Genomic DNA, 144179 nt, shown 5'->3' with positions numbered 1-144179 from the left:
TCACTCTAGTGACATTTTTTCTGGTTTATAAAGGCTTAATTTTCAGGTTTATGAAGTTAACAGTGTGCTCTTGGCTTGCTTAAATTTATTATGGTACAGCAAAATTTAACTTAACAAATTATGTTAAGTAATATGTATGACAATATGTTTTTCATTCATCTTTCTGCAGCATCTTTTCATCGGCCATACTTTTCAAGTGATTAGGAGGGTTCATAAAAATAGTGCACTGTTATTTAGTATAGCAGTAGATCAGATTGGTATTTTAAATCTTTTATTTTCTGCCTGTATATCTGTAGTCGGAAAACCAAGCTGAAAAGACATGGGCTTGTCTGCACTAGGATGGATGTGGATGGTCTGGGGCACTTCATTTGCTTGGTATCTGATTTACTCACTTTTCAAACAAGGACAGATATACTGGCTTTTATGAACACTTTCAAATTGTTGAATGTTCTTTATGGGATATAATGTAGGGCTTTTGGTTTCATATACGTTGAGACGTTTTTATATATAAACCTCTTCGGTAAGGTGGGGATCATCCTTTCCTATTAGTTTTGAGCCACAGAATAAAATTTGAGAAGGAAACAAAGTCTGTATATGCCATCACCAAAGCATCCTGTGTTACAGCTTTTTATGTTGTTTATTACTATCATTCCTTTAGTGATTTTAAATAGTTAACTAGTAAAAACTGTCCAAACCAGGAGATAAACCTGCTATTTGAATTTTTCAGCATGATAAAAGTAGACATCCAAAAGGATAGTTGAATTTATCTGTATTCTCTGTAAGCAACAATCTCTTTCAGAGGTGCCAAGTGTTAGGTGATTTTTACTGTTCGCTTCCTGTTCACTGTTTGTCAGCATAATGATGTCCATTGAACTGGACTGTTCTCACTCCCATTGCCTACTGTGACTAGCTACTAAGAGCAAGTAATTTAAGCAAATTTTTGTATTGTACCTTTATAGTCTATGGCATTTCTGGAAATCTTACTGTCCAAGCTGACCTAATAGACAAAAAATCCAGTTATCAAAGAGAAAGTAGCTGATTAAGTCTGCAACTCATGGAAAGCGTAACAGTCCATGGGTAGGAGATTGCAGTTTCTTAGTCTTACTGGAGCATCTGTACATCACCTTCCAAAATAAAAATAAATAAAGTGTATTTTCATGAACAAGAGTTTGTTGGACCTAAGGGTATTGTGTAGGAGTCTTCGTGGAAATGGCAAGTCCAGAGTAGCAAGGGGGAAGGAAGTGCTAAAAAGTTTAATACTGGAGAAAGAATAGGACAGAAAGAAGTAATTGAGCAGGAGGAAACGAGTTGCAAGTTTTGCAGGAGCATAGTTATAGTGTGAGAGTTAAGTAAAGAAAATTTGAATTTGAAGGTGAAGTTAAACCATTAGAAAATCTCTTGCTGAAAGGTTGAAATACCTATGATGCCTTGAAGCGATAGCAGTGTGGTTTCATCAGCACTTGGAAAACTTTGAGTAAGAGAACAAGCCAGAAGAGAAGTTTAAGGAGTTTAGGTGGAAAATGAAAATGAGTTGCATACGATTTGCTGGTAGGGATAAAAACAGATGGATTTTGGAATGTACAAATTGTTACTGTACTCTATTGGAAATGAAGATAGAGCTCTTCAAATTGCAGATGGCTTTAAGTTGATGTTTATTTGCAATGGCAAGACACAGTGTAAGTAGGTTTCCATTAATGGCATTCGTAAAGAATGCTCGAGGCAGAAAAATGGAAATTTCAATATTTGTGAACTTATGGATTGCATTAATGAAAAATTAGCCTCAGTGTTAGGCAAAATTTAATCAGCAGGAGTTGAGATTTGAATGCTGAAATCCACCTAAGGCTCAGACAGCGGTTAAGTCCTATAAGCTTTTGAAGACTACCTAGTCTTTTATATAACTTACGTGGTTTACCACCCCTGTGGGAATTTAAACTGAATGATGATCAGAGTTCCCTTCCAACCTAAATTAATAATTGTATTGTGTGGTAGTTTACAGCATACTTGGCTTTACTTCCTCAACATATGCTCAAAAATGCCTATTCTGGGGAAGTGGGCATCTGTCTTCCACCTACAAACAGGTTTAGGAAAACAGCCACTTGAATTCTGCCCTCATATTCCAGATAAAGCTTAAATGTAGTATGCTTGTTAATAATGCCCATTTTTTCAGTGTGTCCTCATGGCATCTGGGAGGAGTTGTAGCTTGCACTGCAGCCAACTGCGTTGGTCTGGTGTCCCAGGGGTTTGCCTTGCATCCACAGAATGGGTCCGTCGAGCTGGACCAAGGTGCCACCAGGGGCAGAAGTCATGGGTACCAGATTGAGAACCTGACCCTTCCTGACATGTATGCTTCTGGACAAATTATGGAAAGCTGGAGTTGTGATACCTGCTCATAGAGCTGGTGTTATCCAGCTATGGCTTAAAGTGATTTCTATTTGGTAGGGAGGTGGTTTGAAACCAGCTTGTACCCTTTCCCAACTGAATGTCTGACACATCTACAGTGTCATGGATTGGGAACAGTATTATCTTACTGGTATGGAGTTATCAGAGCACAGAAAATAGAGGGGGAAAAAAAAGAGTAAATTTAATGAGCAGGTGTGACACTGGAGTATAAGAGGCTACTGTGAAGAAGAGGTTTTTTTGTAGTTTAATTCTCCATAGAGTAATGCCTTCTTGTAAAAGTTACTCTGTTATTGTTAACTCAAACTTCTTTGGGGATGCTACAATTTAAAAATCATTGGGTAGTGTGTTTCATAGTCAAACATACTGTAATTAATGTTTTTAGTCTGATTTATAGCGGCATGTATTTTTCACTTAATTTTAAAATTTACCTTGTGCATGGTATCTCTTTTTTCCTTTTTTCTTTAAATACATGTTTCATTTAGTGTCTACAGATCTTCAGTGCTGACTGTGTGAAATCTTACTTGCTATGATTTGAATTGTGGCATCATAAATTAAAGTACCGAGAGGTCACCAGTTTTATTTTCCTGCCTGGGCAATGTACTGCAGAGAGAGTAAAACAAATTTAACAAATATAGAAATTTAAAATGCATAGGTTTCTGTGCTGTTAACATAATTTTTGAATGTGAGTATTGAAGTTGAGACCTTCTCTTCAGTATATTGATGTTGGAAAATGAAGAGTCTGTGTGGTGACTGAATTTCCATTGACACTTTTTTTTGCCATTTCTAGCAGTACTTCAAACATTGAATGTTTAGCCCCTGTTATTTCAACTGTTCCTTGAAAATGGCTATTTCAAATCAATATTAAAGCTACGTGTCTCATGCTGGCCTGTCACGTGATAATGTCATTTATTTTCACTTTTAAAATTGCTGATCACAGTGGAAAATATCTTTAACTACATTTTTAGCTATTTTATTATATCTATAGGTATTTTTACAGCTTAAATCTCTTAGGAAGTGCAAAAGAAGAAACTGATTTTTTTTCAAGTACTGTTTTATTCTTTGCTTTCAAAGACTTTTATTCTTTGCTTTTCATTTAAATACTAAAGTTTTGCACAGAAATGCTACTTCTGAGTTTCATGTATTTTTATTTTAAATACATTTAGATGAGATTTCATAACAAAAACAGATTTTTTTTTTCATGCCATAATAAAAACACACTTCAAAGATGGATTAGGAATAGAGCCCATATTGATCCAGACTAAAAAAATAAAATAGTTGCAGTTTTATCTTTGTAGCTTCTGAGGAGAAGAATGTTATTTAGTGATTATTACAAGATATAAAAGCCACTTAGAGTTAACTTCGGCTTTCTAAGATGTTACTGAACTGTGAATTTATATATTTTTAAAATGTGATAATTTAGAAAATTTTGGGGAAGTGGTTGAAGCTTAATATTATTCAAAAAAATGCTTCTCCTTTGGAATAACTTTTTGCAATTTCAGTGTTTCAGCAATGTGGAATTTTCAGTGATTTGACTTAATTTAGATTTTCTCACCAAGTACCCATGAAATAATTTTTTAATACATCAATTTCAAACGTGCTGGAACATTTGCTGAGAGTATAGTGTAGTAACAGCTACTGCTACCTGAGACATAATGCTAAAATTCTGAGAAGAAATTTCATATAATTTTTATTACAGCAGGAAAATATTTTTGGGAAAAATAATACTTAAGCAGCCTATTTTTCATTTTCTAAAAATGTTGTCATGAGGCAGAGATGTAAACTCACTGATCCTTCCACCATTCGCCAGTTCTCACCCTTTCTGCTCATGGAAATAAATGCCATCGTAGCTTATTCTTACACACTTCCAGTATTAAATGCTATTGTATGGATACTGTGTGGCAAAAGCTGTTTGTTGATTCTGTTTCTAAAATGAGTCTATTTATTCTAAATGTTATTTTCTTGGACAAATATGAAGCTGAATATATGAAACCACTGTGTTTGGGTAGTAGACTGCTTTTGTTATGGGTTCTGAGAGGTACGATCCCTTTTGTTATGCCAGATGAAACTGGACTGAAGTCACTGCAAAAAGGGTAGCCTTTTTTTTTTGGCATCTGAACATCAGTTTCAAGTGTGTTACGTTGCTTAAAAGTAATAAAAAAAGGTAGTGTGGTTGACTGAAATTATAACTAAATCTAGCAAATAAAATTTTATTAAGATGCTATGTGTGGAAAATCAGAAACAGAATAAACTGATGACGTAACTTTAAAATGTGATTGTCTTTAAGGGCATTTGCCAGTCACAACTAAGTAATGGAAGTTTGTTAAAGTTGTAAGGTTACCGAACTGAATAAATACTTGTATATATTTTTCAAATGAGAAATCAAAGGGTTGAAGTGATTTCAGTCAGCTGCAGATGTTTGGGGGAGTGTCCTTTGTGCAGCTGAGAGGCAGCATGTGAGTACGTATGGAATAGCTGAGGAAGCAGTTCTTTGTTATTTTAGAGTTAATTTTAAAATAACGTCACCTTGGAAATCAACTTATTTTGGTGCTTTAATCAGGTTTTCTTTGTTGGCTAGTTGTGTAAACAGTATGACATTGATAATGTTATAAAAATTAAAATAAGCATCTCTCATGTAGGTGAGGAGCCCTAGTCAATAGCACTGTGCAGCTACACATATTTTACTGTTTCTTGGTCTTTTTTTTGCTTTACACACTTCAATATGAAATAAGTCAAATACTATATCCCCTCTTATTATAAAATTTTAAATGTGCCTTTTGAAATCATTCTCTTTGATGCAACCCAGAATGTCAGAACGGTGGAACTAAATCACAACTTGAAATCTGAAGGCAGTAAAACTGCTTCTCTGACAGTTAATTACCCATTTCAGATTTCTGAGGGGCTAGGCGTTATGAGTAGGCATTTTTAGGCTGTGCATGATGAACTCGACTAACTTGCATAGTAAAGCATATGTATTGAGGTACGGGAGGAATAGTTCATTTTCCATTGTCCACTGCCAGGCAAGTCAAATTCCGAAGGAATGTTATTAGTTACACATAATTTTATACTAGTCTGAAATGAAGCAGCACGTTTACATAATCGGCATGTGAATATAAGTGTACGGTTTTAAGCAATGTCCTTTTCTGAACAAAACTAAAACAAGAAACTGTAATCTGTCGTAAGTTCAGTGCAAGCAGCTTGCTAGAAGTTAAATAACATTAATGTTTTAGTTGGAACTCATGTAGAAGAGGTATTATTTTAAACAAAAAAGAAGTCCACAGCTATCTGGTTGTGAATGTCTCTCCAATTACAGTGGCGTCCGTGGATCTTGGATCTGAATGAAGATTTGGCTAGAAATTCTCCACATCCTTACTCTGTGTTTTCCTCTGAATAAGAAACAGCATGTGTGAATTACATTTACTATAATCTGCTCCATACAGGAGGATAAAAATTCTGTGAAAAATGATTATGCATGGTTTAAAATTATATTGATTGTAGTGGATAGATTCCTTTTTAGTTTAGGTAGTTGGAAGTTAAAGATATTTTTTAGAAGTAATGATGAGTGGATAACATTTCGATATTTAGCTAAACACAAACCTATGAATACGAAGTAGCTCTGCAGTTGCAGACAATCGCATTCCAATGGTGGTGTAACTTCCTGCATTTAACCGAACATGAAACATTATTCAGTGAAAAGGAAAAATACTCTTTTTCCTGAGTGCACTACCCAAGCAATTAGAATGAATTGCTACTACTGTAAAGTGGGGAGTTACTGAATGAGATAATCTGTATTTAAGCTTCCCATAATACAAGCCTACGGAATAAAAACATGTTCTCTTATGCATCAACTTAAATATATTTTTACAGTTGTAGCTACCAAGTTTATAAAGCGGTTTCTCATATTTTCACAAAAACGGAACGTTTTTGTGTGTTATGGAAATAAATTTCAGTTTAACTGCTGAAAGTGCTGTGATGCAGGCAGCGTTTTTAAAGGAGTTCCTAGCTCAGAAGAGCTACCTAGTTCCTCCCCTTCCAGTTTCAGTCAAAACAGGATTTTTTTCCGTTGATGCACATATATGAATACTACCAAATTGAAATGATAGCTGCGTGACTATTTTCAGGGGAAAAGATAGAGCTCAGTGAAGAATTATGTATTTCTAAAACTTTTGAACCATTAGTAATTTTCTTAAAATGCAACAATGTAACTTTCCAGACAATACTGTTAGTTAGACTAGAATCAGAGAGTACAATTAAGACAAAAAACTAATGCTACGTATTTAGTGCCTCACTTCCAATTTCTTGTTCTGTAGAATATGGTGTAACTTTCATGTGGGAATTCAGTCTAGTATTATAATTAAAAATGGCATTTGCTTGATTTCCCATTTGGAACTGAAAGAAGGAACTGTCTGCATCTTGTATAGGTAATATTCTGTATACTTTAAGGTTAGATTAGTTTGATTTAAAAAAAATATCCATTAGGAATAAACTAATGATTGAGTCAATATGCTCATAATTCCTGTTAAAAAAAATAATAATTCTGTATTTATCTGCATTCATATGGAACCACTTAAGGTAAAGGTGAAATCTAGTTTGCAAATGTCCAGTTTGGGCTGTTAGCTGGAGAGGTTACTGAAAGAAAAGAAAGTACTATTTAGCTTCAGATTCCAATTCATGCAGAAATGTTCCTTCTCAGATGTTACTTTTGAATTAAAAAGGCTAAATTGCAGCTTTGACTGCAATTATCTGTACATCTTGGCTTCTACATCAATGAAGTCTGTCATGTATGAGAGACCACTATCTAAGAATTGGAAAATCTCTTGTGAATAAATACTACATAAACTCATGTAAAAGAAATGCAGAGAGAAAATATTCATACTAGCTAAGAAATACAATTTTCGAAGTACTATTTCCATGTCTCCCAGCAAATTAAAGAGGTCAAACTCCTGGCAGCTTGTAAAACAGAAACAGTTAGCCCATGGCCTCACGTAAAAATGCAGCAAGCTATTGCTTATATTCCACCTTTGTATTTAAACCAAGAACTAACTGCTATGTGTATTTTTAAAAATAGAAGTCTGTTTACTTTGATTAAGCAATCTTGTGAGCTGCAAATATTTTTGACCCTCCCACACCTTTCCCATGTTTTTTTCTTTTATCTTTGGTAGAAGTAATGAATCTCAGGGATTGTATTTGGACTGTCAGTGGGATATAATATAATTTACTTTACTGACTGGTTCCCTTCCAGACGTCTACATGGGTTGAAAACTGGATTATGGTATTTAAGATACAAACTGTCTGCTCTTACTTGTCACAGAAAAATACTTGTCAGTTAAGCCACAAACTCATATAAATAAGATGTTGGTCTTAGGGCAACATATTTCTTAACTGATCTTTGAAAATATGATTTCAAAAGCTCTGTTCTGCAGAATTTTGGAGTTATATGTGCCTTATATGCCTAATAGGTAGAAGTATTTTATTTATGGCACATTAAAAGACAAACAGGGCAAGGGAAATGGCAGATGTTACATACTTCATTATTGAAAGAACAGCTGTAGCATAACTGAGAAGAAATAAGAAATGAGGAAATGTATAAGGGGCTTAGTTAAGAGTACAGATTTTAGTATAGAAGACATCAGTCCTGGTATTTAGCCCAAGTAGATTTTACTAAACATATACTATGTTAAAGTTTTAGTTTTTAAAAAATATAAAATATTGTGCCTATCTTATCTAAGCATTTCTCTTTTAAGATGTTTCTTGAAAATAGTCAGAAATAGAACCTTTATCACTCTTCTTTTTTTAATTTTTTTTAAATTTTTTATTTCTGACTTCTGCTTCATTAGAACTGATCCATACTTTCACACTGTATTAGGCGTTTAATATGCTCTGGAATTTCTACCACCCTCAAGAAGCAAAAAACCTCCCAATTTTCTGATCTTACCAACATTTTAACAAGATACATATTTGAGAGTCTTTCTCCTATTGCATTTATCCTCTGTGTCTGTGGCACTCCTTCCAAGAGGCTTCTCTGCCTGGTAGAAAGATGCATATGATTAAAAAAAAAAAAAGAAAATTAGCCAGACATTAGTTTTGCTTCATCCCATGAAATGTTTCTTGTCATTCACTTTGGTAAGAACATCCAGAATGTTCTTACTGAAGTATGTGATCAACCTTACTTAGGAAATTTCTTGGGTTTATTGTTAAATGATGTAAAAGAGCGGTTATTCTCAGAACAGGTCCCTTCCCACTCCTACCATTCTGTGATTTTGTGAACCCAGCCATGGTGTCACTATGACTTGGATCAGCACCATTGCCTGTATTAAGGTTCCTTGACCTGCTATGGTTTCTCTTTTTCAGTAGGTTTGCCACACTTAAACCATTGGAATTGAAATCTCCTATACAGAAGGATGTCCAGGAGAGAGGCTGGTTGCACGTACTCAATGGAAAGTTTTTAGTGTTGAATCCCTACGGAGCACGCTTGAGCTTCGGACTGTTGGGGTGTCAGAGATGCTTTATCTGGCAGCTTGGAGAAGCTCTAAGTGACACCTCTTGGTGCCCCAGGACCAGGGAGGGAGATTACAATGGTTAAGTTGATTAAAATGGAGAGGATATTAAAAGAAAGTGAGGGCAGGCATCTGCCGTATGAGGAACGGGACCACACTTAAGCAAAGACTATATTAAGTTGCTGGAGAAAAATAATTGTTTGCAGCAGAACGTACTTCCTTCCATGATGTGGGGGAAGAATCCAGGATTTTGGCTTAACCCTGAATTTTCATCATTTCCTTGCTGTAAGCAATTATTTGTGAAAGCTGGAGAGTGCCTGGAGGGGGTGAGACATAGATTGGTGGGGCAAGGAGCCCACACTTTGCTGAATGAGGGGAATGAAACTGAGATGAGAAGCCGGGGACCATGAAGATAATGGCATGGGACCCGGGCCCTGTTGGTGGGCTGGGAGAGAGGCAGTCATTCTTCCAGTTAAAAGAGGAAAAAATACATGTCGTCTTAAGACAAGCAGTCCATCTTAAGACTGGCATTTCCCAATTTATGAATGCAGGCCTCTGCAACTCTAAGTGGTGTTTAATGCAGTTTTTGTGTGTAATTTTATTTGTTTGTGTTGTGGCAGCACTCAGAGAGCCCAGTCATGATTATGGTGGCTTTATGCAGATAGGAAGACAGACCCTGCTCTAGAGGGTTTGTACCAAAAGGCTTGGCGTGTGCCAAATGTTACACGCAAGAGTAGTTTATTTGTAAGGCGGTGGGCGTGCTTGCATGGCTCAAGTTAATTGAACTTGTAGATGTTAGCAGGGGTTTATCCTTAAGAGTAAGTTGAACTTCACCACTTGGAGCTGTGCCAGTAAACTCTAATGGGCTTTTCATTATTTGCTATTAGACCTATGTACGTCTTTGAAGGACTGGAGCCCAAATTCTTCCGCATTTGAGTTTTCTAGTGAAGACGACCTTTTAAATTTTTAGGATAGTCTTGTTAAAATTAGGAAGTACATGCCTGCTGCCTGTTGCTAGAGTGGTGATGCTATTTCCTTTCATTTCAGAGGTTAGAATATTACTAATATTGGGCATTAACGTTCAAGTGCGTCGAATTAAGGGAATAATTTATTATGCAGAAGTTACACTGATGTTCATCACCAAAGTGCTCTCCAATGCAACATAGAATTTTCTTTTATCCAGCTTTTTCAGATTTAGCTGTGGTGCTGTCCCACTGCATCTCAAGAATTTGCTTAGGAAATTTTGAAAAGTATTCAAGAAAAACTGTGTAACTCATTTTCTTAAATTGTAAATATTGCTGACAGATACTTACTCTATCCAGAGAAAGGACCAAATTCTGTTGCAGCCTGTTTGGTTTAAGCAGGTATGTTTCTAGAAGCCAAATGTCTGACTATTCCTACATGAATAAAGATTTCAAGATTTCTCCTAGGTTTTCTTTTTTCTTTTCTTTTCTCTTTTTTTTTTTTTTTTTTCATTTAAATTTGTTTAGGAAGTAATTGGATTAAGTATCTTTCTCCTATAAAGAAAAAAAAAAACAAACACACACAACAAACCCACAAGACTTCAGTTAAAAAAAAAATTGTTTTCCATTGAGAAAGCCCCCTAGAAAATGGACTGGAAAAAAAGAATGGCTTTCCTTTTTGCTCTGTCTCTGCTCTACCTGTGCTGTCTTGTATATCCTGGTACTGGTGTCTACACTCATTCCCTACTGTACTGGTTCTATACCATATCTTCTCCACTGCTTCCCAGTAAAAATAAGGCAGGCTTGAAAATTTTTTGTTCTGTGATATTTCCAGTGGCATTCTACTTCTTAACTCTTCTGCTATGTTATTTCTTCTAAAGAATATTTTTGTAGTTAAGTTAACGATATGACAATTGCTATAGTTCTCTCAATATTACTTTGTGTGAGATGTATAAATTTTTGTACTGTGCATATTAAGTATATAATTTGTTTAACTATGGCTTGTAGAATAAAACTCTTATGTAAGAGTGCAGTGCACTATGAATAGAAGCATCAAGTTTTTCTGGGTTCAGTGGGTTTAGGCTGTATCTTGAATTTTTGGGATTTTTTTCATAGCATATGGTTGAGGTTTACAAATGTAGTTTATCCTTTAAGACCATATTAACAAATGGGCAAAGTGTGCTGATTCTATGTTAAATTTATTTTTTTGTGCCTTAGCCCTGAAGACAACCTTCAAGAAAATCATGTATTTAAATATTATTTTAATGTAAGTGTAAAAGTAGGTACTTAAATTCCAAATGTCTACATATTAGTAAACTGTATGGAGTATTTTTTTAAAAAGGAATGAAATGATGCCTTTAAATAAATGTAATCAAACATTTATTAGTACTCTTGCCATTATTTGTGTGTCTCAAAGATTTTTTCCTTTAAAGTCTATGCATAATATTGCAAAACCCTTTTAGGTGGCAGGTGTAGTTAACCACATCATAGTATTTCAATCCTATATTTACAACAGGAATTTTCCTAGTTAAAATTATACTTTGCAAACAGTTTAAATTTTAAACTAATATTTTTCTTCTAATGAGCAATTGGGAAAGGTTTTCCATCACAAAGCATAATTTCCAGTGAAAAATGCCTGCATAGTTTCTTAAGCAAAGCAATTACCAAGTGTCTGTGCAGCTTCTCCCCGTCAAAAAAAAAATTTCGATTCTACAAGTAGTTCTATAATAATGCAGTGTGATGTGCACATCAGTTTATTCTTAGATAATTAAGAGACATTTTTGTATTTTCTATTAATCTTTATTTATGCAGGACATAATTTTCATTCGAAAATATTAATGTTACCTCTAAAAAAATATGCCAGGCTCCATATATCAACATTAAAAAAAAAAAAAAAAAGAAAAAAGAAGTAAGGCCCTCTCTATATGAAAGATCCTTAAGTTAGGCTAAATAAGAGATACATGCCAATCTGTGATTTCATCTTAAATTGGGTGGGTTTTTTTGTCATATATTTATAAACTAATCTGAGGGCACAAAATTGCTATGGAGCATTCTTAAAATAAATTTTAACGTGCATATAAAAATATGAAGGAAGTTCAGTCACGCTCAAGTCATGCTGCCACCTCTTCAGACAATGATTGCCAGCCTGAGGTCATGACCTGTTCCCATGTCTGCAGCCGGGATCATTTACAGGCTCATGATCCCAATTTTGTTGTTAGTTCTAGACTCATGTCTCCTCTTGAGGCTTCGAATCCAAGCTTGGGAATTTTTTTATTTGGGTCAAATACTAATGGGAAATTCAGCACAAGAGCACTTTATCCATTTCCAATTTTTTTTTTGTGGGAGCCAGGGGGAGGACCCAAAACAGTTTACCCTGAAATTGCCAGAAACATGTAATATTTCAGATTTAGTAAGCTGGAAAGAAAAAAATTATCAAGTCAACAGCAAAAATGTATCTAACAGTATTTAATGTGTGTGGCTTTTATCCAATGTGTTATGGCTTGTTGGATGAATTTTTATTTCATAGTCTGTGATCATCTTATCTCCAGGTTTTTTTTATTTACGTGAAGTACATGGCAAAATCATGCATGTATATCTGCAAATCGCTCAAGGTTACTAGGAAATTGGTTTCTGCAAATACACAAAATGTCTACTCAGGCAAAAATTCAGAATTGTATAGAATTGTTTTAAAGAACATAAATATATACCCATGCCGCCTCCAAACTCTGTGGTTGGTAAAGCTTGTAGTAAGTAACTTCTGTACTAGAAGAAATTCCTCCTAATTTACAGAAAGTTGTATATATATTTTAGTTTATCTTTTTATCTGTAAGTGATCAGAAGAGAAAAATAATTCTCTTGACCCTTTATAAAATATATACACTGTAAAAGATTTTGTTGGTATGAACTCATGGATTACTGTATTTTTTTATTTTTTTATTTTTTTTTTAGGACAGTTAATCTCAAAGTTTAGGGTTTCTAGTGGCATGCCATTGATAGAAACAGTCTGTTGCTATAGAAACCACCAAAATGCTGCTTTTGATGAAAAGGAATATTACCTGTTTCTACTTTTAGTTGCATTTATGCCAGGATAAAATAGTTCACAAATAGCACTCTAAATAGATATTTTTCTTAGTGAGCTCACTTGAATTCACACATGCTAGGGCTGAAATCTCAGCCCCGTTGACTTTAAGCTCCCATCAACTTCCTTGGGATCTAGACTTCTTTCAAGAAGTGTACTTCAGACGAAAAAATATTGACATTTCCTTCAGGTTTTCAGACTTCTGATGTTCATCAAAAGAATGTAATCACATTTGTTAATGTGTCTACTCTTACCTTTACCTAGAAGATACTTTGCCATTATGTGCTGTGTTTCTTGAAATAAATCCACGTAAAAATATGATATTATTGGACTACTTTAGCTTTTAATAGAAAAATGCACATAAAGCTCCAAATGTACGAAAGTATAATTGTGAAGGGTTGGATTATTTTTAAATGACCTGTGAGAATCGGGAAGGTAAAGAATACACATCTCATTTGCTGATGACCATCAAAATAATTTTGTCCAAAAGTAATGTGCCTTAGAGTATTTAAAATTAAACACGCTAATGCAAGAGGATATCTAAGGTGAAAGATGTTTGTGTAATGCTAAACATAACCAAAGAAACTGTGGTTTTAGCAACGGTACCATGCTCTATTTTATCAAGTGCCAGAAGTTGCATAATGAAAGTCATTCAGTTAAAAAAAATATAAGTAAAGAAAACACAAAAATGCCACCCAGCTGGTAGAGATCTTCCTAATTTTTACCTGATTGTATTTCTGAAGAAATATGGCAGGGCCCTCGTAAATTTTCAACATGAACTGCATTTTTGTTGCCAATTTCCATATCCTTTTAAAAGTGCTGAAGCGTGCATTTGCTATTTATGTTTGCAGTAGACTGAGTACACTTTTACTATTTGTGGTTTCAGAAATTGGAAACAACCAAACAGTGGTGCTATGGTCTAAAAAAATAAATTTTAAACAGCTGTGGGACAGTATTTTTAGAATGGTAGGAGTCCTTCTGAAGACAGACTCGTAACTGTGTCTCTGCAGAGGAATGCTGCAGAGGGGTTTTTGAAATCAGAATTGTGTTGTCTTCACACCTTAGTCTGTATTGTCTGGGGTAATCAAACTCTGTGCCAAATAGAGCTGCTCAGAGGAATACCTTCACCCCTATATTTTCATGCTATCCCTATGGATATCTGAATTACTTTAAAGAGTTGTTATATCAGATTCTGTATAGCCAGTTCTCTCTAGCTTAAATATTCCTTATAAATGTTGTACAAGTTAGACAATTAACTATAATCTTATTTATAGAGATAATAAAAAGTTGTAGGAGGGCAGAAAGCCAGTGTTATATTCCTGGCTTGTTTTGGCATGCCAGTTTTATTTTTTCCCTGAAAGTTATCCTGTATAGTAAATTATTTCTCCAGATATAGCAACATTTAATACTATAAATAATTTGATTAAAATAGATATGTTTAATTTCTTTGCCATTTAAATGGTCAGTGTAGACCTGCCACAGATAATACCATACTGTGTTTTGGATATAGTGCTCTGAAAACAAGTAACAAGTCTAATTTTCATTTGTTTAAAAAAAAAAAAAAAAAAAAAAAAAGTTTTAATAATTTCTGGTTTATAACGTTTCAGAAATAGCAGGTGTAAGTTTTTCTTTTACTCAAGCCAAATAATTAATTAAATTACATAATTAGCTTAGGTTATAAACCTAAAAAGAGTCCCAAATGATAACATGGTATAACTGTTATAAGCTTGTCATTGTAGTGTGACAGCTCCTTTTTGGAGGCTGATGAATTTGCTGACTAAATCATAGTGTGTACCATGGTTCAATAACTTAACTGATTGCTACATTTGATTTTAGTTGTAGCCATTTTTTGATCTCGGCTTTCTTGGATGTTAACTGTAGTTACTTCGTATACATTTAAAATCAAATGAATTCTGATTTATAACAAGTTGTTAAAATTCAACTCTGTGTAGAACTCTAATTACTACAGAACCATTCCAAATTTTGCAAAATCTTTTTCTGACATACAGAAGAAATAGTTACGCTTCCCATCTTAGCGATGCCGTTGAGTTCTCTTCTTGCCATGGTACTGTGCTGGCTACATGGAGCTCTTTCTGCCCTGATCCTGCAACCTCGTGGGTTACTTTTTTTCTTGTAATCCTGAGTTGCACAGAGTTGTCGGCTTTTGGATCCAGCCTTCCAGTTTTGATTTTAGGTGACCATCCTTGTGCTTGGATGCAAGTTTTACTTAATTGATCTGAACACATGATCTATTTGTTGTTTGTTTGGGATCCACCAGTGAAAGCTACCTGTAGTATGTTCAAATTTACAGCGTGTTCAAATTTAATTATACAAATAGTAAGTAGCAGTAGTGTTGAAACAGTCATGTGTATGATTATACTCAGCAAAGAGTAAAAATAAAGGATACCACTGAAAGTTACTTTTTGAGTTTGAGAATTACCTTACTGAAATAAAATACTGTAATTAAAAAAAAAAAAATTATATGCCCTTTGTAGTTTTTGAAATTTGAGGTCAGTTTAGTATTAGTTTTAAATTCTGACAATGAATGGCACTTTATCTCAGTTCCAAGAAATACACTGTGTGTCCAGTATATTTGCTGTCAGTACATGATGAAAGGATCTGTTGCAATTTTATATTTTTTATGTAGAGGATGATGCAGTGCACTTTGATGGGAGTTAGAGCATTTTGATGAAGTTACTTTTTTCAAAAGTTTCACTAAGTACTGCTTTGGAAGAAGCAAATATAATTGTCTGCTGAAAAATGTTTGAACTAGAAAGAGGGTATTATATTAAGCTGTGACTAGGGGTAGGTGGTCTCACACTACTATCAGGGTCTGCTTATAACTTATATCAATACTAAGCCCTGATAAAATAGTATTTCTTTCTACATGGCCTTCTTCAGGCAGTGCTTGCAATTCTTTACATCTTCTTCCTATCAAAGAACTCTGCTGCCAAAAATAATATTGTAGACATAAACGTGACAGTTGTCTGTTGAATTCACTTTGTCAGTGAACCTCCTAACTCCAGTTCGTTAAGTCCTTATCATTGTCTCCAAAATACTAAAAAATAAAAAAGCCCTTAGTATTTAAAGAATGTGCTATGTGTCACAAGATTTAACTACTACTAGGTGGTAAATGTATATATGTATATATGTGTGTATACATATACAAATGCCTGTATATATGTTATTGAGATGTTAATGACTTCAGATGGAAGGGTGTTGTAACAATTCATTAGATATAAAACATAAGGAATGTTTTTCATTAAAAGATAATACATATTATTCACAGATGGAAATCAAATAATTAAAAGACCCTAGAAAACTCTCTTGATAGTAATTAATGTAAATAATAGGAAGGTTTTCCATAAAAATGGAAACCATATTTAGCATCAAGTAGATATTTGGTGTACCAGCTTTAGAGCTGTTTTTGACAAAACATTTTTGCTACATTTTCAGGAAGTTGTGTTAGTCCAACTTTTATGACCTTTCAGATGGTCAAATACAAAAATACAAAAAACAAGTTTTGGGGAGATTCCTTTCAGAACTGCTATGTTTTGGCTACTGTTTGAAATATGTTAATTTGTACTCAGACCTGAATGCCAAAATCCAGACATTTTTAAATTCTGTGGACCAACAGCTAAAGTTGGATCTTAAGTTAAAACCAACTAACACTAATTTACAGTAACTCAGTAGAAACTTGAGTACTGTTTACGTAATACATTCTCTACTCCCAATTGTAATTGCCAGTTAGTTACATAGGTGCTGTTTAGATTTCTGATACTGAGAATTGGTATCTTAGGATGGGTATATTTTAGATCAATGTCTGTCAGTTATTGTTCAAGGTAATGCTTATGATAAATGGATTTTATCCCACTGTTGCAGGTAAGGCAGAAATTTAGCAGTTTGACAGATGCATGGTTCTGACAGTGACCCTCTGCTAGGACTCGGTGTTAAAATTCTTAACTACCTGTGAGTTCCACTGAAATTATATGATCCTGTACTTTGGCTAATCTGCAGTCTGGGTCTGCTTTGAGTTTAAGCACCAAGTGGCCCCCTACTTCTGTCTTTCTAAAGATAAGAATTGTTGCAGTGATTGCAAATTGCTTATCCCAGTGATGTTTTAAATATTGAAATAGATCTGATTGCAAATCCTGTTTTCTGTCCTAAGACATCTAATTAATTGCTTCTTTTAAGGGACTCTTAAATCTGGATCTAGCAAGTCTTGATGATCTCAAAGTATTGTGATCTCCAAGTTGGACCTTCTTTGTGCGTTTGTTCTGTGACTTAATGGTATGATTTTTGCCATATTCGGAAAGGTAGCGTTCAGAACTATGTTTATCCTTGGGACAATCTGATGGAAGCTAATCTGTAGGTCAGTTAATCATAAATTTTTAGGGTTTAAGGATGTTATGTTGATCCCTACTCACTAAATATAGAGCACTCTATGAAGTCGATGAATGTCTTATCTCTAAATTCAGAAAGGTATTTGAGAATCAGTTTGGTCTTGTGTCTTAGAACGGGTCCCAGCTTTAAGGACCTCACTTAGACCCGCCATAGTTTCTTCTGGAAAGAGTGCTGTTTTCTTTGGTGCAGAGGACTTCCTCTTTAAATTTCTGAGTTTTGACCAGTTAAAATGTCTTTGTGTGGTCTGATGCCTGAGGGTTTGGGAAAGAAATAAAAAGACAAGACCCTGTCCTTACTTTTTTTTTCATAGAAATAGCAGCTACAGACATCCCTTTTCCATTCTTATCTTTTTAGTTACTTGTACATTTTAGTGAAATACTTGGTCATAGATCGGAGTTGTAGGATCATTTTTAATAGTGAACAATTCTTCTTTGCTTAGATTAGCACCTGGTATGATAACAGCAAAAATGAGAAATGGCTTAAAATACAGCAGTGTTTCCGTCATTATATCAAAGCCTTGTTTTGACATTTGAAACCAAATTGTAGTTTGCTTTGTGATTAGCTTAGGTGAGATATGATCAGATCTTCCTCAGTTTGAAAAAACAAGTGAACCAACCTCCCCGCACGGCTCTTCCCCTCCTCCAAACTTCTCACTGGTGAAAATCCCCAAGCCCAGCACATGGTTTGGTAGTGGAGTGCAGGAGCAGAAATCTTGTGCTTGTGCAGGGTCCTGCTCCTGCACACAGCTTCCCAAGTTGATTAGGCTTCAGACTTGAAAGAACTGATAGGTCATGCACTAAGATAATTAGGTAGTGTCAAAGGGCAAGGCTGTATAGAAGGAGGAAATATGAGCTTTTCGTAAAGCAAGTACTAAGGGTCCAGCCCAACTTGGCATAAAAAACCTCCTTCAGGTTCGGCAATGGAAACTGTTACGTAGGAGGCAAGATGGTTGCCATATAGTTGGAGCAGGAGAATGGACACAGTCTTTCCAGCATTGCTGTTGGTGTTACTTGTAATCTTGGACAAATCTTTCAGCTGTGCTCATCACAGTTCGCCTGTTTCTCTAAAATAACTTTCTATGTAAAGCACTATGTACAAATTAGGAGGTGAGTGACACTGGTTATTACTTACAGGTAACATCGAAGTGTGATTAAAGGACAACATTATTTACTTTTATTACTGAGTGTTGAAATTCTCTTTCGTGCACGATGGTTGTAGCTAAGGGTTTCCATTCCAGTGTGGTTTGCTAAGAAGATGGGTTTATGCACTTACACTGTCTTGCTAATGTCAGCTAAAGTCATTGGTGTATTTTAACCACATTTAGTTGAGTGATGAAGATATCAGAGATAATAAATTCCCCTCTCATGGGCACAAGGTACAGGCAGGGAGCAGTTTGTTTGCCCCAGCAGAAGCTGAGAGGTCAGTGTATACCCAGCAACTGAGTGGCACCTGCTTGCCAGTGGATTAGATGTAGCACACGCTGTTTCTTGCCTAGCAGGGAAAAGGTAAAGGGGCATTGATCTGCTCGAGGGTAGGAAGGCTCTGCAGAGCGACCCAGACAGCCTGGATCGATGGGCTGAGGCCAATGCTATGAGGTTCAACAATGTCAAGTGCCGGGTCCTGCACTTGGGTCACAACAACCCCAGCAGCGCTACAGGCTGGGGAGGAGTGGCTGGAAAGGTGCCCAGTGGAAAAGGACCTGGGGGTGCCGGTCGACAGCCGGCTGAACATTAGCCAGCAGTGTGCCCAGCGTGCCCAGGTGGCCAAGAAGGCCAACAGCATCCTGGCCTGTATCAGCAATGGTGTGGCCAGCAGGAGTAGGGAGGTGATCGTGCCCCTGTGCTCGGCACTGGTGAGGCTGCACCTCAAATGCTGGGTGCAGTTTTGGGCCCCTCACTGCAAGAAGGACATTGAGGGGCTGGAGCGTGTCCAGAGAAGGGCAACGAAGCTGGGGAAGGGCCTGGAGAACAGGTCTGGTGAGGAGCGGCTGAGGGATCTGGGGATGCTTAGTGTGGAGAAGAGGAGGCTGAGGGGAGACCTTATCGCTCTCTACAGCTGCCTGAAAGGAGGTTGGAGCGAGGTGGGGATCAGTCTCTTCTCCCAAGTTATAAGTGATAGGACCAGAGGAAATGGCCTAATCTGTACCAGGGGATGCTTAGGTTGGATATTGGGGAAAACTTCTTCACCAAAATGGTTGTCAAGCACTGGAACAGGCTGCCCAGGGAAATGGTTGAGTGACCATCCCTGGAAGTATTTAAAAGACATTAGGGACATGATTTGGTGGTGGACTTGTAGTGCTAGGTCAACGGTTGGACTCAATGATCTTGAAGGTCTTTTCCAACCTAAATGATTCTATGATTCAATGCAACAAGGATGGATGGATGGATAGATAGGTGCTTATGCAGCTGATATGTCATGGAGTCCACTGAAATATCAGAGAAATAGAAGCATGAGCAGGAAATTGCACAGTATTTTAAAACTGGGTTTCATCACTTTCTTGCTTTGTCTCTGGGATTTAGTCTCTGTGATGTAAATAAACTTTATGCTCATCTTTTCTCTATCTTTAGGATGTTTTATGATATTATCACTAATATATTTATTAGAGACAATGAGTTAATCCTTCTGTAGTCTAAAATATTGTCCCAGAAGACTTGGCAAAGTCAAAGGCATTGACCATAGAGTAGAAAGTTACAACGTGTCTGTGAGAACTATGGTACGCTGGGGATGGCTCACGCCTGTTGTATCAGTTATAAGGGCTCATGGGATTGTGCAAAGAAGCTAGGTTTGCACTTGGTGAGGTGCAAATATTGCATGTCATTTAACAAGCATGTCTTTCTTACGATCTCCTTTGAAAAGATCTCTCTGGCAACAGATACTGCATCTGCAAGAGCTGGGCACGAGAGCTGATAAGCTGGGAATCCCTTTCCTGTGCTTTGTTGCAGTGATTGTTTTAACCAGAACATTACTGGGGATGGGGAGAGGAAAAAAAAAAAACAAAAAAAACAAACAAAAAAACCCAACCAAAAACACAACCCCAAAACCGTTACATAGTAACGTAAAAGGAGTCTTAAGAATTGTTTGTGATTTTATATTGAATTTGGGTCTTTCGCTATCCCCTAATAGCCTTAATAATTAGTCACAATTGTGGCCTATTTCCAAAACTCTGATTGAAATAAATTAGGTGACTTAAGTGGTCATTGAGTAGTTATAGAGATTGATTTAAGTGAAGCAGGATTTGTAGGCAGAGGTGATTTATTACATAAACTGAGACAGCTGGTTACAAGTGAGAAGCTTTTGAGTGCTTAAGCTCTTTTCAGGGCTTTCTTCAAGCAGTTCTCTGGGTGATGATACATGATGAGCGACACAGATTATGGGCTAAGGATAAAGATCTCCTTGAAGAACGGTTCTGGGTTTGTTATCAGTCTGGAATCAGGCATGTGAGTAAGAGATTTCTATCCTTCTTTCCTCCCTTTCCCACTCTAAAGATTTTGATGTTCTGATATTTTTCATTCTTCCTATCTTCAGCAAGCTTAATGGATGTGCATCTACAAGATGAACTTCTAAAAAGCAAGTGTTACCATAAACAATTATGAAAAAATTCTTCAAATCTACACATCTGAACTTCTAAATCTCACAGTCTCTTTAGGGTAGTCAGCAGTTTATAGAGCTGAGTTTCACGCGCTGCTCTGGCTGTGGTTGCGTGCCTGTAACAGCTCACTAGCACTTTCTTTATGACCCTCCCCTAAGACCATAGCTTTACTTCCTACCTTGCCACTGTTGCAATTTCTGCTACTTTCACTGCCCTGCATGAGTTTTGCTTTTACAGCAATGATTTGCTGCAGATATAGAACGGGATCTGAAATAGCCAGCACCTAAGACCTATAGCAAAGTCAGTTGTTGCCACCCTTGTAGCGATCAAAATCAATAAAAATGGTCATGGACAATCTGGGAGAGCTTGTATTTTGACAAATATGGGCTATTCAATAAGAATAAATACTCTCAAGCAATGTTTATCTTTTGATTCTTTTCTGATTTTACCTCTACTCTTCTGAAAATGATGGGACTTACTTAACTAATACTTCCTAGTAGCTGTGAGATTTTTAGGAAAATGCCCCTCAAAACTTGAATCTTTGGGAGTCTTGCAATGACCTCAAATAATCTGGGGGAATCCTTGCTTCATCACATTGAGATCAGCAGCCTTGATAACTGTCGCTTTAAATACATACACATAGAGGAAGAAAAGGGAGATTATCTCTAACCAGTAGGCATTTAACAGTTTAGATTTGTAAGGATTTTGCTGCTCAGGTAAACTTTAATACAAAAGCTTTGCTACTTAGAAATATAGAGCAGTCACACACTGCTGGTGATACACAGATTCAGTTTTAGGCAACCACTGTGATCATCGAGAGTACAAGCAGCATGTCTCCCTAAGTATAAGTTTGCTTTGGATGTTGACATGGTTCTCTATGGAAGAGTTTGTGTAGACAAGAAAGTGTCACTTTAAACAACAATTTTAAATACATTTGAGCACATCTCAAGAGTATACTGTGAGATAAAAATGGACAGGGATGATGGATCTAAAAATGAGGCAATTACTGGAAATGTCAATTTTTTTAAAAATATCAACTTTTGAAGCTGGTAGAGAGAAAGTATTTTTGAGGTACACTAAAATGTCATCTGTGTAGAAAAGCAGACCTTTGATATACCTCCTGAACATCAGTGCTAACCATTATGATTTATTTTTATTTCCTCTGTTTACAAAAAGGTACATTGATTATTGATTGTTTTATAGGACCTTAATGGCTCTCAGTGTGCTGTAAAATGGTATCTTTGTCAGAAAAGGAAATTGAGTTCTGACTTTCAGTCAACCTTTTTATTGCTCTTCCTATGTAAACTTTTCCACGCAGGGTGCTCAAATCTTACAAGTTGTATAGAACCTCTTGCTTTGATTTGTTGAAGCTGTGATACTTATGTCTTAGAATCATCAAATCATTTGGGTTGGAAAAGACCTTTAAGGTCGTAGAGTCATGGCACTGCCAAGTCCACCACTAAACCATGTCCCTAAGCACCACGTCTACATGTCTTTTGAAAACCTCCAGGTCTTTTTTTTTTTATGGTTATCAAGCACTGGCACAGGCTGCAGCACTGGGAGCTTTGCACTTAAGGCATTTATAAGATGCAACTGACTCCGATTCAGTCACAACCTTGTATTTGCTGTGGATCCAAATTTCTTGAAGCCTCCCTTGAAACTGTTATGTCCACCTGAGATGTTTCTGTGGACCTAGTCTCTGTTCTTTGCTTAAAGCAAAACTCTTGCTTCTTTTCCTGGAAGATTTGCTGAGTGTACAAGCCAGGAGTGTAAAAAAGACCGTTAGAAATCTTGTTGGTCTTAAACATGATGTATGTTCGACAAAGGAAAAATGTTTTGGAAAATCGATATTGCTTGCAGTTGGATTTGTTTTTCTTAATAAGTGTTTCCTTAATAAGTGATTGTGAAAAAGTAATTTCATTTACTTTCACAGTACTTTTCCCATACTTACTGAGGAAAATGATTGCTCACCGTTAATAAGTGATTTCCTAATTTACAAAACATGAATGAAATGTTAGATACAATCATTACTATTTCCTACTTTTATTAAAAAAAGGGGGGGAGAGAAATTAAGTACATAATTTTTCCAGTGAAATGCAGTTGTTGCATGTGTTTAAAAAAAAAAAAAAAATTGACAAGAATGCAATGTAAAAATATGAATTGTAGCATCACTTAGAAACTGTAGGAAATAGTCATAAGCTGTTGTAGTTGAATTAATTTTGGAAGTTCCATACAGTGTACTTAAAATTTGGACGTTTGTGGAAACTAAACAATCAAATGGAGGATTAGGATTTATAGTTGAGATGCGTGTTTGCCCTTGGTTTTCTACAACAGCATTTCCATAGCCTCTGTGTTGAAACAAAATTAATTATTTTATCAGTAGTTGTTTTTATCGTTTTCAGATACTGTTCCTCCCAGATGACTTCTAAGAATTGCTAAAATCCCCTCTTCCCCAGGGAGAAAGAAAAAACACAACATAGAAAGACCTAAAAAGCTGTTCATTACTGAAACTAAATTACAGGCAACAGGAAAACCCACCATAATTCACTTACATATGCAAAAAGTTTTGTTTTCACCACCTAAAATAATATTTTTAGTTTCCAGTTCTGCTATGCTCTGCAAAAACCACCAATGTTGTTCTCATCCATTTTTATAGAAAAGCTTTACATCAAGACTTTTGTTTATAGAACTCTCATTTTAGAGTAAATTGAAAGTGCGTACTTGGATACGTGAGTTTGCTATCCTTTTTTTCTTTTTTTCCTTGGCTTAGAACATGTAGTGTGTGCTACATATATAAAATGAATTAAATAAGTATACTAAGAACCGAGTTTGTGCTAACCATTCCTGGTAAGGGCAAAGCTTAGCACTGGGTTGATTAAGATGGGTGTTATCAATTTTTTCATTTAATTTAAATTCCATCTTAGTATTGAGAAAAAAAACCCCGTGGACCTTAAGGAAAAAATGGATTTTGAGACAAAAATTAATAAATGGTCAGTGGATTAAAATTAAGTTTTAAATCTGTTTTGAAAAGTACTAACTGAAAGAAATTTTTGTTTTCTCTTACGGATGTAGGTTTTGTAGAGGCTATAAATGATCATAGAAAAGTCAGAGGATACAAAATGACCTGTGTGTAAAAGATGGATCTGCAGTGTGATTTTTATCACTGGCTTCAAGCTTAATTCTGCACTTAACACAAAAAGAAGGGGGCTTAAGTAGTTGGATTTGGTGTTGTTGCTTTAAAATATGTATCTCTATTTGAAACCTGGGGTTTGCCTCCACAGGGATGTGCCGTTGGCTCTGTGCTGGTTTCCATCACTTCCCTGCCTAATTACTTAGATTTCCAAGGCAGCACACAGGGAGTCTTGTAGGAAGGTGGTAGCAGCCCTGGCCAAATGAAGTTCTGGTAGCGCATGAACTAGAAAGCCTCAGCGAGAAAGTTGGGGGTTTTTTATACAAATTGTTTTTAATTATTTTGCATTCCTAGGCATAAGGTAAAAGAAGATTGTGAATGTTGTCATAAGACTATCAAGAAATGCGGATGGATATATGCATGGCAGGTGTAAGATGAATCCAGCTCAGACTGCTGATGACCAGTGTTTAGAAAAAGCCTGTAATTAAGAGTCATTTTGTTCTTCAGTTGCAGACCCTATGTTCACTTCTGAGTAGGTAAGATCTTAGGGAGTTTTTGGCTTGCCAGTGTAAAATACACAAATTCTGGCTCTTCCCAGAGAGTTGTGTTTGGGGACTGGGGGGAAGTTTCATATCTTTTGGATTTATTTGTGCAAAAAGTTTGTAAGTCAGTAGATTAACATGTAAGCTCGCAATGCTTGAGTTGGCCAGCGCCGCCGTTTGGTGAGGACATCCCTCCCGGGAGGGCCAAGGGAATTAATGTTGAATGTTCATGGGCTGGAAGTTTCCCTACGGTTTATTGATCTGCAGTTTTCCAAAAAGAGAAATGAAGAAGCTACCAGGGGGTTCTATTAAAAGGAAGCAAGTGTGTTCAATAACACACTTGTATGGTGATGTTGCACCATCTAGATCCATGATGTGGCTGAGATGCAGATGTGAGGAATGTTTGTGGTACTGATCTTTATGGTTTCATTAAAGTAATAGTTTAATGAGTTTATAATATCATAATTACTTTATCCAGATTAAATTATACATCAGCATTTTTTTGAAGAAACATCACCTCCTTTTATCAGTGCCTTCGTATGATCCTGAACATTTCTCAACATTTATGAATATATAACAGACTAAGTTCAAAATGAGCACCTTTGAGGTTACATCTATGAAAACAGATTAGACATTGATCTGTACCACTAAGTGTGGTAACAAGAGCAGGACTTTCTCAGGGAAGCTGCAGGCAGAGGATGACTAGAAATGAAGAAGAACAACAAAAAAATCTCCAGCTGTTTTATTTCTCATAACCCTCCCCAAGGATGAAATATATGTGATTGCAGAGAGAGTTCTGAGTTTGGACCGATGAAACTTATCTGTGTATTTCCAGGTGATGTTTCTTTTGCTGATTAGAATATAAAGTTCCATATTAACTGGTTCACTGTGACTGTAGCATGTAAAGAAGGGTTAACAGACACTTAACAAATGCTGGGTATATATTGCAAATGTGAAATAAAGCTTATGTAGTACTATATGTAACCATCAATGAAATTACAAAATGCATGAACTGAGAAGCTAAGCAACTTGTTGAAAGGAAGTTTGGAAAACTCAATTAGCTTAATAATAATACCCACCTCTAGTCAGTTTTATTCATTTCCCCACTAACAGGACTGTACAGGTTATTATTTTTTAAAAAATACAAAAATCAAATTCTCATCTTTATTTAGATTTAGCTAAAACATTTTTGCCATCAAATAGTTGGGTTTTTTTAAATGCAATTTTTCAGATTTATGTCTACTAATATTTGCAGTTCCTAGTAAGCATTGATTTTTCAAGTTCAGATTCATGTGCTCCAAAACTTTAATTGTAGAAGTGAAATGTCCCAGCCTAATTCTTAAAAATTAGGCTGGATAGGAAATGAGAGGTATCATCTATAGTGTGTCCTTCTGCTTGGCAGAAGTTATTCTTATTCTTTGAAGTTTTTATAGCTTTCTCTGAAGACAAATATAAAAATGAAGGGCTGTATTGGCCAAGTAAGAAAATAACTTGATAACGTGAAAAAAATCAATGCATTTAATTGTTCTAGTTAAGTTATTGTTTGCTCTCTGTCCCAAAGGGTCTTAAGTAAAGTAAAGTTCAACCTCTCTTTGATTTCCTGAATGGTTTTGAATCTGATTCTTTGACAGCATAACGAAGCATAACACTTTGCTGTGTTTTGTTTTTGCAAGGAAGTTAACAAAACACTGTATATTTTTCAGTAAAATGTGTGAGGGCTGACAGAATTTGCCACCATGAAAACTATTTTTGGCAACTTCTGTTTATAGCCTTTGAAGTAAGAACTAGTAACATACTTTATTTGCAAAAAGTTCTTCGATCAAGTCAGTTAAAAACAGATTTCTTTCTACATATTTGCCTGTGTATTTTTATAAGGAAGATATAATGCTACATTTTTTGTATCCTGTCAGCAGCAAGCCAGTAAATTCAGAAGTTAAGGAACAGTTGAAAATCAGCCACTTAAGTAGCAGACATTTTTAACTTCCCAGAAGAAAAGATAACGCTGTGTCATTTTTCAAGCTAGGTGTGAAGAATTATTTCTAATCCTTCATTAGAGCTCCTAATTGTATATTTCACTGATGGATGAGAGGATGGATGGAGATTTCATCGATATTTCCTCTTGTAAATATCTTCTTGCTTTTAACGTGTGTGCACACTCAAAGCCATCTAGTCCCCCAGCTGTGTGAGCAGGGTTGCATGAAGAGAATATGAGTGTCACTGAGTCATAAGAACGTGTAGTGTATTGAGAAGTTGCATTATGAAGTGGTCATTTGTCTTCATTAAATCTCTGATGAAGAAGAGTAGGCAAACCCTGTGCTTTGCCCGCCTTGACAGTCCCCTTTTTTCAAATGTGATGGTAAGGGTTAGGGAAAGAAACGCTAATTTTTTTGCATTACCTTTGTTGCAGGAAAGGTCAGGAAGGACGTAGCAATTTTGTTATTTAAAAACGCTATACAAATTTTGATGTCCACCTGACATTGGTAAATTTAAAGCACTTTGTCATCCTGTGTGAAGAGTTAGCCCAGGTGCCTGCCAGCCTGCGGCTTAGGATGTGGGTTTCTTTGGGCTGTCTACGTCCAGGGGCAGGGGAAGCGGGCAGGGTATGCAAAATGGGCGGTGGTTTAGAGCCGCCTGTAGTTGCGCTAAGATCTTGCATACATTTTGGATGCGCAACCTCTGCGGCTTGTCCTCTCGTGACATGACAACGTTTTCAGCCTCTGTGTCAGTGATGTTAATGGCCATAAATGAATTCTCTAGACCAGGTTGTAAGAGAAAGTATAAAGTCTTGGTTTTGAAGGATTTCAAAAGGCCTTTCGTAAGGTTTTATCTTATGCGGACGAACTTCTTAGGAACAGTTTGATGTGCTTTTTATTTTCTTTCACATGAGGTAGTTGTCTGTCAGCAGTCTCATATTAAGTAATTAATCAGTAGTAACTTATATTACAAATGGAATATGCTTATTAAAAATCTTCAATCAGGTTTGCCTAAGAATTTGGTGACATTTTTAGTGACATTTTTCTAGAATATAGGACATTATAGGGCAAAAGTTTTGGTAGGTATCTAGTCACTTGCCATCTCAGCAGTTTGGTATTTGATGGCAGTTTTCTTCTGGGTACCCTGTGCCTGGGTGGTTACTCTTTACTTAAGTGTTTTGAAGTGAAAGAATTGAAATGTAGTAAAGAAATGTCCTATCCCTGGATGTAAACTGCTTAATGATCATTAAAAGTCTTCAAGCATTTGTAGTGACATTTTCATGGGGTTTTTTTTTTCACTATATACCACGTAGTTGGTTTCTGTGGACTAGATGCTGATAAAAATGATTTAATTTCTGAATGCCGTTTAAGGTGAAAAGGGAAGTGAAATATGAAAGGAAGAGAGGAAAAAAAGAAAAAATATGCATTTTGCTTTACCTGAAAGTTGATATTTGAAAAGTTTCATCATCAGAGGCAATGTGAGGACTGCTGTCTGATTGATTGCCTTCTGAGAAGGATGTCTGAGTCCCAGCATTGCAATCAGGTATTTTGGTGACAGGATTGCAGCCTGTAGCTCTGGCTGAGGCACAAAGGGCTTTCCAGTGACGTTTCCCATTTCCTTTTCCAAACTACAAATTTTCTGCTGCATTTCCTGAGAGTGTGGCATGGACTCTGTGGTCTTACGCCTAGTTTTATTGTTACCTGAAAATCATGTTAAAGCATCTAATTTAGTAACAGGAATTCTGCAAATGCACAGATGTGACTCCACGTGGGTTCTCTTTTGCAAATGTTATGTTGTAAAGTGAAATAAACTTTTTGAATAATCTTAGGAGTCTTCAGAAAGCTGAAGGGGACAGGGGGAGCTTCCTATGCTGAGTAGGACCAAGCATACACAAATGGTCCTCAGGGCATATTTGCTGCTTAGTATGTTCTTCACTGGGGCGTTGAGAGGTTTCACAAGAAGTTTAAGATCTCTCCTGAATCGTGTTTGCTGTAAAGCTTTATAATGATGCCCGTTCCTCCCTGGTACTCCACCAGAACTCAGGCCTGTGGGTTGTCAGTGTGTTTCCTCTGGTGAAGTGATTATAGGCATTTACACTCTATATTGAATATCTGTTCCTTTTGGCTTTGTTCAACAAGTTAGGATAGTTCTTTTACAACTTAGTGCAGTGGCAGGCATGGAAACAAGGTGCTCATGTATTATAAAATTAAAATGATATAGTGTTTTGTGCCAAGGCTTACTTTGCTAGGGCTTGTTGGTTTGTCGTATGAAGCTTTTCAACTCTAGCGCATGAAAGCCTCCCAGATATTCTAAACAACTTGAATCTCTGCAGAGATGCTAATGAAACAGTAGTTAAGAGATTAAAGGCCTTTGGAGTGCAAGCTGGATAAAAACCAAGTCAAGAGAGGAACTAAATGGTCCCCTTGTATCCTCATCTAATCTGATTTCCTTTTGCTAGTTGTAAAGGTCTTTGTGTTATTTGGAGTTCATGCATACTTCGCTCCTGATAAGCATGAGAAACCACAACAGTAATTACAGAAGTTCATTAATTAAGACAATTTTTTCTTCTGCCCTGTATTCAGTTTAGTAAAGTATATTTTTAACAATCTGTCTAATGATGATTTCTGTGATTCTACATTTTCTGTAGTTTAAAAATATTTGAACAAATCTAGATTAATGCCACTCTTCCAATTTCATAGAATCACAGAATAGTTTGGGTTGGAGGGACCTTGAAAGGTCATCTTGTCCAACCGCCCTGCAGTGAGCAGGGCCATCTTCAACTAGATCAGGTTGTTCAGAGCCCCATCCAACCTGACCTTGGATGTTCCCAGGGATGGAGTTTCACCACCTCCCTCGGCAACCTGTACCAGTGTCTCACCACCCTCATTGTAAAAAATTGCTTCCTTGTATCTAGCCTGGATCTGCCCTCTTTCAGTTTAAAACCATTACTCCTTGTCCTTTCTCAATAGGCCCTGCTAAAAGGACTGGCCCTGTCTTTCTTACAGGCCCCCTTTCTCCAACCTCTATACGAGCATCTAATATCTAGGTATGACCACAGCAAGTTAATACATTTTTCAATATCTCTTGACTTATATATGCATGGACTGAAGTTGTAGTGGTAGTCATACTCTTTAAAGCATGAGCTATTTTCAAACATGGTATGTTTTTCTAGTTGTAGAAAGTCATCCATCTTAGTTTGCAAGCACTAAGATCAATTGTATCTGAAGTGGCATTCTTGAAGGATACTGTCAATGTTTAGAATAGCTGAATGCAATTTAAGAAAGGGAATTTAAAAATATGGGATGACTGTGTTTGGAAGAAATAAGTTTTTATTAAAATTATTACTGTGCCAGCTAAACCTCAGCATAACCAGCTTCATTATTTACCACAAGCATAATCAGTAATGACTTTTTTTCTAAACTCACCTGCAAAATCTTTAACTGGTGATTCAAAACCTTCTTTTACTGCATCTAAAGTTGCACTCATTTCATGGGTTCCCCACATTCAATGTGATAATCCGTGCCAATCTTTTCTTTGGGTTTTCAGTCCTTACCTGTGTTGCTGTTCCATTTATTGGAATATAGGAATGTGATAGAAATATAGGGATGTGATTGAATTTTAATTGTGCTTGCACATTAATCATTCTCACCAGCAGTACTCTTGTAATTTTTTAGTCCGTGAAAAGGCATCTGAAGTCATTTAACCATATTTCCTATGTAGTGTTTTCCCAAGCAAAGTACCTCTGTTTATTTTATTATACAGAGACATTCAGAATTAAAATCACGTGTAAGGACAGTAAAGACTACATGTTTAACTTGCCCTGCTTACAGCTTTGTGTAAAATAAAGAAACAACAATTTCCATAAAACTGTGGATAAGGTAGGGTGTGTTGTTTCAAGCTTAGGTAACTCATGTTAAAAAACAAAATTACAACATACATATTATGTTACTCACTGTTACCTGATTCTTTTTCAAGATAACTTATTTATCAGCAGTTTAGAACAAAGGGCTTTGTATTTTTACAGCATGATACACTAATTGCCTGTACAGTTTGTGATGATACTTTGCTAAGTAAAAGTAACATTCAGAGTAAATTTGAAATCTAAGCATATAAGAAACCTAAAAGATACCATCAGGATTTTACTGGTTATAGACATCTGTGGTATATTAAGTGTATTATTTTTCATTAGTGTACATGAAAAGGTCAGTGTTAATGACATCTTCTATATGACTTCTTATATATTCATTATGAAGTGTTCGTCATTCGTATTAGTTAAAATGCAAATGCTTAAAAAAACCTGTAGCATGAATTAGTTTGTTATTTGAAATACCCTTGAATTATTTAGTGTTTTAACATGCTATTAGGTTTTGACTTTTTATAGTCTTTTTTTTTTTTTTTGGTCAAGTGTAGTAGCTCAAGTATAACTATCAGACTAATTAAGTGTGATTTATTTTGAATTGAAGGTAATGATAGGGACAGTAGCAGATCTTGATCACTTGGTGGGTGGACTCACGTGAACTGTCTGGTTTTTAATCTAAATATTCCTGTCTGGCTTTTGGGAATAGATGGTGTTGTGGAAACAGTGGCAGAAATGATTCCAAATCATATATAGTTTCTTCTATTCTCTCACTGTGTACTTTATGAAATAAAATGTCAAAAGGTGCTTGTTCACTTTTAATGTGGAAAGTGAAGGTCTGTAATCTCACAGAAATAGTGATCAAAGGCAGCGTCCGATTCACATACCATAGAAGTCTAAAATCTTTTTGTAGTTTGAGCAGCCCAGAGATCTAGTCATATCACCTAAGGCTGACCCTACATTTGGTCAACTGAGTTGCTGTCTGCATTCTAGTGACTGTACCAACTGAATTTCTTCATGATTTTTAGAGCATTGAATCCCGCATGCATGATAGATACTGACTGGAAAATGAAGCGAGGTGAATTAGTACTAAAAGCAAAGCATCTTTTTAACAGTGAGATAGTCAATGGAATAGTTCAACAGAGGGAAGCAGTGGTGGGTTCTTCATCTGTCTAATCTTTGTGGTCAAATATGAATAAGTCTTTAAAAAGCAGGTCTCAGGAAAACGACAGCTATGACTATGAGTCGACCCACTTCCGTTACCCTGTGAAAATTTTCTCTTTACCAGCTAAAGGCTTGCCTGATTTTCAGGAAACCTTTACGGTCTTTCTGTCTTATCACTGTTACCTCAAAACGGGGAAGGGTAAGTATGAAGGCCACAAATCTATGGTGTGTGGTTTTTTGTTGTTTTGTTTTGGTTTTTTTTTTTTTATTTCAGAGGAAAGGATTTGGAAGAGTCCTGTTTGTCTTTGTACTACTGAAACATTTTGTTTCCAGGATTCTTATGGAAAGTCTGCATGTGCCATGGTAACCAAAAGATTTCCAGTTGGGATCATGCAGCCAAGTTCTCTTGGGTTTTTACAAGACAAGCTAGGGCACAGTTAAAGTTGATTTGGAGATAGCGCCTTTTGCGTTCCGCACTCCTGGGTTTATTGATAGCAGACCAGAGAATGCTTGTCTTCAAGCATTTCTTCAGGTTTTGTTTGTGGGGATTTTTTGATTTGGGGATTTTATTCTAATAAATATGAGCACATTTCATGTAGTAGTTATTCTCTGAGTCTTCAGAAAGGGTAGACATGAAGCTTATTTCGTCTTCTGAAAAAGCATATTAACTAATAAACATCAAGCCCTTCCTCTTAATTGGTTCCTCTAGGAGAAAACTACTGCTGAAACATTTAGGAAGTGTCATTGGTTTTTAGCTATTTTTCTGTTTCAATACATATAGATTAGTGGTCGATATGTTGCTATCCTACAAGATCTTCACTAGTAATTCTTTGGCAACTTTGCCATTGGTCCTGGTAAAGGAACTGTGGACAGAGATAGTTCTTGTTAGAGTCCGAGGCCAGCCAATTCGTGATCCAAGTTCTCTGTCTGAGGAATTGCGGTTGCCTTGACGTGGACCCAAAACCTATTTTTGTCTTTAAGTGCATTGGGGAATTTAAAGCCACAATAGTGGGAACCAAGAGTCAGAACAGGAAAAACGAGCAGTAGTGATGTCAAAAGAGGATAGCAATAATCTTGCTAGTACCGTACAAATTAATGATATCAAACCATGGAAAGGTTTGAGAGTTACAAAAAAACCACTCCTCCATATGGCAGCTTATTCAGATATAGGTGTTCCTATAAATCCATTAGGTGGTTTCAGTGTATGCCTCACTGGAAAGATATTTGTATGTCATAAAACCACAGCATTTTATAGTATTCTGTCTTTGACAAGCCCATAGGATTATGTTATTGTCAGTGGATTACATTATTGTCAGTGCTGAGGGTGGGAGGTTTTCTGTTTTCTGATAGTGTTAAAGCCTGCCTTTTTTGGCAGAGACATACTTATTTTTATAAGCATCTCAGTTCTCTTCAAAACCATTTAAGCTTCTTCTGCTTGGACAGCATCTCCGCAAGGTTCTCAAACGAGAAAGCCCAAAGCCCCGTTTTCTCCCCACCGAAGCAACGGCAGAAGAACTTCTGTTTTCGTTGGGTGACATGCCTGTCAATACCAATAGCTCAAATCTGGGCCCTGCTTTCTGGTAACATGGGTCCTGTAAAGTTGCATAATGCACTTTTCATTCATCCTCCCCTTTCTTGGGCTTCCATTTCCTTGGCTGAATTTGGAGAGGAAGACCGAGAAAGGATGCCGTGATTTGTCTGCAAAACTTACAGACAGAAATGAGGAGCTGGGGAACTTGGGGAACCGTGTCTTTTTATTTTCTTTCTTATCCTGTAAGATATGATGTCCGATTACTCTTGTACCTTCTGATTCCAATTCATTTCAATACTTGCATCTAATTGAAGTTTAGGCAAATAGTTTTCTACAGAAGAGGAGGACCTACTTGTATAATGTGAAAATCTTTCTGCCTCCATAAAATTGACTTTGCAAGCTGTGGTTTGCATATACAAGCCATTCATACACATGCAGGAAGTTTTCTTGACTTTTGCTAACGACAGTAAAGTCAATGAAATTAGAGAATAAATGATTTGTTGTAAATATTTAGTGAACTGTGACTAAGCACCTTTTAATAGAAAGTGTCAGTGTTTTAATTCCAGAGGCTAAACTGTTTATGAATAGTTATATTTTATAAGGTACTTTGTCATGGCTCACGAGATATTTACAGCAAATCTTTTTTTAGCGATATATTTTTTTTTTTGACGAGAAAACTCCTGAGCATTTCCTGAACATACAAAGCAGGCTCATGATTGCACAGTATGTCACTGAAAACATCTTTCCCTGCAGTCTGTGTTTCCTTCTATCTTAATGGACTGGGGTGTCAAGACTAGGGTTACCACCATGGTTACCTTTGCAGATAATGCCTTTGTGGGAAAGGGGGGGGGGGGGGGGGGGCGCGGGGAAGAGGAAAATGTTCTGTAGTTCTATAAAAATGTATTTATACTCTCTACTTTTCTGTAACTGTCCGGACAGATGTCAGAGAAATTTCCTGCCGATCAGGATATATGAGTCAGTGGGGTTATTTGTATTTCAGTTTAGAAAACCAAACCAAAACAAAAAAACCCACCCTACCTTATTAATGTTATTTTTGTTGCTTAATTTTTAAGCATTACGGGCTGCTCCCTGTCAAAGTGATGGAAGAACAGTAACCATTAGATGATGATTAGGCTTCTGGGGAAGAAACGGGGAGGAAAACGCTCATACGTGGTAGTGATTTTTCCATCCAGCTTTGTGCAATTTTGTGTTATACTCTGTCAGCCATTGATGAGCAAATTTAGTGTCCTTAAATCCTTCTTAAGCTGGGTTTTAGGAAGGCCCTCAGTTGCAAAGTCTTGGAAAGTGGTTCAGTGAGACTGCTCTACTGAAGCATTACAGACATCTAAAGCCAATAAGGGATTTGGTGTTTTCTGGGCATCAGGCAAAAGCTCTTGAGAATTGTGAAAAAAAAAATACCCCTCTTATCTGGAGGAGGAGGGAGATGATAGGAGCCTGAACTCTGCTGCATTTCAGAGGGAGGCAAGGACTCCTTTTCATACATAAGATCCCCACCTCCAGGGACTGTGTTCCTAAATAAGAATCACTCCTGCATCGCTGTTAGACTGGGCAGCAGAATTCTAAAATTGAATACTTTAATTTGTAACTTCTCTAATACTTAGTATATTTTTTCTTTAAAGTTAATATAAAGCATGCCTGCTTGGTTAGGGACTGAATTCTCTCATCTGTACCTTCACAAGCAGATTGGAGTCAGTGTAGTTTCATGGATAATTAAATAAGAATGAAAATTTAAAAGCTATTAAAAGAGACTTTTCTTTGTTCAGCAAATGTTCTCCATTTATTATTTTTTCATATAATATTTTTTAAGTTGTCTCTGATTTGACGAGTCTCTTTCAATTACTCAGAGGCAAGATGAAAGTAAGTAAATATGAATTGAGTAGTTGAGGCTAACTGGGAAATTTATTTGAATCCTAGAAACTTTTCATTTTTTTCAAAAATAAATGTTAAAATAGCACGATTCTAGTGGTTCATGGCCAAATGCTTTTTGGAGGACTTTTCTACTTTTTAGATTGGTGAGTTAACTCTGCAGACATTTCTGCTGTACCTAGTAATCTCCCATTATGTTATAAAGCTAGGATTTTAAAGAAATGTATAAACCTGCAAAAATCAGGGCCAGCAATATCACAAATTTTTTAATGCCTTTACAGCTTGTCTTTTTTGTTAGCTTAATCAGGAGAGCGTATGTGAAAAACCCTTCTTGGGCTTTTTTATTCCTGCTTTTTCTTCATAGCAAAAGGCCAAAACCAGCAACTTGTTTGTTTGTCTGTTCCTTCGTCTTCAGTGATAATAATGAATGTGTCAGCAGAATTTTCTGAGGAAAAAAAAAAAATTGTTCGTTTCAGTGAATGGAGAAAGAGGGGTGTTAAGACTGTGGCTCTTGGGTGGGTTCCCCCCCACCTCTTAATAAGAAAATTGTCTTGTGCATCTTCTCCAGTACACGGCTGTAAAGACCACCTCTTCTCCCTCTGGCTGCTGAATATCTCTTCTGTTGCCATCCCTGGTAACCACACTAATTGCTTACATGGAAAAGGAATATTAGGAAAATATTAAGTGAAGCTAAAAATACATTAAATATGATATAGCAGCTGGAAACAGAGAAAGCCAGCACCTTCCACCAGCCAGATCTCCACGGACCACCAGCAAAGTGCTCCGGGGGCCACTGCAACCGTGCGACCACATAACGTGCTTTGGAACATTTCTATCAAATATCACCTCCTGCTTCTTACCTTGACCTCAGAAGACTTCCCCAGCAAATGATAAACAATAAGCTTACACAGTGTGCCCGAGAGACTTCGCTTCTAAACAAACTCTGTGTGATGCCACACATTTTCGAGGAAGCAGAGCTTACCGTAGACCACACAAATCTCAGCCACGAGCACCATTGCTTGTGTGTTGAGTGATGCCAAGCTGGAGCTCTAAGAAGCGGCGACTGTGCCTGGATATAGAAACGCAGTCAGGGTGTTTTTTAAAAATAATAAAAAAAAAATACCTCGGCGTTTTGTGGCTGCCCCCTCCGTGGCACCCGGCTACCCCAGAGCACAGCTCTTGCTCTCTCTTTTCCAGCTCTGAAACAGAAAGGAAGGAAATGAGAAGTGTTCAATAACTGCAGCCTGAAAGGAGACATTAATTACTTTCCTGTAACAGATCATTCCGATACCAAAAATTACATTTGTTTCTGCCTCTGTAGCGTGCGATTCAGTGAAACTGCAGCTTTTCTTGGAGAATTTGGTCTATCCCTGAGTCCAATCGTTGCTTCCTTGGTTCCTAAGGAGGAAGAGGAAGGGAAAGATGGGACGCTGAATACATTTCCCTCAAGCGTGGCAATTCCTGACTTTTGTCTATAGAGATTTTGGAAGTTTGGTTCTTTTTAAAAAGTGCTTGCTAGCAAGCATCTGTCAGTATTGGTTAGGATGCTGCGCGTGTACTTAATTTCTTCAAGAATTTCTTCTCCTGCAATCATAGAAATCTGCTATAAGTAATTGGAAGTGTTCTTTGGAATGACTTTTGGACTGTGGTATGCTTTTTTATTTTGTCTAGTTTATCTGTTTTGATAAATAAGGGAATTAGGATTTTACCTGATATTATTTCACATTATGTTCTGCAGATAAGAAAGTGAAGTACAGTATCCATGATAATGATTGTCTTTGATACTCATGTACTAAGCATAAGGCTGGGTGGGCTGTATAGTGGAAAAAAAAAAAAAAATCCTCTTTAAAATGCTTATATTTGATTACTGTTTTTGCCCCTACTTGAGCAGCCTGAAATTTGTAAATTGAAATTATAACTTCATGTTAAGTTATTAATTCAATCCCACTATAATTTTATAGAAAGTTCTCTCCAAATTGTCAATTATTCAAATCTAAATGCTTGTCAATAAATAGTAATAGTCAGGGACATTTCACCTGAATGAGCACTGCTTATGTTTGTCTATTTTTTTTATTGAGAAAGGTCAGAAAATACAATCTTTTTTTTTTTTTTAAAGGCAAATTTGAATGAATGCCAAGTGGCCCTTGACATTGACCCCTTTTCAACTACCATCAATAAAGTGAAATAATTAACTATGCATTTCTTTCATGTGATGTTCTGTTGAGCCCTACGAGAGTGATACTTGTCCCTCTTTTTTGTCTTTTATTCTTGACTCATAGCTTTCGTGCTGCACTATAACTTCAGATCCTTGTTTTTACTGTTCTTGTTATATTATTATTAAACAGACTGCATATTTGGTACTTGTAATTTAGCCTTTTTCCTTTGTAAACTAAATATTATTCCTGTTTTTGAAAATTAAATTTTTGAGTGAAGATTTTTAAGTGCTCATGCTTCAACCCTAATTTGCTTACGAGAAAATCTTTCTGAAGTCCAGATATTCACATCTTCTGTTTTCTGCTTTCCACTGAGCCCTTTTCATTGAATAAAAGAAAACAATTTGAGAAATCTAAGCAAGCTGTTTCTTATTTGCTTTAGATATCTCTGCACTCAAGGTGATTATTTAGTAATTTTAGTGCAGGGGTCAGTGTAGCTTATTGCTTCTGTCTACAACCCGTCCCTAAGTCTTGGGAGCAACCTGAGGTAAAAGAAGAGAGGGCAAATATCTATACTGTCATTTGGACGTATGGGAAAATAGAGGCTTGATCTATAGATTGTCTATACAGGAATATCTTTTGCCAGTATTTTCACCCTTTGGTTTTGGGTTTTTCTTTTTTTTGTGTGTGGGTGGGTGGGGGGTTTTGTTTGTTTGGTTTTTGTTGTTTTTTTTTTTTAAAATCCCATATATTTCATTAAGCAATATATTATGTCAGTAATAAAATGAGAAAAATAACTTGTGTATTTAGTGAGGCATTAATTGTCTGAATGATGATTTAGTGTCTCTGCTCAGTATAACTGCTAGAGAGCACATTTTGGACAAAATGGAAAACTGAAGTATAATCAGTAGACGCGGATATGGTCATCTTCCAAAGTCCTTGCTTTTGTTTTTGTAGCAAGTAGATCAAGACTAGGGTGACTGTAAAACATCAATATTTTATAAAACTCTTCTTTTCTTGTTCCAAAAATTCTGCAAATTGTACTTAAATGAAGTCTTCTGAGGAAAAAGCCTGTAATAGTTCTTTACTATAAATATATTTTTGTGATTTTAAGAAGAATGGGGTATTTATAATGGATTGAACCAGAGCTTCTCTGCTCTGTGTTATCTTTATAATGTTTGCCATAAAGTGCTTCCAGGCGACATCTTGACTTCTGTAATTTTTTTCTTCCTTTTCGTTGGTGCCTGGAACAGATTATTGTGGGTTATAACATTTTAAAACATTTAAGTAATCCATTTGAAAGCAGGAAAAAGAGCACACCATTGATATGAAATTGCACTGACTTTCCAAAAAAGATTTTATCACAGAACTTCCAGTTTCTTACTCTAGGGAGAAGGTTGCATAGTTTCATTTCTGAAATAAAATACATTTCTAAAGCATTGTTGTCTTCAGCAAAATTCATGTGTCTTACAGAAGAATTTTACTTTCAGAACAAATTAGAGTATTGGTGTGTTCAGTGCATTCTGAAACCTAAATTAAAACCAACTATTCAAAAGAGTTATTCTGTATTTTAATTGTTGTGTATCTTTTCTTTTTAGTGGATATATTTTATCTGTGCCTAGTGGGGAAATAATTTCTTTTTCTATTTTTCACTCACAGGTTCAGTGATAACACGGGATAACTACTGTGACAGTTCAGAGTGGGTCTGATTTTTGGTAATTGGGAGGTTGTGGTGCTTCCTTGGTTGTAGAAGGCATGAACTGCCGTGCCCCTAAGTTGTTAACTGTAATTTAGAGCACAAATTTCCAAGCTCATCTGTGGACACTGATGATCCAAATGACAAATTAAGTATTTTACAGCAGTTTTGTTAAAAAAATATATAAATACTGCAAATATTAATTTCATAGTTAGCTTTTACAGTGTTCGTGAGAAATGCTGACACTTGTAATGCTCTTTTGGTCTCAGATAATTCCATATTTTTGAGATGAGTCATGTTTTTTGACACCTCTTTGTATTTCTCCCCATTATTACAGTGAGTACTGTAACATCTATCTGAGAAAAGCGCTTCAAAGATAAATAATGAGGATACAGGCTCCCTACATGAATAGGTGTAATTCTCGTATGTTAATTTTCATATTGTTCATATTGTTCTTAACTGCAGTCATAAAAGTTTAGGTACGGATAACCTTACAACACTTTCTGCTTGAAATCAGATTTATAATATACATATTTATTATTCCTATACCATAATATACAGTATTCTCCTTTGGTTTTATGTATGATATTCCTTATGAAGAGAAGTTGTGGCAACTGGGGGAAGTTCCTTTTCATTTTGTTTTACTATTAAAATTAAAAGTAATTTGCTAATTTACCATTAAAATAAATCTGATTTGCAAAGCCTGATTTGTCAGTAGAGCACTTGTTACCACCCGGCAATGGAAGGCACAGGGGCATAACAGTTGCTTTTTCTGCCACAGAGCAGCTGTGGACAAGTTACTTCCCTTCTTGAGGCTTTGACTTCAGAAAGGGTAGTAAAGTAAAAGAACTGATGTTATAAAATGTTTTAACATCTGATAAGGAAATGTGTTAGTTGAGAGTTGGATACAATTATCATCACTTAGCACCCGGAGATCTTATTCATAAAGTTGTGATGTGAATTTTTAAAACAATGAAGAATGGTGTTGACATTTTGGAGGATATAAAAAGAATAATATTATTTCTCTAAAAATTAGCATAAAGCATTCATCCTCATTTATATTTTGTATCTTGTGGATTAGTTTAAATTGTCCTGTGGTTTTAATCTAGATTTAAATAGCTAGGGATTTCCACATTTGGTTAACACTTAGAGTGTATATATACAGTGAGATGATGTTTTGACTTCCTGGTTTCCTCATCACTTTTTCGCCCTGTCCTCATGAGAGCAGACTGAGAATTCATCTCTGTTAGCTTTGTTAAATTCCATTTGTGTTTGGGTATATTGTTGAGATGAACTTTTTCCTCAAGCAGAAATGACTGATCATAGTCCAGTCAGCAGTCTAGAAAGACAGTTGTCTCCTTTATTTCCTGAAAAACTAAAACCCTTTGTGAATGAGCGAATGGAACATATTATGTTATACAACTGGAATAGATTATATCTTTTCCCATTGCCAGTCATAAGGATTTGTGAAATTAATTTATGTTTAAGACACTTAACTGTTGGTGTTTGGTGTATTCTGATTAGTGTACAATGGTACTGAAAAGGGTTCTTGCCACAGCTTTGTGTTGGGATAAATCTGCTGATTTTCAGCAGTTACAAAGTGTTTTCAATAGTATAAGCGAAAAAAAAAAAAAAAACCAACAAACAAACCAGGGTGAAGTCTATTGTTTTTCTTTAATAAGAAGGACTTTTAAAAGCACCTATATAACGTAGCTGTCCATATTCTAGCATTTAATTATTTTACAAAAATCACACGCACTCTCAGCCAATGGGTGCTGTACTTACAGCAGTTTACAAAGAGTAACCAAGTTTGTTCAGTGAAACCATATGTAGAAAGATTATTCTGCAGAGCTTTGAGCAAAACTTAGAAAATTAGATTTTGATGAAATTTAGACATATTCACCCTGAAAGATATGTACCTATATATAGTTTGTTGGAAGCAGACCTGTATTGCATCTTGCATCCAAATTGACAACATTTTGCATGTTGACAGTTCATAAAGTAATAGACCATGGGGGAGGAAAAATATTTTAAACACAGTTTACTCAAATGCATTTTCTAAAGTTGTGTTTTTATATACATGAATTCATTTTCATGTCTTAACTGTAGCCATAAAAGTTTAAGTAGGGGTAATCTTACAACACTTTCTGCTTCAAACCAGACTTTAATTTACATATTTATTCTTCCAATAACATAATATACAGTATTCTGCTTTGATTTTATGAGTGGTGTCGCTCATGAAGAGAAGTCATGGCAACTGGGGGAAGTTCCTTCCTGAGCAGTGGAAGAAAGCAAATGCCATTTCTGTCTCTAGAAAGGACAAGAAGGAGGATCCAGGGAATGACAGACCACTCATCCTCACCTTGATCCCTGAGCAGATCATCCTAGAAACCATTTCTGAGCCTGTTAAGGACAAGAAGGTGATTTGTAGTTGTTAGCATGGATTTATGAAAGGCAAAGCATATGTGACCAACATGATAGGCTTCTATGATGAAATGACTGGTGCAGTGTGTGAGGGAAGAGCAGTGAATGCTGTTTACCTTGACTTTAGCAAGGCTCTTGGTACTATCTCCTGTAGCATCTTCATATACAAGCTAATGAAGCAGATAAATGGATGGACAGTGAGACAGACTGAAACTGGCTGAAGGGCTGGGTTCAAAGGTTGATATCAGCAGCAAGAAGCATCTGGAGGCCCATTACTGGTGGTGTACCTCGAGGGTTGATCCTGGGGTCAATACTGTATAATGTCTTCATTAGTGACCTGGATGATAGAACACAATGCACCCACAGCAAGTCTGTGGATGATATGAAGCTGAGAGGAGTGACTGGTCGCCCAGATGGGTGTGCTGCCATTCAGAGGGACCTCAACAGGCTGGAGAAATGAGCCAACAGGAACCAAAAGTTCCACAAAGGGAAATGCCAGATCGTGCCCCTAGGGAGGAATAACCCCAGCCACCAGAACAGGCTGGAGGCTGACCATCTGGAAAATACGTTTGCAGAGAAGGCTGTGGGGGGTCCTGGTGGACGCCAAGTTGGACATGTGCCAGCAATGTGCTCTTGTAGTAGCATCCTGGGCTGCGTTAGGCAGTTGCCAGCAGGTGAGGGAGGTGATCCTTCCCCTCTGCTTAGCACTGGTGAGACCCATCTGCATTGGTGAGTCCACTACTAGATTCTCCAGTACAAGAGAGATGTGGACATACTGGAGTAAGCCAGCGTAGGTCCACTAAGATGATTAAGGGATGGAGCATCTCTCATACATGGAGAGGGACAGTTTAGCCTGGAGAAGAGCAAGCTCAGGGAGATCTTATCGATGTCTATAAATGCCTGGTGGGATGGAGTAAAGAAGAGAGAGCCAGGCTTTTTTCAGTGGCGACCAGTGACAGGACAAGAGGCAGTGAGCACAGATTGAAATACGGGAAATTCCCCTTAAACATAAGGAAAAATCTTTTTTACTGTGAAGGTGGTCAAACGCAGGCATGCAGAGAAGTTGTGGAGTGTCCATCCTCTGAGGTAATCAACACCCACCTAGATGCAGCCCTGAGGAAACTTACTTGAACAGAGGAATTGGACTAGGTATCTCCACATGTCCCTTCCAACCTCACCTGTTCTGCAATTCATGGAGTAGGAGTGGTATAGTGGTATCTCCTTTTTCCCTTCTTTTCTGCTTCTGTCCTGCAAAACAGTAATTTTCCAGGTATGAATATGAACTTAAGGCAAAAATTGGATACAAATTTCTTACTGCATATATTATAATGTATTTAAAGAAACATTAACAAAAGTTGCCAATTCTAAAGGGAAAATTTAGGATATGTTTTTGTTTCCACAAGTTATTAAAATGTTCAAAATCAGCTTAAAAACATGATTCAGAAGGTTCATGCTTAAACAAAACACTTTATTGAGTCAAGACAGAGTGACCTCCCATGGAGCTGGGAGACTTTAGTATCTCTGAAATTCATTCCCTGAGGACTTTGTGTTATTCTGGATTTATGGTGATGTCACTGAGGGAGGGGTTTGCCTTTATGAGAAGAATTGTACTTTTCATTTGGCAAGACGTTAGATGTTGTTAATCCTGCTGTCTGGCAGAACTTACCATTTAAAAAATCAGTGTGTAAACAAGCTACTTCCATTTTCAGGTAAACAAAGTTGCTTTTACAAAGGTCTTGCCTTGTTTAGATCTTACCTCAGTGGAGCAATGAACTTGACTGATGATGCCTTTGGATGTTGCTTTCCATCATAGTAATTGAGAAGGGAAGATGGTTAAGTATGCATTAATATGTTTTCAATAAGCTCAAGATTATTATTAATTATGAAGTCTCTCTTGGTGTTAGAATTTTAATAATTATAAGCCTCAGTGAAGCTTATTTCAAACTCCAAATACAGAGTTCCAACAGCTGTCAGTTCGTTGCAGGTGATGCAGCATTTTAGAGTGTGATCATACCTCATTTTAAAGTTTAAGTCACATGATCAAGATTTCTTTTTGTGTACTTGTTTGGCATCATAAGACCCCCAAGTTCTTGTTTAAGCTTAGTTTTCAGTGTTCCTAGCAGTGGAACTTCTGCTCCTTCTGAGATGGTTACAGAGGGTTTAAGTCTCGTTTTCATGATGTTTCCTTCTAATTTGCTCTAAATGGTCCTTTTCTAAGTTTTATCCCTGTACTTGTCACTATGTACTTTTGAATAATTAAATGGTATTATGTAATGTTTCTCTTCTTGTTGTTCATGCTTTTCCAATATCTGCAGACATCATCATGGCTTAATTTTATACTGAAAAAAATCCACTTTGTAGCTGTCATTTCCGTTTCTTCCTGTGCTTATGTTTTTGCTGCCGTACACATTTCGGAAAAAGCATTTTCCTTATGCTGAGTTCCTTTTAGTTAAGATTCAATAATTTAGCAATCACATTCTTAGAGTTAACATTATAGTATTTAAACAAGTGAATATGACATCTTCACTTGGTGAATAAGTAGATAATTAATTTTAGTAACTTCCTGTAGCTTTTCTTGCCTTCATAGAAGTAGGAGAGCTGAGAGTTACTGTTGTTCACATCCTCAGGGTAGTGAGATATAGTTCCTCAGTTATTGGACAAGAAAATGTGACTAATTGTCTAGCAAAGTATAGGTCTAAGAAAGGAAAATGCATGGTCTAGAGTTGCAGGGAGTTAGAGAAGGTATCAATAACACTTTCAAGCATTGTAGAGATACAGGAATGCTAGCCAGGGTTGATGGGATGGGAGGGACAGAAAGATAGAAAAGAGCTGGTAGAAGCAGCAACACTGGAAGAGACTCTGGAGTCAATACTGATTAACTCAACTCCATATACAAAGTAACATAACAACTGTTAACTGGTTAGCTGAATACTATGTACCCAGATAACTATCTACCTAGCTAACACTGTATTTCAATATTCAAGTTACCTACTGTGTGCAGCTGTATATGTATAAGCAAGTTCTGGTCTTGTGTCAGTCATGCTTGTTTAGTAGGTGCAGGGTTAGCAGTTGCGACCATTTTCAGTCAACGGTGAAGGTGTTCAAAATGCAGGATTTGGACTGGAACTAAGGCATTGAATTTAGTGCCTGAAATATAGGCACTTCTGCCTGCATTCACATCTCCCTGTCAACTATAGGGAATTTAGGCTTTTGTATGTATTGTTCTGAGACATATCTTAGGGAGCTTCATCGTGTAAAACTGAAGTAGCTGATAGAACAAATCCACATAGTTTGTCACAGACAGGAGGAAGTACCCAGGTTTGGGCACTGACTGGGGAGTGCTGCTGGGTCCTACACTTTACCTATAACATATGTAGATGAACATATACCTTCTGGTTTCCAGTGTCATCCAGAGAGGACTGCCTGAAACTGGGAGTTATGAGCCCTGTTGCATTCTCCATTAATTGTGGACGTAAAACTAACCATATAGATTAGATTAGGTTCATTTTAGCTCTTGGGTCTTCATAGTAGAGAATAAGGCTATTCTACTCATCTCTTCTTGGGTTTTATGATAGCATGGTTGCATCCTGAAGTGATCAGAGTAACTCGGAAGTAGTTCAGTGCAGCTGAGAATAGGGGACCTCATTATTTGTCCTTGCAGCTCTTAAGTTAGCACAAGAAAGACTATCATTGGACTTTCAAAATATCCATTCTACTTTTTCGGCTGTTTTCTGTGAGGATATAAAAAAAATCTGTATGCTTTGTCTTTATGTAATTTTACACTTAATTTTTTTAGTACTTTTCTGTAATCAGCTTGGTGCGACCTCTTTGTAAGTTTTCACTGCCCTTGTGTTAGGGAGAAGCTGTATTTGTCAATGTTAGTTAGACCTTGCTTGATTACAGAGCATACGGACTGCACCATGGCCAGCCACGGCAGTGGAAAGTGCAAGTAGGTTATTTAGAAGTTGCCACACAAGATCTTTAAAACCACTGTCAGGTGATTACTGATGTACCAAACAGCACAAGGCAATCTGAATTCTCCAAGAATTGCTGCTAGTAAAATGCTAGTATTTTCTTCCAAGTTTAACCACTCTAGGTTTGGCAGAAAAAAATTGGAAAATAGCCCTAATTTTTGTAATTTCTGTGATGAAATTGCTGTAGGTTTCAAATGCTTGTATTTATTGTAACTTAAACATGATTTTTCTAAACTTAAAAGAAAAAGCTAACATAGCTACAACTTGCAGTTTGACTTTCTGTCTGTCATACTTGCACAAAATCCTGGTAAAGAACTATGTTCAGTGTGACAGATGACAGATGAAACCTATATAAACTTGGTTTCATTAATCCAAGCAGATAAATATATTAACTATGAACTCTGATTGGAATTAAGATTACCTTTTCTTTTTAAATGGGCTTTGGCGGAAGTTACCTGATGAGCAGATAAACATATAAATAGCAATCTAAATTCCAGTGCTTTTTCAGGCAGTGCTGGTAGAACATGCTGGTTAGTTAACATAACTCAATGCTTTAAATTGTTCCCTGTTTCATTAAGCTAAGGCAATAAGCAAGCAAGATTATTTAATTTTTAAATTACATGTCCCTTTACAAAGTTCACTGATGGTATTAGGAAGGAATGATGTCTACAAAACAACAGTCTGTCACATCATCTCTCTGATATAATGTATCTTAATGTAAAAAATGATCTTGTTCACCCCTCTTACCCCTATTGCAATCGTCTGTACTTTGGGCAATTTCTTCCTCCTGGATTTTGTTCTTTCTTTCCTCTTCTGCTCTCCGTACAACGTGTCTTCCTCTGCGTGTCTAATCAATTTTCTGGTTTGGCACCAGTCATCTCTTTCCTTTCAGACTCTACTTCTGACTAATTTATTCAGCAACAGCTGTGGCAAACAAAAAGGAGAGAGAAGACCTGACTTCATCTTTTGAGACTTTGAAAAGGTACTATCCTTACCTTATTTTCTCTAGGACTTCCATTGCAATGATAGGCTCATTCCCATGCTGATCAGAAAGAAACCTGTAGTCTCCCAATATTCTGACATCTACGGGACCAGACCTCTGTATTTTTATCTTTGTCTTCATAGTGAGTGTCCTATGGCACCAAGCTGAATTACTTCAACATGTTGTATTACTGATTTTCCAAAGTTTGTGTTTATTGATTTTTAGTGATTTGCAGTGCTTGTCCTTCTGGTATTGAATTACTGGAGGTTTTCTGGGTGTTCCTTTGCTCGGTACTGTAAAACTGATTTTCTTTGTCACCACCTGGCTGTCAGTTCTCTAATAATTCATCTATTTAGAAGGACATTTTCTTATAGTATGGAAACATCTCTGAGAGTTAATATGCTGCATATTCCAAATGCATTCCTGCCAAACAGCTGACAGAAAAGAAATGTACTGTGTATTCTTACAGTACTGAGAAGCTGTGAGCCCAGATAGTATCCAGTCCAAATATATCTAGTGGTTGAGTTGTCCTTTGTGATTTTATGGGATCCTTGCCTGGTTTTAGATTTGCAACAGTGAATTTGCTGTTCCTGTATGTGGTGAGCACTTGATCATATTCTGCTTGGTTGGTCAGATAAAAAAAGCAGGGTGGGAATCAGTCTGCTGATACGGGCACCTGGGTTCAGATGTCAGCAAGCAGTTGTCTATGTGAGTTAAGTGTAGTCTCTATGTTCCTGTTCCGTGTTGGCTGAACACCTTCCGAGCTCTTTTGATTTCTTTTGAATCTCTTCAGTGTATTTTTGTGTGTGTTTCTCCATGTGCAAATACTTTCCTCCACAGACACACCTAGTCTGAGTCTGATACTTCAATGCATGTTCAAAGTCAGGAATTGCCGAATCCAGTAGCCTGAAGCTCAGTCGTTCAGTACTGGAGAGCCTCAATCCTCATGTGCAGAGACACACGTGCAAATGGGTCTCTCAAACAAGCCCCAGGCCCTGTAGTCTCCCCAGCAGCTGGTGTGGAACCTCCCGGTCCCTCCAGTAGCCAATTCACAAACCCTCTGGTCTCTCCAGTATCCAGCCCAGATTTACGGAGACTTTGTTACATGGACCCCAAACCTCTCATCCTACTTGTGTGCTGCACTTCCACGTACACAAGGTGCGCCCACTCATGTCTCTCCTGTCGCTGGCACTGCAGGCACATGGACCCCTGTGAGCCACAGTCCCAGTCCAGTTGCAGGCAGGAGCAAATAAATACCTCTGTGCTTAGGACAGAAGTATCTTCTTGCCCTGTATGAGATCGTCAGATGCATAAAAACCTGTCAAGTCTGGAGGTCCCATCTCTGCTGCTGCAAATCCTTCATGTAGAAACAGAAAAAGGAAATTGTTAGGGATTTCTAGAAAGGAAAAAAGTGCATATTTCCCACCAGTCTACCTCAGTACTTTTATACTTTTCCGAGGCTAGATTCATCAAATTTATTCAAGGTGGTGAATTCCACATGAGTTGGGGCAGCTTTGTTATGGTATGAACTCAATAGAAGCCCCAGTAAGGGAAACTATTTATTCTAGCTCAGTGCACTCCCAGCCACCCTGGTTATACTTCCTTTCTGGCCAGGGCAGCTTTTCAGGGCTGTGGAGGATGGGAGATTGCAGCAGCTTTCTGTCTCACAGTCTGCTCTCCTGGTGGTCTGGCCACCTGGAGAGCTCTGCATCAGGGTTTTTGAAGCAAGCCTGTGCTGTGCCTGGCCCACTACCTTTCAGGGGTATTTAAAACCCCAAGATACGGAGCAGAGAAAGTGCTTTATCTATTTCTGTAGCTGCCCAAGATTTTGAGGTTCTTAAAAATGCAGGTCCCTGCACCATGAGTAGCTGTTGTACCTTAGCACGTGCCAAGAACGTGCGTGTGTGTTTGCACCTAGTATGCCATAATACTTCATGTAGGTATTTAGTGGATTGGACATTTACCCTTTTGATGAGCCTGGAAACATCATTACGGGAACTTAAATAAATCAGAAATAGAAGCTAAAAGTAAACAATAAAAGAGCTGCAGCAGTCTTTTCTTTCTCCATGCTACTTTTTTAATTCTCCTGTGAAAATCTGGGTAAGTTGATCACCCCCTTATAAAAATGTTTCTTTAAAACAGATGAACCTTTGAAATTGGATCTTCTAAGAAGGCTTTGTTATTGGAAAACATGGGTAGATGCTTCTGTTATCAGGACAGTCTTCCATATCATTTTACTGTTTTGATGCACTGCTAATGTTATGTTTTAATATATTTCATCTTCAGTATTTACCTGTGGGGAAACAGCTCTATTTTCAACAGAATTTTTATATGTTTTATAGGAAGATTTATTTATACTTCTAGTGGATGGAAGGTTCTTTAAAAGACTCTAATGAGCCGTTAAAAGCAAAGCACATGTGAAATGAAATTCGTAAGTTATATTAAAGCATCAAGTTCAGTTTCAGTTCCCGGAAGCAAGGGCACCAAATTTTGGGTTCCTTTTTTTTTTTGAGTTTTCTTTTGGTTCTTAACCTACCTCATTTTCTGCAACTTGGCAAAAATCTGAGCCCCCCTGACTCTTAGTTTAGTCTTTATTCTGCTATGGAGAACTACAACGGCAAAAGTGGAGAAAAAAAAAAAAAAAAGGAAAAGTTTATTACTTTAACTGCATTATTACTTTATGTATTTGTAATTATTACCTCTTGTAGCAGAGAGGGGTAAAAAAAGCTTGTGTCTGGTATCTTAAAGAATATTATCCTATGAGCATGTTGGCATCAAGAAACGTATCAAATGCTGTACAAATATAATTAACAAGTATTGAAGCTTTACATTTTCTTTAGTGTCTAAAAAATCCTGTATCCATTGCAAATAAAAAGGAAGCAGCTGTGAGTAGGTGTGGTGGGTTTTACTTTTTGCTGAAACCACTGTGCCAGTATCTAGTTTTCTGTGTGCGGGAAAGAAGTTGGCAGAAGTTACGTGGGAACACAGTGAAGGCAAACGGAGACAGAAATAACTTTTTGAAGGTAGAAAGAGTGTAAGTGAGGGAGGAGGAAAGTAGGTGCATCTGGAACTTCGTTTTCTGTGTAACCAAGTAGTGCAGCTGATTTTGCATCTCTCTCCTTCGTGTTTCAGCATCAACTCTAGCGTATCCTTTTGCACCAGAATGGAGCAAAAAGATTTGGTATCGGTCTCCTCTCAAATCACTGGGCTCAATCTTGATTGCATCTCTTCTGCTTCCTATGTCCTTTAGGGAACAGATAGTTACTTGTGAGGGAGGCTCCTAAACGCAGAGGCAGCGTCCAGCCTCAAAACCAGAGTTTTCTTCTAGCACTTTGTTGTCTTCAGAAAAGAAAACCAAAAACCTCTCATTTGTGTATGTGGAATGCTTAGTGAAACTGTGAACAAAAGAATGATGCCAGCATTATCAAGATGATAGTGCTGGCAACCAGGCATTTACTGCTGTCTTACATAGTTGTTTTAGTTCCATTTTCAGTCCTAGAAAGAAAGAAAAATTACTTTTAAATATTAACAGGCCAGTAAGTAACAACATATTATGGTTGTGATAACTGAATTCTGTTTGGTTTCCTGTACCTTGTGTGATTAGAAAACAAGTAAATTTTCCTGTTAATTTACATATGCACCTTACTTTAAAAAAAAAAATAAACCACAAACCTTTGTTTTATCCTATATGAGCACTTGTTTTGAATATGTGGTGGTTTTAATATTATTTTACATTCCAGTGTAATCTGGTAATACATATTTCTATTTTTATAAGTATTTCCTATATAATATCCAGGTATTTGCAGTTTATAAATTATTTAATAGTATCTAGCTTGTTTGCTGTGCTGTGCTTATAGTCCTAGGAAGTGTCTGACATTATAATTCATATACATGTACATTCCTGCATAATAGAGAAAATATTATTTGAGTTGTGCTCATTTTAGAGATGTCGTACAACACATTCTAAAACATGACCATCCCTTGATGAAGAAGAGAGGCAAATGATAGGGAACAAATAGAGAGTGTTATTTCCTCATGCTATGAGTAGTATAGTACAGCAGGTTATGCTCAAATGTTGCCCGAGTAGTTCTTGTTGTACTCTTGCATGTATCAGGCTGAAATTTAATATCATTAGAATTTCAAATGCTGTGTGAATAATACTGGATATAATTTCATTAGTAGATAAAGGAAACAAAACCCTACTACGTAACTCTTTAGTTGTTTATAGATAAAATACTGGTTTATTTTGTTGTAGCATAGTAGAATGCTTGTGTAAAGAAATAATTGATATATTTGGTGACTTAGGAAGATTTGAATCTTGCTTATAAATAAAATTTAAGAAACTGTAGGGTTATTTTTGGCCTGTGCTATTTAATTTACTATGAATATATTTTATGTACAACTTCCTTTATTTTAAAATCTCGGGTTTAGGAGGGGAGGGAACATTTTTTTAGAAATGTCCGGAGGAGATATTTGAAAGCATAGCAAGTTGTCTTTCACTGTAATGATGTAAGACTGGAATAGTGGGGGTTTCTATTTTGATATGCATGTAATGATAAGATATTTTCAGTGAGCCAGAGTTGGGCCCCGCTGAGCCCATTTTGAGACCAATTAACAGCTTTAAATTTAAAAAATAATTTATCCAGAAGTCAGATACAGAGGGAACAAAAGTAGAGCAACTAGTAAACCTTTGGAATGGGGTTAATGACTTTGCTTTCATTAATTCTTTTGCTTTCATGATAATTCTGTTCTGATTGAGGGTTTCAGCTTTCATGAAAGCTGTGATGTGCAGGTGTCCAAGCAACTGTATAGACCATAGCTCTCCACCAGCCTTGCACTACGTGTTGGTGATGTAAGAAGTCAGCTGAGCAAATTAACTTACCTATGACTCTGGCTGGTTTAGGTTTGCTGCAGTTCTGGAAAACCAAGGGGTTTTGCTGTTATAGAGGAAGAGTTGTGGATATATGAGGCAATCAATGTGGCAAGAGGAATATCCCATTTTTTTCAGAGTTCTCTTAGCACTTCTCTGTCCCATCACAGTCATGTTTCTCTAGTCATTCATGTGTAAATAACAGGAGAAAATTTTATGTGTATGATAAGAATGCTTGAGACGGTTCTTGAACTTGTTCATCATAACATGGAAAAAAAAGGTGTCTTGTCTTTTTTGTGTAAGTAAAAGGACTGAGATAAGAGAAGGTGAAGGATTTTGGTGTTCTTGAATCCTCTATCACTTACATAAATGGCTGGAATCCTCTATCACTTACACAAATGGCTGAGTGAATAGGCAAAACCAAGGTTAATTATTTATACGTCATTCTTCAGTAAGTAAGAATGTTCTTAATGATATTAAGAACATTAAGAAATCATTTCAAAGTTGTGTGTAGCAGAACAGAATTTGTGAAGGGTTTTGATGTGTATGTATAACAAGGAGTCATAGCTAGAATCCTTGAATTCCCCATTTCTGCTGTGGGACTGAACTGTAGGTTTTAGAAGCAAAGAACAGACAGTAGCCAGCTAAAACAAATAGCATCTTTTTCTGCCTTATGTGATGAAGGGAAACTGCATAGAATAAGAGACTTTCTCCTTTCTTTGGACTTCATCTAGACAGATGAAGATACAGCTTAGGGAGGGCTTAAGCTCTCTAGACTCACTGAGCTGGACTGATTAGGGGTTGAGTTTGTTTGCAACCTACAGTCATTTTGGACACTAAAAGGCCTTTATTGGGTCTTCAACGGCCTCTCTGAAAGAGTGCAGCTACCAACAAGAAGTGAATCTGTCAGCCCCGCTTGGGTCTCTTAACACATTTCAAATTAAGTGACCCTGTACTCTGCCTGGATCTGGAGCTGAAGCCCACCGTCCCAGTTTCAACTGAATAGTTTCATAGAGCTTTTGGGGTATTGTATGGGAAATGCTCCGGCTGTGCAGTGGGTCAGAGGGGCTACAAACTGAAGGTCTAGCGTTCAGATTTTCTGCAACACCTACAGTCTCTTAATAGGCTGAAGATGGCCACTGCCCATCCCAGATCAAAGGAGCAATCCCAGCTTTAGCTGAATGACTAGTTGTTAAGGCTGGTGTAGAGAGCAACTTCTGGTATTTCTTAGAGAAGATAAAGCCTTGCAAAAAGCCCATTATCACCATTTGCCATTTAATCATAGAATCATCGAATCATAGAACGGTTTAGGTTGGAAGGGGCCTTAAAGATCATCTAGTTCCAATTCCCCTGCCGTGGGCAGGGACACATTGCACTAGACCAGATTGCTCAATGACAGCTGTTGGATTGGCTTTGCCTTTTGTCTGCAATATTATGTGAAGGCTATCATCTCTTTATCACCTCCTGTCATCTAGTCTTGAGTGTAGACTTTAAGAGCCTTTGGTATATTGTTATGTATAAAGATGTTTACCTTTAGATCCTAGTAGATCCTTCCATATCTTAGCACTACCGTTTAGATTTGGGATAAAATACTTGTTAGCATTTTACCTTTTGAAATAGTTATTTGGTAATTTTTTAAGCAAAGGGGGCTGCAAATACAGAATTACTCCTAGTACTGTACATGCTACAGCTTTGCCTACACTTTTTTAAATGTTCCTACAAACTGGATTTTCCTCTGTACCTCAGTTTTTCTTACCATGTGCTTTAGTACACGTTCTTGCAGCTCTTTTGTTCCTTTGATCAGATTACTTTAGTGTAGATTCCTTGCACCACAGTAAGCGATCCATTTCTATGCGTACAGGTGTATTAAGCTTGTTGTTATTATTCACATTTTTTTTCTTTTTATTTTTCTAGAGACCACCTGCTTTGTTTCTTTTTAACTCATTTTTATAACCTTGCAATAAACCTCTTTCTTTCAGGTTTTCCTTAGGAGATGCTCGCAGGCCTCTCCATGAAACTGCAGTACTGGTGGAAGACATCGTCCACACTCAGCTGATAAATTTGGTAAGGACATAGCTGATAAAACAGTCTTCGCTCCAAAACTCCTTGAACCAACATGACATTTTCATGATCAAATGACTAATAACAGATTGTTCCGTTAGAAACAAATAAAACACAGAAAAGGGAGGTGAAATTCTGGCCTCAATAATCTGTAGAAGCTACTGTTAGGCTTCCAGATCGAGAACATGCACTTTGCTTATGGTTATATAATGTACTTGTGTGGTGTCTGCAACTCCACCTAACCTGGGGAATAAAGATGATGTATTTTTTGGTTAAAAACATCAAGTTGTTAAAAGGAAAAAAACGGCCAGTCATCTGAATACTTCATTGCTAATTTTTTATATTCTAGTATTTGTGTTAATGCATTATTTGCTTAATATTGAATATTTTTCCATATTGAAAGACAGTGAAACTGTTGTATAAATGGGGCTGTTTCAAATCTCATCTGTCAGAAGCAGCTCTAAATTTGAACCTCTCCATAATTTTTCATTAAAGTTCAACAACACCTCTTAAAAGATGAATGACGGTATTTTACACCATGGCATGAAGCAGCCATCTGACATCTTGTACGGAAAGTTATATTCTTATATGTCACCTGTAGTTTGGGAAACATAACAAATGTTCTTTTCTTATTATAGTCATCCATCAAGTGACATTACCAGCCTGTATGGGTATGGACATTATATGGAACTAATGTATATAAATAATACTAATACATATTATAACTAATATTTACATATGATGAGTCCCTGGATCATCTAGAGCTTTGAGCTGCAAGTTCCTAGATCTGTTCTCTATAATGAGCCCATTAAGCAGTCAGAAGGGTTCTTAAGTTACAAGTTAGGTTCTGTTACTATATGAACTAGAATTAAAAATTTTTTGTAAACTGAGAAAACTTGGAATGGGACAGACAACATATTATAAATATATATACGTTTGTGTGTATATATAAAATATATAATTATATTTTATATATATTTATATATTACCTATATAAAAATATTTTTGAAATAAAAATATAATATAAATAAACCTCCCCCTGCCCACTGTTTGCCTGCAGACAGGTGCTTTCCTTCAGCTTTGCACTTAATTCAGCAACCGTTCGGTGGCTTCCTGGATCGCAGCAAATGGTTTGAGGTCCCTTCCAGCTCCGGGTAGTTTCTTTCTGCTCGTACATCCAAAGCCCGGCGATGTATCCCTGTCTCTGACATCTCCTGGCATCTTTGTGCTGTAGCTTCTTTGCTTATTATGCTCCTCTCGATCTGTCCCAAACGTACCCTGTGGCTGCTGGGAAGGGGACAACCTCTGTCCCCTCTCTGCAGGTTACCACTGGTTAAACATGCTGCTCCGGGTGTATATTTGTAATTCTTACTCTAGCTCTAACTACTACAAACCAACATTTTATTTTTTCTTAATGACCCCCTTAATTTATGCAAACTGATGGCTGCGGCTTCACTCTTCCTTTAGCAGCAATGTGGTGAGGAGTCCATGCGTTTGCATCCCACCGAGGCTGAGCTGAGCTTTACATCAAAATCTGCGTTTTGAGAAAATGCAACCTGCAGCCATGTGGTCTTTGCACTTAAATCAAAGCCGGGCGCTTACTTGGGGAATGACCGTGACCCAGGGTTAACCCCGCGTGGGGTGTAGGAGCATGTACGATTTCCTGACAGAAGGAAGAATGGGAACGGAGTGGCAGATAAACAGCTTTTCTAACCTTTCCCCTCCAAGCCCAAGACAGCACTTTATTTCTGAGGAAGTGAAAGTATCTTTAATAGCTCATTGCTTTGACCTCTGACATTCCCGTGCCGGAACTCCTAAATCAGGAGCTTTTACATGCCCCGGACTTCTGATAGGCATTTTTGAGCATTTGTCATCCTTAATAACTGCACATCCTTATTGAGCTGTTACCATGTAGTTATATTACATTTTCACTTTAGATATAGGTATTCATGTGGGTATACATCCAGTACTAGAAAAAAAGCGATTTTTATAATTGAAGATGGCTGCAGATATAAATTTATTGCTTGCTACCTAGATTTTGTCATATTACTCATGTTAATGGACTATGCAGTTCTCATTATGTAATTTAATGATTTCTTCTCAAAATTCATGCCCATTTTGCCATCCATAATACATTTATAAGGCTAAACTGTAGAAATTACTTTTATGGCTGCAATAAAGCTGGCACATTGCATACATCTTTCAGAGTAAACGCTTGTAAGAAGAGCTTGTACTTGTTGATTAAGTCCAGGTTTAAGTTTCTGAATTAAAAAAGAATAGGTTGCTAGCATGATTACTTTTGATTGGTTGACTTTTGATATCTCACAGGTTTATAGTTCCAGCTTCCTATTTTCAAAGTTGATCTGAACTCTATTAAATCAAGGCCTGGTTTGGACAGATTTATACAGTCGCTGCTTCAAACCACTATATACTTCATGAGATCCGGCTGCTATGGGAGATGACTGCACTAACAAGTCAAATTCTTGAAAAGCACACGCTTTTAAGTCTGCATCACATTTTATGCTTGACCTTTTTGTGTGTTTTGAACAATATGTACACTGCTTTACATGAAGTTGAATTCTGTTCCAAGTATATACCAATGTGTAGAAGGAAATTAGCATCTCCCGAGGATGGTTCATATCCTAAAATTAGTTGCCAAGTTAGATGAGATTAATCTCTTGAGGAATTTATTTCCTCAGCTGACTAATAAATGGATCCTTTGGTGGCTTGCTGGGGTTTGAATATCTACGAGATAGGCATAAAAGCTGAGGGATAAATTCCATCTATTTTGTGTCAGAAAGCTAGCATGAGTTTGAAATTTTTTTACGTATATTGTAATTATAAAGAATGTTTTGCTATTTGCATATAAACCCAAAAAAATCCACCCTAGAATGAGAAATTTCTGTACATTTTTTTGTTCAAGTATAATCTATTTGAAGAGCACAATTAATTCAAGATCTAATTTTAAATCAAATTCACTGTTGACTGATAGTATTTGTTTAATAACTGATCTATTTGTATTTATGGATACCTTAATATTACCCCTAATATTGTATTTACTTATGTGTGCTAAGAGTAGAGGTTCCAATCAAGGATGTACTGTTATTTATGGTTAAGCACAAGTAGTAGATATCTGTTACAAAAAAAATTGTGTCCAAAAAAAAGGTTCGACAGGGAATGCAAAAAGATGTTAATCAGAAGGGGACAGCCCTTAAATTACTTACCATTTGAAGTGGAATGAGGCCTCTTTTAGTTCATTCTTTCATCATATCCAATTTGAATGTGCAGTTGAGAAAGTTTTGAAGCATCATCTTCTACAGTAATCTATTAATATCTATTCAGACCCTTAGAAAGGGAACTCAAAGATCCTGCTATAGGACAAATCAATATTATTCAGTGCTTTGTCAAAGAAAAGAGGCTGTAACTGAGAAATGGAATGGGAATTTTTCTTGGTTATTAAACTCCCATTGAGAGGTTTGGCATCAAAATAGCTGAAGTCTTGCACAGACACAGATGTAAAACATCTGGAAATTGTTTCATGTAATACTTAAGAAAAGAAAAGACTATCCTCACCTTGAGCATCTCTGTCCAGCATTTCTGTCATGCTGGGCTGGTTCATAGGAAAATGTAGTATTATTAGACTAGTATTAAAAATAAAGATTTCTTAGTATCGTCTCTTGATAGGGACATACCTCCATGTTCATGCTTCCGATCTCGTGTTCAAATAGATGTTAAGATCATTCTGAACTACTTGAATCAAACAGGCTGTTAAGGAATTACCTTCTTTTTGCTGTGAATGTATCAACAGGGCATTTATTGTCAGAATGAACTACCAGCAGTTTACCCTCTAGGCTCGCTGGATATGGTGGTAGTAGTAGTAGAGACACCTGCTATCACAGAATTCAGTTATTCAGTTTACACTAGAGCTGAGTTTGAGTCCTTTACGTATTGTTTCCGAGATATCGAATGGCTTCTGGGAAGAGATTAGATTTGTTTTGACAAAGTGAAAGACATTTTAGCAGTAGCACAGAGTTCAGCAAGGGAATATGAAAAACTGTGCATGCGCACACCGAAAACACAGATGTGCTTGTGAACAGCAGAGCCCAAAAGTCCCTTCCTACTGGTAAGTAACCTTATCTGTCCGTAGAAGACTGGCTGCTCAGGGGAAGGCCACAGCACATCGCAAGAGCCTTGGACTGCATCCTTTAAATGTTTTATCTGCTAGACTTCTTTGTAAGGTGTGATAAGTTATTGTGGAGACTGTCATGAATGACAGGATTCATGTGAATATAATTGTGGTTTACTCCCTGTCAGCTAAGGTTTGTCTGCTAGAACATGGTCTCTGATCATCTTTTGGGAATTTTTTTTGATCACTTACTTTTATCTTTCTATGGAAGAATTTAATTTCATACAAGTTGGGCTACTGCCTAATACTTGTTAACATTCCACTCTTGCTTCCTTTGTAGAAGTGTGATTTGGGTCTCGTGTTATATACATGTATATATGAACACTTCGTGAATACACAGAGAATTACTTTTTTCTCGTTTATTACTGTTGGAAATTAATTATTTTACACAGATAGTATAGTTAATTCAGAATCAGTCCTTTGGTCTCAACTGAAGCACAGAACACAGGTCAGCAGGTGAATAATCTGTACTTGAATACATAGATTATTTGAAATTCGTAGGTAGAACACTTACAGTGAGATGCAGAGATTCAGCAGTATATCAAGTCCTGAGTAAGTCCTTGGTAAATCTATCCTCCAAGTGGAATACATTGCTTTTTATAGTAAATAAAGATTGGGTGGTCATTTGCCACAACTTGGAAATGGAATGCTGAAAATAGAGAGACAAGCATAAGGGTAAGTTTACTGATACGACATGCTAAATACTTCATCATGATCGGTGTGAATTTTATATTTTCTGGGTGAACGTGGTGTGCTTTCTTTGCTTCCCAGCTTTATTCCTGTGGCTGTTAACCATTTTATTGCAGTTTAAAACAAAAGGAGGAGGAGGGAAAACTTACCTTCACTTGCCCATCCAGAGAAAACAATAATGGGAATGTGAGAGAGGACTAGGTAAAAATGAGGATTTAAACAGAAACAGGGGCAGAACTTTCTTAGTCCTTTACAGCCTGCTCCTACAGCTTGTTTTTCTAAAACCAAATCGCACTTGTTATTCATTCACAAACTGGATTAGTCAGTTTAATGTATGTAACCTCTATGCTGTTCTGAAATCATACAGTTCCGGGTTTGTTTACAGCATTTTTGAACTGTTAGACTTGTAACCTTTATATATGTAATTACAGAATTTCTGACATTCCTTTTAAAAAGAAAGGATTGAAACCAGCTCGTTCATTAACAGAAATTGCCCACTGATAAAAACAAACAGTGTGAAGCACTGTTCACTCTTGATCCCAAAGTTATATGCAACTGTCACTTGTACCACCCTAGTAATGGGAAAAGTCCTTGTTTTATGAGTCTGTTTTAAAACAGTAATAAAGTTTCCTGTGCAGGACATTAATTAGAGGGGTTATCAAAATAAGACAAACTAATATAATTTGTGATTGTACAAAATAAAGGAAGTTGAGGGTACCATAGGGACCTAATGAATCACAGGATGGAAACAATCTTCTGGCTAACTAAACATTCAGACTTTGTACTAAGTCATAGGGTGTATATACAACTCAGCAAACCGGAACACGCTGTGTGTTTACATGAGTGGGATAAAGGAGTTCACAAAAACCATCTGGGAAAAATCCTTCGACTATTCTTTCTGTTCCTACTGTGGAGTAAATTAAACAACACGCATACATTTGCAGCAAGCACATGGCACACCTGCCCTGGGAGAAATCAAACTGGAAAATAAGTCTGTAATATAAAAAATTCCCTGGGTACCAGCAATGTGCATTTGTTTGCATTTCCTATGTGTGAAGGAAAAGAAGGGACTTTATCTTTAGCAAGCGGTTGTTAATGGTTCCTTGTGTGTTTACATCATTTAAATGTGGTCAATATTTAGATTAGGGTATTACATTGGTAGGAGTTAGATTTTTTCCTTTTTTTCTTTTCCTTTTCTTTTTTTTTTTTATGGAAATAGCACCTTTGACAATTTTTGCGGTCTCTGTTATCAAAATTGATTTTGGATTATTTATATTGTTTAATTTTTTGAAAGATTTCTGTGTGACTCTAAAAGGAAGGTCTGTTTTTCAAGAAACCCTATTTGTTCAATTTATAGAATAATATAGAGTAGGTTTTTTCGTTCTGAGTATATATTTTTTTCTGTGCAGTGAAGAACATTTGAATAGGCTCGACTCATTCACTGCCATTCTATGGAGATTAGATGCTATTACTCCTGTACCGAAGGAGCTCAGTGACAGTGTGTCTGTCATGTGCAGGTGTAGATGACACTGATTTAGAAAGGCCCACGTCAGACATAAAACACTGTTTTCTGAATTTCATGTTAATTTTTTTTTTTCTTTTCTAATATTTCTTGATTAGCAAGCACTTGACTTTAGATTACTTGTGCAAATGGACAGCATTTCACCTTTAATATATTAGGGCATTATAAAATGGCTTTTAAGGAGATGTTTTATGGAAAATTTAAACTGGAAGCGACAAAATCTTTTGTCTGACTTTCGAAGTCTTGCCTTTTCTTTATTGGTAATTCGTATGAAAAGAGATGTCCTGAGTTCTCTAATGTTAGCTGCTACTTGTTCACCGTATTCAGATGTATTTATTCTAAAGCAGACAGTATACTTCAGGAAACAGTTCAGGAGTCCCAGTTAGGGATTCTGGGCTCTCTCTGTCCTTAAGATGGAGACTTGATGACTGACTTGGTCAGATGTTTTGTTTCCCATGGATCTTTCTGCAGAGTCAAAATGTCCTATGAGACAGAGCTGCTGCATTTTGCCTAGTCATGCAAAGATCCTGCTCAGCATCTAGTGGTGATGGACTTCAGTGATCTAAAAAGTGGAAAGACTAAGGTACTGTTATTAAGAACCCTAAAAAAACCCCAAACAGAAGGAAATGAATAATTATGCCCGCATAATTGTAGCAACGTGTTCAATAGCAAGGAAAATCCAAACCATTGACTAGAGTGAATGGAAAAATTAATGTGATCAAAGGTTAACGATTGTCTTGTAGTGCATGTAAAACAAAGAATGAAAGTAGTGCAGGTAGCTATAATCCCAGTATTTCCTGATTTTCTGTATCAGTCTTTGGGCCTTTAATAACAATGACATACAATTATGTGTGTGGTATATGCATGCATATATATGTGTCTATTCCTGTTTAAGGTGTTGAGCAAGAGGAATTAAGTGTGTATGAAATGTCATCACACATGGGGGCTGTAGAATCCGTGGCATTCAAAAATATGTATTTACTCAATTATCTTGGCTTCTGGGGCTTCTATGAATCAACTGATAAGTTGATCCCAGCCTGAGTTTCCAAAATACAAACACACCCTCTAGTTAATTTTCATATATAATGTTAGGAGTACAGCATAGATCAGTAGCTATTGAAATCTTGGATGAGCTGTGATGAATGGAGACATTCAGTGTACAGACGCACTGCGTCCAGGGTGTGTTGGCTACTTATATTGAGGTCACTTATCATTTTGCTGGGGCCCTGTGAAATTATACATGATTAGCTCTTTAGAAAAGAACAAATGAAAAAGTTGAAAGGTTGAAGAGTAATCATTAGATTTTTATTGCAGAATATGATGCACTCTGGTAAATCAATATTTTGTCAATGGTTTTACTCTCTAGTCTCCTTTATTGGAAGTTTTTACAACTGAACAGGCTTTTACCAAGATTATTTTGGATGTAGCCTAAAAGGTGTCTCAAATCATTTAGCTGGGCTGAAATGAAGGAGCAATCTTTCTGTCTGTGAAAAATCATAATTACATCCAAAGCTTCAGAAGTCAAATGGATAACTGATATTCAGGTTTTCATTCTTTCTTTAACTTTTTGTGTGATGTAAATTGAATATTGTAAGTATGTGAACATGTGTGTAAAGTCCCTATCTGCAGGCAAAGACCCATCTCATCTAGTAGTCTGATTCTGGCAGCATTAGTAAACTAAATGAAAACAATCTGAAATTTATGAATGCTCTGCAACTCATGGCTATTTCAGTAGGAAGATGGACCTCAAGTTAACTTTCAAAAGTGTCTGTGTATCTTTGAAATCAGTGGCAGAATCCAATAAAACCTAGGTTTTTAATTATTATTTTTATCATCTTACTTTGTTTCAAACAGTTGTCCAAATATTTGTTTCAAATAATTGTCTGAATATGTGAACTGTCAGTGCCTGGTGGAGAGTAACATCCCTTCTGCTTTTCCTCTGAGATCCTGAGTGGATTCACCTGAACGAACATAAAGGCAAATAAACATGTTTTTCTATACCTTAGATAATGATGCCAGATCATCTTTTGTGTCAGGGAAGGAGATAAATGGACACTTCTAGGATGTGACTCTTCATGTCCTAAAGTAGTTATTTAACATTCTGGCCATCCATTTAAAATCTGGACTTCTTAAGTGGGGTGAGGGACATCTCACCTCTATGAATTTTGGCACTGGCTGGGTTTTTTTTATGTATTTAATTTTTCATTGATTCTGTCAGATACAACTGTAAACTTTTGTAGTGAAAGACCCAAACTGATTTATGGTATATCCTTGGTGATAAATGAGTAGTGTAAAATTCTGCATGGTCTTTAAATGTAACTCATAAACCTTAAAGGTCATCTCAGAGTGTTTAAGAGAGCAAATTCATTGTAGTTTTTAAATCACCTTATCTGATTTCAAGAAAACCTGATAGTTTCGTAATAACTTTTTTTTTTTTTTTTAGGAAGATTGGCTTGTTAACAGTGTTATGCAGTTACACGGAAATGTGGTCACAGCTGCTTCTGGTTTTTTAGCTAATCCACCTGATTGGAAACAACAGGTTTTTGATATTTTTCCATTTCTTACACTGACACCTAGTGTTCAGAGGTCTTGAGTTTCTGATACGGCATTTCGTTATTAATGGAGAACTGTCAATACTGAAATTCTCCACCTTTGTCAACATCTTTCATTTCTGTTCTTCTGCAAAAGAAAAAAAATAACTGAAGGCAAAGATGCTACCATCATTCAAAACAGTTTTGCTTTGGAAATACAAATAGCACACCACTACTGGAAAACTTGGCAAAAGCTATTTTACTTCTCAAAGCGCTGCAAAATTTGTTTTCTTAAAATCTAAGTGCTTTAGTTTTGGCAAATATAACTCTTTTGTGTCTGTGAGTGTGACTGGCCAACAAAAACAGTGATAATAGCAGAAATCCTTAGATCAGTATTTATTTAATTGTGGGAGATGGCAACGCTTTTTATTTCTGCGTTCTTTTATCTTCAAGCCACGAGTTCTACCTGATAGGAGTGTTGATGGCAGCACAGTCCTTGAGTGGACAGAAAATAACTTATACACAAAAATAGAACAAACACTCTTTTATCTCAGACTTGCAAATAAATGGAGCAATCCAAGCAGGACTGTAAGCCGTTCCTGAAAAAAGAAAACTACTGACAGAGTAAAATTTACTCTCTAACTCTTATACCTGTGATTTTGCTGTGTGTTAACTGAAGGTCTTTCATTATTTAAAATAATAAATTAAGAATTTTGTGTGTCTGTAACTAAAAGTATCAATGAACTTCTGTGTTTTAGTGGCAGGTTCCATAAAAAAAAAGTGAAAAATATTCAGGCAAAGAAAATACGTATTAAACTTATCCTTGATTTGGTCATTCTTCCCTTTTTCTTGTCATGACTTTTCCTGTAAGTGCACCAATAAGCTGCCTTTCTGCACCAAGTCGTATGTGTTTTTAGTTTCCTATACTCTCACTACCTTGCCCTGTCAGAAAACCAGGCAGCAGTGAGGATTCACTGAATACCCACCTAGCTGATGGTCTCCTCTTGAAACTGTATTAGCCAGATGTCAAAGTTTGATTCTACTGCTTTAGGCTGAAGCTTTCTTTCCAGAGATGTCTCTTTCCTTCCAGACTCATTGCCTGCACAATCTGTAGATTCTTGTTCTATTAAGATAATTGGTGTATAAAAGAGCAGTGTGGCTGGTCCAGGGCTTATTTGCATGAGGTGATGGAGTTAGTGGCTTGATCAGAGGAAGGCATAAGGGAAATAAATTTGAGAAGACGTGTCAGGAGCTCTGTACCCGTTGATAAAGAGATGATGCTCTCAAAAAAGTATATGTATTTAAGTCAATCTGATTCAGCTGAGTTATTTTCGACACAGGTGTTAAGTACAGTGGACTCCATGCAGAAGTTGTATCTGTGATTTGCATAAATATTCCCAAACTCAGATATCTTTGTTTTCATACACTCTTCCTTTAAATTACAACATATAATCTACCAACTTAGGCTGCCCATTTTCTTGTGTCTTGGGCAAAGACATTGTACTTCTCTGTGTGGGCATGGAATATTAGATACTATACTATGTATGGCATGTTGCCTATCAATAGTTTCCATTCCTGTGAACCAGTCATAACGTGTGCATTGGAGAAATAATCAGATACCGTAGAGAGAAATGTTACTTGTAGAATATAATTTATTTTACTTTTCAGGCATTTATTTTCAGGGTGAGGTGAATTTGAACCCAGGATGGTGATTTCTGTCTAGTGACTATAAATGACACCTTGGGTGACCAGCTCAGATGTAGACATCTATGTTCAGTCAGATAACTCCCACCTGAGAGATAACTCCCCCATGACAAAAGCCTCAAAGAAATTAAACAAAAAAGGAGGATAATTGGAACTTCTCTGATGGCAAAAGGGGATAATAACACTGTCAAAAGCAGCAGAAAAGTCAGAGAAAATAAAGACGTACTGGAGGCCCAGATTACTGGCCAGGAAGAGGCACATAGTGTCTCATATATGAACAGTTTTAAGGGAAGGGATTTATGAAAAGTCAGGTTGGAACTGATCCAAGGCAGACTTAGAAGAGGGGACGGCTGTGCATTAGCTGAAAACTGCGTGTACTATGTTCTTTTACAGATGAAGAGAGAAAGAAATGGGAAAAGATTTGGAGAGACAGGCTGGATTGAGATACGATTTCTTTAAAAGAGAGTATAGACTGAGGACATCCGTACACTGTACCAGAGAGGAAGAAAAATTGAAAACTAAGTAGCAGGATATGATGCATCTACTGAGGTGGGTCAGAGTTGGGAAAAAGGCCAGAGATTTATGACAAGAGATGTTCAGGAACAAAAGCTAGGTGCAATTTTGTGGGAATGCATGTATTCTTTCTTGTAGGAAAAAATTACGGAGCTAAAAGAGGAACTCAGGTTGTGAATAAGGAATAGGAAGCTTGAGATTCAGCAAAGAGTTGTTTAAAGAACTGGAATAAAGAAAGAGGAAAAGAAACTTGTAGTGGAAGGAGTTTGGAAGAGGATCCCATGACCCCCTCTCAAAACCTTCAATAGCAAGAGAATGGTAATAATTGAAATAAGAGGCAGAGGGGGTTGAAAGCGCAACTGTGGCTGATGCGTTGGAGCTTGCAGAATGTCTGCTCTGGAGGATGAGTTTGGGAAGTAGCTTTACAGGACGTTGAGTGCTAATGACAGGAAGCCATTAAGAAGTAGCAAATGGAGTGAGAGTCGGCAGATGAGTTGCTCCCAAATTGAATCTCAGATGAGGCCAGAGAAAGTAGGTGGATCATGATGAAACAGGTGGAACATGGCCATTGGTGTCACCATGAAGGAGAGCAGAAGACTAAGAAGAAAGCGAGACACAGATTCTGTATTTCAGTGAAGAATTAATGGTAAAATGGAAAGTCTTGTGACAAGTGCTTCTTCTGTGGACATTGCCATACACATGGACGTCTGAATGGATGCATCTTTGCACTGCCACATGCATGCAAGTGTATATGCATATATAGAAAGATTAGTAATGAGCACTTGTATAGTGACACACAGGTATATCAGCTTCAGTATGCTCATAAGATATTGTTCCTAGCAACCATCTCACAATAGTCAGTAACTACATTTTTTATAATCTCTAATTCTTGAATACGTTTTTACATTGTTTGCCATTTTCATCTTACATTGTGCCATCATCATTCTGAATTAGGGAAAAAAAAAATTGTATCACTTTACTGATGAGAAGTTAAAGTAGAAAGAAGACATAGTGGGTTTTCCCCATGTCATGAAATAAGTGAATAGCAGAGCTGAAAAAAGTCGACTAGTAGTTGAGAGGGAAGCTGTGCAAAGCTATTTTATATTGACGGTCTGTGTCTCAGCCAATTGGATTTTTATTTGACAATCCAAAGGTGTAATAACTTTTATTGTAAGAGGAAGAAAAATACATCAAGGCTAATAAATAATGGAGGACCTACTAGGGATATGCATAAATGCGTATCCTGTTCCTATGTATATACAAGCTTAATTGTGTCTCTTTTAATTTTCCTATTTGATTCAACGGGATTGTCAGGTAATCGTCCTATTGAAAGAACAGAAGAGGCTAAAATTTCAAATAACTTTGTTAATCTCTTCTGGCTGTTAAAAGAAAAGATTTATTGGTATCAAATTTTATTGCATTCTTAGAATTTAGGGATTGATTGGCTGCTAGTTTAGCTTACTTGTCTCTTCCAGTTAGAAACCCAAACACAACAGAAGAAAGACATCGCATTGAAGCTGACATGCAACAAGTGAGGGAAAGTTCACTTGGCTTTTTTCTCTCAGCACCAGGTGCAAAAGTTGGCTAAAAGTGCTGTGGCAGGCAGTTATTTTAAAGCAGTTTCTGGTTTAGTGTTTTATCAAGCCCAGGAGTAAAATATTCTGCAACTACTGCAGTTTCACAAAGCTGCTTTTTAAGGTAGAACTCTGAATTGTTTAACTAATTAAAATGGCCCAGTACAAACATTAATCATACCATAACAGTTAATGAGAGGGTTTGTGGGATTTACGGAGGGCTGTATATGATATTTTAAAATTGTGTATAATTTCTTTGTTTAATACACAATATGATTGCAGTCTCCAAATATACCACAGGTTCATGAAATCTTGAGGAGTATTTGTGGTTTTCTACATCCCTTCTTATAAATGCTGAAGAAGGTGTATTCTTTTCTGGGGAAAGATGACGCTTAACAGTGTCCTGATTAGTGACTTGACTTGATGTTACAGGTTTTTTTCTTGAATAGCTGTTCTGTTACAGCTTTATAGTATCCTTTAAAATAATAGTTCTCTAACCTGCAGTTTTCTTGAAGCGGGAAGGTGGTGGCTCAATGATGACATAAGCTCCAGAGGTGTAGAGTTCAAGTGGTTTGCATGTGGGATTGCCAAATAACACGGTTTTGGTTTGTTTTCATTTTATTACACCGATTCTCTTCCCCAGATGTCTTGGATTTCTGTGGTACCCCCCTTCGCCTTTGATTCTTGCTCCTTGTAACTAACAAGTTTTATTAGTCATCCCGCTAATACTCAGTGTTTTTACTCAGCACCTGTTGTCTTCAAAGCACTTTGCAATAATAACTAGTTAATCCTCACACTGGTCCTGAATTTCACTGTCATTCCTGTTCGCATGTGAAAAGTGAGCTTGATGACTTGCCTAAAATTGTGTAATGGTTTTGACACCTGTATGAGGACTTAGTCTGCCTATTCCATCTCTGCACTACCGACGTTGAGGTACAGTCTGCACTACCTTGGCCCCTCTACCCACTGAGTTTGTGGCACGCCAGCTATAAATTGAGTGTTTTCTTATAGTTAATGACACATTTTTACCCTGATTGCTCTGGAATTTCAATCTTGAACGTTGTAGAACTATGCTGGAAGGAGCCTCAAGAGGTCATCTGAGCCATATCTTTGATCCTGAACTAATTTTGGCCTTTGTTCAGGAAAGCTCTTAAATATATATATATATATAAATGGATATGTACATCCATGTATGTGTATATATGCATATATACACAATTCTTCATTGAATCAAGTCCCATTGTTGAAAAAATTATGGATAACTATCTAATCAAAATTTGATGTAAGCTACCAGCAATTGCTTTGAAATACTTCCACAGAATATCGTGATTGATATTGCTGTGGGAAGTACTAATACTACAAGGAAATAGTACAACAGCAATGCTGTTGAAACTGGTGTTGTGACTTCTGGAAGTATTACTTCTTTTGTTTTCTTTTCCTTTTTTTTATTGTTTGGTTTTTGGTTGTGTTTTTTGGGGTTTTTTTTTGTTTTTTTTAATTGACCTGTAGCGAAAAACCTATTCACTACCTCAAGTAAGGTAGTGATTTTGCTTCTGTAGTAAACCCTCAGCTAGTTTGACTATTCTTGGCCTGTCCATCTGAAAACTACAACTTTATGGAAACAGAATGAAATAAAGTGTTCTCTAATATGTCACAAATCATAGTTAAAACTGGAAATCCAGTCTGACACTGTGGTCTTGATTTGTAGGGTTTGCCTACCCTTTTTTGTTTCTGCAAAGCAGTATATGTATTTGAAGGCTGGAGTTTCAGCCAGGATTTTCAGTCTTAACTGTGAGTTTCCTTCCTTTAACAGGTTTAAAGCAAGCCTTTCAGATTGCTTCAGTATAGCTTTTAGGACTTGAATTTCCTTTGTGTTCATTTTGGTCCTTTTCCAGTATTTATCCATACATTTGAAACTCCTTCAAATCTCTGTGTATGGGAGCAGTTACAATAGGAGGTGGTGGCATTTCTATTATATTACTGTTAGAGTTGATTCAAATCATACCTGATTTTGAACTCAGTCAAACACTGCAAGCTTAAAATTCAGGCTCTTGCTCAAGCGTTACAGGGTTCATGTCCTGCTCAGAGGTCTCTATAATTACTGTGTCTGGCTGGAAAACAAGAATTCCATTTCCTGAAAAGTCTAGAGGTTTTGACATTTGCTTTACTTTTTCATCAGAACAAAACTGAAAGCTTTTTTTAAAAAAATTGTAAAAATCTACTAAGGTGAAGAGGAATCTTATCTAGCCAATAGTCCAATGGGTAAGACAACAGCATTGGAGAGGAAGGCCAGTGTTCAAGTCTTTTCTTGCTGGAAGAACGTTAACTCGAAACTGAGTGTCCCATATGCTGAGTGAGTGCCATAATATAAGACTGTTGAATACATCTTTTGATGTCTTCATTTTTCTCTGTGATCTTAACCATAGACCTATGAAATATTACTCAATACTTGTATACAAAATTGTTTGTTTCAAGGAATATGATTTTTTCTAATGGAAAAATACTTCATTTCAAGGTACTGATCAGTGCTCATGATTAAATTATTCATATATTGCACATGTGCATTTAATCCAAAATAGTATTTAATAGTGATTATTTGTAGATCCAAAATTCAGCTTAATTTTTATAAATCTGTTGCTTCAGCTATAGCTGCAGGGTCTCATAAAAGCTTGACTGCTTTGTGTTTATTCATTTTTAATGCTAATTAATTCACATTAGTGGTGAACTTCATTATTTACAAAAAGTTATTTTAAACCTTTTGCAGGTTTAAATCTGGTTACATTATTATAATACAATAACAAACGCAGCAAAGTGTTGTCTGAACAGATTATATGATTCAACATTACATGTATCTATTGGTAGTCTGATCTAGTGATGGATTTTTTTTTTTCTTAACATATGCAATCTTCTGATATTGCTTATAAGTAAAAAAGAATGTTTCCTCATTTAAGGAGAACTTTCTCCCCACTCCATTTGTTCTTCATAGTTTCAGATTAGAACAGTTTTTGAAAAGCTTGTTATAGAAAAAAATTAATCAGCAATTTAAATCACAGGGGAACAGTGAATATTCTTACTTTTCCAAAAAAAATCAATGGACTTGTTCCATCAATACTGCATGTTTGCGTGTTTGAAGTCTGTCACAGCTCTCTGCTATATTCTTTTGTCATGGATTGGTGACCTCCATTTAAAAAATTATGTCAGTCTTCTCCATTAGAATAAAGTCAGTACTGTGAAATTTATTTTCTTCTATATGTCCTTATGAAGAACAGGCACTTTGATTCCAAAAAGCAGATGTTAGTTTCTTCCAAATTCTTGCTAAACTTCCCATCTGTTCTAATATCTGCAAAAATGTCGACAGCAGTAGAATTTCTGAGACTATTACTATTCATGCTGCATGTTATGTGTGTGTGTGTGTGTGTGTGTCTCTCTCTGTCATTTACTGTCTGTCATCCTGCACTCTAAGCTTTATGTGACAATGCCCTTTTTTACGTGACTTTATGATGGCCAACACTGCTATCCTGTGACCCACCAATATCAGTAGCATATTGTTGTATGCTGCTATGGCATAAAGAATAAACTGAATAAATATATAATAAGAATGAATAAATAAATGAAAAAGGGACTTACTGTTTAATTTAACATCTTTGAAGATATCAGAATTTCATGTTAAGGACTTCAAATGACTCTAGGCCCTTGTGATGTTTTGGTATAACTATAGTCTAATATAACTAAGCTGTCTAAGCTACATAAGACTCTGTCTTGCAGGACTATGTGTGATTGAAACAGCTGCTCAAAATCATGATAATGAAAGGTTTACATCTCATCGTTATGCTTTTTGTATGTATAATATGTATACCTGCGGTCATGAAAATGTATACACACCTGCTTTGGGAAGCAGGAATGGGATATTCGTTGTTCATAGATCTAATTTGTTATTTTGCTCTTATCTGCTAACTACAGCTCCTGCAGACCTCTTTACCCTGTACACACAAAAGATATGGTGAAGAAGTATGTCTAGTTGGATTTCCATATCAAATCCTTCTTTATCACATAATTTTGGGTTGGGTTTTGGCGGGGGGAAGGGGCGGGGGGGAGAGTTATGAGCAGTTAGGCCTTTCAGTATTTAATCTAAGAAAGACAATGTTATACAAAAGTTATAGATATGGTGCAGTTCTGGAGGATGGTTAACACAGAATTTACATTTCATATTCTAAGGGAAATGTAGTGCTGTTACGCCGCGGTATGCAGTGCGTTTCGTTAGTGTTGGAGACAGCAGGAGGCTATTTTGTGGAAATGTTTCTGTCACTGTCAGTAGAAACATTCCCGTCTGGTTGAAAAATAGCTTGTGTCTTGCCAGTTCCCTACTTCTAAGGAATTGCACTAGGAGGATATTAATCTTAACCTGTCACAAGCTGTTGCAAATCTAAATTTTTATTAAACTTCCAAATGCTTCAGGAATATAAGTATGGGAGACACGACTGTATTCTTATGCAAGAGCTGCTACCATTCTGAGATGCAGGAAACATTTTAATTAGTATTTGTTGGTATTTATTAGTTAGATGAAGCAGAACTCCCGACCAGGCTCTGCAAAGGGATGTGAACCGTGTATGGTGGGCTTGAGTCAACTCAAGAGCGCTGGATTGCAGATCTCTTTCTGTCTGTTTTGCTGACTGTAGACTAGCAGTTGAAAGCACTCAAAATATTATCTATAGTGTATTTGTTGGTATCCATGCCTTTGTGTGGAAACCCTGAACACATCTGCTCTTACAGCAATGTCAGGACCCTTTCTGGGAAGATCTGTTTGCCTAATGGAAAATGTAGCTTCATATATCCATGGTTATTCTTTGAAAATGTTTGTGTCAGAGCCTTTTCCTGTGAGCCCAAGTTCCTTTTTGTTGGTTGGTTTGTTTTTTTGTTTGTTTTGCAAGCCGAGGCTGATGGTTACAGCCTGTGTTTGGTGTATGGGCTGTTGGAAGTGTCTTTGGAATGAGATGCTTTATGTCCTGGTTTACAGGAAAGACTATATGTGATTTCGTAATGAAAAGAGAGAGGTAGGATTCAGATCTGGATACAGATACCTAAATTCAGGTCTGTACGTGTGTATCTGTATGTCTGCTGTAGGTATCTAAGTACCCACTGTAGCCACTGAAGGAAAGTGAACTCTTCAACTCTGTAAACACATGGTGTCCAGTCACCTGAATAGCCCCCAGACTCCTTTTTCTGTTTGGAAGCTTAGACACCTACACATTAAACCTATCTAGTTTGAGGTGTCAGTCTCTATCTGTATTCTATCCCAAAATTCTCATTACAAACCTCTGAAGTGAAGAATCACAGGATCATAAAATGGTTTGGGTTGGAGGGGACCTTCAAGACCATCTAGTTCCAACCCCCCTGCCATGGGCAGGGACACCTTCCAATACACCAGGTCACTCCAAGCCCCATCCAGCCTGGCCTCGAGCACTGCCAGGGAGGGGACAGCCATGGCTTCTCTGGGCAACCTGTGCCAGTGCTTCACCACAGTAAAGAACTTCTTCCTTATGTCTAGTCTAAATCTACCCTCTTCCAGTTGAAACCATTGCCCCTTGTCCTGTCACTACCCTCCCTGATCAAGAGTCCCTCCCCACCTTTCCTGTAGCCCCCCTTTAAGCACTGAAATGCCACTATAAGGTCTCCCCAGAGTCTTCTCCTCCCCAGGCTGAACAGCCCCAGCTCTCTCAGCCTGTCCTCACAGGGGAGGTGCTCCAGCCCCCTGTGCATCTTCTGGACCCGCTCGAGTAGGTCCATGTCTTTCTTGTGTGGGGGGCCCCAGAACCAAACACAGTACTCCAGGTGAAGTGTATGTTGGATTCCTGTTTCATGGGCTTCTTCATATTTTATATCTGTTGCTGCTCAATTTTTATTGAGCAAAGCCTTCTTTTAGCCCTATGTAACAAGCAGTTATCATTCCTTTATGTTTACAAATAGGTGACAGAATTCAATGGTACTTTTCAGTGGTAGGAAGAAAAGCAGCATCTCTACTGTGTCATGCAGGTAGACTCACATTCCTGAGGTAGTTGTTTACACTCACCTTATTGTCAGTGAGATGGAAATTTCATCTTAAAGTAAATATCTAACATTTATTCTGTAAAAGTATGTATTTTTCACACTTCTATTCACTTGAACATGTGAACTCGGGTATTTTAGAGAGAATAATGTGTGATGGTGAGTCATAGTCATTAAACTAAACCTGCAGATTTCACTGTTTTCTCTGTAATTACTGCTCTAATTACAGCCTTGTTCCTGTGTTTTCAGGTAACCAGCCATGAAATGACATGCACAAGCAGTTCTAGCTGTAGCAGTATTAACCTTGAGCTACCCTGACTTAACCAAAACCCCTCAGCACTAGTGTGTGGGGTCATTCTTCCTCTTACTAGCTGGATCTGAAGGAGACTATCAAATCCTTGTGTGCATATGTAGTCTCAGGACAGGGCCGCAGATCTCCCTCCCACAGCCTTGCTTGCGGCTGCTGAGCAGGGAGGAGGGCACTGACAATAAGGTGAGCATAAACTACTCTCTCTACCCCAAGGGCTGAGAGAGTTGGATTTGGATCTCCACTGGCTGGAGGAAGGAATTAAACCCATCTCTTTGGCGATGGCTCTGATCTCTTTGGATCCATATGTATTTCTTAATTGAGGTGACCCTGACTTATGAATTTTGTGCAGAACTTAGTGTTCCAAATGTTTGCTGAGGATATCTAGAGGATTAAATCCTCCCAGGAGAGAGTTGTTAGGTAACAGGCCGGACCCTGAACATTTCAGTCCTACTAAAATTTTACCTTGGCACACAGTTTTAGGCAAGCTCAAGGATGTCAGTGGACATGCCTGGCAAAAATATAGGTACTTAAATTCCCTTCGTGTTCCACTTGAGAAACAACAAGATGTTTATGGATATGGGCTAAGTCCTTACACTGGACAGATTATAGTCTCTGCCTGAGTTGTCTCTCTGGACCAGTTAAAGGAAGATCTTATTTTCTCCTTTTGCTCAAGTCATCAGAGCGAAGGACTACAGGATGCACTTCTGCAAGAGTCACTGGACTTGTCTGTGCATTTTGGGGCTTTTCCCTTTCTGAGTAGATAATAGTTGAATGAGATACTGAGATAATGATGTTCAGCAAAGGATCTAGTGGTGTAACACACAAGGCATGTTTACTCATGACTGAATAATGAATTTGGGAAGCTTGGTGTTTTATTTCTCCCTGCCAGCCAGCATCCAGGCAAGGAAGGCTCATTTCTTGTTGCCAAGAAAGATAGACTTGCTTCACTCATTGCAACAGCGTCTTCCTGATGAAATTGGTGTAGACTGAGAGAATACAGTATGAGATAGGACTGCAAGAATAACCCAGAGATCTAACAGCTGGAAAGTTGTACAATTTAGTCGAAGGAAGGAGTTAATAATTAAGATGGTATCACTACTGTGTTTAGTATTTGCTAGAGCTGAGCAGTCAACGTAAAGCTGTCTGAATTCAAGACATTTTTATACTGTATGTTTTGGGAGTTTTCCACAAGACGTACTGTAGGCAAGCTGGAAAAGATGTGTCGTGCCACTGAATACGAAACGACATTAGATATTTTTTGCCAAGGTGCTTTTTCTTCACAGCATATTCCTTATGTTATTCCTCATTCCTTATGTTATTAAGCATGATGTTCAGGGAAAACATCCCATCTGGATAGCATTACCTGTAGGATGTGCAGCTTGTATGTATCTTCTGGAGGTTAGCGTCTAATGTTAAACAAAGGAAGCTGATTAAAAACATCTGTAAAACATTTTCATAGTTCATATTTTATACAGTGGGTATTGAATTACCTTGCACATGACTGCATGTCTGAACTAAAAATAATAAGGTAAATCTTTTCCTTTTATTAAAATTAGTATAATATTAATTTTATAGTTAAACTACATTTAATTGTTTCCCTACTTGGCACTAGAGTTTAATGCTGCTGACATCACTATGTATTTTACATGCCACTGAGAAATAATTGTTCATTTATTGATGCAGTATGCTACAATAAGCACATTTTAGGTGCAGTCAAAATATAAACATTAGATTGAAATACAATTTCTTATGTAAAAGTGTGGCATTTATTAAATGTTAAAGGAGAGACTCGCCAGCTAAATGTGTAATGTTTCTGACTATTAAATATATTATGTGAAATAGTTATATAGAATATATAAAATGATTGTAGTACTGCCCACTTAAGTATTATGTTGATTTATGAATTCAGTTAGAGTCCCTAGTAAATACCAAAATTGCTGATTCTAGGTCAGTATTTATTAGGTTGGTAAATTTTATGGAGAGGAAGGATTTGTGCATCCCAGAACTGACAGAGAAAGGTGTTATTTATGTAGTTAGAGAATGCAATTGTAATTTCACAGCTGAGCTGAAAAAAGGTTCTACTTTCTTCATGTTCTAAATTACTTTCTAAAATAGCTTATAAAACCATGTATATTACAATAGTAAATATTATTTAAAGATCTAAGAGGCTAATGCTCAAGATTTACTGTGCAATATCATAAGCAGAAACTTCTTACCTTTCCAAAGTTACGTGCAACACACAACTCAGATGCATGTATCAAAACAGCGAGAGGCAAACATTATTCTCTGGGAAAATATTTTGAAATTCAACAAGTGTTTTGAAAATTATTATCATTATTGTTTATTGTAAGTGTTCTAAGATTGTGAAAATTAAGTGTTGCTCATAAATACCATGCAGGCTGAATGGCCAAGGGCAGTTCTCATCTCTAACATGCAGACTTCTACCCAAAGCAGTTTCATCCAGTTTCAGTACTTGGTTTTATTATGTTTTTACCAAAGTTTATAAAAAAATGCAAGTGGAGAAAACAATATAGTATGTATATATAGCTATTTTTATTCAAGGAGACTAGATCAGCACCAAAATATTTTTTAGAACAACGTAACATGAACAGTTTCTATTTCATCAATTAGTGGCCTTATCCGTACTGAGAAGTGTCTGGTATCTTATCTGTGTGCTGAAAAGGCAATGAAGTGTTTTATCATTTGAAAAATAAAAAGACATGTTGTACCATGCTAGTGAGATTTACGGAGTTTATCTTACTCTCCTGCTTGGGAATGTGTGTTTCCTCACTGATAATATAGCTCATTGAATGGCTGAGAATAAGGCTCTTTTTTAACTATATCATGAGACAAAAATGTCTTATGATTGTTTCTTTTGCTCACTGAGAGCTTAATATTTTGCTGATGTTACTGCATGAGGTGTTTTGAGTTGACTGATCTCGTAGACTGAGAGAAGTGAGGCTGTTGCAGCTGCACGTCCCCCAGTCTGGCCAGGACCGAGGCTGAGCGTGGATTCCCACAGGGCACACACACGTATACAGAGGCACACGCACGCTGCACGTATAATTACACACACGACCAGCCAGAAAGGTCAACACGGGCAGAACACACAAAATTCATGCAAACACAAACAGCACCATTGGCCTCATCCTGTTCCCCTCTTTGATCAGGATGAAAGGGTGTTAGTGGAAAATGGATAAATAGGCACATGTACATATATGCATACATAAATACGTGTATCTTTGTATACATGTATAAGCACTATAGACCCCTCCAGCAGCTTGGTGTACATGGTCTCGTAATTTTGGAAGATTACTGAAGCACTATCAGGAATGTAAGCAGATAATTATTTTAAAAAATACAATTGGCAAAGTTGTGATTAGATAGTTATTGCATTTTGGGACTGAAATTGTCCCAGATTCCTGTCCCATGAAGCTTTAGAAGGAAGGATTTTCAGGATAGGTGGGGAAAAGCAATTTTCAGTAGGTTTGGAACTGTATCAGTTCACCAACTGTGTTTCTCTGCTGTGTAAATGATATTCCCCCATCACATGCTGAACTGGATGATTACTTCAATGGGTGGTTTTATGGCCAAAACCAGCAGCCTGGGGCTCCTGTGTCTTTATCACAGACGGTACTATATGAAGTGCAAAGCTGCAAAGTTTACTTGACAGTTTGAAGCCGGAGTAATTTACTTGACCGAGACCTTAATGCAACTCCTTACAGTACATCATCGTCATTTGAACAGAAGGGATGTGCTTTAAAGCAGGAATCGGTGATGTTTGCCAGACGGGGCTCCAAACTAAATGCTAGATGAAGAATCGCAGTTACTGAGTTTGCTTACTTTGTAATTGCAAGTGCGTTGCGGATACTGGACGAACTGTTTAAGAATGTTGGAACACCTGCGTATGGCACAGCACCTTTATTTTAACAACCCTATAGGTGCTCGTACAGCAAATTATCACCCCAATGAATTCCCTTCATTTTGAGTTGAGTTTTTGCCAAACAAAAGACTCAGCTGATAGAAAGCTGGCTGAGGCACAATTGATTTTGGATTATAACCCTGAATTTAACAGCATGGGTCAATGATGCTTTTTTTTTTTTTTTTTTTTTAAGATGCCGTGGTTACAATCCTGTTAAAGCTGAATTAATTTAAGCACAGATTTTGTTTATCAGATCTTTAAAACTGGACTGTTATATGTCCATGATGGTTCAAAAATGACTGTGCTCATTGTCATGCTGAAAATAATATTAAAATATTAATGTCTTGTTTATGTACATGACTTCCATATAATACTTGACCTCTGGAGGGGTTGCCTTATTTCTTTATTGACGGGGCATTTTTATTCGTTTGTTCCTGAACTGTATGCCAGCTATATCACAGATAAATTGAACCGAATGCTCTAGAATCTTTGCTGAATGTGTTTTTCAAAGAAAGCATCACTTATAAATCATGACTGCTAATTAAAATGAATAATGCTTTTAATTAAAAATAAAATATGTACGGGCCCCAACAGGGAAAAGAGATTACACATATGCCATACTTCATCACCACTGTAAGTTAGTTTTTTGTACCTTTTTTTTCCTCTGTCATGAAGTTTCCTATTATGTTCTCCCTCCTTCCCATTATCCTTGTTCATTATTTCTGACTTCATTGACAGTCTGATCTCTCAAGATGCTTGACTGAGCGTCAGCTGATGAAAAGACATTGTGGTTTGTCTCAAAATGCTGCATGAAAAGATAAAATTCTCAGATTTTAAATTCTTAAGGTAGGAGTTTATTGCTTTATTTGTCCTTGGAAGTTATATATCTTTGTAACAATTGAATTCTTATAAAAGAACCACCAACAAAACTATTTGAGCTATAATGGGAGGATGGAGACAACTTGCCTGCCTATTGAAGTGCATCTTTCATCATCAGAACAATAGCTGGTTCTTTTCCCTTGTCAACTGACCATCTTTTTTCCTTCTATTAATTAGCTGAGATCTTGAACAATTCTGTCCTTGGCCTTCCGCTGCCTGTTCTGATAATCCCTTAGGATACTTGGGGTAGGGTGACAAGTCACAAAAAAGACATTCTGATTTTTGTTCCTCTGCTGATGAGCTGGTGCTGTGTCTTGTATGTATGGAGATGGAACCGATTTCCTGAGTTTTACCTTGGGCTTTGTTATTTATCGATTGTATAAGTGAGTGCAAATCACCCAGTACCTCTGAGCTGCATTTCTTTGTCTGTAGAGAGAGTTGTTTCTATGTCTTTAAAACCATAAATAAAATTTATATAAGTGCTATCATTAAGTATCCATATAGGAGGAGACACCTAACGGGTCTCTCCCAGCAGTCTTTTAATATGTGCCACTCGGATGGCTGCTCGGGGGACAGAAGGGGAGGCATTGAGAACATAAGAAAAAAACGAATTCCTTTTTCATTTCATATGCCCAGTGCTACATAGAGCTGCTGGAGAGAGCTTTTAGGAGAAGAAATTGTACAGGAAATTCTCTTCAACTTCCAGCCCTCTGGCTGCCATGGATGGAAACTCTGTAGATTTTGCTTCTGAACTCCAAACAATTATCCATTGGCATGTGCAAATAACATTTTTTTTCATAAGGCCAATCAACCACATCTGCTGGCTGATTTTTCTCAGGTATTGCAAAATGCTTTTCATGAGGGCAACATTTTATTCAGCAGAATAAAGATGTTTGTAATTCTTAAAAAAAATGAATACATACGTTTTTAATGTTTACCTTTTTTTTTTTTTTTTTTTTTTGTTAAACAATGCCAGTAAAGTAGTGAGCTATTTCTGCTGCACTTTATCTCAAGTGTTTTAAAGGGATCGAAATTATAGAAAGCGCATCAGGCCTATGCTTAACTGCCGACATCCTTACCTCCGTAGCCTGTAATTTTAACAGATGACAGATTATCCTTTCTGGGCGGTCAATTCACTGATTCCTCATTCATATCTCTGTAACCAGAGGTGGTAAAGATCTTGAGGTAATAAAATTGAAGGTGGCAGTGATTTCTAAGAACCCAAGGAAGGTTTTGAGAACTCGCCAACCCGTGTTGGTAAAGAAGGGATTCGGGTCATCCGTATCTATGCGTGTCATTTACTTTTGAGCACCGGATTTGCTGAATGTGCATTTGATGTGCAAAAGACGATGCAGAAAAAACATCAGACAGGACTGAATGTGTGTACATTGCACATATATGGCATTGCATTAGTAGCAAAAACTTAGTTTTTAATTTCTTCTAGGCCTGACTTATGAACCTCATCAGACAAAATATTACATTACCTGTAGTCTCTGCATTGTCATGAGCAGGTATTTTTGACTAATGACACTGCAGGGAAATTATTTCTTTCCTGTGAACAACCTAAGAGAAATTAATTCTTCCATGTTTCCACTGGAACATGGTGATCATCAGGCCTAAAGCTTATGGTATAAGGTTTCCAGAACAATAAGTATTGTAAGGCTTGACAAGAGACTTGTCCTTATTTGAATGAGACTAAAATATCTTGAAAGTTTCTTTGAAATACAGAAGAGAACCTCCTCTACACCAGGGTTCAGTGGCGTGCATAGTTGCCTGGCATACACAGGGGCTGATAGTCAAGTTTCTGCCCAGTTCAGGCAAGATTTCTTTCAAAGCCAGCTTTCTCTCTTCTAGATGAGATCCATGAAAGCTTGATTCTCTTTTGTTGATTTTTTCCTGTGTAAGCCATTTCACTTTTTGTGAAGAATCAGAAGTTTATTGGCTGAGTAGAGTGAGAAGCACCATGTCCTTAGCCCACCAGAGTTTAGGTTTTCATGTATGATGTGCTTAAAAAAAAAAAAAAAAAGGTTTGTTTCCTGGTAAAATCAAATAAGGAAGTATTAATACAAAGAGGAGTCCTTCAAACACAGAGTAAGAAGGATTGCCCATGCTTCACAGTTGGGTTTTGGCATTCAGTAGTGATGGTTGGTCTCAGACTCTGATATGTGTATTTCCTCTCAATGTTTTGGGGAATCAATATTTTCAAAACAAAATTCATTTTGTCAGTAAATTGTTAACAAATTCAACTTATGCTTCATTTGGCCCTTCTGGCTTTATTTTCCCTTTTCATTATACCGCACACGTAGTTGCTTTCATTATGCCCGATACTTAATCTACTGCAGTTTGGCAGTTATGCACTCTCATGGCAAAGCTCTTGGTTTTCACAATTTTGCACAGTATTGTAAGCCCAACTGTAAACAGCTACTGCACATACACTTACAAGTAGTTCTTCCATTCTTTATGAATTCATCAAAGCCTTGCATTTTGCTTTAGGTGCCTTTTTACTTACATGCACTGGAGAGAGATCCCTCTTTGTAGTTAATTCTGAATTGAAGATGGTCAAGAAGATAACTGATAATGCTAAAGTGTTACAAGAATATGTAGTCCTCCTGAATGGATTAAAAGATGGAGATGCCTGAACCCACTCACTGTGTGATTAAGAGTTAGGCATTGCTTTACTAAGAAACACTACTATTTCTCTGATAGAACCCATTTTCCTATATGCATCTCTATGGCTGGTCTTTTAAAGCTCAAAATCCAATGAAAGGTGTGAGAGCTTTTCCTATTTTCTTGCCTTATTCTTTCCACCAGTGGGCAAAAGTGGTATATGACATTTTTTGGAGTGCCGTATTTCACACTTCAGTTTAATTTGGCTGATAATGATTTCTTAAGCAAATGTAAGTATGTAGAGCACATGCTGGCTCTCACACATAAAGCGTTCAGTCACTTCAGCCGTTCCTTTAAAATCCCACTCCTGCCTTATAAAAGCTGCAGGTGCAAAACTGTTTGCGTCTGTATGAGCTCAAACAGAAGATAAAGGTAATATGGAACTTTATGTTCAGTATAACTCGTTGGCAAGTATAACATTGTAAGAAGGGGACTGGACTGGTAGTTTCCACCAGAAATACATGTTCTAATGAATGGTCTTACTCTTACCCACAAACTGTTAAAGAGGAAGGACAACTGGTCATGATATGCACCAAGTCTGTGACAACTATTAAGTGTTAGGAATGGAAAATATCGCTGCTTTTCTTGTGTTTGGAGAGAAGAGGTATTTTTGAGACTCTTGATCTCCAGTCCCTAACTATGAAGTGGTTCTTCTCACAGGGGTTACATCATTTCTAAATCTCATTTTAAAGTGGAGGGGAGTTTTTTCAGCCTTAAGAGAAACATCATATTCTTCTAATCTTCCTCTCCCTCCACTATGTAATTCAATGTATCTTTCAACACAATTTTCTTACTTTCTTTGGACATCCCACAAATTTCTGTTCTTATGCCATTTCCTTTTCATCAGTGGGCTTTCTAACCCCATCTGCTTTCAAGGATTCAATATCATCTTAATACTGATGTTTTGAATATTTCTCCCTCCACTCTCCACTCGTCTGTATTTACCCAGGACTGCATTTTGGCGTGTTTCCCCAGAAGTACTTTTTTTATTCACTGACATTCAGGAAGGACAAAACCAAGCTCCTTATCTTTTCTCCCTTACTCTCTGAGAGCTGATTAACACTATAATGTTCCCTGGGACCTTCTGCCTATTTTTTCTCTGTATCTTCATACTGGGCCATGCCTAAATCTTGACACTTTTTCAGCATATTTTAGGTGGTTAATCTTTATGTCCATATTGCCCAAACTATCATTTGCTTCCATGTTTGATATGATAGAAGTCATTCCTCTATATTTTTAGAGTAGTATTTGACCATTTTGTACTTCAAGGAGAATGTTAGTTTTGTGATCAAAATCATAGTTGCTGCTTTCAACTCAACAGTATTTAGCAATTTACTCTGCGTCTATTTTCTAGACTCTTAACAAAAGCAGTAAAACAGGAAAAAGTGAAATTTTAGAAAAACTGTTTTTAAATTGGATGAAGTACTTAGTTTGCTTATTTCTAACTAATTGAACGTTTAGTTGGTCTTTGTGATGATTCCTCACTGAAGATTTACTTTTTTCAAAAGCCATATTACTTGAGTACATAAAAACCCCATAAGCCTTTTGGAGTAAGAAATTTCTTTTCGTCTTGGCTAACTTGAAAATGACCAAGTGCATTTTTCTCACCTACTGAAATCCAAATGTTTTGCTTAACTGAAATTGGGCATAGAACATGGCAAAAGAAAAGCCAGTTACAGAAGAACAAGAATAAGTGAGAAAGGGTTTTATAGTAAAATTTGCTTTTAAATACTTAGCAGTACCTTTTGAAAGGTAAAGAGTTTTACAATATTAAAAAAGTTATGTAGACTTGAAGGGACCTTCAAATTAAGCTGTCGTATGAATCCAGTCACACATAGCTGTATTTTTTTATATTTTCTCTCAAATGCAGGAGTATTATGGAATAATTTTGTATAGAGATCATGTTTTACTAGCCAGCATTGGTGCTACTGGAAGACATGTGTGGCGAAAATAGTAGAGAATTTTAAGAATAATGTAAAACACAGATGACCTTCTGAAAATAATATCTGCCTTTTGTGGACACCGTGCTAGAAGCTTGAAGAACAAGAGGTGAGATGCCAACACAGTCCCATTTCCCACACTTTCTTGCCAATGACCTCAATCCTGGCTTAGGCTGGAATGATAATTAGTGCTATGCTTGTCTTTTCCTGAGCACAGGATGCCACTGATGTCAACTTGCAGCAAACTGTGGACAAGGTATTTTGTGAAGTAAATGGCACCAAAAGATCAGGTGCTGATTTAATTTAGTAGTTTAGATCAGGTTCAAATTGTGGTCCCAGTGGTGAAAGGGAAGCATGCAACTCAGTTTTCACTTAATCTTACTCATTATTGAAGCTACTGCTGATGTGGGAGGTGGCAACACGGCTAGGAAGGAAAAGAGGATAGATGTTCACCCATCAAAGTGAACGCTGCTTAGATTGTTTTCCTTGACAGAGGGGTAAAGGGTGGCACATTACTATTCTGGTTTAGATGGATGGAGAGAACGACACACTTGAAATTACGATGTGTAATTATAAAACTGCTGCCCTAGCACACCAGTGGCTACACCACTATTACAAAAAGCAAACTTGTGCTAGAGCACAATCTGTCTATTGGCAATAACACCTGCCTAAAATAATGACTCAGAAAACAAATACAAAATGGAAGACCAGGATGGGAAATCAATTCAGTGTTCAGCTCTGCTGAGACCAAGGGGATCCACTTTCTACTAGGCAAGTGTCAGTTCAAGTGCATTGCTGGATTGCAGGAAACTCTTTCTGATGCAACTATAAAGCCTGAAACTGAAAGTAATATTTATAGACTTACTTCAATACTTGGCATTTACATACTGAGAGTAGGAGCAAAAAGAAATGTTGAGAATGAATACATTAGATTTCTAGGACTCGTGTGCATTACTGTCTTGAAGCCAGAAATACCGTTGTATGCATTGAATGGATAATGCTCGCTATTAGTGAAGCTGCTTTTTAATATTTACATGGGAAATTTTTCACTTTACAGCTAGGATAATATTACTAATATGACCAGATCTACTACTTCAGTCCATAGTTGACAGAATACAATACTATTTCTACTTAGATAAAAACCCCTTTCATTTTAAAAAGCTATTAGCAAAAGTGCATTAATCTTTCAAGGATACAAATCCACTGAAATTAAGCTAGATTTTCAAACTAGGGACTTTTTCATCCTATGTCTGGTTATAATGTATATCAAAAGAATTTCATGTTACTGCTACAACACTTAAATTTGCATTTTGGGCCAAATGTCATCCATCAAAAATCATTTAGCCTTGTTTTGATTTTGTTGAATATAATCTTCAAGAGAATAAACGCAGGTTCACTAAGCAACCTGATGTACATCTTAAACCGGTATCATGATGGATGACGCATTTTGTGGAGACGCAGGACATGTGAGTTCTGTTGGTTCTCTCACTGTTCGCGTTGACTTTGCAAGCCACTCTTGCTGGTGTCACCAAGAAGTGTCAAACTTTTGCAACTGACTGGAGGTTAAAGGAATGGGAAGCACCCAGATGCGTGTTTCTGTGCGTTGTGGATAATCAGCATATCGCATTATCTTTTTATATCTCTTTTCTGACAATAGATGTCATTTAACAAAACTTTCAGGGCCCATCAAGTGACTATACATTAGATGTCACTAAACTTATCAGTGAGACGACAGAAGGCAGACATCACACCAAAAGGTGGACATCGCAGCATGCTCTAAAGAATTCTTTACACAGACTGCCATCATATTGATCAGATGATTGAAGGGAGATATCTGAAATATGGTTTCTCTCTGGAGGCAAGCAGTGGATAAAAGTTGTAAGTATACTCCAGTGGGTCATATTCAGGATGGGGTCAGGTACTGAAATGATGAGCCAGGATCAGTAAAATGTAAAGATGAATTAATTTTTGTTTCTGTGACTCGGGTATCAAATTAGAAAAGTGTGGATAATGTTACTGAGTTTCCTTGTAAAGTTCTGTAAGACTATTAGAAAAGGACAGCGTAGTATATGTGTTTTGTGGTGGTGCCTGTTTATTTACAACCTGAAATTTGTCCTGGTGTGGGGGACCTCAGTCTCAGTTCTGTTGTCCTTGCCACCGGTTTCACTACAAGCGTCTGTAAAAAGCAGAAACACTCTCTGAGGTGCTCCCTCCTTGTGAGACAAATGTCCTCTTTCATTCATTAGCTGATGTGTTACAGTTTATTACATCTGTAAGGTATAAAGGGAAATATATCTAAGGAGAATCTAAAAACCCCAACAGCCTTAAGTTAATTAACAGTAGTGACTCTGTACTATAAATCACTGTGTACATGAATCCATTAAAAAGGCCTTGTTTCTCAAGCTATTCTGTAAAAACTTGTGTTAGGTCTTTAGGATTTAGCTTATAGGGTTTTAAGAAGGCAAATCTTAACTAGATGAAATTATGAAGTTCACTGTGAGGTATGAGCTCAACCATTCTGCATTTTATTATTAGTTGCAGTATGTGGCTGAGTACACAGAGCAGAGATACATCTGTAACAAATAACTATTTTTTTCTAAATGAAGCTCAAACACATATTAGCACAGCCTATTTATCTCAATGAACCAAGGCTGCAAATAATTAAGGAATCTACTCTGGGAATACTTACACCATCATAGAATCTGATTTTCATTCAAGTTCTATCAAAAGAAACCCCAATAACCTTGCTCAACTCATTTTACACACAACTGACATTCCTCAGCCAAGATGACTTGCTGCAAATGAACCCGTTATTTTTATGTATTTATTTGTTCTTACTGAAGGAGTCAGCAAATTTCATCTTGTCCTATGTGCACAGTGGGACTGCTGGTGTGAAAGAGCAGACCTTATTTCTCTCACTCCTTGTTAGCAGTGCTGTTGCAGGCTTTTCCTTGTGATTGATAGGTATTGGGGAGCTGGCTGCAGATGACTTTCCGAGTTGATGGTTGTAGCCACAGCTCAAAGATGTGGTGAGGTTTGTCTTGCCTCCACCTGTGTTCTCTGGCTTTCTGCACTTCCACTTTGTTGACACACTGTTTTTGATAACAATTCTAATTTTGAAGTAGCAGTAGATAGGGGACCCTGTTCCAAATGGAGGAGAGGGTGACTGTTGTGCTGGAACCTGTAAAAACAGAAGTAAACAATTTCCTTTACTCCAAAACTCTGTAAGATTATAAAAAATACAGAGGGGAAGGAAATGGTCAAACCCCTGGAGACATCTAGGCCAACCTGCCCAAAGGAGAACTGTCACAAGTACTAGACCAGATGATCAGCTCTGGCTTTGTCCAGCTCAGGCTTTGGAAGCTCCACCGAGGAATTTTTCTGAGCCACTCCCACTTAACTGCTGCAGGGCTGTTCTGTCCTCCCAGGAGAAGGGTTTCCCTAAGATCCTTACTTGATCCTTCCAAATTGCAATTTCTGGCTGTTTCCCCTCGTCATATTTGACACTACCAAGACGAATTTGGATCCATCATCTTTCTAATTGCTCTTCAAGTATTTATAGGCAGCAGCTATAATTATTTGATCCCTTGTGCGTCCCAAAACTTAGCTGATTTATTTGAGTATTAATGCTAGCAGACGTTCAGTTATGTTTGTAGTTCATTCACATCTGAGTTATCTGGTGCTGATGACTGGAGTGCATTAAAATATTTGATTTTTACTTCCATTCAGTACATTAGAAATAATTTCTTTCCATATATGTCTTCCAAGAGTAGTAGTACATTTGCTCCCATGCTCAAAATCTCAGTTCTTCTCAATGCTCAGTGAAAATTATTCTCATGTTTTGGAACCGTGTTTAGATTTTCCATCTCTATTTCATCCTGCACGGATTGTCTTTCTTCATACTGTTTTACGTCTGAAGCCTCCTTTGCTTTGCTTCTTAATTTGACTTGCAAAGCTAATTAAGCTTTACTTTTGGCAGTTCTATTTTCCCATACTTCTTGACCTGTAATGGTATGGCTTTACTGTGTGCTGCAGATCCTATTCCTCCTCAGAAAGCCACTGATTGAAAAGTGATTTCTTATGAATATAAGGATTTACTTTTATAGTATTCCAGGTCCAGGTCCTAAACTGCAAACCTGTGACTCCATTGACATTGTTTATGCGACTGTCTCTTAGCTTTATATTAAAATGACTGATACTATTTGCAAAGCTTTATGGAGGTTTGCAGGTTTTTCGTTTAAATGTTTAGTTAGTTTTTCGTTTAAATGTCACTGAGAATTATGATTATGTATGATATAAGGCTGGCCCACTTACTCTAAATTAGAAGAGAAATATATCGGGCACAGTTTTTACGGTTTGTGTGTCTGCTAAATCACCTCTGCATTTCACAGCTTTAGGCACTGGGAAGTATTTATAGTTTTTGCTTAGGAGTCCATACTAGCTAGATACAAAAAACTCCTAAGTTAAAGGTCGGAAGAGGTTTGGTTGTTTGGATTTTTTAATATTTCTGCATTATTTTGCAGATGTTTCGTATTGCATTAGAGAAGAATAGTTAGCAGTGAAGGAGTGCTGTTAATTGGTTGGTGAGGGAGGCAAACAGAGCATTTGTTTCTCCTGGTCCTGTTTTTGCCCATGTGCAGAGAGTTGTTCTGTGCCTTGTTTTGCCTATTTGTAAAATGGATGTAGAACAGGTATCACTGGCATATGAACAAAAATGTAAAATTCATGTAGGTAACCTAGCTTTTCCAAAAAAATAAATCAACCTTAAAAGCAACTCAAAAAGTGAGTGATCTGTATTAATACAGAATGTTTTATTTTTTATTGTTAGTAATTGTATCTTCTGCTTTCTTTACCTGTTAAATCCCTTCAATAACCTGTGTTCCTTCTTGAATCTTACCCAGCTTTGCAACTTTTCTTCATCCACTCTGCATTTCACTTTGTATCGTCATGTCTTTTAGAAAAGCGTCATCCATGCTGTCATTCTGAGAACAGAGATTTCTTTCGATCTTGGTCATACCTGTATTGATTTTACTCATGCTTGTTTTTACTCTTTTTTGGTAAAGATAATTATCAGTTTGTGACTGATATTTGAGTTCACTTACTTATAGATGCATGATAAAAATGGCAGTGTTCCATTGTTTTTAAGGAATGAAGGTACTTTTGCATTTGTGTTTTGATGCTTTTTTGTTGTGATTTTGGGGTGGGTTTGTTTGTTATAAATTCATCATTTGCACTTTAGCAATTGCACTTTATCTTTAGATGGTCTTCTCTGTATTTCCTTAAACACTTCAGAGAATACTTCTAATAATTAGAGAAATATGTAACCTTTTGCAGACCCTTTAGACTGCGTGCTCATGGAGAAATATCAAGATGTCTTGAAGAAATCTGTGCTACCGTTTTTTAGGAACTGAACAACCTGAATCCTGGCGATTGTACTGAGGCTCAGCCTTTACCATAGTCAGAATCACTGTGCTCATATGCCGATCTACAGCATGGTTTTCCTGGAGAAGTACAGATTTTTCTTTTCATCTTTGCTGTTTTGCCCTGAGCCCCTCCTCTTGAAGATTTTGGTGATGTTTCGGTGTCCCTTGAAATCAAACCTGTTTTGCTAACACTTTCCTTTCTGGCTCCCAAAGGACAAAGATAAATGCTGGAAACACTAGTTTTCCTCCTTCCTACTGGCATCACTGACATTATCTGACTCCTCTGGTACCAGTAATGGATATCCTGGCTTTCTGCTCAGCCTTAGTAACTTAACACGTGAGCAGTTTCAGTGGAGCTGCATTTAATTATGAGACTGTACAGTTGGATTCGCAAAGCAGAGATCTCCTTGGGGCGGGGGAATTCATTTGTCTGCTCTTAATGGATGTATATAGGTCCACAGCTTGGACCTCTTGCCCATTTCCAGACATTTTTGCAAAAGACCAAGTACTTCTGTCCCTTGACATGAATCTCATCTCCTCTATTTTGTCAGACTTCTGGCTCAGTCAATTGATAGTTTTTTGGATTGACTCTGGACTGACCATCTGCCAAAGCCTTTCTGATTCATAACCATTTTGAGAACATGCAAGTTTTAATTGTGAAGCAGTGGTAGGTAAAATATTAAAAAATTCACTGAATCCGACCAAGTTGAAGTCTGACAGTAGCCAATCACTTGAATTTCAAGAGAAGACTCAGAAATACATCGCATACGATGAGAGTCGTGGCATATTCTCTTGGTTTCCTATGTTCAGCAGGTGAAGTCTGGGTTCTATAGATACAGATGATATCTATAGATATAGACATCTACTCATTAGGAACAAATAGCCTCCTAGCATTTTCCACTGAAGATCAGACTTCTTTAAAAAATGCAAGAATCACAGAGTTCTGTGAGACACCACATGACTGAAACATTTTATTTTATGATGGCTTTCATAGAGTGTATTAGAAGTTTAGAAGTAGACCGTGGGCCAAATACTAGGAGGACAGTGTGAAAATCCTTCATCTAGAAAATTTCTGCAAACAGCTTTGTATATCTTGTTTCCTTTATCCCTCTCAAAACCTCTCTGCATCTTTCCCCAAAAAACTTTATGGCTTATACTCACCCCCTTCATGTTATCCATCCTGCAGCCTTGAGAGGTCAGTCCAGTCTCTGATGGGCCTAGGAAATCAATCTCTGTTGCCTGCAGGATAGCTTTTACAAATAAATGCTTTCTCCCATGCTACCCTTAGGCTTAGGAGGAGCTTTCCTGAACAACTTCAAATATATTTTCCATTGTTCTTCAAATTATCTGTGAAATGCCCTCATGTTTTAGCATGTTCTAGTTTTGAGAAAAGATAGCGTTTCCATGAAAGGTTATTTCAGATCATCTCCACACAAGTCAAAGTTAATTTAAATTATAGAAAACATCATAGCATTTGCACATTCATATCCCCATTGTGGACTCTATACCAGTTGCCAAGTTATCTATTCCAACATTTTAGAATGCAGCCTATCTTTTCATTATAGTTCAAAGCCCTCCCATTCTTTTATGCCAAGAACATACTTAAGAAATAAAATACTTCAACTTTTCCAACAGTTGCATTCAATTTGAAAGATCTAGTAAACATTACTGAAGCACAGCTAAGGGAAATCCCTTATGCCTAATAAAATTCTGGTAGTAATAGCAGATAAATTTTGAAGTTTTCATAATAGATTATCTAAACATCTCCAATGCATAGCATAAAACAGAGCTGGTCCATAATCTGTTGTATAGTTTTTAAACTATCTTCAGATTCTAGCACAGAATCCAAATAAATGTAATAATTTTTAAACTATTAATGTTCTGACAGAAATGTTGCTGCTTTTTTCCTCTATTGTTACCGATATTTCTGTTAAGAATTTCAGAGTACATTTTATGGGGTTTTTATGTAAGCAAGAAGATCTTCCTACTTCCCAGTAGTTTGATTTTAACCATTTGCACAGTTTCAGTCCATTAAAACTGTCTTTTAGCAAGAGGAAGTGTAGTAATTTATCCTTACAGGGATGTTGTGACTCAAACACTCCTTCTCTTCCTGTTGCTTGATCCAATGTAATTAAATAATAGATTTCATTTCATAACTTTGCAGTAGCAATAAAGAGGAAATTATGTTCAGAAGGCATGTTTATTTTTTTTTTTCCCCGGCCTTTTCATGGCTTAAAAGTGATTCTTTCTCTTTGTGCTAAAGTAATGTGAAACAGCCTTTTCAAACTTATGTCCTTGGGAAATGAATGTTAATTAAAGAATGAACATTAAATAAGAGTTAGGAAATCAGTGCTGGTTTTCAGACACAAATATCTGTTGTTCAGATTTTACATTTCTCTCTTTTGTGTTGCTTTCTTTTCTTTCTCTGAGTGAAAGCTCCCTCCTTTTTTCTGTCTTTCATTTTCCCGAGAGAAAATCTGCCATGTTTATGCTATCATCTGTATGATTTACCTTGTATTTTTTGAAGCTCTGAGAATTATAATTCATATAAATAAAAAAGATAATAGAGCAAACCGACACATACATACAAAAATTTAGGCTTTCTTTCCTCTTATTTTTACGTAAAAATGGCTCTATATTTGACTGGGAGTATTGTTTTCATAAATTTCCCTCTATTTTTATCTTTATCTTGGATTAGAAGATTCTTGAAAAAAAGGTGCTATAGATTTTGGATTTTGCAATGAGCAGGAGAGAGATTTCTTGATAGAAGAGAAACATTTCTTTAAACTTCTTATTTTATTACACGTTCGAATTATAACTTGTCCCCATTGACAAATGATTTTTCCTAAGAGTAGAGATTACAGAACAGACTGAAACTTTCTCTAGTGTCATAGCATACACTCCATGCATATATTATGGTTGAAAAAGCATTGAAATGAAATGTTATTTACTTCTTTTTTTTTTTTTTTCTATTATTGTCTTCTTTTTCTATTGATAATTTGGGTACGTCTTGTGAGATGACACTTACCTCTCTGTCAAAAGTCTGCAGGTGGTATAATTTACCTCAAGCCCAGACACCCATATGGCCTGTCTGCCATCCGAAATTGTTTAAACCCGTAGTCATTTATACGTATTATGTGTCTCATTGTTTAATCTGAGCAATCCTGTAGCATTTAGTTGCGCTCACCATGCAAAGTAAGAAGATCCCACTTGGTCGACATGTGCATTTGAGCACATGAGAATAGAAAATAATGTGAATCTTTTCAGGTAAAACCTTTTAACTTACAAAGTCTTCCACCACTAGCATAGTATTTCCAGGTATGAACGTCATGGCATATCTCTTCAGGGCTGTAAATGAGTGTGGAGCTTTCTGATGGAAAATGTTGCCGTTTTATATTTTTGATTGAACCTGGATCCTCTTTTTCTCCTTCTGTTCCCTAGGTCTAAATTTTCAAAGCATTGTCTTGCTTATGTCCTTTGTGGGATTTAATTTTTTAAAATATGTTTTTGTCCTTCATTTTGAGGTGTTTGGAGAAAATTTTTTTGACTTTGGGATCAGTTCAGCCAGAGGATTAAGGTCCTGTCTTCTCTGTATTCAGTGCACTGATGGTTGCCTGCTCTTCATAGTAATACTTGCTTTGCAGTTCTTTCATTAGCCTGAGGCGTGCTCTAAAAACACTTTATCTCTGTGCTTGGAATAGGTAAATATATGTCTTATTTTCCCTGTGACAAACACTGAAGCCTGATTCCAATTTGCTGTCATATGGAAAGGAAGAGTATTTAGTATTCTGGTGAAACTAATATAAGGCAATGATTATTTTCCTGTGTGAGCAATGTAAGGATGCATGATTTAAACAAATGTTACTCTCTACAGTAATGGGAGAAAGAAACCTGTTTATATTAGATGGTCTCTCAATCAACAGAGAATGGGGTTTTTTTCTGCTTGCAGCATTGGAAACTGTGTAACAATAATCCTGAATGGTGGTTTCTTCTGGGATTTGAAACCAAAGGACAGGAAGCTGTGGTATAATGTAAACCTCTGCTGGTTTGCATGCCATAGTAATATTGGAGAAAGAGAAGAAATAGACAGAATTGATGGAGAGGAAATAAATGTGAGTTAATAGACTAAATATTTGAAAATAATGTTATCTTCAGTTCTTAAGAAGGGTAAATTCTAATTGTTTTTCTTTTTTTCTTTTACTAAAGGAAAGGTAAATGCATTTATTGCTGAAAAGATTGCACATTCTTATTTTTTCAAAGTAACTTTTAGTATCAAAAAGGCATTCAAAGATGTAACTTAGACGGAAGTGATAGTTATAATTGAGATTTTCAACTTGGAATAGCTATTGAGATACTGCTGTGAAAATGAAAGTTTGAGTCCCAGTTTTATTATAATTTGGACTAGATGACCTTAAAGATCCCTTCCCACCCCAATTATTCTATGATTCTATGATATATTCCTTCAAAACGTCAGCATTTGTTTGGAATATATACAGGGAAATTTGTTGCCAGTGATTTACAGTGGGATGGCATGATTTTCCTCAGCATCTAGAATATCCTGGCAATCGTAGAACAGTCTATAGAGGACATCTATGCTCATCATCTTCACAAAGAGACACATGTTTGGTGAGGTTGAAGTGCTCGTGTCCATGAGAATTTTTTGGGTTTATATTGGCTAATGAATCATATCTACAAAGTTCACATTTCACAAATCTTTTTTCATGGTCTCTTGCTCATTCTGGAGAACACTACTCTGTCGTTTCCCTTTGGATGCTATTTTTCAAGCTTATTTTTTCTCCCTAGTAATAATAATAACTACAGTAGAAGTTTCCAAGGTTTGTTTTCTTGCCTGCTGTTATCACCAGCAATAGTGGGAGAAACCATCAGCAGTGACTGTCTCCAGTGCTACACCAAATCTTGAATTAACGTCTATGTAGCCACTCCATAATTTGACCTTATTAAAACTGAATTCAATGAGTCTGAATACTTTTCTGTACTTAGAGGTTTTAACGTTGTTGGTATAATTTCATTTTGTTTGGTTAGAATTGCCTGCTGTAAATGTCAGCTGTGCAATAGGGTTTCTTTTGTTTCATGGATGGTAGAAGAATTACAGGTATAAAATGTTGTCCCAAAATGTTGATTTTGGAATTAGAATTGAAAGAAGGAAAAATAGGAGAGAGTCATGCCTGAAGTTTATGTTAAAATGCAGTTATTGTTCACAAATGCATTAAATTATTTTCCTGTGTGGCAGAAAATGCAACAAGCTCCAATTTAAGAAGTTGAGCTTAATTTATTTATAAAAAAGAGATTTTAAAAAAAATACTTTGATTTAAAGCTCATCTTTTGTAAAATAGCAGTATTAATTCTGCCGTTTACTTGGCAATTTGTTTTCCTTATTTAATCTACCCAATATATTTTAAAGAAAATCATACAGTGTCTAGTAGATGCAAATCTTCACTTTCAATAGCAGACCCTAGGCTGCTAAGTTATCATTTTTCTAATATTTGTTCCTGTTAATAATTTAAACAAGAATGGTTCAGAGCGTCAAGAAATGTGGGTCTTGGCTATGGTTTATGCTTGCTAAAAGTCAAAAACAGGGGGCACAAGGACTCAGCTTTCCTGCAGCTCTACTGCCTACTGAGCTACAGCAGTTACTACACTGTATCCAAAAAGCTGAACAAATATGCAAAATCTGTTGTCAAAATTGAATTATTCCTCACATGAGAAAAGGTTTTCACCTTCTTTTTCCCCTCCCTTCTCCTATTGAGTAGCACTTAAGTCTCTTAGATATTGGTAAAGAGTGGAGTAATGAGGCCCATATGTCTTCATTAGCAACCTGGATGGGTGACACAGGGCATGCTCAACAGCTTTGTTGATAATACTAAATTGGGGAGGGCTGACAAATGGCAGAGCTTCAGACCACTGGGAGCTTAATAGACTTGAGGAATCAGATGGACATAGATCTGGTAAGTGTCCACGCCTATGGCAGAATAACCCCATGTATCACTGTGATTTGGGAATCTGCTGCTCTGAGATGTATTGTAGGGTACAGTCTGAAGTTGTCCTGGGTGGCCAAATATGGTCTAGCCTCTTCTGATGTTGTCTCTACACATTTCCTTGAAGATAAATGGTATGTGCTTTAACACAGAATTGTTTAGTAATATTCAATTCTATGACATTAGTCAGTAGAAAGCCTTCCCCTTCCAACTACAGGGTTGAACTGTGGGTACACCATAGGCAAGCTCCAGGAACATGGTGCATTTTCCTGTTTGCCCATTCCATTACACAGGCAGAGTCTATATAGTTTTCTAAAGGCTGTGTACATTTTTCTGATTTTTTTTTTCTTTTGTATTTTTAGAATGATCTTGTTTGTAACATGAAGAACATCAGCTCAAGCAAGGTGCGGGGTGTTCTGCTCTTGCTATTTTCACTCCCTATAAGTGTGTACCTTCTTTCGTTGAATTTCTCATACACAGATTGTACTGACTATATTGCTAAAAAACAGAAAACAAAACCAAAAAATCCCTTCAACCTTATGTATGATCAAAATTATGTGGCTTGTCAGTAGAATGGAGAGATGACAATGTCTAAAATTATATTAAACGCACTTCATCATACTAATCTGTAGGGGTCTTTGATAGCAGCAGTATGGTTAAAACCATGCAGGCTGAGATGTAGGGCTGTTTATTTTAGTTCATAGGACTGGCTTTCCTACAATTTCAGTCTGAAGGCAGCTGAGGAAGGGGCTGTTTTCTCCCGTGTTAGAACATTCTGACTTCTAAAATTTGTATCAACTGCTTGTCACCTTAAAACCATCGTTGAGTATTGGACCTGTAGATATACTCTTTATGCTTTCAAAGGGAAGGGGTTCTTCTGTAACCTGCTTGTTGCTGGAGATGCTTTTGGGATAATTCTTCTCCAGCTGCTAGTAACTGGCTGCAGACTCTCTGTATCCAGATCTGACTCTTCGGATTGGCTGAAATGTGGAAACCAAAACCCATTGCCACCTGCTAGAAAACAAGATGAAGCAATCCCTCGTGCTTCAGAGTAAGGTTTTTTTTTAAGAAACAAATACAAGGAATTCTGTACCTGAAAACAAGTTCTCAGTAAATGCCAGAGACTGTGGGGTATGAACTGGTGTTTTCTTATTCTTCTGATCTGTATGGACTGAAATTCACTGTATGTCAAGCAAGAAAGTGCTCCGCTTGCCACTCTCTAAACTACCTGAAAGGAGGTTGTAGCGAGGTGGAGGTCAGTCTCTTCTCCCAAGTAACTAGTGCTAGGACGAGAAGAAACAGCCTCAAGTTGCATGAGGGGAGGTTTAGATTGGACATTAGGAAGAATTTCTTCAATAAAATGGTTATCAGGCATTGGAACAGGCTGTCCAGGGAAGTGGTTGAGTGACCATCCCTGGAGGTATTTAAAAGACGTGCTGATGGTGCTTAGGGACATGGTTTAATAATGGACTTGGCAGTGCCGGGTTAACGGTTGGACTCTGTGATCTTAAAGGTCTGTTCCAACCTAAACAATTCTATGATTCTTTAACACGTCAAAATTGGATGCAGAGCTTTATCCTCTCAAGGCCACACATAGTCACCTGGTGTTACATTAAATGTTCTTCGGTAAAATATACTTAGATTTGAAAACAGATACCTAGTCAGAAGAAAATTGGTTGTCTTTTAATCTGCAGACGAAAGTTTTATGTTTTAGACAGCTTGTGACAGTTTAGCCATGCTGCTTAACCCTTGTGTGGGTTAAATCATTACCTAATAGAGTGCTCTAATGGACTCCATAATGTAATTATCCTTCCAGGATATGCTAACTCTGTAAAGCACATTCCTATGCTGACTAGTGGAAACAAATTCTGTATTTTTTTCCCGTGTATAGTAGGATTAGAAGCTCAGGTGTCAGCATTAGTAGTATGTAAGAATTATATGGAAAGATTTAAGTGAAAGTCACAGTTTAATTGCTTTCAAAAAAGTATTGGGATGCTCTGTTTAGAATAGCTGTACAGCACTATATCTAAATTCAGAATATTCTACTGTTATTTTTATAGTTGCATATTTTTGATCTAGGAAAGAAGAAAAAATAGGACATTTTAATGTGTATTTAATAACAAAACACCTTCCTGCCTCAGAATAAAAAAATTCAGCCAGGTGAACTATGATCTAATTTTCCTCTGTAATGAAAACAAAATCATAGCTCCTGAAGCATTATTCTTGGCTCCCAGCAGTTTCAAGGCATGCAAACATTACCATTTCGACTCCGTCCTGCAGTTTAACTGGAAGGATTATGTCACAACATAGTACATTTGTTTTCCAGCATTTGTCTGTTTGTTCGTCAAGATGTTTTTGTAGAAGTATTGGTGATTGTTGACTTTGGAGGTAGTGGAAGAAAAAATAATTATTAAAAAAAAAACCAAACGCAGACAGTACCATTGAAGTAACTGTGCTTCTGTCATAGGAGAATGAATACCCCTTTCAACAAATTTATAATTTGCAGAAGTTGCAAAAAGAAAATAGCCGTAAGGTGACTGTTAACATACTTCAGTTCATCCTGCCAAGAAAGTTAACTTCATAAAGTCATTAAACCAGTGATTACATTTTAAAATATTATTCCCCAGCCAGTTCTTCTTAGACTTTAAAATATGGTTACTGTATATACTACCTTCTTTGTAATGTGAAAAATTGTAAAATACACTTATTTTTCATAAACTCCTAATTATTAACAGAGCTATTTGCACTCCTATAGTTAAAGTCATTTCAACACTTCCGTTATTTAAACTTCACTTTTAGGGGTTCATAATTTGGCTGTAATAAAATATATATTCAGACTCTGAGGTCTCAAATATTGTTTGCTGGTATTAGGACATTTAGCCAAATTTTCTTCAAAAATCTTAAGTAATTTGGATTGTTTGCTGTTTTTCAGAATAATCCAAACCAAAATATTTTATAATGTGGACTAAATAATTATAATCATTAAAAAAAGTGGGAAAAGACAGTGAGTATGTTGGAACTGTTGCAGATTCTGTGACTGGGACTGAATATAGCTGAGGCTTGGAGGAGGGAGATGGTGGGAAATTCTTGCCGTATCTCCGCTGTTGCCATATAGTATCCTCAGATATGAAAAGTTATTGCAGCATTGATATCACATCTGTCATCTGGAGTCGTGGGCAGTAGACCCACTGCTCATAAAGTAAAAACCCTCAGTACTGCCATTGCAGCAAAAGGTGAAAGACCTCCCGACTTCAAGGTTGCGTAGCTGAAAATTGCTATTCGGGAATGATAAATGCGCGGGTGCTCGGAGATGGATGGTTTCTTCCGTCTGGCTTCCTGAAATCCCCCTTCATCCTGTAACGCAGCCGAGGTAATGGCTCAGCAAGGCCTTCAGCTCCGGAAATTAAGGAGTCGGGGCTTTTTGCATGTTAATGGCAACTCAGGGACAGTCAAATAAGACAGTTTCTTATAATACTAATTATAGCAAAGCACTCGTGTTGTGGTTTGAATGAGTCAATTATGTGTGTGTGAAAACTATAAATATATCTTCCCCCCAACCTCGGCTGTGTGGTACGTAATTTTTTTTTAATTGCTTGGATACATATTTACCTGAGTATATCCTGGTTTCCCAGGTAAATATGTGTACCAATGCAGAACTCATTATGGTCTGTTTGGATAAATAATCCATATTTTATAACTGTACAGGAAGTAATTATTTTCGTATTTTGCTTTCTTTAAGCCAAAGAAAGTAAATGCTGTGTGTTCATTCCTTAAAATAAAATAGATGCAAAAGTCGAGGCAATACGAGAATAAAGTTTTCATTGTTTTGGTAGAAACTGAGAATATTATTCCAGATTTTGATCTTGTGTTTAGCCCAGAATAACTCCATTAAAGTAAACAGTGTTATTCAGGATTTACTTAGATGCAAATGGGACGTGAATTTGGCATCCTCTCCTTACTCTCCTGTAAGCAACTTGCAAACAATCTTTGCTTTAAATGGTGTTGTCACGTTTCTCATTTGGAAAAATAAGGTATTTCAGCTACACGCAGAAGTTAACATGTCTGAATTTTATGGAAAGAAAATTAATGTCTTCTAGAATCATAGAATGGTTGGAAGGGAACTTGAAGATTACAGTTATGGTCCTGTATGTGTTAGGGAACTAGAGCATACTTTCACGTCGGATATTGCTGCCATTGTTCTATATGATATTTGGAAAAGCTGTGTTGTGTTATCACCATGCTAAGGTCAGGTTTTGTAACACTTTCAAGCATAGAGGAGCCAAAGTCAGCCTTGGCATAAATCCATTAACTGCAATAGATTTACACCAGAGATGAATATTGGCTCATTCTTGGTAAATTTATTTTTATCCAGCTCTTTATATTTTATGTTAGAAATATAAGTAGCTCGTGTGCCCTCAAACTAATCAGAATAAGAAACAGTTTTGCTTATGCCAAAAAATAGAACTATCGTTTTTCACATTCTTACATTTTTCAAGCAAGATTATATTACTGTGACTTCTGAATTCCTGAAATCTCTCTGGTCTCTGTGACTGCAAGGGCCAAAAGAGGGTTTCGAGGGGAAAATCTGAAACTCTTCATGCAGTATGTTTTGTGTTGTGCATACGAGATACAGTTAACGTTTTGTATGCATGTGATTAGTGTGGAAAAAAATTAATGCAGTCCAGTATTATGATTTATGGACTGAATCTTTTGACCACTGAACACTTGCCAAAATGAAAATCTCTCCCCCCCCCCCCGCCCCCCCCCCCCCCTTCTTCTCCTTTGGATATTAGAAACAGCTACTGTTTTTGTTGATCTTTTTAACTTCTGAATAGTCCTATTTCAAGTCATAGCAGCATGGGAGCTCAGATTAATAATATACTTATTCAGCCAGTGATACTGAGTGAAACCATTGCTAGTGTGAGTATGAAGGCTAGGATTTCGTTAAATTATTTTCAGGTGCATTAATTCATTTTTGAAAGAAGAATATAGAGATATTTGAAAATAAATTAAATTTCTGTTTATCGATCATGGTACAAGTGTGTATGAGTTTTAATAACAAGAATTTTTTAAGGCGTCTCTCCTTTAGATAACTTTTGTACTGTGCTCACTGTCAGTTCATCCATCAGATGGTGAACAAGAATAAGAGCAAAGAGATTGTAATTAAATCTTGCCTTTTGGACAATACTTTTGAATTTAGAGGAAAAGGCATGTTCCACGCTGTGAAGTATCCTTTCTATCCCATCTCCTCTACAGCATCATCTTACCCCAGAACCAAAGGCTAGCAAGGTGAAAAGAGCAAACCCTGTAGGCTTCTGAATTTGAGTTGGACCTCCTTAATGCAGCAGTTTGATAAGCGTCAGCTTGCACAAGTTTGGATTCTAATCTTGTAGTGGTTTTGATATGATCTATTTGTGTGTAAACTAGCCCAGTGTCCTGCACCTACTGAAGGTGAACCCAAGGCTGATGTGCTTAGTTCCTTACAAAGAGATTTTTGCTCTTTACAGCACAGGAATTTGGGGCCTTTAGAGGCACTGTCGTGATGCTGGTTAGCGTAGTTCTTTGCTTCACACTCCTTTGGCCACCTCTTATCAATTTTTGTGGCATTCATCTTTATCTCTTTCATATCTGAATGGCCTGGTCTGCTCAGTAAGGTCTTTCCAAATACTTTATTAATAGAGTTGGTGTTTCATATGAATTCATTTTCTTTCTCTCAAATGAAATAAAATTACGCCTAAAAAATTCTTAATGTGAGTCTGGTTTGTACTCATGATAAGTCAAGTAGGGGTAGAGTTTCTTTCAAAAAATACTTAGGTAAGCTGTTTAAAATTAATATTTGTTATTCTAAAAAATTGTGAGAGGTATCAGCCGCCCTTCCACAGTTGCAGATAAAGTGCTATGGCAAGAATTTGGCATTTTTACATTGCCTGAGAGAATTATATATTCATTTTCTTGGCTAATGTGGTGCAAGGAAATTTAAAAAAGGATGTAGCGCTTTTTAAAAGCCATCATTTTAAATATAAACAAAAAAGCTTTTGCTTGAGATTTCTCAAAAGTCTTTCAGTCTTTGTAAAATTGTTATTCACTTCTTGGCTAACAAGAGCCGAGTGAGTGACACCTTTGAGAGTCCCAGCTTGTGTTTTAGTGCATAGCTTGTATTTTGCTATGCACTACCATGCAAAATATTATCTGAACTTATTTAAAACAAACCCTGGTGAATAAATTTTTTGACGCAGAAACAGCCATCTAATTTATTCATTTATTTTAGTTGCAGCAAGCAGCTGAAGTTTCTCAGCTGAGAGGAGCTCGAGTCATCTCTGCTGAAGATCTCCTGTTCTTAATGCGCAAAGATAAGGTATAGTAATAAGACAGAAATTTCTTACTTTATGTAGTGAGCTGCTTATCGTGTTTTGAAGTGCTTGCTTAACCTATGTGAAAGGAGTCCGTCACCACAAACTGCTTTATTTAAAAGTATAGCTGCTCTGAAATTGTATTGCATTGTGCACAGTGCAATAATTGTATAACATTTTAATGGATTCTAATTTTTTTCCTATAACTTCAATTATCAATAGATTTTTTTTCACTAAGCTTTAGGGTGGGTAATGTACCTTAGAGCTCAAAAACATTTCTTAATAAAGGTACAAATATCGATCCTTATACTTTATGTCTTCTTTATTAAAAATCAATTGTTCTAATTTCCTCCTAGTTATGCAGGATATAGATGTGATACCTGACAGTGTGACCATTACATTTTTGTCACCTAAACCATCAGAAAATCCTGTCTTGATTTTCCTTTATACTACTTTTCCTGTACTTTATGTCACTAAAATCTCCAAATTTAGGGATGGTCTTGCTTTCTCTGGATGGTAGGTAGAGTAGGTCAATAATTTTTTTTAAAAAAATTAATAATTTTCCATACAAGACTAAATTAATTTTCTTTCTTCAAATATCAAAATTATTCAAAATTATTATTGACTGTTTTTACCAACATTATTTATTCTTCCTTTATCTCCTTTTCTTCCTTAGTGCCCCCCTCCTTCCCTTCCGCTTTTCTTTCTGCTTTGTTTTTATTTCCTTGGTTGATAGGTGAAACCCAATGACCAAAACCATGTTAAAATTAAAAAACACTAAAACGTGAAAATCCACTGCAATTTCTCTATCTGATATGATCTATAAGGCTATACTGAAAACAGTGTTTAATATGAATGTCAAAGTTCATGGAAGTATGCATTTGTAGGTTTGAATTTCGAAACTAAGCAAAGATTTTGGAGTGTCCTAAAAGAAGCCTGATTTCTGAATTTCTGCTTTCTGAAAGTCAAACCCATTTCTGTCTCACAGTTGGCAAGCAAAGTACCAAGGAGCTCAAATAAATAATATTTAATGTGGAATTGCTACTAACCTTGATGTAGTCTATATATGGATTTTCTGCAGACTCAAAAATTTTGAACATTGTAGAAATTATATTTACTGAGTAATGTATTACACATTCTTACGATTGTGTGTTACAAAGTTAGTATAAATAAAAAATAACTATATAATACTAATTAATATAAATGTACTTTTTCTTTTAGAAGAAGCTTAGAAGACTACTTAAATACATGTTTTTTCGAGACTACAAATCTAAAATTGTCAAAGGAATAGAAGAAGATGACCTCCTTGAAGGTAGAAAAAAAAATTACTTAATTTGGGGGAGGCTCAATATTTTGTAAGTTATCTGAACAGCTCAATGTGAAGTATTAATGTCTTGCTAAATAGTTAAAGACACAAAAATATTGACTTCAAGTACTTTGGTTTTCATCTCTTCTTTTCTGTTTGAAATGCTTCCGAAGTATTTGCATCTACCACCCAAATGATAAGTAAGGTTGCTTAATGTCAGAACTCTGTTGATGAAACTGGTGCTGATTAAAGGGCTAATTGATTTCAGCATGTATAATTTAAATGCGGCAGCTACTGCCTACAATCGAATGGATATTTGTTTAAATAATTATCAAAGGGTTTTGACATGTTTTACAAAAAAATCCCATAATCTGAAAGCACTGAATACTAACATATGACCTGGGTTTGTTTTCAGTGTGGTTTAACATTTTATACTTTGAATCTGTCATTTAAAGAATGGGAAACACTTTTGTTTCCCCATTCTATGAGTAAGTCACAGATTTTATAATCAATGCATTTAAAATAAAAGCTTTTTGAATTAAAAATATTTTAATTTATGCCATATAATTTGCTGGTATAAAGTTTTGTTGGTTTATATTAATGGAAGAATTACCATTTCCTTTTAAAAAAGTAAAGTTAAAACTTATCGTAGCAAACCTAAATTTTACCATAGTTTTATAACCTCTAGCAATGTCCATACACGACTTTTTGTATTTAACTTATTTCCTTTCTCAGAGCCTTTTGTTTTATTTTTTTTCCCTTACAATAAATTCCTTGTGTTAGGTTCCTTTGAGCATCCACATTGATGTTAGATAAACATTGTATTTCTTGCTTTGACTTAGTCAATCTGTGGATAAGTCTTGTCAACTCATTTGAGATTTAATTTGCCTGTGGCATTTTGTTTTCACCGCCCATGCAAGTATATTGTTTTTTTGCAAGCAATTTGACAGTAGAGCTTTCTGCCTGACAAGTTTGGGTTGTTTAATACTTAAGTCTGCGTCGCTTTTTAAAACGCATCACTTTTTAAAACAAACAAACAATTTTCATAAGCCATTTAGATGCCCATGAAAAGCTTCTTAAGCACAGTTCATGTAGGAAATAACAATCGCATTTTCTGGCAGGCTTTGGTAATTGAAGCCATTAACTTGATTTTATGAAGCTAATGGCTTTATAGCCGCCATTCTGTTTAGAACAACAGAGATCACCCTTCTAGGGTTCTCTAGGTTTTACTGTAGAGCAATGGTCCATCACCTATGGAGCTGCACCTTAGCGTTTGTGTTATGGTTTGCTTTAGGCTGTAGGTAATGAGGATGTTCTGTGTGCTTTCAGGAAAGAACATTTCCTCTATATATTCTGTTCAATGAGTGAGGGTTTTGTGCAACCGAGGAAGGGAACTTTTTACTACATCTCTGTCCACTGTGGATTCTTCACTGAGAAATAATGATATATGAGCAGTAGACTAGGTTTCTGCAGATTACAAAAAAACACTAGGTTATACTAGAAAACACTAAAGGTGGTTTTTTACCATAGTGCTACTGCAGCACAGCAGTGACATCCCCTTGGTCAGGTCCACAACTTGTCTGAGGAGGACAGTCAGAATAAGCCTTTTCTGCATAGTGCGTCTGATTCTAAAATATGTCCCTCTAAGGGACATCAGTTGCTGTTTGGAGAAGCCAAATAACTTAAATTTGTTGTTCCTTGCTTACCTTTGTGAAGACAAATTCAACAGTAATAACACCAACAAACGGCAGAAGCTTGCTCAAGACTTTCTCAACTCCATTGACCAGACTGGAGAGCTATTAGCCATGTTTGAAGATGATGAGATTGATGATGTTAAGCAAGAGCGGATGGAGGTAATTCTTTTCTTTTGCTGATATCCAGCTCCAGCAGAGAAATCAGTGAAATATTTCATACATCGTGCTGGTCTGATGCCTTTTTCATGCTGCTTATTACGTCATTGTTACATGTTTTTTCCTTTTGCCCAAATGGTCTAAAGGAATCCTAGTTCCATGTTTTTCCTATTCCCTCAAATATTTCCTGATATCTAAGCATGCCTGCTGAGAAGAAGGATTACAAAAGGGTAGTTATGGATACTGTCTGCCATATAGTTGTATTTCCTTCCTATAGAAAACATAATCTATCTATAAACCTTTCACATGCATTTTTCACAATCATTTTTTTCTTCATTATTGGTCTCATTAGAAAATTGTTTCAATAGCATTTGAGGACTGTTTTCATATAGCATAGCTTACAGATAAATTAAAATATTCTGTGCAAACGTGCTTCAGTAAATGCTCTTCTCTCCGTCCTTCTTTCAAGTCCTAATTTCTGATCTATGTACATACAAAAAGTTATGTCTACGTTACAGAACGCAGTACCGTATCACTCTTAAAAAGCTGTGTGGGATCAAGAAGCAATGTAGCTGTGTTAGCATGGAAGTCTGTGGAACAATGGTTTTGATACCAGTTTTACTTGCTTTCACTGAGGTTTATCTATACTGGCACAAGATGCTATATCATAGCAAGTTTGCCTTATAGATCTTATCAATCCTATATCCTCGCTATCTGTAGAGCATCTTAGATGTCATTTACTCTGAAGTATTTATAAGATCTAAAGGCTGTATCTGTACTAATCAATAAACCAGTCCAGGTCCAATCTCTGGCCCTGAAGGCAGGTGACATGGCCTGGCTTAGATCCCTATGGCTAAATTTTTTGTAGGTGGACGGGGCTACCCTGTCTTTTCAGTAGCCCTGTCCATAGCAAATATGGAGAACAGTCCATGGCTCCTGTTCGTGCTCAGTTCTTCCTAGTGTCTTGTGTGGGTGACTCGATGTCTAGGACAAAATTGTACCAGCGGCATGATCACAATTCTGCACTCATGTTTGGCCCAATTTCCATCATTTTTCTCAGTAGTACAGTATATGTGGCTGTTGGAAACTTCCTATTTTTAGGGTGATTTTTGTACGCTTTCAGTGGTAGAAGCTGGTTACTTTGGTTTGATTTTCTTTTCTGTGCTGAGATGGGCGATGCATTCAGTATTTGTGTAGTTAATATTTGACTATTAGGGCCTTACTTCACTTTCAAGATTTCATGGAAAATTCTAAGAATTTTCTGTCCTGCCCTAGTTGTGAGTCTTATTTTTTCTTCTTAATGGAGCTCCGTTTCTGAACTGGGACTTAACCGTTCCTGTTTCCCCTTTCTTCTCCCCATTACAATTACTCAAAATCTAATCAAGAATCCCTTCTTTCTAAAAATTTGTCTAGGAACAAGTCCCATTTCTTCCCAGCTGAGAATCAGTGTCATCGAAGTGTTGTTCCCGACCACTGTTTGTGTTTTGGAAACAGATGGTTTCTTTGCTTTGCTTTGCTTTGCTTTCTTTTTATTTATGCAAAATGTTCTGTTTTGCACAAAGGCAGGGAAATCCTTTGAGCTTGTACACACAAAAATACATAATAGCACTGTTCTGAATGAATGGATTATGTGCTTGACTTTACATTCTCTTCTGTCATTCCAGTATAATATTTTTTTGGTCTAAAAAAATACACAAGTTGCTAGAATTATGAACTTCCCTGTCCTAGGCAAGGACAAATCTGACTCTCTGTTTGTCTGTCAAGGAATGTGTTCCTATAATCGAATGTTTATCTTTCATCTGACTCTATGTTTTGGTTTTTTCACACTAAACTATAATTCGTGAACTGTAGTGTGTGTTTATATATATATATATAAAGTAATTCTTCTCTCTATTGGTCTACTTCATTACATTTTCTGAACTCTTGATCTGTTTCCATGTTAAAAAAAAAAAAAGGGACAAAAATCAAGATCTACTGATTTTAGAATAGAACCATGAATTATATACCGGTATGAAGTCAGTTCTCTGTATTTTCTTTCGTTTTAGGTTTTAAAACTAATGACAAAACATGAAAGATTGCTTGAGACATGCTATTCAAAATGTTTAACATATTTTCGGCATTGTTTTGTTTGGGATTTTCTTGTCACTTTGAGGTTGGTGGAAAGGAATCAAAGATAGTAGGAAATGTGGTCCGTTCCTAAAGGAAGAGTTGTTAGTACATGGGCTAATCTTGTGTATCACATTTTCTTTGTGCAGTAGATTGTTTAATCCATGCTAAGTTTTGGAGCAAATCCAATAGAGACTTTAAAAATTCTAACAGCGTTCTTTAAGGAATTAGTATACTGAAATCACGAACTGTGATCTAAAGGCAGTGTTCCTTTTAGGTATCAATTACCTCAGAAATGTGTGGTTATCTTGGTTTGGACAACTGTAAATGATTTCAGTTCCACTTTGCCTTGGGCCAAAATCATGCAAAGTTGTCCAAAGCAGATGATGAACATATATTTCTGATGTCATTATGGGCTAAACAGGATATGGTTGTTTAGCAGTATGGTTTCGGTTATGATACAAAAAGCAAATATTGTTTATACCCATTTCTTTTAAAACATTTTATAAAACTAGAGCTAAGACTTCATGAGATCGCTTGCTGTTCTGTGAGGTCTATTCCAGATTTGTACCACGGGGGAGTAAGCAAAGCTCCAAGCCACTTTCAAACATTACTAAAGGAGGACAAACCATTCCACAGTTTTGACTGAAAAACACCCAGTAACGCTGTCATATTAAAAAGGACGGACAACTTCTAGGATTGTATGTAGAACTTACTGATGTATCCTGTGGTTTTAATTTGAAGTAAAGGGACTGTCACTAAGACAGTAATAATAGCAATGTGTAAAGCAAAGTAGAATACTCTTAAAATGCAAAACAAAATTAGGAACAAAATTCATGTTACTTTGTCATAATATGTGATTACATTATCAATATATTGTTATCATGACTTCTTATGAAAAATTCAATACTAACAGTAAATAGTGGCAAATCAGCCATCTGTATTGGCAGAATAGAAACAAAATAAAAACTGGAATAACTCCTCTGTCTCACTTCATAACAGTTAGTATTTTGCCCTCCTAAAATAGCATTAAAATGCCAGTGAAATGCTGCTTCTCAGAGTAAGAGAAGTTATAGATGGAAAAAACTATTCTAGTTCATAGATGTAAGTGAACTGTGCACCTGAAGGAGAGCTATCTAGATTATAGAAGTTGTCTTCATAACAGGTGACAGCCTCTTGAGAATAAAATCTAACAGTGATCTACCTGACAGGTAGCCAGAGCTGGTGGTGCTTGGGAATTCAATTTCCCTTCTATTGCCTGTTGTATGACAGAATCCACGAGAAATAAAACTTCTGCAATTTTGCTTTCCTCTGTCTCTTAAAAATCATTTAGAGGGGAGAGTTTGGATTCCTGTGGGATATCTGTGGGGAAAAGGTGCATGCTCATTTAAAATCTTGGCGTTTTTCCCAATTTTGCAGTTTGGGAAGAGTTCCAGTTTTGGGTGTTTGTGTCCTTATGTTGCTACTCTGAACCTGTCGGGTGACCTGTCCATAGTAAAACTAGCTGCAGGTTGGGCTGTGATTTTGTGACTGGTAATGGCAATTCTGCCAAATTTTCCTGTCAGAACCACTATCAAATCTTCCATGTCTTGTTATTAAACTCAATTATACCTATGTTAAAACTTCGGTCAATGTCATTGCAAAGCTGGCTTGTGTCTCATTCTGTAAATATACATTTTTTTAATAATTTGTTTTATAATTCCACCTCCCCCACCACAAAAAAAGTCTTCCCATCAGAAATCTGAACTGACATACAAAGGAATGCCTAAAGCATCACGCTGTGAATGCTCTGTTTCACTTCTGTTCTCCTCAGATTAAGAGAAACACCGTTCATCTGTCACTCCGACTGGTAGTTTAGGGATATATTTCCAACACTCAGATGTTTTATGGCAATAATTCAGTTGCAGTAGCTACCATTATGCTTTCATAGTACATTGCAAGTTTGAATAAACAGTGGAGGGAAAATAACTTCCCTAGAATACACTACCTTGAAAACAGGCTATATGCCAGCAAAATGTTAAGGCTAAGTTACATCCCACGGAGACTGGCAGAAGCTTGTGGTTCTTTAAGGTGTGTTGTCTTATGAATTGCGTTAGGTATTTAAAACATACAGGTATATATTGTTGTTCTAGGAGGTTCATTGTGGATGTGGTTTTTCCTGTACTATTCATTAGTATGCTTCTGTACAAAGCTCACAGAAATCTAGAGGGCCCTGTGCAAGATACAGTAGATTGCAATAAAGTATAGGTGTGTTTGGAATATACCCTTTGTTCACATGAAGTTGAATTACTCCCATTTAATTTTGTCTGCATTCAGATACAATTAATTTGTGTCCATCGAACACACTTAAACACACCTAGATGCACCTCGGGATAACGAGGAATCATGTTCTGGAAGTCCACTGTTTCAATCATAGAAATAAGATGGACTTGGCATGTAGTAGTAAATTAGACCATGACTGAGAAGATTCCCTCCAACTAGAATATGATCATCAACTTTTGAGTGGTCATGCTTTGATCTGAGCCAGGTAGCGTTGTCCTAAACAATTCCTGGGCACAGTCTGGGTGTCAGCCTGGGCCAGGAGCTCTCTCCATGACATGGTTTGGATGTGCCCACTCTCTTTGAGAGGGTCCGAGGGCAGGAGCACAGACACAGGTTGCTGTATGCCAACTGCCCTTGGAGGTCGGGCATGGACCTGGCTTCTTTTAGTTGAAACAACTAAAACTTGGTGAGATAATTCAGAAAAAAAAAAAACCCTATGAGCTCTTCTGTTAAGGCAGGATCTGAAAGGCGTGTTGAAGTACTCAAATTCATTGTACTAATTTGGAAAAGATGTACAAAGAAAATAAGCAGGAAATTATTTAGAAAGAGTTCTGAGGCCTTTTAGTGCCGCTGTGCTCATTTCACTGGTGAAAATTATGCCACTGTAAGTGGTGTGTGAGGTCATTACTCTTTAGCGAGAATCTGTTTTCTGTTACTAAGCATCACAGCATTGTTTCTCAGAGCACATCTTTTTTGCTATATAATTTTTATGATAAACTTATTCTTCTTCAGAAAGAATTCTTTTTAACTGTCTTACTGATTTCAGATTTTTGTCAACAGAATCTGTATTTTGGGACAGAATCTTGTGCATTTAGTTGAGAGGTGACTTCTGTTGTCTCACAATATTATGCCCAAATCGAATGATGTATTAATTTTAAGAATCACAGTTTAAGCACTAGCTCTTCTTTAATTATTCAGCTACACCCTATGGAAGAATGCATCTGGGGGTAAGATTCGGCTATAGATTAAAATGTTTAAAATTTGGTTTGGGTTTTTGCATATGAGCTAAATGTTTCATCTGCTGTAAAAAATACTCTCACAGATCTATCATCCATTTATCTTGTCCTGGTCCACATATAGCTTTCTAATATTATATCATTTACACCAGCAACCCAAGTTATAGCCTTAAATTCTAGAACATTATGTTTTGGAAAAAAGGGGGAAAAGAGAAGGTTCCTTATTCTTTACCCAACATTGCCAAATATGGGCAAAGGGATCCCAGTGATGGAACACGGAAGGACAAGTCATAAGACCTTATGTCTTATGATACTTTCTCATATGGACTAAATAATTGCAGTCCTAGGTGTAAACCGGTATCATCCTCTGCTGTGTCCCCACACCAAATAAGAGGAGGCTGTCTTGAATTTGAAAAGGGACTTTCAATGCCTAAGTAATGTACTCAAACAGGAGTGAGAAAGTTCTGGCCCAAGGACACTAGATTCCTGGGACAGTGGTGAAAAAAACCCAGGGTCTCCTTTTCCCACCCCCTTAAGCTGCTTTGAGAGCTCAGTGCATTGCTACCACAAGTTGGGCTGAATTTCACTTTACTGTACCTTCCTAAAAGTTTAAACATCCCAGTAACTTGGGCCAGCCTCTGTACTCAGAAACGAGAGAGAAACAATCCGAGGGGAAGTTCATTTCTTAGATCAGAGAGAAAAACACTTTTTCTTTGCTTTTTTTTTTTTTTTTTTTTTTTTTCTTCCAAACCTTTAAGTCACATTTGACTGTAAATCATCAGATGTTAGGAAAAGTTTTTCTGGCACCTCTGGGGTGGTTCTTTTTGGAGACTGAAGTTCTGTGTGTGAAGTGGGACACCTTGATGATATAAAAAAAAGCATGTAATGATCATCTCTAACAGACTCTAAGGTCAACACCAGCTCCCTATATACTGTCTACTTCTTTTGATATACACAGATGCAAAGATTAAACAGAATATAGAAGGAACATCAATCGAGAAAAAAACCCTTTATTCTCTAGGCAATGTTTTTTCCGATACTGCAAAACATACATTACCAAAGTTAGGAATGCAAATAGAGAGGGAATTAATTTCACTGCATCAGTCCAGTGTTTCCAGATAAATGCAAAGATAGCACAGCTAGTAGCATCTCAACAGTAAATTAGCTGTCTGGGCATCAAAGTGTTTGTAACTATTATTTGGTATAAAAATAAGCCTGCTGGTATTAATGGTTTGTCTGATTACACATGGCTTGGGAATGTTTGGGATCCTGGGAAAACACTGTTTCTATTGGTTAATGGTTGAACTGGTTAAAAGTAAACAGAAAATAAACAGAAACAGTTTTTATTATTCTCTATATGTCTGTAAATATTTTGTCATTCTTGTCAGAATGGGAAAAAGCTATCCAAGTGGAAAAGACTTCTTGTTATAGCCAGTAATATCAATAGGCTTTTTACACTGCTACAAAACTAAGATTCTTAGGGTGTTCTAACATTGGGGTTGATTGCTATGGTTACATAAAGTGTGCTATTTGTTTGGGTCTTGACTCCTGGTAAAATATTGTTGGTTTTAGAGCGTTTTAGTGGACGTTGCTCATACTGCAAATTTAGGCGGTTTAGCTGGGAGGACAAGGTGTTGTTTGCTTTTCTGTCTTTTAGTTCTTTGAGTATTTTTTTGCCACTGTTTACTTCTCTGAGGAAGATTCTGGGCTGTTGTATTTTGTAGTTTTGACACCTATATGACTGTGTTCTAACCTAAGTTTTGGAAGGAAACTTTATACATGTTTTATTTATACCTATAATTAAATGTAGACACACATACATCTAAACAGTATTTCCACAGAGCATTTGATTAGGAGCCAAGTGTAGGACTAAAGAAACATTCTCCTTATAAATGTATTTTAATACAGTGTTTATTTGTGATCCTGTGTTTAACGTATTTAGTGCCTAGATATACAAGTCACCACATACTGGTGCTTGCAACACAGTTATTGTCTATGTAAACTTTGGAGAATTGGGAACAAGGAATGATGCTGAAGTCTGACAAAGGTCCCGTTGGTAGCAGGTTACTGAAATTGCTGTCATACTTAAGGTCATTAAATAAATCTACGCTGATAATTATTTGTATTTCTGAGGTTGTGTAGAGATACAATAATGCAAGTCTTTTCTACAAGACTTGTAGATGCTTTGGGGGAAAAAAGTTATTTTTTCATGTCTTTATGTAGCAAATTACTAATCTTCTAAGCTCCATTAGCCTAATAGTTAAGTAATTTCTGAATGAAGAAAAAAATGGCAACAGTTTTATTTCGTAGGGTGAGATGTTAACTAGGCCTATACTGAGAGCAGTTTTAACATCTCAAGCTTCCCTGAAAGAATTAGTCACTTGCATAAAATCATTTTGTTTTGCACAGAATTCACAAAGCTCAAAAAAGAAAAATCCGTGGAGTTGTAAAACAAATGGAAATTACATAAAAATTTCAAACACAATGTCACTCCGTGACATTCCCACATCTCATGTGATGCAAGGAAGAGATTTTCTGTCGCTATTGTGAAGAGCGAGACTAAAACCTCAGCACAGAGACCCCGTATTTCTGGCAGAAATCTTCGCAACCACCCACTTCTCTCGCTCCCATCTGGAAAGCTCCATGGTGCAGGAGCACCTTGGGTCATCAGCCACTGGGTGACCAAGCTTCAGTGTGCACTCTCGAATTTCTCTGTCCTTCCATTGAAGGATTCATATCACAAAAGGCTTTCAGTGGAAGACAATAAGATCTTCTAGCAAATGGAGACAATAGAAGAAGGTTCCCTATGGCATGAAATAGAAGAGGGTTTGATGGTGTTCTTCTATTTCAACTACATCAGGAGAGAGGGTTCTGAGATTTAATAGGCAAGGTTCTGGATTTAACAGATAGGTGAGAACATTCACAAACCAATATTAAGGAAAGGAGTTTTTTCTGCTTCATCTGTAGGAGGCTGATGCATGTCTCTCAACCTAAGGCAGTGCCAACTTAATTTGTCTGAAGGTGCATTTATCTTCTATTTCTAGACATGACAGGTATAGCAGAGAAGCCCCTTTTTTCATCTCCTTACTCTGTATATTCACTGAGGGAATAACAATGCCTTTCGTGGTATTAGACTCCAGACAGGAACCAAAACCTAGTTTTAATCAGGCTCATGGTTAAGCCTTGCAAATACCTTTTACAAAATTACTAAGAATCCCTTTCATTTAGATTGGTATTTACCCCCTGATAGCAGAATGAGCAAGTGATGTGTCATCACAGCCTCTCCATCCACAGTTTGTAGCATGCAGACAACATAGGCGAGCAGTGAAAGTAATTTTCAGGCTGCACACCAGCTAAATATAACCAAAATGAGCTCAGATCTATTGAATTGCACAAAATAATGGAGAAAAAAAATCTATTGAAGGCAAAAACGTTGCATTTGGTCAAGGAAGTACTTGAGCCACAGATCACTGGGTGCTGTATGACTATGCAGGAAAATAATTATGATAAACTTTTCTTGTAGTTAGACTATTCCCTAAGCCTTCACAGCTAGCTGCTGTTGGAGCCCGGGCTGAATGGAGATTTGATCTATCCCTCCTTACATATATCTGACCTTTGCTTTTCCTCCTTTTGTTCTTGGTCTGGGGTTTTGTTTTTCCTTTTACCTTCTGACCACAGGATTAGCCAGGACTAGTGCAATTTCTCTCCTCAGAAGTAAAGAAGTCATTTTGCTAGCTTCTGGTCTATATTGTCCATGGTATTTGATTGAGTTCAGACAGGATTTTGTGAACATTTATCACAGGCACTTAAGCAAAAATTGAGAATCACTTGATTCAGTCAATAGTCACTACATATTATCATCCTCCTTTGAGTAAGTTCCAGTCTAAAAGATAGCATGTCACAAGATTTGATTACAAATTACCCAGTTGCTAAGTAGAAGTGTTGTCGTTTTCAGTTCCCATATGCAAAGCCACCAGGGGCCAAGACTTCCCACCTGCATTCACACTAGAGTTCAGATGTCATTAGGAAAGCTGAATGATGTGTTGCTGAATTGAAGATTATTCAGACAATCTCACAGTAAACACATTGCTTCCTGTTGAACTAAGGAGTATATCAGAAATACCAGCATTTTTGATTTCAAAGCTCATTCTGATAGAACTATATTGTAACCTGACACTTAAGACTATCCCTAAAATAAGATCCTATGGCAGATTTTTAAAGGAGATATCATCTTAATACTAATAGTAAGAATAAGGACACAAGTACAATGAAGAATGCAAAATATGTCATTTAGTTTTATCAGCTTTCCATGTAAATTAACATGTAAGGAATTAAATTGAGCACAGGACATCTCCTAACCAGGGTAGCTGCCTCCCCTTGTACTGCATTTTCTTGAAGCATTTATTTTGCTTTATGCATTAAACTCAGACATGATTAGCTGTTGAATATTATGAACTAAATAAAAGGAGTAATTCATAGCATGGGAAATAAATACTGAGTCATGATACCAGAGCAGTCAAATCTCTGGAAAGCCGGCCTACCATTCAAAAGGACCTTGTTGATAGACTGGAGAAATGGGCTAATGGGATCCTCATGAAGTTCAACAAAAGCAAATGTGGGATGCAGTAGCCCCATGCAACAGCTTGTGGGCCAACCACATACTGGGCTGTGTGAGCAGAAGGTTAGCCAGCAGGTCAAGCAAAATAATGCTTCCCTGTTATTTGGCACTTGTGAGACCGCATCTGGAATCCGTGTCCAGTTTTGTGCTCCCAAGTACAAGAAGGACTTTGACACACTGAAGTGAGTCTGGCAAAGGGTCACCAAGAAGGTTAGGGGGCTGGAGCACCTGACATATGACCAAAGGCTGGAAGACTAGAGCTTGTTTAGCCCGAAAAAGAGGAGGCTAAAGTGAAATTTTATTGCTGTCTACAGTTGACTAATGGCAGGATACGGAGGAGATGGAGACAGACCCTGCTTGAATGTGCATGGTAAAGGACAGATTTTGGCCTGATACGTAACAGGAAAAAAAATTTCTGATCAAAGATTGAAACTGATTGGGCAGAGAGGTTGAGAAAGTGTCCAACTTTTGAGATATTCCAAACTTGCTTGGTCAAGGTCGTGAGCCACTTGGTCTAACTGGGCATCTTTTGAGCAGAGGGTTGAATTAGAGATCACTGGAAAGGTCCCAAACTTTGTCTGGTGTAAATTATTCTACCCTTCTATGCTTCTGCACTGAAGTTTCCCATTTCAGATATTAAAATGGCAGGTGGGGTAGGAACAGAAGACCTTTTATAAAACACATAGATGATAAACCATCTCAGATTTCTAAAAACTGTTTAAAAATCTAGGTAGCGTATAATTGGACTTTCCAGCTTCTGCACTTTCTGTAATCTGTAACTGCTGGTATTTCCTGGAATAGACATTTTATGTATACAAGGAACAGAGTTTTCTGTCTTTCATTTTGTCTCAGTCGTTGTGGTTTATTTTATCTATAATGTTGCTTGCTGTATTCTTCCGTAAGAATATGATCTGGCTGCTGTGCAAAATTGCACTCAGTGATAGCTTCACACATGTGTTGCAGCTATGGAATCAGAAGCAGTAAGATTTAAGCATCTTAAGTGTCTGTTGAAATGGTAAAGTAATATAATTAAGCTCTACATGTTGCAAAATGGGAGATGCATCCTTACCCAATCCACTAGAAAACGGACGCACAGCATTCCTAACAGAGCAGCATGGGTAATAAGCTGGCATAGTTTATTAACTCCATTTGTATGTTTTGTGCCTCAAGCTTTAAATTTTGTCTCCTCTCTTTTGTCCCATTTTACTCTACCATCTTTGATTAAAATTGAGGGTACCTAGACAGATAGACTTTCATTAAATGAATCAGAAAAGGTTATTTTAATTTGGACAGTCAGGAAAAACAGTAACAGTAATTCTCATTTTCTGATAGCTACCTTGCATAAAGTCTCATGGAGTGAACATGCAGAGTTTAATCTTACATATACTCTTGAGATCAGCATATGACCCTTGTAACAATCTGGAGTTCACATTTAGCTAATTTTAACGGGGCAAAAATTAGACTTTTCTTTGGCTTGACAAAGTACATCCACAACTAGACCTAGATTTTCAAGGAAGACAGGAACATAATACTATCACTAGAAAAAATACTGAATTTGCGTAGAAAATACATTTTAGAAATTGATTTATGTGAATTCAGTAAGATCTTCATCGAGTGGAGGGCCACAGGCTTATTTTTGAGCAAATAAAAAAATTCTTCTCAGTTGAATGTGTGGGTTTATGACTTAAGATGTAGCTCTTTTCACTGTTATATGCAGGTAGTGGCAGGCTTTTAGAATTTCTTTGGCATAATGGTGTCTGTAACACACACTGTACTTCTGATGTTCTAAAAGAGATTTCTTTAAAAGCAATGGCAAGAAAGCAATATAAAGTGGTAATATAAAAAGTACATTAAGGTAAATATATTTTATTCGCAAATAAATCATAAACATTTTTTCCAGATTCTTCTTTTGAGTGGCACATGTTAGGGGCAAAGATATGGCCTCCTTAGTAGCAGTGTTAAGTGCTGTTGAAACTTTGCCTCTGGAACTTCGGAAGCAATCATTAAATTTGATTTTCCATTTGATCAAACGAAAGAAGGACGGGTAGTCTCTGTCAGAGGGCTGGATTTTATTTCCCAAGGCTAACAGCCATTTCCAGGACTTTGTCAGACCTACTAAGAGGTTTTTCTACCATTGTCAGATGGTATTATTTAAAATCAGTTCATCCACTTGTGTGGGATTCATATCCTATATCATACAGTGACTCTGACAAGAAGATGCTTTTACTAGGAGTGTTATTCAAAGCACTGTTGATTTTCTCAGGCTGCAGACATCTGCAGAAAAAGCTTGTAGAACATACAGCATCTGGTATCAAGTCCTAGCTCCCTACACAGACCATATCAAACAGCTTAGAAACGGAACACATACTCTACATCCGCTTGGAAAGAATTTTTTTTTATGTTTATTGTAGATGTATTAGCTGTCAGCTCATATCATCAGCTAATTATTTTATATCTGAAAATTGTAATAGCATCCTCAGATGTACTAAACTCAGGCAGATTTCCAGCTACTAATCACACCCTTCTTCAAACAGGAGTTAACTCTTGATGTACTTCAAGGCTGGAGATCTGATTTCTAATTCCAGTATGTAAAGAAATGTATTGGTGAGATGACTGCTATGTCTGCTAACGTGGTACCCTGATTGTATTTTAAAGAAAGGGACAAAAATACTGATGAAAAGACATTGGCATCTTTGCAAAATGCTAGATCTGATTTTAAAAATGTCAGAAAAATTCAGAAACCATGAGGAAGCCCAGCAACCGCCAGTGAAGAGCGAGTTTTCTCCAAGAGCGTATGTGATGGCAGGAGAATCTGCAGCAACTTCTAACTGCGTAGTCAAATAATTGATGTCAGATGGTGGTTGTTAGTGTTGCTATGCTGTAAGCACCTTTAATACTAAATAGACTTCACCCTTCAAAGATGTGCTTCAAAATCTTACTATTAAAGTTGGTGTTCTTTGCATGTCAGTTATGATAAATTGTTAAGTATATTTTGAACTGAAGACATTTTTCCACTATTCTGCAAGCAGGGCTATGTGATTTTTTTAAATAATTCTCTTTTTTTGGTAGATCTTTGATTCACCTTGCCACCCCTCCACCTCCCAGAAAAACACTAGCCCTTCCGTTTCAGTCAGACTGAACCTCCAGGAAAATCTAAAGAGAATGAGAGAAATCTGTAGAAATGTGAACAGGTTTTGACATTTCCAAAATTATATTATTTTCATTTGCAGGTAAAATTTACAAAGCTGTCGGTGCCCAGCACTAAGAATATCAACCTGACCTATGGCATGTATTCAATACCTTTATAACTGATTTTGAACAGGAATGAGCGCCATGGCTTTCTTTTCAGGAGATTATCCTGATAGTAGGATTCTGGGATATCTCTTTGCAAGCTCTTGAATTCAAAGCTTTCTACCTTTTAAAATCATTTGACCAACTGTAAAATAAAAGCAGAACAAGAAAAAAGAATTCTTCCTATATTTAAACATGTTATCTGCTTTCCTCTTTTATAAGCAACTGAACATTTTGCATGTTGGATTGAACAGTGCTAATGTCTTTGGGAGGTATTGATTTCATTGCAAGCAATTTTAAGAATGTGTGCAGGGAATAGTCTCTTGTTATATTTATTTCCATAACAGGCTGGATGAATGAATACTGTGTTCAAAAGCTATTATTAATGCAGAATAACTATTTGTATATCAGGCACTGCAAATTAAGAAGATTGAAAGTAAAATTCCCCAAACTAGCCCTTTTTGTTAATGTCTTACAGTCTAAATACTCTTTATATCACTTTTAATTGCAGCTTTGAGTCCCCCCTTATGATGGGACTCAGAGGAGCTGTGCTGATTTAGAACTGAAAATCCAAGCAGTTAGTTTAGTATTTCATGATTAAATTTACAAATCAGGTTACATTTAAATTATTTTTTTTTCCAAGTGATTTAAAAATGACATTTCTACAATGTACACTTACAATGAAGACTGGTGGTGTTGCTTTGAATTATTATGGCAATTTAGAAATGTTTAAAAATATTTCTAATTATGCATATCTCTCCAAATGACATAAAATTAAGCAAAGCTTTTTATTAAAATAAATGTTTTAAAATACTCTTAGTAATTCAGAATATTTTACCTCAAACTTCATAACCATTTGTAATTCTGGTACACTTGTAAATTTTATTCTTATGAGTGCGTGTGGGTAATATTGATTTAGATTTATTCTCTAAAAGGAAAGTCCCATATCGGCATGTTTAGACAGAACATCAAAATTCTTACTCTCAGGAACTAAAACAAGTGTTCAGTATCCAGCTCAATTTATAAATTAGTGCTACATTATTAAATATAGTTGAGAATTTCAGAGGTCATTGACATCCAGAGTTTCTGAGCGATATAAATTATATAATTGTGTCTTGTTGCGAATTAGAATAATTGCACACGTAATATCGAACAGTAGAAGAGTGCTGTAGGATTTAGCTGAGACAGCGTTAACATTAGCTCATTATGTCAATATTTGTAAGATTCAGATTCTCAAGGGTTGTTTCTTTGGAAAGCTGCATATATTCATTATCAGTTTAAACCATCAGCATAAGAACTGCCTTTGTCTTGGCAATATAAACAAAGACTTGTCAGTAGAAGATGAAGACTCTCTACCATTTTACAAGTGAAGGGAATGTGTAACAAAGGCTGTAGAAGTCTGGAATTTCAGCTGAACGTGTTACTTGTATGACATGTCCCATACTAAAAACTTAAAAATACTTCACAAAAAATGTTTCTTCTAATGTGTTGTTTTAAATTCTATATTACTTAGGCAAATATTTAAATATTATATTAGCTTTTCTGCATACTTGACATGAATATAATTCTACCTTCCTGCCAAGTATGTCAAAACCCAAATTCACTTTCATTTGCCAGGGTAAATGTTTATTTTGTTTTCCCACATAATGTGCTCTTTAAAGTGCCACCAGAATACCAAATCTGATTGCTTTTTAATAGAGACATGGTGGGGTTTTTTGTTTTCATTAGGAAACAGGATAAACTATCAGTAAAGCTTATGGTAATGAATCCATATACAGTAGATGCTCTTTGCTTTCCTTCCCTTCATCTCAGGATTAAGAAAAGAAATAAAAAAATTCCCATCAAAAGTATTGTGATGGTACCTGATTTCTTATAAAGGCATGAAGGGTCTGTCCTAGTAATGGGTGATGTGGGGGCAATCAGCGCTGCAGAGCAAGAGCTATGTAGGACCTGTTTCACCTGTTGCAGGTGAGCTATGAAGACTTGACGAGGCTCCCCAGAACAACTTTGTTGTTTGTTTTGATATAACTCACTGGAAGGTTGCTGTTAAGAATCTCTGGTTTCACTACTACAGAACATCTACGATTCAGACACTCAAAGCTGCCAGCATATGCTTGTGTAGCTTTTCACAAGTCAGTAAGTTTCACATTGACTTTCAGCCTTGAAAGTCTTGAAGTATTCCTCCGATCTTAACCAAACTGACAAAATCAGGCAAATTTTGTTCACAAGTTAAAACTTTCTGCTTTTAAATGATATATCAGTAACGTTTTGCCTAAAAATTTCAGTTTTACTTATTATGCAAAATCAAATGTAACTGATTTAAGTGCTACTGTGAAAATTTTACACAATTCAAAAATATATTGAGATTTCCCTATATTTTCCAGATAAGGGCATTGCGGGTGTTTGATAAGAGAACTCCCGCAGTGGCTTTGGATTGTTTAGAATTGTTTTGAATTAGTGACATGTTTCTTTGGTTTTATGTAAACGCTTATTAATTTTGTGGTATATTTATCAATAGGCATGGTGTAAGGGACTAACTAAATAGGTTGTTCCAAATTAGCTGATGAAATTAACTTAATTCTAAATGCTAAACAGTTTTGTTAAATCCTGGAATCTTAATGTTTTACTTTTTCTCTCTAACATTAGAAAGAGAAAAGAGAAAGTAGAGGGGAAAAAAAGAAACATTTGCCAGTTAAACTGCCTTCGGGGAAGATAATCTTTTTATGATTTTGTTTCTAATGTTTATAGTGCAGATAATGCTTACAAGGCTACTCTGAAGATAGATTTACTGATATTTAAAGAAATTAAGAAACAATGCTGAATAGCAGCACAGAAGATTTTGTGTAGTTAAATAAATAGCAAGTGTCACATAGTAACGTTTGACTAACGAAATATCCACACTGGACCAAATTCTGTTCTCTATGTCATGAATGAAGTCACAGTTAACAAAAAGAAATATCCTAATACTTTTGTTCAAAGCCTTTCCATTCAGACAACGATTTTTAGATTCTCCTTACTTTTCATACCTGAGCACAATTGCAGTTTTAGTTTGGCTTTTTTCTCCCCCAGCCTGTGCAAGCTGGGTGTGCACGGCTAGCGTGTGTTATGGCATCACTGCGCACAAACTGTGCACTGGTTTAGTATCAGTGCAAATAACCCTGTAAGCTTTGCAACAATTGTGAAATGAGCCTTAAAATGGGATTAATTCAGCCTTCATTTGCACTCAGTCATGCTTGGATGGCAAATTAGTAGCAGAACCCGGGTAGCAGTTTTGTATATTGAAGTACTGTTCCTTCTCTGATGGGGTAGCCCGAGCTATTCAAGAGGCAGCAGGCAGCCAAATTCAGCCTGGAAGGCTGAGAAAGACATCTCCCTTATCATTTATTTTGAACTCCAACAGAAATGTACTCTGTCTTTATAAAAACACATGCAGATTATATGTAATGCATACTGGTCACTGTTTCTTCTGAGGGAAGCATTTCCTTTTTAACTCAATGTGTGACTCACTTATTCCCTGAATTTCATGATGTGATTTTTATCTGGAGTTCCATGTCTTACAATTATCGAATTAGAAAGGCTTTCCAAAAGAATAAAAATCCAACCACAGAATTAGACTCAGTGGCGTAAATGCCACAAGTTGAATGTGAAATGCCCGTATGCACACTTACTGTGTTAAGGAAGCAAGAATACATTTTTGAATACCGCTCTGTATTACAGTGGACAGAAAAGGTTTTCTACCAGAAAAAGTTAAGTCAAGTAACTGTGCACTCTTGTCACATGCCAAGGAGAGCATATCTACATACATGTAGTACCATGTATTTTAATTAATTTTAATTCATTAATTTGAATGTTTTCCTTGTAGACGTTCGTGAATACACTTCTTACACAAATTCATCATAAAAGTTGCCAGATTTGGACTTGTCATGGGAAATTGCTGATTTAAATTGTCCTGCTCATTTTTGTAGTTAATGGGTTATGGGAATTAACGAATTAGTGGCCTTCCTTTCAAAAACCTGATCAGTGTCTCATGCTGGGTACATCCTGTAGTTTATAACCTTCCAGTTTGCATTAACATGTTTGTATGGCTAAAGGGTGAAGTCCTCAGCTGGCAACCAAACATCTATTTCTATCAGTCCTCTGCATTCCTTTGTCCTGCAGGGAGCAGGGCACAGCCAGAGGTGCCACATTCTCGTACCACACCTGCAATAGGTGTGATCAGCCTATAGAAATGCCTGTCTTTTCCCATTAATTGTAAAGGGTGACTAAATTGTCCTAAAACACCCAACGTTGTATGAGGTGAGTCCTAGACCAAGAGGTAATGCTGTAATGACTTTGTGAAAGAACCCAGCCAGCAGCTGGAGTTCTCCTCTCTGGAGCCATACTGGCCTGTTTTAATTCCGAAATATTTCACAGAGAGTGTCTAAGTTGAATTTCTAATCTGCATGTAGGAGCATATACAGAAAAGGCTGGTTTAGGATCCATGTCCCATTTTGAGAGTCCATTTTTCTGCTTTCCTTTGATAAGCGGGCGATAACCATCTATACTAGGTGCAACCATAAGTTAGGACAGATGTTCATAGGGTGAGGTCCTACAGCTATTGAAGTTAATGTAAACTCTGCTGGGTACACTACAGAAGCAGGATTTCATCTTTAAGTTGTAAGACCAACTTATAAAATGGATTGCTATAGTGCACACCAAATTACTTGTGCCTCTAGCAAAATTTTTGTGTCTTGAATTCCTTGTTTGTGCATGTACATTCTGCCATTATTTTGGAAGTTTGGCTTTTTTTTCTAAAGAATTTTTCAAGAAACAATGTAGCTGGAAAAAAAACACACAACATTTTTAATTATAAACCTTTTTCGTTCCACTCTGATTGAAAGAGCATCATCTGCCAAGGATACCTGCATGGATATACCTATAGCATTGCAGTACTTGTGAATGTCCTCCGCAGAAAGGTAATTTCTTGTGCCAGATGGTGATATCCCAAAGAATGGCAGATTCTCTGAGAATTGGCAGTTCTACTGGGAATGAATACAAGACGTCTGTTTTATTAAGGATAATGGAAAAGACAGATTTATAATATTTACAAAGAAGATAACGTGAGTAAAATGAATATATATTGTTCATATGGCCTGAAACTTAGTCATTAAATTATTCAAGTTTCTCCTAGTCAAAATTTTCCTTAGTCTTCTTATGCTTCTCCTTTTGCTGTGGAGCACATGTCTGTCATCAGGCCTGATTCACAAAGAATTGCAGAGATATACCTTACAAGATATAATGAATTTTATCACAGGTATTGCTTATTAGTATGTACTTTGGGTTCCCTTTTCTTTCCTTTCTTTTCAAGATCAAGAGTGTAAGACCAATGCTCTTGAGGACTTCTACCTTCGTTTCTCATTTAACATAAGAAAAGCTCGCAAATGTATTTTCAGAAGCATATGTTGATGCTGGCTATTAACAGGACAGACTTTTGCCATGGAAATTTTTAAATTTGGTTTGTTCTTTTACTTGCATTTACCAGCTAAAACCAGTGAATAAGAGGGCTGGTCCCTACCTGTTCCCAAATGTACCTGCTGTTCAGTTTAACTAGCTTTACTGGATGTATTGCTTAACAAGTCGTGACTGTAAAGTGAATAATTCTGTGCATACTGTATTGGGTGAATTTCTGGCCCCATGACCAAACAGCACTTCAGCCTAGGATGGGAGGGATTTCAGTAGAGTGGAAGAAGTGCAGTTTCAGGGAGTCAGATTATTTGTAAAGCAACTCTTTAGATATTTGGTGCTAAATTACCTATCCTGGATGCAAGTGGCTGTACCTAAATTGGGTTCAAAACCAAGCTATCTGCAAATAACAATGGGGAATAGTATTATGAGGGTGAGAGGTACGTGAGGATTTTTTGAGATGACATATAGCATAATAACTACAAGAAATTTGCATAGAATCCAATATAAATTTTAAGTAAATATAAATTTCTAAACTGTCCTTTTCTTTATCCATCTATCCATATCTCTATCATAAAGCTAAGAGAAAGATTTTAAACATTTCTCATGGCTTACAATATTTTACTTTTACTTACAAGTGAGCCTCTGTAATTATTGTATTATCATTAAATAGAGTGCAACGGCTGATTTTGACTGCAAGTAAGAGAAAAAATTTAAAACTCGTTATGCAAAAGGGACTGTTCTGCTGTTTATGTCTCCCAGACAATGAGTGATACCTATTTTGATGACTGAAAGGTTTAGTTATGAGATGCTAACGCTGTTTCTGTGAACCTCATCTATGAACTGATACAGAGTCAGGGTTAAGTGTTCAGAAGAATGCTATCCAGAAGACATAAAGGTATCTTACTATTAACCTGGTATGTAAAGTTTTTGCTGTACAGCCAGGTGGAAGCCACAGAAAGGTGTTTCAATGTCCTCAACCAGAAAAGTGAGGGAAGGTCAGTCATCTTAATATATTAATGAATCCACATAACTTTTTAAGTTTGCTAGCATAGTTTATCAAAAATATTTTGTGTTGTTTTGGAAAGCACTGGTAGAAGATAGCCATAAATTTAACACATAGTTTTAGAAAATTCATGATGATACTTATTATAGCAGAAAAAAGTATTTTCTGTAGAAATCAAAGACATCCAATGAAATGGAAATGTTTGATTTGCAGGTTCCAGCTCCACATTGCAGACTAGCAGTAATAAATTTAGACTAGGAATTTGGATATGATATGGAGCTGGTTCAAATGAATACTACAGTATGTGTAGATTTTACGTATGTTCAAGGGCAAAGTATTACACGGGCAGTGAGTCCCTATCAGGAGGTCAGTTTTATTTATTCCTTAAGCAATGAGATCATGACTGCTAGGAATTAATCCATTAATTTTGTTATTGTCTGTGCAATTTCATTTGCTTGCTTTCTCCATAATTCCCTTGAAATTTTTACATAATCTTAAATAGTCTTGCCAGCTCCCTTCCCCCTATTTATCTGCACATACTTTGTTAGATTACATTTTGCATACTTTGAGGAAGATGAATGGAATTAACACACACCCGGGGTACAAAGCCACCTTTGTACTTGCATTGCTTTGGGATCAGAGCAGGCACCAGCTTTACTGGGTCATTCCTTAGTCTTGGCTTTTGCTTAGCCCTGAAATGGAAATTGCCCCATGGGTGATGGCATTCTTCACTCATCGCAGCAGGATTCGTCTTGCTTTTACTGTGGACATGTAGACCTATGCCAGTGTCCCTAGGGCTCCATTGCTGATGTTCACAGTTGATGAACCTCAGGCAAATTCGTAGATGTGATTAATCTGATTTATTTTAAACATCTAGTTTAGGATGAAGTTGCTCTTTAAAGGTTCCTAATATCTCTTTTACTATAAAAGGACTTGAGGTGACTAATTAGGATACTGCAGATGTCTGGCTTATTCAAGTGAATCCCATCATTTGTCCCTGGACAGAAAATCACCAATGTTCTATAATGAAAAATTGTAATTAAAAAAAGAGTATATTCTAATTAATATTTGTCATCATCCACAGCTTTGTTTCGTGACATTGCAGTTGTAGATCCTTAACATCTCTGTAACAGTTAAGATTTTTAAAGTTCTTGAAGTCTTAAACTCTGTTTATTGGGAGGAATGGGCTTAATAAAAAAAGCAAAACTATTTCTACTATTTATAACTGGAAACACGTTAAAATTGGGATCATCTTGGTGTGCCAGAAAAAGATCTCATGTTTTCTTCTAATATTGGGAACTGTGTACTAAAGACATGAACACTCAAAACCAGCGTTACATCAAAGGCCTCGAGTTTGCTATGTGGACTTGTTCAGACTAATGGTTACTGCAGAATGTATGGTATGTTCTATAAGAGGTGTGTAAAAATGATAAAAATTCCCTGTATGTCTGTACTTTATAGCCAAATCAAGCATTACGTTACAAAAGCTATTGATTTTTCCCCAAGTGGCATTTTTATTTTCTGTATAAAACTCTGAGTAAGCTGAATCTTTCAAAACGCTTACTCTTAAAACCCTTTTTTTTCTTTGCTTACCCATTCAAGTGATTCTCAGAAGAGTAAATACATTTTTCCTTTATGTAACAAAAATCTTCAGATAGAGGTAATCCTCAGATAATTTCAAGATACAGAAGACTAAAACTGTGTTTTCAGAATATTTTGGAAATGCTTCAATATTGAGCTCCCTTGTGCTTTATTTCTCAAATGATTATTTTTTTTAATCTAGGTAATTTTTGACCTACAACCCCAGAGCTGTCAGGTACAGCATACCCTATTATTCTCTAGTCTGAAGAAAAAGAAGTTATTTATCATACTCTTTTAGCAATATCAGCCATTGCAGGGCAACTTTGTTTTTTCCCCAGGGTAGTCACCTAGCTCCTTTAAAGCCATGACAGGTACACAAGAGGTCTTTAGCAAAGGAAATCAGGAAATCACTCCACAATATGAATATGTAAGACGTTTGGGAAGCCAACACCTTCATCATTCACATTGTTGCCAAACACAGGGGTGTCCAGCCGTGCTGCATACGTTTTTCAAATGTTCCAGCTTAGCAGCTACTCGCACATTTCCTTCAAACACGAAATAGTTGGTAAGCAAGTTAACATTCGGCCTCTTGCCTTCCCCACACACAAAAAGCGTTGTATGCCAAGGGTGAACGCTTTAAAATGGGATCAAAATAAGATTATTCTTCATCCTCTATGGTAGGTGACAACATGCAACACTTTACCTTTTCTTTTCTTTCCCTTTTTAGTCTTCCTTTTTAGTTCTTCATGCTGAAAGAAAGATATAATGCAACACATTTTTGGAAGACTAAGCACACATTTACTGTGCCAGGTCCTATCTACTGCATCCTTCAGTATGTTCCAAGGAAAGCATGCAAAGTATTTGAACTGCTGTACACTACATAACTCAGCTTCTTAACTGCTCAGAGTGACTAGTACTACTATAGAGGGAGAAAAACTATGTATTTTTAGTTCTTTTGATAAACCAGTGAGGCAGTGTAATCAGTGTCATTTATTGTATCTGATTTCAGTCTGAGATTGCTTCAAGGTGGCGTATCATTAGGGGTTTCAAGATTTCTTCATGTAGGAAAGATTCCCAGCAAACTTGCTTTTGTACTAATGAAAGAGGACTTCAGTCCTGTTGGAATGACTTGCTACTCCTTCCAAGAACAGAATTTGGAAAATTTCACTTGTATTAAATTGAAGTTGGTTCTTGATTAAAACATCCTGTATCATTTCTTATTTTCAAGAAAAAATAGTTGAAAAATAAAAACTGTGAAGAAGAGCAAGTGGGTATTGTGTAGGCTTAAAAGAAAGCCTTACTTACAGGTTATAGCATTCTCACAAACTTGCTGTGACTTCCCAACATTGAATGCCATTTCCTTTAAACTCTTTTGGCCTGGAGTAACACTTTGTTCCTAGTAATGTGCTCGCTCTTTCCTCTCCCTTTTTATCCCATGTTATTGATTCCGTTTGACTCTATAAAATATATCTTAGAAAAGTAGAGATAAAGGAACATTATTTTTTTTCCAAAGCAGGGATGATGTAAGATGAAATAATTACTGTTTGTAATCTTAAGAAGTGAAGAGGAAAGATGATCTGCTGTTGTCTTCTGCTTTGGTTTTTCCTTAAAGTTGATATATCACCTATGCTATCCGCCTGTGTATATTTCCTGTGTTTATGGTTATTTATAGATGATTCTAAAACTGGTAGGACTGATGGAATGGCTATCCTTGAACTGTGAGTTTCCATGCCAAGATGTGGGTTTCTTAAAGTGTATTGGGAAGAAAATATAGTCCAGTTATTGATGATAAAAGCTATTTTATTTAGTGCTGTTTTAGTGCATCACTGTAAAATCCACCTTTAAGAAAGGCTTCTTTTAGAGAGGAGGATTGAAAGGAGAAAGCAATTACATTTCACAGATATGTAGTTAATTTTACTACACAAAAAAATACTAATACAGAGAAGAAGTGTAAGTATTCATTTAGTATATAAGAACAAAATTAAGTCTAGTGTTCAGACAACTGCTGTAGAAAATTTGTAGAGAGAAATTAAGTCCCTATTGGAAAAATCCCTCAGCAACACCTTTCTTTTAATAAACCTTTGATTGGTATTTTTTTATTTCACATTGTAAAGAAACTTGCAACGTTCTGATAGGGACATACTATGAGGCATATTGACTAGCCTTTGACAGCATGCATCTTCAGAGTTTTGTAGTCCATTTGCTGACAGTAGCCGTTGATAAATTATTTAATTTAACATAACTGCTCTGGGGATTAATCTATTTTTGCAGTTTTCACGTTACATTATGGGATGCCTGTAAAAGTTAAACTATCCTTGTTAAATTTCTAGAATACTTTTTTCTTTATCATCTCAGATGGGACTTTGAAGCATAACTCCATGTTATCTTTTAGTGTAATTTTGTGTTCCTGTGCCTGTCTTGTTGTTGCAAAGTGTTTCAAATCCCTGGGACTGCTGGATGTGAAGGATAATAGCCAATGGCTTGACCTAACAGGTGGCAACAGTGTAAAACTGAATATTTTGGGGATTGATACTGGGGCCCGTATTGTTCAATATCTTCATCAACAATGTGGAGAAAAATGTGGGCAAAGATACAAAATGCAGATTCTGCAAATCTGTTGATGATGGTAAATTAAGAGTGGCTGGCACACTGGTTGATGGAGCTTCAGTCCAGGCAGGTTTTGAAAACTTTGAGAGCTGAACCAACAGAAACTTTACTGGGTTTCTGCAGCTCGGACAGGTTAACCCCATGCATCAGTACAGGCTGGATACCAACTATCTAGGTAGCAGCCTTTCTGTGAAGAACCTGGGGCATGATAAACAACATCAAGTTGAACATGAGTCAACAGTTCGGTCTTACCATATTAAAACAAAACACAGTTTTGCAAAATGTGGCTGGAATACTGAAGGAAGTTGTCACGCCCTTCTATTCTGTGCTGTTGACCCACATTTGGAATGCTTCATCCAGTTTTGTTTCCTTCAGTTTCACGGAAATGCTGAGGAAAGGTTTAGCTGAAAGCTACTGAGAGCTGAGGAGCACATGACCTGTCAACAGAGTCTGAGAGAGATTACTTTGTTTTAGTAGTCTGAAGAAGAGGAGGCCAAGATTACATGGCAGCCTACAATTGCTGAAGGACTGTTACAACAATGATAGAACCCAAATTTTCTTAGTGGTGCTGGGTAGAATAAAGAAGGTGAAGAACCACAAATGGTTGCTTGGCACTTTCAAGTAGCAGGTTAGAAATCTTTTTGACTAGTACAACACTGGAGCAGGTTACCCAGAGGAGACATAACATCTCCATCCTTGGAGATTTTCGAGACACTGCTAGAGAAAACCACAGCTGACTTCATCTAATGTTGGCAATAGTCCACTTTTAAGATGGAGGCTTAGAGACCTCTAGAGTGAGGGTTCTTGGAGAGGGATCCCAAGGAACAGTTCTGTAAGCCTGCAAATTTACATGTAAAATATCAAGAAATTTTTGTCATACAGAGCTCAGTCTATTTGATTATGCAACTAAAGTTAAATTATTTCAATATTACCTGTGAGAACCCAAATAGAAATTTCTGACTGGCAAACAAAGAATAAATTATTATAGAATTTAAACTATATTGCATGAAAAGTTAGCATTTTAAATTATTTGAAGAATTTATCTCTTAGTATGTGAAAAAATGTAACCCCAAATTAGATGCCTTTCTAAAACATATGGTAAAATTGCACAAGAAATTCTAGGACTTACATTTCTAGGATGTATTATGTGAGAAGTGTCCTGTGCCATGCAGATTAGATGATCCTGATGGTGCCTTCTGTCTTCAAAAATATGACTGAATGAATTCAGGGGATAAGATCTCTGTTGTGGTTATGCTAGATGAGGGTTGAAGTTACAGCATGTATTGTGAAAATTATTTTTAAAGGATACGAAATCAGTCTAGACTTACTTAATGTCTTGATGGAATATATTAACTGAAAATTTTTACTTACCTGAAATGGCAGCTCCACAAAATGTAGTCAAGGTGCCAGATGCATGCGTAGGAGAACTGAAAAATGCCCAAGTAGAACAGTTTTTATCCTGGTGACTAAAAGTCAAAATACATTAGAAATTATTGACTGGGTTGAGAATAGAAGAAAGAAGGATTATCCAGGTATGTTCCTGGACAGTTAGAGATTTAGTTTACAACTAAATAGAACGTGTTGACTACCAACAAGATCTCAGAATTGATGAATTGGGCTGTCATAGAATAGTGACCTTAAAGGCAGAGAATAGAGGAAGAAACTGTGCATTTGAAGTATTGATTTTTCAATAATTTTTTTTTCTGATTTGAGAAACTGTGAAGGCCAGATGCTGGTTGTCTAGCATGTCTCCAAGTACGTTTATCAACAGGCCCTCTGTTTTCCATCAGTCGGAATGCGAATACACCTGTACTTTACCTTCTTTCTGGATGATTTCCTGATCTGTATGGACTCATTGCAAAAGTCTCGGTGCCATCAGCCACTCCTGATACTACTTTATATCATAGAATCATAAAATGGTTTGGATCAGAAGGGACCTTAAAGACCATCTAGTTCCAACCCCCCAGCCATGGCAGGGACACCTTCCACTAGACCAGGTTGCTCAAAGCCCCATCCAACCTGGCCTTGACAACTTCCAGTATCCTTAGTTATGATTCTGTTCTTACCAAGTGTAATGATTTATTCATTCAGTTATTGTTTGGAAGATAGTTATATTCCTTTCCTCGATGTTTAAGACAATCTGCTTTCATTGTTTGAGAGACTTGAGTAAGCTGTCTGCTTCTGAAGAGGATAATTGTTCTCTTTGATCTAACTACTGCTTCCTGCCTCCGATACATGAAGAATTTAATCTCTTCCAGAGACCAGTTCCTTACCTTGTGAAAATCACCCCTGCTTTGTGGAAGTGAACAAAACTCAAGCACATGCTCAAACCTAACCCTGAACTTCAGTGCTGCTTCAACCATGATTCACTTACGGCATAGTGTATTTGTGGAGGGGAGGGTGTGCGTAAAGTTTATGACTTTTTTGAGATGTACTCCTTTGGTTGACACTGGGCTTTGTGTGACATACATTCTTAAATCTGGTAGTGAACATTTTAAGACATCTGTACTTGAACAAGCTCTAATTCAGTCTAATTTCCTTTCTTTTCCTGTAGGTGTTCAGAAGTATAAAAAATGAAGCATAGGTTAACAGTGGAAAAAAAAATGAAACAGACACATTTATCGCTTAGTTATTGCTGTGTATTGAGCGTGGGAAGGGGCACTTCAGAGCTCTCCTCTGATACATCCTCAATGTGATGGAATTTATTCATTTCACTGCTGCTAATGCTCCCATTTTAAAAGCACACAGGTTCAGTTCTGCTCAGTGCAGAACACATTGGCCTCAGTCCAGGAGAACGTTTTACTTGTCTCGTCATCTGTAAACACGTAGGCAGACTACTCACGTACTTCAGTTTAAATGTGCAGCTCGGTCAGGGCGAGAGGGCTCAGCACCTTTCCTAACTCAGCCCTCGTCCCTGTCTAGGTGAGGGGAGTGCGAGAAGATTTTTAAAATAAGAATTGACATGCTTCTCTGGGGAATTTAACTCAGGAGACTGATAACCAGTCTGTGGTTTGTATTTCTGCATCTTAACTTGTTCAATACATGTTTAATTTGGGAAGGTTACTTCAAGGTTATGGCAGGGGTGCTTTGGTGCTATAATTTCTGTTGTGGAATGCAGTTCTTGCTGGGAAAAGGTACATCATGTACTTCTACTCTTTTGTCAGAGAGCGGAAAGACAAACACGAGTGATGGACTCAGTCCAGTATGCAGAATTTTGTGAAAGTCGGCAGTTGAGTTTTTGTAAGTATTATAATGGCTGCACTATATTAAGATGTTCGATTATTATTTCATGTAATAGAGAACACAGCAGAATCTCCCTTTTTTTGAAAGCACTTCTGTTTCATCTGCAATAATAAAACTTTAAATTCTTTGTCCATGTAACTCCTGGGAACAGCTAATTTAGCATAGTTTCAGGCTGTCAGGCAGAGCGTTTTATTTGAATATGTACCAAGCTTTCTATATGCTCAAAGACTGCGCTGGTGGGGATGACTGCAAAGATAGAACTCGTAAAGAGTTAATGGATTAAAACAACCATAGTTGCCTGAAGTTTGTCATGGTGGTGGTGTAGTCAGCATATTAGTAAAGTTCCAGAGTTCCAGGTTTTTTGGAATGCATCTAAAATTAGAGAAGAGCAGCAAGTTTTGCTTTTATTTTCCCATCCACAGAGACACAAAGAACTTACTAAAGAGTTTTTTCTATTTTAAGCTGTAAGCTCCTGCTGTGGAATTTATTCGACATTAGCCAAATTCATCAGTATACGCCATTCCAACACTAATAACATGATGACAGAATTAGGGCTTTACTAGCACTGAAAACCAACTTACTAGAAGTACTTGTGGGCCACAACTATAATGAGCTGTAAATTAATGGGCTTGATCATGTAGCAAAACATCATTACACAAGCGGTTAAGTGGTGACTAAGGCTTTAGGTCAAATGTTAGAGAAAGTGAGGTGAAGGAGCCAGTAAAAATCATGACACAACAGCACATGATCCTACAACACAGGCTTGAACACAATGATGTCTTTAAATGAGAGACCTTATCTTGTTCTTCCTTTTAAATTGGAAGAAAGAGTGACTCATTTATGGCAAATAAATGACACATTTGAAATACTGTTCTTTATCAGCAAATGTCAGCAAATGTAGGAAAACAAGTTTTGTAAGCATTTCTTTTCCTAATTCAATATGTTTTGTAAGCTTAGTTATAATTTGGCATCACACATCTGTGAGCCATTATATAAATGGTACTTCAGATTAGGGTGACTTCAGGAAATCAGAGGTTTGTGATAAAGTCATTTTTAAAACCCAAAAATTATCATCTGGAGACAGAACAAATAGAAATCTCAAATTTGCGACATAAAATTGAATGTTGCTGACCAGGGGATTGTGATCTATAAAAATACCGCAATGGTATTTCCACAGTGTTTTTAAATAAACAAGTCTATACAGTTCTTTTTCACTGACATTTAATGTCATTAAAGAATGAGACTTACAGTGCTTAGAAAAATTAGTAAGAGAGATTCATGCATGAATTAAATTGCATAATATGAATTCAACTAGATAGAACATACTAAAGGCCATGTGGAACATTTCTTCAAAACTAATGCAAAGACTATTTTTTACTTATTTTCTTATATTTTAGTAAAAATTGAATGTATTGATATGTTTGAAGTAGTAGACCCTTTTATTGTTAACATAAAGCCATGAAAACTGTGTCACAAGAGAATAAACCTGGAAGGGACTTCAAGAAGCCTGTTCTAGCAATATGTATTAATAATTAATAATTACAGCCCCACGTGTTTCTGTGCACTTTCAAAGACAGGCCAAAGAAAAGGCCCATCAGGTACTACAGGATTACAAATCTAAACTCTAGGGAACTTTGTGTGATCCTGCTGTCTCTATCACCCTTCTCTTCCTTTTTCTTTTTTTTTTTTTTTTTTTTTGTCTTTAGAGCCCAAATACAGCCTTCTCATTCCCTCCTAGAAAAATAACCATTATTTACATTTGTTTTCTGTTTAACACCTGACTTGTCTTTAGCTTTTTAGTCCTTATTGAAGACTCTTTTTGAAAGAGCTGTCTCAAATGATTCTCCCACCTTGTATTTAATCCATTTTGGTTGTCCTGTCTTCACAAACAGCCCTCATTAAGACCTCTATATTACTCCCTCTTCTGTCCAAGTCTCCACAGCTTTCTGTGACCAGCTTGTCCACCACTGACCTAAGTAAGAGCATCGTTTTTTTCTTCCTTCTGCTCTCTCAGCAAATATCATGTTTCTTTGTCCCAGATTTTTCTCTGTACTTTCTCCTAAGTGATCTCATCCATTAGCAGTGTGGAGTTCTTGTATGAATGTTGATCCCTGTTAGTTCAATTTTGATAATTCCTTGAAAAGGCAATCAAATCACCTTGACACTCCTTGTTTCACATTTGCAGTATTTTCTATGACTGGAAAAAATTATTTTGCCCTACCTGTTGTTAACTTTTCCTTTTCCCCTTATGATTTTAACTGACAGCAAAGAAAGCATCCAAGTTTCGTGACTGGTTGGACTGTAGCAGTATGGAAATAAAGCCAAATGCAGTTGCAATGGAGATTTTGGCATATTTAGCGTACGAGACTGTGGCACAGGTAAGGGAGTATACTGCCTGAACTCTAGTTAACTAAACAAAATGAATTAATTACCCTTGGATGTACTTCAGCCTCAAGTGACTGTGTTGTAAGCCCCTTCAGAAATGTGTGGTCACTACTTCAACTAGCAGAGCTAACTGGATTCCTGTCTGCCTTTCTATTTACTGTGTGACAGATGTGTACTATACCATATTCATCCATCTGATACACAAGTAGGAATGTTTTATAATGGTTACAGAGGAGAGTGGAGTCCGGCACGAACTTTATTCAAGTCCAGACTGAAACCACATACTTCACTATGTGACCCTTGGCAGTGCTCTGAGGCTCATTCAACCCCATTGCACAATTGGATTAAAAAGCAGGTTTTCCTGGAAAACAAAATGTTACCTTAGTGCCAAGCTAAGCCCTCTTGGGCAGATAGATTACTCCATGTATTTACAGAAGTGGAAAAAAAAGGTTCCTTAGGCTGAAATATCTCTGAATAATTTTGTTTTCAACTAAGAAACACTAAGAATAATCTTCCTCAACCCACAACTCTTCGCTCTCATCCTTGTTACGATGACATTCATAGTAAGTACCACGTCAGTAAACCTATCTGTTTTTGCCCATCCAGTTGGTGGACTTGGCACTTTTGGTTAAGCAGGACATGGCTCCCAAAGCTGGTGACCCGTTCAGTCATGCCATATCTGCCACCTTCATCCAGTATCACAACTCTACCGAGGTAAATCTTGCTTTTTCACATATTAATGCATTTTATGTTTTACTTTTACAGGTGTTTGGTAGTTTGTTGCTTTCAAAGTAGATGTTATTGAATCTGGTATTGATACAGACTTCTGTTATGGAGTTTATGAACATTTGAGTTATGGTTTTAGGTGACAAGACATTAAATTATAGCTCCAAATGTTAAATTCTTAGCAACATCTTTATATTTAAATGTAAATCCTTTTTTCTGGGGTGGAAATTCCTTCATTCTGTATGAAACGCTCTCTTTATTGCAGATTTGGAGATTAAAGTTGTTGCAGAAAGTGCTGTATTACATGCACTGCTGTGATACAGGTATTATAGCAACCTCTAGAATGAGCAAACTGAATTCTGTATTACATCTCTTGTAAATCGAAGAAGGCAATAATTAGTTTTTTGTCATGATTTGATTATATGGCTGTTTAACATCTTGCTTTTATAGCCACACCTCTTAGGGCAATCTACAAGTGTGAAAACCAGTCTTGACTCTCCTGAAAACACACCACCTCCTACACCCACACCCCCAGCATCAGCAGGACAGCAACATCTTGGGAAAACGCCATCAGGAGCCCTAGGGAATGGTGGAATTGGACAGGACTCTACCAAATCCAAACAAAGAAAAAGAAAAAAGGTATTTGGTGCCCAAGCCTGGGAAAAAAAAAAAAAAGGAAAAAAAAAAAAAGAAACGAAAACATCTTTAGGAAACAATGATTCTCATTTTTAATATTAATTTTAACCTATATCACATGTTAACTACTGATGTTAATGTAGGGCCAAATGTGCTGTTTGGTGTTTTTTCTATCAGAACTAGCCTAAAGCTTCTCAGTAATACCTGCAAACTGAATTTTGTTGAGGTAACAACTGCTGCTTTTAAGATGAGCTGCTCCTCTACAGCCACAACAGTAGGCATCACCCCAAATAATCATCCCCTTCTCTGACAGTAGCAGCTAGCGAAGGTTTTGAAGGTCAAAGCATAAGCAAAGCAGGCAAGGAGGTGGTTGTGATTTTCCTGCTCCCAGCAGCCTTAGGCCAACTGCCTTCTTTGCCTATAACAACTTTGCCTGACCTGCTTTATTTTTATGCCAGTTGGTTGCATTCAATCTAAATATTTGTTTACTTTGCATAAAATATGGACGTCTCATATTCAGTGTGTGAAATGTAAATATTACAATTCCTGTCTTCTGTTGTACAGCCTTGGTATTCTATCTGAGAGGGATATATGTACCTTAAAACCACAAGGGAAATAGATTTTATTAAATAAACTGGATAGGAAGCAGTGTTAGTCACTTAGGGCTTTTTTGAAAAAATGAGCTGGCAGTACTCATTTTGCTGCTATGCAGTGGAATGACTTGTAATTTTCTTGTGTGTGTTATTATTCTCCTAAAACAAATACTCATTTTTCACAGAGTTAAACCGGTGATTTTTTACAATGACATATAGAAAAAAATGTATTTTCACCTTCTTGTGTCATCAGTGCTGTAGATACTCCTAACACATTCCATCTTCTCTCTGCCCTTAGTATACTCCATTTGGAAAGCCTTTAGTGAATCCTAAAAACCTCTCTGAAGGCTTTTGGTTTTACCTCTTCCTCTTTAATATTACATTTAATTATGTTTTGTTTCTCTGGCTGATTTCCATTATAATTCCTAGGATAAGAATTTAGCTGGAGATGTAGTTTTTGATACGTTGTATTTCTCAAGTGTTGTGAGTTTATTTTAAATTCTTAGTGTTTGACTTAATGCCTTTTAAAACAATTATATTTTAAAAAGTGCACAGTTTTAATGAAATGCTCCCATGACTTATACAATTTGGTTAGGTATATATTGAATATAACTGAGGCATTGAGACAAACGAGTTAACTTGGAGAAGAATGTTATTCTTAGCCCATGAAGGCCCAGTCCAGCAGAAAATATTTGAGTTTCATATTCCCTTTATGAACATCAATCAGCAAGGGAAGGATCTGCCATCGTATTATGAATAATTCTGTGTGTACACGCAGAGGCTCCAGTGGACTCAGCACTCTTGAAAATAAAACATTTTGTAAAAAATATCCCATGTTTAAAAGCATTAGTATATAGTGTAAATATATGTGGGGACTGTGTATGTGTGTATATTAAACTTCTGTGTATAATTTAAGTTTTTGTCATTCTCAGTGTGTTTACTAATATCGTTTTCATTCATTTAAGCAACCATCATTCTGATAAGTTGTCTGAATTCTGGCAAGCAGCAGTGTCTAGATGGAGCCTAAACCAACATTTCAGTTTGACTAGCAAGGAGAAAAGAATATTTTATTTTAAAATCCTGGGGATATTTTTGTAGAATCAAGGGACCAGTAGCAGTGAATTCTTATTTTTCCTATTTAGGGTCCTTAATCCAAAAAGTTATTTGAAAACATTCCAGTTTGAGGTAATTAAAATATTTTTGCATCCCTGTAACACCATTATGTCACATGTTTCATCTTCAAATTTCAATCTGATTTTACTCAATGGTGATTTTGGTGTCAAATTGCTTTCCACTTTGGGTACTTGTTCAATATTTTCCCCACCCCTTGACATCATAACAAGAGCCTGAAATGTTTTGAAAATAGTTTCTGTGGTTATTGCAGTATGACTTATATGACCCTTTTATTTTAGTTTGAACATTTTCTGCTCTTTTCAATTGCAACATACAGCAGCACTAGGTGAAAGATTTAAGAGGACAAATATGGTGTTCTTTGGGTCTCTTAAGCAGAGTTCATGTAAAAGTCCTCTTTGATTTGTCAATAGCTTTTTTTCTCTAATGTAGTGTGTGGCAGCAATGATGTGTATCCTCGGGAAAAAAAAATTGGTCCATTTTATAAAGGTTTATTTTCATACTTTATGCACTGTAGGTCTGTTGTGTGTTTTTGATTTAGTAACAATTTATGTGTTTTTCTGTTGCAGAGCACTGCAGCCTGTGGTATAGAGGCTCAAAGCGATGCCATCCAGCCCAGCCACATCAGAGAGGCCATTCGACGCTATGGCCACAAGATTGGCCCCCTTTCCCCATTCACAGTACGTAATAACAGAGTTATAAAAAGTTATATTTATAATCTTAAAGAACTTTGATTTTCAAGTGGTCAAATGAAGAAGCTTTGGAATTGTTGAGAGCAATTTGTGGTGACTGTAATTTTCTTTATAAAAGTGGCATAATTCTCTTGGGAAATAAAACTTAGTAATTTCTGTCTCTTTTTGGAAAGACAAAAAAGTGTTTTTTTCTTTTAAATATTATTTTCTTTCAATTACAAATTATGCTTTTTTGTTAGTGCTTGAATTTTCTGTTTTTGCAAAGTTTAGGCTTACAGTTATTTTAAATTATATGTATTCCAATATGGTGAGGAGCACTTTATATTCTAAAATTAGTTGTGTGTCGGATACTGCTCCTATTGGAAGTTGAACTCTCAAATGGCACATCTATGGTTGGAGAAAGAAGAGAATGGTTTCTTCAGACAGCTTTGAACCTCCACTAAAATGTAATAGAACTGAGCTTGTGGCAAAACACTGATGGCTTATGAGGTTTTGCCATCATTTTTTCTATGCAAATTGCAAATCCATTGTTCAGAGAAGCCAACGAATTCTTTATTTCATTTTCTCAGCTGATAAAAATGTGAAAGTAGTCTGTCTCCAGTGTCATAAATTGGGGTCATTCTCTTCTGATCTGCTGTTCTATGTGGCATATATCCTTGCTTACCTCAGAATATCTACATTTAGGAAAGAATGAATGTCATAGAAATCCTTATGGGGAAAAACAAACAAACAAACAAAATCCACCAAACTAGATCTGAGCTCTAAAAAATCAGAAACAAATTCTCCATTTTTGGAGGGATTTTAGGAAAGTAAAATGCTCCTGAATTTGGAGGAAATTCATCTACATAAGAATGATACAGAAGTGTAGGAAGACCATAAATATCAAGGAAATATTGGGACTTGACCTCAGAAGCGAGGAACAGGAAAACATAAGAGTAAATGAGTATGTGAAGTTACAGTTTTCCTAGTGTCAAAACTGATCAATACTTTTATAAATGTTAGTAAATGTTTGGTTTATTAATGATAGTTGATACATGTTTGCAATTAATTACCTTTACATATTTTTGCCTCTCTTACCACTCACAAGTGCTAGATTAATATTATGTAAAGCATAGGATAGAATTCCTAGTACAAAATAGAGAGGTGTCTTTAGCAGAAGTTTGCTAAAAGACGTAGCTAAAAACATGGCAATAGCTTCTAAAAGCAGAGAATGTATATAGTTTTATTATAAAGAAGTAAAGAGTTCACAAAAAGAGTTACAGAGAGGTAAGTCTTCCTATCCCGACACTCACAAAAAATAGTTTGGTTAATTATTAACCAAGACTTGAAATTTCTCTGCAACCATAAGGTACAAGAAAACACTCTGGTTTGGATTGGGTTTTTTTATGTCCTGCAATCTTGTGAACTTCCCAAACAGTACGTCAAACTGTACAATTTAATTTGTTGTTGTTACCTACTGTCAGTGTGGTTGATGAGATGAGCAGACCTTGTTCCCTCTAAACAAGCCAAGAAGTAGAGAGGAGATCTTGGGTCATCTAGATGCATACAGATGTTGTAGAGCTGTAATACGATTCCTTTTTTAATGAGAAGGTTCAAGAAAAGCATTTTAGAGAGATGTTATAAAGTATGCATTTAGGTCCACCAATCAGCCCACTTTTCTTGTCAGTACCCTCATTGGCAGTTTTGGGGATGAACTATATTTGGGCTATCACAGTTAGCCCAAATGAAAGTACCCCAAACTTCCTGCAAGTTCCTTATGGGTACAGAAAGGATGAAGGCAGATTGATGCTACTTTTGACTCTACCTTTTCATATTGCCAGACTCTTACATTATTCTATTAAAAATATTAAGTCTAGGCATTTTGAACAGTACTGCAGCAACACTTCTTTTGAATGACTTCTGCTTTCTCCTGTTGCCACTGCCTTCATGATAGTTTCTTATATCTGCGTGACCTTCTAGACAGGATGACAGAACCAGAAGGAAAGGCGATTTTACTCGATGTGCTTCTTGTGATGCTGTGGTGACACTTTAAAAACTACAGAGAGAGAAGTATTGAATTGGTATGTGTCATTAAATTCAGTGAAGTCATGCTTTCAGCTGTTTCCACCCTTAAAACTAACCTAAAGGTCACGTAGAGAAGTTAGAAATACACATTTGCACATCATCTCGTCCATTTCTCTTAAACCTGTTGATCATTCTTCCACATCAGATCTGATTTTGTAGTCTATAGGTGCCCTGACAGAGTCTGCTGTAGGTGAGGAGAAAGGATTTTTCTGCATGTCCAGATGTTTTACACTGTTTTCTGATGGCAGTTTACCATTCATGTCAGCAGTCCTGCTGCAGAAGCAAGGACTGCTGCAGAATGAAGAAACAACCATTTTTGTGAGCTATATGCATGTTCAATTCAGTCCCTAAAATGTACAGATTAGAGTGAACTTTAAGCAAAAGACATAGTTCTACATTCTTACAATAGTAACAAGAAAAAAAGTGCAAATCTGCTAATGCCAAAATTCTATATTACTCCTCTATAAGTTTATGACACTTGTACAGGAAGAATGTAGAATCAGTCCTAGAAACCTAACTGTGTACTTACCTATTGTGATTAACATGACATGTTTCAGGAACATACAGGAAAACTCATATGAGGAATAATAGGCAAAAGAAGTTATCCAAAATATTCCACAGTAGTTTTTTGAAAACAAGAGCATGTTACTGCTCTTGAGTGCTGACAATTGAGAAAAGATTGAGGAAAGAAAAAGGAATCACTTTAAACAGTTTCCTGTCTTCCAAAATAATATTATATGAACTTTAGGACAGTACAGTTATTGGGATTTAATAACTTATTTTAATTTTGTAGGTGTATGCTATTCTGAAATTTTCTTGGATGTGACTATTGAGCAGTAAGGAGGATTTAAAGAAGAATTTTTCCCTTACTGTAAATTTCTAAGAAATAATGGATAGCGCTGGACTGTTTTTTCATTTTAAATCATTTCCATCTCATTCCAACCAATCATAGCAGGCCAAGAGCAAACATTTTCTTTTTCGTTTGGGACATTATTTTTAATTTAGCTAGTTGTTTTTTGGCTTTTTGCCATGCTGCTTAGTGTAAGGCATTCAGTTTCAGTAGTCTCCCCAAAATTCACTGTTATCAATTTTAATGTTTATGATTAAACAACATTGGCACATTTATCATCTGTACAAATGAATTGAGTTTAAATCAGCAGTATATCTGGAGAAATGAGTAAAAATCTGGACCTGCATATATCTGATACTATTTCCCCATTTAAAACCGCGAGATACTATAAAATCAATGTTCTGTATGGAAGATCCCATGCAGATGATTGCATTTAAACGAAAACCAGACAAGGATATTCTAACTGCCCTTGATATTAAAATAAAAATTTTGTTAATTCTCTTATTTCTTTTTTTTTATTTTATTTTTTTTACTTCTTCCTGCATTATAATTTTTAATCTTCCTTTTTTTTTTTCCTTTTTTTTTTTTTTTTCACCTTCTTGTTGTTTCTCACCTTTGGTGAGCCAGGACTTCTCAGCTCTTAGACTAAAGCCAATTTCTGCACTGTCTTGGCAAGACCCATACGTAATTGCAGAGACAGGTGAAGGTACAGATATTTCACTAGATTGCCAGCTGGGAAACCATCCTTCTTTTCTCCAGATTCAACATCACACTCCAAAAATGTGAAAACCCCATACCTTCCTTCTGCTCCATGGGGTTACATGAGGTGATCTGCCTTTCTTTAAGACTTGATTAACATGTTTTTCAATGATAACTCATTCATATTTGACCTGGGTACTTGCCCATGCACACCTAAAGCTAACTCTCCAGAAGGGCCTCTGTCTTTGAATCACTGGCCATGGAGACTGTGATGTATGAAGCCTTAATTCTGATCAGCTGAATAAAATTTACTTATTTCCTTGGCACAGTTTGCAAAAGGATCGGAACTGATAGGAAAGTCGTCTTGTGGTCTTGTATTTATCATACCAGTATACAGCTTTCATTGTACTGTGGGTTGTTTGGCTTTTCCTCAGGCCATTTTTCCATTCCTCAAGATGGTTGAGAGTGGAACAAGGTACCCCAGATCATTAGAACCTTACACATGTAGGTACTGGCTCTAATTTTATCTCAGCAGTAAAGTTTCTTTCATCAAGAAACTTCCATGTATGGCGGACTGACTTTGGGATGGATACATTCAATACAAAGTTCACCCATAGGCAGATTGAGTTCTTCCCTGAACACCATCAGTCGTGATCTCATACTGAAGCTGGACATTGGAGGAGACAGAGTGAGTGGATCCCATAGGCTGGTTCCATACCAGGAATTTCCCAAGTCAATATTTCCATTTTAGATGTAAATAAGAAAGCAGTCGTTCATATCTTTACTGTGAGGGTGGTGAGACACTGGAACACGTTGCCCAGAGAAGCTGTGACTGCCCCCTCCCTGGCAGTGCTCAAGGCCAGGTTGGATGGAGCTTTGAGCAACCTGGTGTAGTGGAAGGTGTCCCTGCCCATGGCAGGGAGGTTGGAAGTAGGTGATCTTGAAGGTCCCTTCCAACCCAAATCATTCTGTGATTCTATGATATCTGAGAGGGATCTTGGATATGTTTCTCTGGTGAAACTGTCTGATGTAGATCTTGCCTTATGTTCCAGGTCCTCATGTGGGATTCAGTCCACTCAGTGGACTTGTGATGGTATGTTTGCTGTGATCTTTAAGCGCAAAATTAAGACAACCACACCAAAGGGGTTTGCTTCAATCAGTGAAACTTTGTTGTTTGCCCATAAAGTGGCGTGCGATAGGTAAAGAGGGTGAAAGGAAAGGGAAAAAGAAAAAGTAAAAAGAGGAAAGAGTTTGATAGCTACCACCACGGGTCCAAGGTGTCCCTATGGTCCTGGGTCCAGGCAGCGTCCCACTGGTCCTAATGATCATCATGATCCTTGGTGAGGGAAGCTTCCAAAGTTCGCTTGCTGAGGAGCCATCTTTTATGCCAAGTAACACACCTTGCTTCTCCTCTGTATTTCCTCCTCTTCTTGGCTCCATTGAGTCAAGTGAGTCTTTTGTGACAGCAGTTATGCAGTCCGTCTTATCAGCTCGGGCTTGTCCCATACCAGAGAACAGCACAGCACTGTTCGTGCCCACGTGCAGCTCTTTCTCCCAGGGTGTTTGTACCGCATTCCATTCTCAGGATCAGCAACTGCATCTCAGGCAGGCCACTGCAGACTCGTGTCAAGATGTTAGCCTCATTTTTGGGGCACCTTATTGTCCATGTGCCTGATGACAAGGTTGAGACAATGCTGTTTTCTGGACTGACTCTTACAAGGACGACAAGTTATCTTGGTTTTCTGTAAGCCATCTCACAACTTGGGCACTGAGTTGTTCTCAAGTGTTAGGGTTCTCATCGCTTAGCTCCATTTCTTATGCACTACTGCTCCGAAGGATTAAAAGAAGTAAGTTTAGTTTTCTCTACTCATTTGACTAACCTTTTTCATTCTTCAGTTCTGTATTTCAAAAAGGTGAAAGACTTTCCATGAGTAATGGGTGCAATTGGTGTCTGTCTTTCCACATTATCCATCCTTGTGAAGGATAACACGACTGTTATGTTTCTTTCTTTCTTTGAGTTAGAAAACTCATCCCCTAGCAGTTTTGATTCAAATACTAACTTTCTGAATACAGCAGGCCCTTGACAACTGCCAGTCTGTTGGTTGTTACATCGATCCATAAAAATATCCCTTCTAGTGGCTTCAAAGAGGTCAGGGGAGGATTTGGATCCTTCTGATACAGTTTTTCACTCAGACACCATAAAGAATAGCTCAGACTTCTGTCTAACATTTTATGAAGGTTTTGCACTACCTGGAAGATAAACATAGCCTATAGCAAATAGTTCCAGTTACTGAGATATGGGCTTATGTGACAGTTTAGCCAATGCAAAAAAATAACCACTTATGGCTAAGAATACACTTGACTGGGAATCGTAGCTGCTTCTCAGTGCTTTAGGAAGGAGCTATTCCTGAATACACCAAAAGTCACTTTGTACTCAGCATCCAGTGTTTAGCTGGGTATGAATCGAAGATTACACTTAACTGCGTTAGCATCCTGGTATGCTTTGCTTCCTTGTGTGAATAGATTTCCTGGAAAAATTGAGGTGTGTTTCCTAAATGCAGTCATAGTGGGCTGTTTAGCCGAGAATCAGCTATGTCACTCTCTGAGAAATTATGTAAATTTTTCTAAGTGAATAAATAAAAATTTCAAGGCTGACTATTAGTTTTGTTAGATTGATGCTTTTTACAGAAATAGAGATACTGAGTGTTTTCAAGCCTTGAACTAATAGAGTTGAATAGCACTAGTAGAAATAATTGCCGTGACTTTTCTCTTGATATTAATTGGATAATATATGATATACTGTCTTTGGCAATTTTCTCTGAAAGAATTGCAATGTGTTGTATCTTAGATCTGTGATACCAGAATGAGGGACAAGGGAAAGGGAAGAGCAAAACCAAAGCAAAATTCCTTTGAATCTGCATCCCAGGATGCTTACTGACTGTGAGGAAGCTTTGCCAGACAGAATTCCTCATAGAACCTGTGGCTCATGGACTTGCGTGCCAGCTGATGGGTCATGCTGACTGATTCTGGTAGTGAGGAAATCAAAGCACATAATGGGGTAATGGATGTTCTCTGACTCCAGGATTCCGCATATATAAAAAGGAGTTTGGATCTTATGCCCAATGTGAGGATTCCACAGTTTCTGGGTTCTTCACCCTGAAGTCCAGGATATTAATCATAGAACGATAGAAGGATTTGGGTTGGTACGGATGGATAAAAATCATTGTCATCTAGTCCACCCCTGCTGCCATGGGCAGGGACACCTTCCACTACACCAGGTTGCTCAAAGCCCCATCCAACCTGGCCATGAATACTTCCAGGGAGGGGGCAGCCACAGCTTCTCTGGGCAACCTGTTCCCGTGTCTCATCTTCCCCATCCTGATAGGACTCCTGCCATCTTCCTTTTTTCAGCTTTGAGAAAGAATTGATCTAGGTTGACTTATATTTAAATCTTCAGAATTATGTATTCTGGTGCAGTTTGACGTATACCTGCTAGAAACCTTCTATTGCCATGTTGTAGTGATGCGATTCATGTTCTATTTTTGGTTTCACGGAATCTTGATGGTTTTGACTAGTGGAACCTTGGTGGAACTGAGATGAATCTCATCAGCTTTAGTTGCCAAATGCAAACATGCTTTCTTTCCAAAATGACTAGAATTCTGAAGGAAATCATGTGAAGAACTGTTTTGTTGAACACTTCAAAATACTAGTGTTACTTCTAAAATGGAAAACCTGAACATAAATACAAATTTTATCTTTTGCTACTGAATAACTCAGTCCCATACATAGCATTTAGATTTTTATTTCTGTTTAAAAAGCAAATATAGGAAAATATTTTGTTTTTTAAAAATGCATATTATTTCAGGACTATTTTCTTAAGATGGTTAATATGTATTTGTGAAGCACGAACAGTGATATTTTCTGACATCTTTTCCTTTTTTGCTGTTTCATCATGATTGGCCCTCTCTTCCATCTGATTCGGTGATAAGTGTTCCTAATAAGGCAGTTTTGGAAGAAGAATTAAGCTGTGTAATTTATTCTTTAGCAGCATTTGATGGATGTTGGTTTGGACAAAAAGAGCACTTTGAAAGTTTTATAATCGTATGGTAAATGAGAACTAACATTAAACTAGTGAAAATGATCTGTTTGCATTTATTTTGACCTTAATAGCTATGTCAAAATGACTAACATAATTAGAGCATTTAGGTTTTCTCTCCAAGTGCAAGCCACAATGGAAAGCAGCAAGTGTTCTCTAGGCTCTTCTGCATTGTATAATGTCTAAGATAGTCTAGACATATATTTTCTCCATATATTCTCGACTAACAGCATTAGGTTGTACTCAGTACTGCCTCCTTCAAAGCGTGGTCCAGACTTTCAAGGATCAGAGAAATAGATAATTGAATTTAAAAATAGTGCCATATAATTTTGCGAGACCAGAATGGGAAATATGTAACTCTTCATCATGACAGATGATGCAATTCCATGTGCTGTACCTGAATCTATTTCTCTGTGCATTTAAGGAAGTGAAAATTTATGTGTATGAATTCATTGCAGGCTAAATCTTGCTTCCTTGGTCAAGGAAAATGGCAAATTTGTCTACGTAGGATTAACAAACTTTTTATATTGAGAGATGAATTTGTATTTGGATATAAAA

At 36.8% G+C, this 144179-nt stretch overlaps 1 protein-coding gene across 1 annotated transcript; it reads left to right on the top strand.

The window, feature by feature from the left end:
* Window positions 1-53097: 53097 nt before the first annotated feature.
* Window positions 53098-135954, top strand: SUPT3H (SPT3 homolog, SAGA and STAGA complex component). Its single transcript, XM_086461651.1, has 9 exons — window positions 53098-53175; window positions 99340-99426; window positions 100643-100733; window positions 102444-102580; window positions 129671-129746; window positions 132015-132127; window positions 132741-132848; window positions 133311-133499; window positions 135790-135954. Exons 2-9 carry the CDS (start codon window positions 99412-99414, stop codon window positions 135952-135954), a joined length of 894 nt encoding a protein of 297 aa, XP_086317777.1. The 5' UTR covers window positions 53098-53175; window positions 99340-99411.
* Window positions 135955-144179: the final 8225 nt, after the last annotated feature.

This window comes from Leptosomus discolor, chromosome 2, assembly GCF_034619465.1.
Source record: "Leptosomus discolor isolate bLepDis1 chromosome 2, bLepDis1.hap2, whole genome shotgun sequence".
Classification (NCBI taxonomy): Eukaryota; Metazoa; Chordata; class Aves; order Leptosomiformes; family Leptosomidae; genus Leptosomus; species Leptosomus discolor.
Note: the sequence above shows the minus strand (reverse complement) of the source record. Positions and strands in the feature narration are given on the sequence as shown.

Excerpts from the sequence above, each read along its gene's own strand:
- SUPT3H (XM_086461651.1), top strand. Across the intron at positions 132,128-132,740 it reads CGTACGAGACTGTGGCACAG|TTGGTGGACTTGGCACTTTT; the intron begins GTAAGGGAGTAT and ends TTGCCCATCCAG. Across the intron at positions 132,849-133,310 it reads AGTATCACAACTCTACCGAG|CCACACCTCTTAGGGCAATC; the intron begins GTAAATCTTGCT and ends TTGCTTTTATAG.